We start from the raw sequence: 144,179 nt of genomic DNA, 5'->3' as shown, positions 1-144,179 counted from the left end.
GAATACATGCTCAAACCACAACGTAAATTCATGGATCAACAAAGAAATTAATGATGGCAAATGAAAACAAGGTATTATAATATGAGAGCTAAAATTGTCTCAAATGGGGCACCTGCCACAATCCGAAACGGTAGATATCTAGTAATGGTGAATGTATATACAATTGAACGAATGGTATCTGCAGGCACAACCTGGAAGAACCAGAGGTGATGGCACTGTGAACTTATTGCATCAGTCCCCCATCTCACCATTTTGAGCAGAACACACTTAGATCAAATACTCATCGTGTGTGTCAAGTAAATCATAAAGGATACGTAACACTGCCAATGTGAATACATGCAGCATACATGCTCAAACCACAGCATGAATTCCTGGGTCAACACGGAAATTGATAATATGAAGGCTAAAATAGCTAAACTCAGGATGTTAAGGGGGTGGGGGGGGGCGGTATTGAGAAGTTCACAACATGGCTATGTCCAGTTAACAGGTAAAATACCTCGCGGTGCCAGTTAAGGGATTAGGTAACAGCAGGCCGGACCTGCATAAGCCAGTCGTGTCCCGTTTCTGTGACTGTTGCCCTCCTAGCCGTGCTTTGTGCAAAAAAAAGAGAATGACAGGAGAAAAAGGATGAACATGGAAAGAAGTTCTCCCAGTTTTGCGAACCTGTTCATGGGTCACTGGGAGCAAGGCATCCTCGCGGATCCAACCATGGAGGAACATCTATGTCACGTCACCACATGGTGGCGTTACATAGATGACCTGTTTATTGTCTGGAGGGGATCCGAGAGGGATGCCAGAACGTTCATTGACTTACTCAACATCAATGACAGAAATATTGTACTCACGAGCAACATCAGTAAGGACACTGCAGAGTACCTTGATGTCAAAATAGACATCCAGGACGGACGCATTCTGACTTCCCTACATAGGAAGGCTACTGCCGGTAACAGTATTCTCTATGCCCTTAGCAGTCATCCCGAAACGCTCAAGTGGAGCATTCCATTTGGGGAGCTGCTGAGGGCACGGAGAAACTGTAATACGGATGAGGCCTACCAACGTGAAAGTACACTAATGCTTGGACAGTTCAAGAGCAGGGGGTATCCCACTTGGGTGTTAAATAAAGCGAAGGCCAGAGCAGACACCATTCCCAGAACCACCACATTGGAAAACAAACTCTCAGATGTTGATGACGATGAGGACAATACCACACGTCTGATTTTGACATATAATGCCGAATCACGCCAAATACACAAAATCCTGGGCAAGAATTGGGACATCCTTAAAAGTGACAATATCATAGGTGAAACCCTCCCCAATAGACCCAGCATCACGTACAGGAAAGGGAGGAACATTAGAGACCTCTGTGTACGCAGTGATATCACCATCTATCCCAACAACCAGGGTCTGGGTTTGAAGGGATTCTTCCCATGTGGGCACTGCAAAGCCTGTAAAAACAGTACACATGTCAAAAGATTGAAATACAATGGCGTGGAGGGAGAAATTACACAATTTCTTACATGCAGTACCATGTTTGTGATTTACGTCATAGTATGTCCCTGCAAGCTTTGGTATATTGGCAGTACGACGGCACAGGCCAAAAAACGCATATTAGAGCACTACCGTGCCATTGCACACAAAGATGAAAAATACCCTGTGGCACGACATTTCCGTGACAAACACTTCTCCAATCCAGCACTACTGAGTTACTTCATTTTGGAGCAGATTGAGAGGAACCCAAGGGGGGGTAACAGAGTGCTCAAACTCAGACAGGTTGAGTCCAGGTACATCATAAACTTTCAGTCCAAGGCGCCAGGAGAGTTGAACCAGTATGAGGAGCTGGCGGTCCACCTCAAAGATAAATAATTCATCAGGCTGTAGCTCCACCAATATACAGAGACCTTTTTCATGCAATCGTGTTCTCCGCTTCTAAGAACTTCTTTCCATGTTTAGTTATCCTATGCTGTCATCAGTTTGTTCATAGTCTGTATATACCAAGACATGGTTCACTGTTTACTTCTAATAATTTTTTATTTTTCATGTTTATTGACAGGATCACAGATGGGGCAATGGGTCACACCACTTCACTTGTCCAGCACGACCCACTACTATCCTCATCCTTTCTCTCCTGTCATTCTCTTTTTTTGCACAAAGCACGGCTAGGAGGGCAACAGTCACAGAAACGGGACACGACTGGCTTATGCAGGTCCGGCCTGCTATTACCTAATCCCTTAACTGGCACCGTAAGGTATTTTACCTGTTAACAGGACATAGCCATGTTGTGAAGTTCTCAATACTCCTCCCCCCCCTTAACATCCCGAGTTGAGCTATTTTAGCCTTCATATTATCAATTTCCGTGTTGACCCAGGAATTCATGATGTGGTTAGAGCATGTATGCTGCATGTATTCACATTGGCAGTGTTACGTATACTTTATAATTTACTTGACACACACGATGAGTATTTGATCTAAGTGTGTTCTGCTCAAAATGATGGGGTGAGATGGAGGACTGATGCAATAAGTTCACAGTGCCATCACCTCTGGTTCTTCCAGGTTGTGCCTGCAGATACCATTCGTTTATTTGTATATATATTCACCATTACTAGATATCTACCGTTTCGGATTGTGGCAGGTGCCCCATTTGAGACAATTTTAGCTCTCATATTATAATACCTTGTTTTCATTTGCCATCATTAATTTCTTTGTTGATCCATGAATTTACGTTGTGGTTTGAGCATGTATTCTGCATGCATGTGCAATGACAGTGTTATGTATTCATTTATTATTCACACGACAAACATGAAATGCATTTGATTTATGTTAGTTTGCTCAATGTGATGGGGTCAGATTGTGAACTGATGCAACAAGTTTCACAGCGCTTACATCTTTGATTTGTTCAGGTTGTGCCTGCAGAAAACATCTATTTATTTGTATATACATTTACCATTCTAAGATGTCTGCCGTTTCTGATTGTGGCGGTTGCCCTTCGTTTGTGTTCACTATATTTCAATGATTGTCTTTATTAATCAGTGCACATACACACTTCCACTGACGTGATCAAGGCTTGTCATAAGCCGAAACATGTTGTAGGTGTGAATAAACACCCTTGGAGACATTCTCTGGCGTTTTGTGGCGTTTTCCTGAGAGCGTGAACATTGCTGTGCTTGGGAATATTGAATTACCGGCGTGCTCGGCCGGAGTACACGCCACCTCCCATGGGGCCATCTGTAATCCTAACGGAGCAAACGTGGGAATAATATATATATATATATATATATATATTATTGGTATATATATATATATGTATATATATATATTTACATGTATTTTATTTCACAGTACCACGGTGTTATATAGGGAGACTGCAGAACTCTTTATTTTAAATATTTTTCTTATATATATATAGAAACATATAATTACATTTTCCCTACCTATTATGACTTGAATTAATTTGTAAAAGGTATGGAAAACCTATAAAGCTTAAGGCCTACCCATATTTAAGGCACTAACCCAGAACACTGGCAAAATGGCCTTAAAACTACCCGGCTGCCTTGAACTTTTTTAAAGGCAATCCAATCAGCTAAAGCCTTGTCGTTACTATGTAACGCTTTAGTTTCGCGAAATTTTGTGATATTACAGCAACAAATGATATCACTAAGTTAAAAATGCTAATAACTCTAAAAATATTTACTCTTGTTAGTTGCAGCCACAAAAAAATCATCTGCCCACCATAAACTTCAACCTTGCCACATTTCAACAAGATCAGACTCACTGTTTTTGAACTATATCCAATATAAAAAGTCTATGTAAAATGCTCCCCCTTGACCAAACACCACAAATCTCTCCATCCTCTGCCAGTGTTATGAAGGTGATTAGTCTGCAAAGTTTTGTGAAATTCGTCAAATGGGTACAAAGTTAGGAAAGGACAAAAATCTGAGGAATTCCTATCTCTGGTAACCATGACTATAACTACAGAGTGGATATTTATATATTTATATCTCAAGTAACTATAACTTGTGCCCTCCCCTTGCATAGCTAATTACCCTACACATTACATCACTCATGACATAATTTATGACATCATTGATAATATGACTTGAACATCTGAAATGGCATTATTGATGACAAGAATGTGCAAGGCGGGGGCACAAGTTATAGATACTTTACGGCACCAGTTATAGTTACTTGAGAACTGTTACCGGTGAATTTCAGTGGTTTTGTTAGATTAATACGGTATGCTTTAACTAACATTTTCACCTAACTTTAACTTCACTTTAATCTTTATTTTTGCAGTGAATGTATATATGCATATATACTACCCAGTAGTGGTCACCACTGGGTAGTTATAGTTAGATAAGTTGGTCCATAGGAAAAGCTTTTTTTGGGTTGCTAATAATTTTGGGTCCATTAGACGAATTTACACGAAATGTTCCAAAAAGGTGTTACTTTTTGACTAGATGGTGACCTTCTCCATTGCTGCTATATACAAAGCCATCTCCGGGGTTGACCATAGTCTTATCCGGAACAGCGAAGGCTTCAGGTTGGCCAAATCGCCAATCCTCTTAAGGCCAGTGTCATAAAATAATGGGATAGTTGGCATTGATAGTATTATCCACGAATAGTAATAATGGAATTTGTCAATCCACCCAGTTTAGGGTTATTGTGGGTACAAGATAAAAATGAAATTAAACACATTTATATAGAGAGAGAAGAGGGTTGGAGCAAGGAGGAATCCCTGTCGCACTGCATGAGCCACTGGTCTGCAGTCTTTGAGCTCCCCCAGCCCTCCATCTCACTTGGGCCTAATTTCTATTGTGGAGTCTGATAAGAACGTCCAGTAAGGAAGGGTCTACTCCCAACCATTCCAGGGTTGGACACAGTTTATTTTTTGGGACCAGCTCAAAAGCTGCCTTATATCAACAAATGCTGTATAGAGGTGATCCGAGGAGAGGCCAAAATATTTCCAAATTATCAGATATAGACAGAAGACCTCCTCCATTGTGCTTATTTTGGAGCTGAAACCAGCTTGTAGTGGGGAAAGAACCTTGTATTCTTCCAGCCAGTCTTGCAAATGATCAAGTACTTGTTGGCAGAATGCTTTCTATGAATTATCAATCAAGCTGATCAGTCTATACTTACTGGGAAGGTCCCCATCGCCTTTTTTGAAGATAGAAATAATTTCAGCACCCAACCAATAGGAGGGTATATTACCGCTAGCCATGATTAAGGTGGATAAGGCATTTATGTAAGGACCCCATACCTCAAGTTCTGAATGAAAGAGATCTCCAGGAACCTTCTCTGGACACAGGGCTTCATTGTGAATGGAACAAAGCAGAGTTTTGCTAAACGTCTTGCATGTTGTACAAGGTCCGGCTCTACTATAGAGAATGACACCTCACGGATAATTGCATACATGTTTGTTAAATGTTCTACCAATTTCTGTGGTTGGACTGCAAGTTCTACACTACTGTGGGTTTGCATATCCCCATGTGAAGAGTTCTGGCAGGAATATTTCTAGTCCTTTCTTTTAGATGCTTCAATAAACGCTAGTCAGTTGGATTCAAACCACTCCTGCTCAGGTTTCACTACAATAGTTTGCAGTTGTCTACATTTGGATAGAATCACCCTGTCTGACTGCCCTAATTAGATGTTTTTTACTTTTCAGCACTTGTTTGAATACCAAGGTGGAGTTTGGTGATTTTTTCTTGTCTTCCTTTTGGACATCTCTTTGGTACAAAGAACATGTCGGACCTTAAACAGTTTGCTGTTTAACTTTCCTAGTGGAATCTCATTTAGTATGGCCCCAAAGTGCTGTTAAATGCCTCATAGAGGTGTGTTTGTGTACTACAACTGAGGCTTAACCTGGCCCACTTGATAGCCCATCTATTGTTTTAGAGTGATAACGGTGTTCCTGAATGGGAATCCTCAGGGCATTTTGATCACTATCCGTGCAGGTTAACATTTCAAAATCTAAAACAGTATGCCAGAGAGCAAAATCTAGGATTATATAGTAAATTCTGCTCGTACTTTCTCCTCTTCTAAATGCTGGAGCACGTTGGTAATCGGACCTGAACCTGCCATTGCAGGCCTGTAAGCTAAAGGTTAAAGTAAGAGACAATAGCTGGAGAGTTGTGGCCAACCCAAATTTTGAGAAGTTTACCCTTCACCCTCAGTATGCCCCTTACCTCATTTTCTCCTTCAGTGATTGAGGTCATCCCTTCCAGGGCAGCATATGTAGCATTAAGGTCACCTGCTAGTATAATGTATGAAGTATCTGGGCACTCTGAGAGGTTATGAGCCAGTGTTTTATTGTTGGTGAATCAGTGTTCCTAGGTGTGGTGCAGTTGTACATATTATGTTATGTTAGTTATGTTAGGGGATGTTTTGTATAGCGCTCAGCACCCATTGTTCCCACTCATACTTAAACCCAGTACATCATGAAATCCAAGCTCAATGCTTTTTATTTCTACATCAGGCATATTTTTTAATCCAAGTGATGGTCGTCCTACCCTGGATGGTACTGACTGTAGGCTATTATTAGTGAACCCATGCCTAAAGAGTGTTTCTAAAGCCCATGACTCTTATAACATGAACACGTCAAATTTGCTGATAAAAGGCCCTTGTCCAAGTCTGCAATTTTTCCCAGCTACATAATGGCTTCACTGGTAACTATGGTGTTTGGTATTAAACACCTTGTATTAATAAACCAACACTGATTCCAGTGATAGATGTATTAATAAAAGTACCCAGAGGGTACCTTAGAGGTAACGCTTAACCCTACTAGTCCTCTAGTGTGCTGGCAGACCGATCCTGTCCATCTTGCCACAACAGACACCATTCTGGACCCTAGGAAGTGAGAGCCTCCCTCTCAGAGGTCAGAAACAAAGTCTGCTGTGGCAGGAGGTGTTTACACCTTCTCCAGCAGGATGGCTAGTAAATTTGCATGTCAAGGCAGAGAGCTTCAAAGAGCACGCTGACTTTGATTTGTGAGCCTGGCTTCCCCCAGACCTGGAGGATACCATCCCCTGCCCTGAGGCCCATCTGGCACCAGGACAGGTGGGAAATTAGATGCAAGGAGGCATGTTGAACCGCCAGGCTAATCACACCCCTAGTGTGGGCTACCTGAAGTGAACACCAACATTAGGATTTAATCATCTTGGTTGTGGTGAAATTAGGAACTCTGGGACAGGGTGATGCCCACTCCCCACAGTAAGTGGTCATCTGGGGGGTGTACTGACCCTAGGGGGTAAGTAGCTCATTGGCTACTACCCTTCACACTCCTTAACGTCCCTAATTTGACTATTTAGGTGGCCCACTGACCCCAGGAAATAGGATTTGACTACTGGAAACTAAGGAAGAATGAAGGACCGAAGAGAGCGAGAACTGAAAATCTGCACCAAAGACTGCCACGAAACCCTGCCAGGCTGGTTATACTTCCAACTTCGCTAAGAGCTGGACATCCTCCCTAAAACCCCTGGAGGACTGCCCAGCACCTCCCACCAGGAAAGATCTCACTTGGAGTAGAGGAACATCTCCCCCACACCTTCTTATACAGGCCCATTCTGATTGCCTTACAGATACTGAACACTCACACTTGATGTGGGTTACCTACCTGGCTTGATGCACTGGTTTTTCCGTACAGAGCACGCCACACGCTATTCCTGGTGTGTTGGTGCCCTATAAGGTTCCACAGCCCTGGTGAGTTTCCTCCACAATCCGCCCATGCCGACACACCTCCTAGCCCACCTCCGTCCCTCCCATCCCCTGTCCCTTCGTCCCCTGCTCTTACCTTGCCTTACCTCTTCTTCCTCCCCCATAAATACACCCCTGGGCCGTTTTTACATTTAGGACTTTCCCACGGCAATGCCTAGCACTTGCTCCATTTACATCTTCATCCTGACCCCACATCAGGTATCTTTCCATCATTTTGACATCTCTGCCCCTCGCCTCCCTCTGTCCTGGTCTTACCTCTCCCTTAGTTACTCCCTTTCCCTCCCCCTTTTTTGTACAGCACGGACAATCCGGTAACTTGGTCCTGAAGATGACCCCAACCAACGACGGGTCGAAACGCTGTTGACTCCCCAGCATAACTTTTGGCGCTCTAACTCTGGTTCACAAATTGTAAAACAACATTCTGTAACTTGTGTAAATATTTATTTGTGAACCAAAAGTACCTTGTCTATATTTTCACTTATCTCACCTTGTGCCGTCCAACGCTGTGTCACTTCTCACAAGCGCCATCCACCTTGTGTGTACCGAGTAATCTTGTGCACAAAGTTTTCTTCGGGTTACGCCCACATTGAATGAATATAGTGCTGATACCAATGCTTTCTCTGTTTTTCCCATTATGTTTTTTGAGAATATATATTGCCCTTGGCACATAATCTTACCTTGGAGTCTCCCTGTTCCTTTCTGTTTGCAACTATATGTGCATGTTTACTTATTAGCCTAATAAATACTACCTATGGAGACATTGATTCTGTAACACCCCTACACCTGCAGACACCGCAAAGCATCTGCTGGTCCACCATGTTGCTAGCTGTCGGGCTCACCAAAGGAGCAGCACAACAGGAGAAGATCTTCATACTCCAGCAGGTCAGATCCATTCCCTTGCCATGTTTGGAGACACCAGACCCCCAAGAGCTGCCCAGCACCAATACCCTGGGTTCACAAGCAGTTGCCTCAACCAAGGGCTGTTGGGGGTCCAGCCCGGACTTCAACAGCACCAAGCATGACTAACTGTTGGTGGATGTTAGGATCCACCAGCCAGCACCAAGAGTGGCCCTGCTACCCTGTTTCCCCTCTTCACCAGGTCACCAAGACACAGAATGAGCCTCTGACCGACCACGATCCGATGCCTCAAATCACCTCTGCACCAGCCCTCCACAGCCCAAGTCTGAGATGGTGCCAATGTGGTCCTGATACCCTCAGGAGCTGAGCCCACCATTGAGTTTGGCCAGATTAGTCCCTCAGTCTCCGCCTGCAGCCTCTTGCTACAGGGACCAAGAACCACAAGAGTCTTCCACAGCATGACCAGGACAAAGCCCCACTGCACATGAACCCCCCCAGCTCAAGTTTAAGTGGGCCGACTGTGGCCCTGTGTGCTCAAGACCCTTGAGACCTGAACCCCCTGTGGGTTCTACCGGACTAGTCCCCCAGTCCCTGCTTGCAGCCTCTTTTGGCTGGTACCATTTTCAATTGACTTAAATGGGGCACCCGATGCTGAAAAGCACCACTGCACCCGGAAGCCCCAAAGCTGACCGAGGTGACCTGCTGGTGGTGCCTTGGACCTTGGCCCATACTTACCTGAAGTACAGAAGAACAGTCTTGTAAGTCATTGACAAGTGACTGTATGCAGTATATGTTTCACTCCACAGGATAATATTAACACTTTAAAGATACCAATTCCCATGCATTTCCCATTTCTTGGAAAATCACTATCTCGAAAAGGTGTTGATTACAATGATCTTTATGTTCATATAAAAATCGGTGTTATTTTTATAAATTGGTGTTTTCTTTTTAGTGTGTGTCTCGCATACTTACTCTGTGTGTGCAATAGATGCTTAACACCATCCTGTGATAAGCCTAAATTTCTTGCCCACACTACCACAAAACAGTGTGTTTGGAATTCTTATTATAACCTACGTAAACCAGTAAGGGTTGCCGGACTCTCTGCACAGTGTACCTCATTTTGGTGCACAATATAAAAACCCAGATTCCTACAGTGGATATAGTTAAAAATGCATCACTCACTCCTGCCTATTACCAGCAACCATTAACATGTTTGTCAAAATCAGCTGGGTGGCATTATTCGCAATTCACCAGCAAAAAGCCAACACTCCTGACTGTAGTTTGTGGCCGCCTTTCAGGAGACAAAAGAAAACCTTACACATTGGAACATCACCGAATTAGTAGACTTGCAGAAGAGATGTGAATAATCAGCTACTGACAACAGACAAACTAACAAGGTTAAAAACCTTCAACAGACAGAATCAGAGCTCACTGTCTTTGTCATTGGCCTCCATGTTGCCTTACCCCATCGCTGCCCAAACTACCCTGAAGAGATGTGTACAAAGGTAGACTCCCATTTCATATTGCAATACCAACCTAGGAAGCTCACATGGAATTAACCACTATTTACATATCCGGTACTCCTACCGCAACCAGATGAACCCATTGAGGTCCACCAAAAATCTTAGATCTGGTGTGTATCGAGGACGAACTTCCGGGGCCTATGCTTTTTTACCCCCTTGATGCAGCAACAGTAGGGTTTTTGATTGTATATGCATTACAAAAAGCTTTGCTCATGGAGATCTTGCCTGTTTGATGGAGACACAAACACCAATTGTAACACTAATTGGATAATTTACTGTATCTGGCGCCCCTTTCTCCATATCAACCGTGGTTGTGTTACATTAAGGGCTAAACCACACATTTAGCATCACCGTCATTGGAGCCGATGTGACACACACATAATGCCCTTTAATGCAGATTTCCTAGAAGAATAATCTTGAGAATGTTGTCAGCTGTCCAGTGATTGAATCTATTTCTGCAGCAGCCCAAACAGCAATCACGAAACAATTGCAACATGAAGGAATACAGATGAATGGACTCACCCTCAATGCAGGGCCATCATATGGTAGAGTCCACCGTGCTCGCTTTACAAATGTGTATACATTATTCAAATAGACCCAGCCTGGAGTTACATTCCATCTCTGGAGATACAAAGTATTGCAACCTTATTACAATGTATTGCATCTTTATTACAATGCATTGCATCTTTCTTGCAATGTATTGCACCTTTCTTACAATGTATTACATCTTTCATACAATGTATTGCATTTCTCTTACAATGTATTGCATCTTTCATACAATGTATTACATCTTTCTTACAATGTATTGCATCTTGCTTACAATGTATTGCATCTTTCTTACAATGTATTGTATATTTCTTACAATGTATTACATCTTTCTTACAATGTATTGTATCTTTCTCACAATGTATTGCATCTTTATTACAATGCATTGCATCTTTCTTGCAATGTATTGCATCTTTCTTACAATGTATTACATCTTTCTTACAATGTATTGCATCTTTCTCACAATGTATTGCATCTTTCTTACAATATATTACATCTTTCTTACAATGTATTGCATCTTTCGTACATTGTATCCGCATCATTAAAGGATTTGAATTTTCAGACTGAGGCATGATTCCAATCCCTTCGCTGACTTTCATGACTTTAAACCTAATACATCACCTCTTTGCAGTAGTAGATAAGGCGCTAGACAACTCACGTGTGATGCTCTTCAATTTAACGTGCTGCTTGCAACAGTTGTTTAAAGTGCACGGTCCGCTCAGAAATCACCCCAGAACACAAGTTTTACCTAACAAGCTGTTTCCCACGCACTGGTACATTTCAGCCTCGCACGCAGCAGGCTCAGATGAACATAAATCAGATATTCAAAATCTATAAGCACCGCTGAGTGACAAAACCATAACCGAAATAATTTCCAGATCTTGGCATGCCATTTAATAGGGGTTTCTTGAAAAGGAAACCAAAATAAGTATTACTTGCGTGCCCTGCTCGCAGCGTGGAAAGGCTGGCTGATGAGGTGCCTTGATAACATTCTTAGAAGCTAGGCGGCTCTGCGGTTAGGTTGCATCTAGAAATAATTTTACATTTTCAATGACTGAAAAACAAAAACACAGTTCTACTAATATATATCAGGCTGCGGGCAGCAGGTAAATACTTACTGGCGTCAAACCTGTGGTTCAAAAATTTAATTGCTTTTATTTAATTCGTCTTGTCAGTTATTTTATTTTTTCACTGAATTATTTTTTACCCTACAAAGTTGGAAATACACAGCAGTGTGGCAGCTGGTGATAAATCACAGTATACAGCTTACAGAACAAACTTATTTTGCACTGTTAAAATATAAAAGTACTGTTTTAAAAGACTGCACAAGCTACCTATGTTTTTTAGGATCGAGCCTGCGAAACTCCCTTGTGATATATTTTTGTATACAGAAAAGGGCTTGGAGCCCACTTGTTTCTTACCATTTATTGGCTTTCCTGGCACTGTTCTTTAAAGCCTCGTAATTCGCCATGGTGAGCCTAACATCATTTATGTTCCTATCTGTGGAGCAGGGACCAAGCACTGATTGATTCAACTCAATTATGTTGCATAAGATACAATTTTGTTCTTTTTAACTTTTAGTGCCCTGAAACAGCAAGCGTGTGATAGGCAAAAATAGCACCCAGTAGGACAAACACAATTGCAAAGATTTATTTTCTATAGTTAACTTTCTTTTATTTTGGCAAGTCTTCGTTTCTCTGCACCCCTTTTTTCTTCTTGTTTTTGATTGTGGACTCTATTCACAAAAGATGAGGTTTTATGTTATTGCAAAACAACATTGTTTCTTTCTTATGTGTAATTTCTGAAATGATGCTATGGCACATGGCACATGATCGTGCAGTTCCTCCCAATCCAGCCCACTCCAATCCACCTCACTCCATTCATGCCAGTCCACACCAATAGGTCCAACCCAATCCACCCCACTCCAATCCAAACTACTCACCCCAATCCAATCCACTCCAATCCACCAGATTCCAATCCTCCCAACCCACCCCATGCCAATCTGCCCAAATCCAATCTAAAACAATCTGGCCCACTCAAAAGCAATCTGCCCTTTATCAATCCACCCCACTCCAATCCAATTTGACCCATTTTAATCTCCCCGCTCCAATCTAAAGCAATCTGTCCCACTCCAATCCTAAACACTGTTCCTACTCCAATCTACCGCACTCCTATCCAAAGCAACCTGCCCAACTCCAATCCAAACCATTATGCCGCATTCCAATCTGCTCCACTCCAATCCAAAAAAGTCTGGCCCACTCCACTCTAAACAATCTGCCCCACTCCAATCCTAAACAATCTGCCCCTCTCCAATCCCAGCCAATCTGCCACATTCAATCCAAAACAATGAGCCCCACTCCAATCTAAAACAATCTGCCCCACTCCAATCCAAAACAATCTGCCAACTCCAATCCACTTCACTCCAATATGTCCCACTCCAGTCCAAAACAATCTGTTCCAATCCAAAGCAATCTACTGCAATCTGCCATTTCAATCTTCCCCACTCCAGTCCAAAACTATCAGCCCCATTCCAATCTGCCCCCTCCAATTTACCCCACTCCAATTCACTCCACTCCAATCTGCCCCACTCCAATCCATCTCACTCCACCCAACACCAATCCACCCACTCCATCCCAATACACCTCACTCCAATCCACCTCAATCTTCCCCAATCCAATCCACTTCACCCCAATCCAATCCACCTCACACCCTCCCCAATCCACCCCACTCCAATCCAATACACCACAATACACCCACTCACCTAAATCAATCTGCCCCACTCCAATCTGCCCTACACCAATCTGTCCCACTCCAATCAAAACAATCTGCCCCACTCAAATCCAAAACAATCCGCATCCTTCCAACCCAATAACAATCTGTCCCATTCCAATCCGTCCCACTCCAATTTGCCCAACTCCAATCCACATCAATCCAATCCCCCCACTCCATCCCAATTCACCTCACTCCAATCCACCTTAATCTGCTCCAATCCAATCCCCGTCACTCCAATCCAATCCCCCATTCCCTCCCCAATCCATCCCATTTCCTCCCCAATCCATCTCACTCCCTTCTCAATCATCCCACTCCAATCAATTCCACCACAATCCAACCCAGTCCAATACAAAACAATCTGCCCACTCAAATCTGGCCTGCACCAATCTCCCCCACTCCAATCCAAAGCAATCTTCCCCACTACAATCTGCCCCACTACAATCTACCCCATTCCGGTCTGCCTCACTCCACTTGGCCTCACTCTAATCCACATGAGCCCAATCCATACACTCCATCCAAATTCGCCAAATTCTAATCCACCTCAATCTGCCCCACTTTAATCCAATCCCGTCACTCCAATCCAATCTACCCCACTCCCTCCCTAATCCATCCCACTCCAATCCATTCCACCACAATCCCACCCACTGCAATCCAAAACAATCTGCCCACTAAAATGCCCTGCACCAATTTGCCCCACTCAACCCAAAGCAATCTGCCCCACTACAATCCACCCCACCCCACTCCAATCCAATTCCACCTCACCTCAATCCAATCCACCCCACTCCAATCCAATCCACCCCAATCCAGCCAAATCCAATCTACCCGCTCCAATTTTCCCAACCATAATCCAATCCACCCTCTTCTAAATCCATTTCACCCCACCTCAATCTAATCATTCACACTGCAATCCAATCTACTCCACTCAAATTCTCTCCAATCCACTCCAATGCCCCCCTCCATTCCACCTCACTCTACTCTATGCCACACCCCTTTATGCCACTGCACTCTATAATGGTGCACTCTGACACACTCTGCCACTAAACCACACTCCCCTCTGTGCAACTCTTCAACACTCTACTTCCCATTTGACACTCTACTACAACAAATCCAGACTGTATTGCCCCCACTCCACTCTATGACACTCCAAGCCTCTAACTTTTAGCCATGCTGAACAGCAGCCACATTGGTGCACTTCATGGCTAAACCACACTGCCAATAGCTTTAGTATAATTGAGACCTATTGGCGTTGCCAATGCTTGTTTGTCTTGTGACCTACTTTACCATCTTGTCCTTCCTATTGCGTGTTGTAAATGCACACTGCTAAATTGTCTTTATGGCAAGACCCACTATATGTAAATATTCATAACAAAAATTGTTGACAATAGGGACGCCTATAAACGGAACAAGCAGTAGCCCCCCTCTTGTTACTTTCCTTGGAATCACTATAAGCAAGAATGCTCACACCGTGGGGATAGTCAATAATTAATGGCCTCTTCAATAATGCCCTCATTCACCCTTATTTGTAATGTCTTGGTCATTGGTTTAAGCACCCCAGCCTCGTCAGAAGCAAAGGAAACATTTCCATTCACAGTGGTCATTAATAATCTCCATCTTCAGTCTCAGCAATAATGCCACCGTTTGTGAACATAATGTACGCTTCTGCAGGAACCTGTCTGAAGGCATCAGGATGACAATACCCAGGGTTTATGGAGCTGCACAGCATGGCAAAGCTGTCTTGTTCCCCAGGTCTGTGCTCGATCGCTGTTAGTTTCTGGCCCAATCTAAGCCCAACACACCTCAATAGTTGTAAAGGCATGCGTGGTTAAGACTTACCTGTGGTTAAGATTGCATGGTTCAAGGAATGCATGGTTAAGACTGCGTGGTAAAGGTCGTTTCCCCTCAATAGTTGCCTAGAATTGACTTAACCCTGAAGCAACGAATAGGTGTTCACAGAGCATGATGCTAGCTATTAAGCAACAGAGCCCTGAAGAAGGGTGGCAGGATTGAGTGACGATTCAGGATTGTTTTCACTGAAGCAGGATGTTTCTTGAGTATTGAGGCCCAAAATAACTCGAGTTCAGTGTAAATCTATAAATCCATCCATGATGATCACCAAACAATACACTTCCATAACCTACATAAAGAGTCTAAAAGCAATGTAAATCGATTCCGCTACCTTTTCTGTGTCACCTCAGCATACTGTCAATTGGGGTACTATAATACCCTGATGCCTGTAATATCTCTCCACAGTACACTGTCAATGGGGGTACTATAATACCCCGTTGCCTGTTAGAATGCTCCACAATACACTTTCAATGGAGGTACTACAGTACCCCGATACCTGTTATATCTCACCTCAGTATACTGTTCATGGGGGGTACTACAATACCCATTATATCTGACCTTAGTACACTGTCAACGGGGGTACTTCAATAACTCAATTCCGGCTATGTCTCGCCTCAGTACACTGTTAACGGGGATATTACAATACTCGGATACCTGTTATATCTCCCATCAGTACACTGTTAACGGGGATATTACAATACTCCGATACCGGTTATATCTCAATACAGGACACTGTTAATGGGGCATTGCAATACCCTGATACCTGTTATATCTCTTCTCAGTACACTGTTAACGGGGATATTACAATACTCCGATACCTGTTATATCTCACATCAGTACCCTGTTAATGGGGCATTGCAATACCCCAATGCCTGTTACATCACGCCTCAGTACACTGTCAATGGGGATACTACAATACCCTGATACCTGTTATATCTCTTCTCAGTACGCTGTTAATGGGGATACTACAATACTCCAACACCTGTTAAACCTTGCCTTAGTACACTGTTAATGGGGATATTACAATACTCCAATACCTGTTATATCTCGCCTCAGTACACTGTTAATGGGGATATTACAATACTCCAATACCTATTACACTGTTAATGGGGGCATTACAATACCCTGATACCTGTTATATCTCGCCTCAGTACACTGTTAATGGGGATATTACAATACTCCAATACCGGTTATATCTCACCTCGCTGCGCTGTTAACGGGGATATTACAATACTCCAATACCTGTTATATCTCACCTCAGTGCACTGTTAATGGGGATATTACAATGCTCCAATACCTGTTAAATCTCGCCTCAATACATTGTTAATGGGAGCATTACAATACCCCAATACCTGTTATATCTCGCCTCAGTACACTGTTAATGGGGATATTACAATACTCCAATACCTATTACACTGTTAATGGGGGCATTACAATACCCTGATACCTGTTATATCTCGCCTCAGTACACTGTTAATGGGGATATTACAATACTCCAATACCTGTTATATCTCACCTCAGTGCACTGTTAATGGGGATATTACAATACTCCAATACCTATTACACTGTTAATGGGGGCATTACAATACCCTGATACCTGTTATATCTTGCCTCAGTACACTGTTAACGGGGATATTACAATACTCCAATACCTGGTATATCTCACCTCAGTGCACTGTTAATGGGGATATTACAATACTCCGATACCTGTTATATCTCGCATCAGTACACTGTCAATGCCGCAGCTTCCTTTGACAACAGGCTCACCTGGTCATGTTGTGAATCTATTTTAAGGGCTTTAAATTGTCCTCAACAAAAAACGAATGTGCTGCAAAAAAGAGTAATGTGATTTTTCAGTTCAGTTCCTAGGTTGTGGGGGCTTACTCTCTTTGGATCTCGCAGAAGCATTGAAAGTTTGATCTAAACTGCTTTAATACCACATAAAATGCACTGTACTTGCTATGTCCTGCTATACATTTCGTTTCTGGCAACAGGTACTTGTTTATGCTGCGGAAGAAACATGAGCACCACCCAGATCTAATGTGTGCATTCCTCCCTCTGCCTTTGATCAGCCTGCAGATAAAATAGCCTATTTTAAACACTTCAAAGGCAGCCTCCCTTATCTGCCTCTCCTTTGTCTGCCTAAACATAGCCCTGATACATAGTAAAACACAGCTGCGCCTCTTTGTTCCATTCATAAAACAGTTCGTGTTTTTTCACAATCATAACTGTGAAATCTGACACCGATTCCTCTAATAACATGTTGTGGTGGCATGGACAGGCCCCTCCCTCCTTTGCGTGAGATGCAGCTACAGGATGACAGTGCTAGGCTGCTTGGGTCTTGGTCTTACCCGCAGTGCAAGGCACTATTGCTGGACACTGTGGTGGAGGATGTTCTATAAGGCGGGTATGTTGAAAACACATCATGCAGCGCTATTTTGCTTAGCGCTATGTTGCCTGCATGAAAGGATGTAATGGCATGTAGAATCGAAAGACCTCACATCTGGATCCAGACAGTAAAACTGAGTCATAAACAGCTGGCTGGTAGGGTCTGCTTGTGCCCTCGTGTAAGTCAATTCCGTTCCTACACAACCTGATGAAGTCACCTATAAACACCCCCCTTAATCCTGGTCCCTTTAACTCTTTCGTTCTGATTCAACTGACCTACCTAACTTTTCTTAATTTTTAACATCTCTTCACCTGCTGCCCTTTTTCACTGTCTCTTCTCCCTTCTCTGTAGTCTGCTTGTTTTTCTCCACTGACAGACTGTCTCCCTTTTCTTCTGTCACTTGCCTCTTCTTTCCCCTGCTCCTCGTCTCCCCTCGCTCTTCCACTTGTAAACTCTTCCCTGGCAGTAAACTCCTCACCTTTTGTTTCACCCCTTAATTCTCGTCTATTGTAACCCCCTCACTCCTGATGCCCTTCCCATGTCCTATACACTCCCAGTGACAAACACAGTTCTTTTTCCTTGCCCATCCCTCTCTTCCTTGTGACCTCTGCCTCACCACTTTTTATTCTGCATTTTCCCTCTTCCAGGTCCTTCCCCTTTTCACATGCTTCCCATTGATTCCCCTAATCCTATTCTTCTAACATTTTCCCCTTCTCTTGATCATATCCCTGCCTCCCAGCTGCACGTCCCTCCACCCTTCACTATTTAATGGCGGCCGGTGCGCAGTTGTGCCGCTGTCACGCCGAAGGCGCGCCTCAGGCAACCCCATCGGCCCCGACCGTGGCCAGTGCGAGGAACCCTGGAGTTCTGACCTTCCATCGCTACGACGCTACCGCCCTCCTCGCTCTCAACCCCGGAAGACTCAGACACTGCCAACAGGCCTCGCCATACACGACCCACAGTCAGTTCTCATGCCTCCACTTCTGCCAGACCCTCACCGCCACCCCGGCCTCCAACACCACCGACTCCAGCACTGATGACACCCTAAGATGCATTCTCCTCAACGTGCGCTCCGTACACAAACACGCCATGGAAATCTGGAACCTACTAGACCCGCTCTCGCCTGGCATCGCCATCTTCACGGAGACCTGGACCAGCGCCTCTTCTGCACCCGACATCAACACCGCCATCCCTGACGGATATAATATCCAGAGGAAGGACTGCCCCAACCACCCAGGAGGGGGCCTCGCCATCACCAACAAGAGCACCCTCCGCCTCCCCACCTCCAGAGAATCCTTCCCCTCCACCGAACACCTGCACTTCCAGATCCAGACCAGCCCCAACGCCACATTCCAAAGAACGCTCAGCTACAGACCCCGGCCCCCAAACACTCTCAGCCACCGACCTCATAGCACACCACGCCATCGCTTCTATTAAATACATACTCACTGGAGACCTGAACTTCCACCTCAATGACCCCAGCTCCACCATCCTTCGCGACAACCTCGCCAACATCAGACTTAAACAACTCGTCAAATCCTAAAAGCGGATGTATCTGAGCCGATAGTTTTTGCTGTAAGCCGCTTTTTATTTGCCTTCTGGATTACCCAACAGAAGCTTTTATCACAGATTGCATCGTAATATAAACTGTCTCATGTCAAATATGCATGTTATGTATTGCGGACTGCAGGATTGTTCCCCCCCTTATCTCTTTGGAACTTGCATGCTGGATGGTTTATAGTAGGAAGCATGCCTTAGAGTTGTTACTCAATGTATCTAGATGCATGCTTGGCTGGTCATTTTTATAGCCCTCTTTTTAATAGCTATTGGAAATGGACTTTTTTATCCTTTTTTAACTGTAAATAGACAATGTTTTATCGTTTGTATACCGTCAACAAAGCTAAGGCACCCAAACCAGCCCTTTGCCCACCTTGAAGTAACTGGGGCAAGGTTACCAATGACCAACTTAACTCCACTCTCACCCGGAACAACCACACCCGGGCGTTCGACAAAAACATCGCAGCCAGAGGACTCCACACTTGGATCTCCAACTGCGGAGACGAGCTCACCCCACAACGCAACCCCGACAAACAACGCCCCAGGAAAGCAGCCTGGATCAACATCAACCTCCAAGAAGCCAGGCCACCTGCAGATGCCTGGAGAAGAACTGGAGAAACACTAGGACAACCAAAAACTGCTCCACCTATAAGGACACCATTACGGACTACCACAACTAAATCAGAACCACCAAGAGGAACTTCATACACAACAAAATCCTCGCCATCTCCACCAACTCCAAAGAACTCTTCAGTGTCATTCAGCAATTCACCAACCCACGCAGCGAAGCCACAGACATCACCCCATCTCAAGACTGCTGCGACAAGCTTGGAACCTACTTCCACCTGAAAATAAAATATCTCTACAACACGTTCGTTGACCATCCACCAGATGCCACTGCTGCCCCTCCGCCCCCCAGAGACACCAGCCAGCCCACCATCTCCAACTGGATGCTGATCATGACCGAAGACACCACCTTGACCATGAAAGGCATCCACTCGGGGCCCCCACTGACGCCTGCCCCCACCACATCTACCACAGAGCCGCAGCCATCATCGCACCCGAACTACAATGCACCATCAACACCACCTTCAAAACAGGCACATTCCAAGATGACTGGAAGCTTTGCTGAAGTCAGACCCCTGCTCAAAAAGCCCGCAGCTGACCCCACCGACCTCAAGAACTACCTGCCCATCTTGCTCCTTCCCTTTGCAGCCAAAGTGCAGAGAAAACAATCAACAAGGAACTGACTCGTTCATCGAAAAGAAAGCCATCCTCGACCCGTCCCAATCCGGTTTCTGAAGTAACCACAGCACCACGACCGACCTACTCGCCGCCACAGACGACATCCGCACCCTCCTAGACCAAGGCCACTCCGCAGCCCTCATCCTACTTGACCTATCAGCAGCCTTCGACACCGTCTCCCACCGAACATTAGTCACCAGACTACCCGACGCCGGCATACAAGGAACAGCCCTGGACTGGATCCGATCATTCCTCACTGGAAAAAGCCAAAGATCAGACTACCACCCTTCCTCTCCAATCCCACGAAAATCACCTGCGGAGTCCCACAGTGGTCATCACTGAGCCCAAACCTCTTCAACATCTACATGGCCCCCCTCGCAGCCATCGCTCGACAACACAGCCTCAACATCGTATCCTTTGCCGACGACACTCAGCTCATCCTCTCCCTCACCAGAGACCCCACCACCGCCAAACTCAACTTCCAGAAAGAATGTAAGACGTTGCAGTCTGGATGACCAACAACTGCCTGAAGCTCAACGCCGAGAAAACACAAGTCCTCGTCCTCTGAACCACCCCATCAGCATGGGACAGCACCTGGGCGGCGACTGCCCTCGGAAGCCCAGCTTACCCCACAGACCACACCAAAAACCTCGGCATCGTACTCGACTCATCACTCACCATGAACCAGCAGGTCAACGCCATCACCTCCAACTGCTTTAACACCCTCCGCATCCTCTACAAGACCTTCAAATGGGTCCCCCCTGAGTCAAGGAAGACAGTCACCCATGCACTCATCACCAGCAGACTGGACTATAGAAACGCATTCTACGCCGGCATCAACCAACAAGTCCCTTCTCTGCAAACTCCAGACAATACAGAACACTGCTCCCAGACTCGTCCTCGACATCCCCTAGCACAAATACATCAGCCAACACCTACGTAACCTCCAATGGCTCCCCGTGGAGAAAAGAGTCCCCTTCAAAATCCTCACTCATGCCTACAAATGCTTACACAACATCGGACCCAAATAACTCAATGACAGAATCTACTTCCACGTAACCAAAAGAAACCTCTGATCTTGCAACCTCGCACTGGCCGAAACCCTGCGCATCCACAGGGCCTGAGCAGGCGGAAGATCCTTCTCTCACATTGCAGCCAAGACCTGGAACGAGCTACCGGCAGACATCAGATGCACACCCTCCCTGAACACCTTCATGAAGACCATCAAGACCTGGCTCTTTGGCTAAACAGCTCTGCGCCCCCCGACACCCACCCCTTAGCGCCTTGAGACCCTCAGGGGTGAGTAGCGTGCTTACAATTACCCTGATTGATTGATTGATTTTCTTTCCATGGTCTACTTCATTCCTGTCATCAGCTTTCTTATCTACATTTAAACTACCACTCTCCACCTTTCTTCCATCGCCCCTCTTCACCTGCACATCTTTTCCCCACATCCCTCTAGTAAACACCCGTGCCATGTATTCTCTTTCAATTCTTTCTTTCAGTCTCTCCTACCTAAATGCTGGGACACAGCTATGAACCTACTAATACCTCTAATAATCTCTATCTTGCCTTTATCACTGACACTTGCTCTTCCCTTTTTCCCTGCCTCGCTTGCTCCTCTGTTAACATCCTCAATATCTTCCACTTCTTTCTTCTCTTTTACAGCTCTCCCCTGCCTTTACCCCCTCTCACTTTCCTTGTTATTTGCTTTTGTTCCCCCTTACCACTTTTCCTCCTTACCATTTTCCCCACTCTGCCTTTCGTCTATATTTCCTGCCCTTTCTCCTCTTCCCTCTGTTCTTTCTCCTCTTTCCCTGCCTTACATTTCCTCTTCCCTGCCTTACATTTCCTCTTCCCTGTACCTCTTACCTATGCAATTCTGCTCTTTTCTCATCTCACAGGGTTCTCTTTTACCCATCCACCACTCTTGTCTCTTGACCGCAAACCGTTCCCACGTCCCCTACCCTTGTCCCCAAGTCTCCTTCCCCTTCTGTGCTACCCCCTCTGTTCCCCTGCTCCTTCTCTACTATCTGTCTTCCACTATACTCAGCCTCTCTTCATTCCCTGCTTTCTTCCTCTCTTGCTGTCTCAATCTGCCATTGCTCTTCTGATTTTCCTCCCATGCTTTCACATGGCTTTTTCCGTTCATCCCTTCCACCAGTTAGCTGCCTCTTACCAGTACAGTCCCACTGCCTCTCACCCCTCTCTTTCTCTTGCAGCCATACTCCCTTCTTGCTTCGCTTCCTCTTCCTGTCTTCACCTTTTTCTTCAGCCTCACAGGTACCTCCTTTACCCCTCCTTTTGCACTCCTCTCTCCTCTCCCCCTGTAAATCTCTTCAACCAGACCCCTCAAGGATTTGTTGTTTAGTCGCCTCTCTCCATCTATCAAGCTGATTGTTGTCCTCTCACTTGCTTCATAACTGTTTGCATGCAGTTGGTTAATTCACAAGGCATTTCTCACCCACCCTCTGCCTTTTTTCTCCACTTAAACTCTCTCCTCGTCTACTCCTTCTGTCCTATTTGCAATGTTCCCTGTTAGTCTAGCAAACTCTGCTATCTCTTGATTCTTCTTTCATCCTTTACCTCTTCTAGGGCCTCTATGTGCACATGCATCAACCTATTTAGGAAGTGCAAACGGTGCGAATCGGTAAATTCGGCCGTTTGCACTTCCTAAATACGTTTTTGGGATGCATCAAACACTTTTTCAATATTCGCATTTTTTTGCATTTCTTAAAAATGCGAATGCATTTAAGGAATCGCATTTGTGCGATTCCTTAAATGCAATGCATCAATTTAAAAAAAAATTCGCATTTTAAAATTGGAAGTGCAAATTAACACGAGGTTGACCCTCGTGTTAATTTGCGAAAAACTTTCAAAATGCAAAAAAATTCATTTTTTACACTGTCATGTTACAGACACACATGTCCTTAGGACATGTGTGTTTAAAACATACACTTTCAAATACATTTCAGGGGTGCAGGGGGGGGGTCCTTTGGACCCCCCCCTGCACCCTTGGAATGCATCAACAAATTGCGAATTCGTAAATGCCTTCCCATTGACTCCTATGGGCCTTTCGGCCCATAGGAATCAATGGGATTTGCGAAAAAGCAGTTAAGAATTCGGTATTTATTTGCGATTCGGTAAAAATTGCGATTTTTACCGAATCACAAATAAATACCAAAAAAATGATGCATAGCATTTTGCAATTCTTAATTTGCGATTCGGTAATTTTCGCAAATTAAGAAATGCAAAATGTATGAATGATGCATGTGCCCGCTAGTCCCCCATCCTTGGTCTTTACCCTGTCTATCCCCTGATAGTTTGGACCTCTGTTCCTCTACATCCCTTCATCTCTCCAACCATTCTGTGCCATACATTGTTTGAGAGGTAGGCGGATAATGAATGAGTAGAGGGAGACTGGTCATGAGTAAGGATGCTTTTAAGAGATATGTCTGCCCCTCTGGATTTTAGACTTGGTTATTGTTGCTACCAGGATGTTTGCATGTGCTGGTGGCAGGGAGTATAGGATAGGTATATGTAGATGGTTTCTTTGAGGAAAGCCATGCCTGAGCTATACAAGTAATTATGTGAATAATCAGGGTTTCTTCAAGATCACTCTTGGTTAATTAAAGAACCTGTATATCTTTCTAAGGTGCAGAGAGACTGACATGTCACCAACTGGTCTTCAGGTAGACACCACACACTATTTGGAAATGTAATTTCTCAGTCTGTAGTACTAAATACCACCCTGCGGTCAGTATCTGTGGACTCCTGGATTTGGACCATGGGAACAACACCTCTTTATTTCAGAGTTATACTATATGAAGGTAGTTTCCAAGTCATTATCCAGTTTAGGAGTGTGATCGTATTTTTATTATGCAGGCACAGTCAGGTAAAATTCAGTTTTACTGATAGTTGTGGAGTTTCCTGATCTTCTCCAACTATGCCATGTGTTGTTAGCACAGATTCAAATGACCAGTTCCTCCTCTGTAGGCAGGTCTTAATGCAGATGAAAAAGGTGATCTTGAAGGCAGCAACCTTCAACAGAGAGAGAGAGATGCTGGGCAATGCAAAGGACAAGGCCAATGATGACACAGGCTGTGTGGATGGCTCGGTGCAGGCAGACTGGGCCAGGAATCTGTTCAGACAAGATGGGTCTGTCCAGCAGAGAATATCTGTAAGCAGGGCCAGACTGGAGGCCAACAGCACCTCTGCAAAAAGGCTCCGATCACTCTTGCTCCCTTCCCCTCTTCGCTGTATCTCTTTCCAACCAACCCTCCTCAGCGTCTCTTCTCTCCCACTTCCTTGAAACCTCTCCATGCCTGCTGCAATTAATCTTTTGGATCAGAGGAAAGCATCTGAGGTACCAACAGTGGCTGTGGGCTCTCAAAACTGGCCAAGGGCTCCAGTCCCCTGAGGAAATGCCCGGTAGAATAAAATGCCTGTCCGGCCCTGTCTATACAGAGCGTTCCCCCTACAACAGAAAGAACTGTTTCCAGGGGCTTCAAAGGATCTTTGATCCTCTATATATATATATATTTTTTTGTAACTGCGGGGTAAATATGCATAACTGCCTATAGTTTACAGAAAAGTATGCAGAGTTACATCTATCAGGTTCTGCAGCTTCTCATACACCTCATTGTGTTGCACCTTTGAGAACGCTTGGTCCCACAGGACCTCAATCATGAGGTGTAAGGGGGTTGAAATGAGTTTTTAGTGTATCAATAATAATGCACAAATTTGTGTATGAATAATCATGCCCCTTAACATTATTGTTGCCCAAGAATGAATATAATTGCTGTTACAAAATTACTTTACATTGTTTTAAGATTTGTTCGAGCTATGGCTCACGAACTAGATAAAGGAAATTCAACATAAAACTGACCAATGTTTTAGTGAAAGTGATTTATAGTATAATGAATTCCCACTATCAGACGAAGAGACTAAGCAAATGTAACCTATATTATTAATGCATCAATGGGTTGTTAGCTCCTTCAGCCCCCATAACACAGAGCTGTTCACATCGCTAGCGTGTGTGTGGAATTATTACACAATGTGACAATATAAAAAAAACATAAAATATTTTACAGGCCAATCCTTGAAAAATAGTTAATGGGTTGAAATAATAAATGACTTGGGCAGAGGAGATCCACACCTCAGTTCCTGAATGCTAAATGTAATATTGCACAATGGATATGTAATAATATGGGAAAACGACATTTGGTATACAGATGGCAATACCTGTATACATTATTGAAGTTTTCACCCTACGGAACTTTACTAGTTTTAACCTGTAGTCAAATTAATTGGGTCGTGTGCATTCTATCACATCGAAGAAAGACTTGTAAAATTCTCCTTTAATGGAGTGCAACATGGTGTGAAGGACAACGCACAAGGAAGCAAAGATAGTAAATCAATTATTTGCTGACATCTAAAATATTTCAGAGAAAACAGCATCTTCTCTTGTAGTCTGTCTGGGGACTTGTGGTAACCATTTCAGTAGTCCCTGGCCACCCAGGATTTACTGGGCCCACATAGTAACAATTAGAGCCTTTTATCGCTGCGGCGTACACTGCTGGTGGACCCAATACTGGGCACTAAGTACCGCCCCTCAGCACCTGACCCTCAGAGAGGTGAGGCTGAGCAGCCCATGCTTACCCAGGTAGGTGGTGTGGGGTAGAGATTCAGAACTCAGCTAAGCAAAGAACATTATTTAATAAATCATTGTTTAGCCAGTGATTTTACATGAAAAGAAAAAGTGATTCAAAACACAACTAAATACTACATATGAATTATAAACTTTAAACATGCCCTCTGACCCTGTAATATGGTACAAATAAAATGATGTCAGGAAGGCTTTGTAAGAGCCCTGCTATTCACATTGCTGTCTAGGAGGCTCACCCCAACCAGTATCTTAGGTACCATTCACACACACAAGTTACCAAACAAATTCCTAGGCTGCAATAGCCAAACACAGCACAAAGGCTCCATTCTTGTCAAGCTGCACGTGCCCAGTGTTCTTCACATATCCTATTGCACCCTGGTCACTCCACTGTACGATATGTTGAAAAAAATTGGTATGTAGAGGCTGGTGGAATCTGCGCTATCCATGTCATAATGGCCTCTCAGATGTCAACATTATGAGTTTATGCCTGCCCGCACATGAAAAGGGTGGGGAAGGGGAGGAAGACGTTTAGGGAAACTGTTCGTATAATGAGCTGACAACAGCACATAACGTAATCCGCTTTACCATGTATGTGCATTTCCTACACGCTGCATGACTGGGTAATATGTGCTTACGTCTTTATCAAAACTGCAAGAATTGTATGTGCTTTTTGAAAACCCAATAAAGATTGTTAAAAAAAAAAGCTACACATGCCCAGTGTTAACAAACATATGCCCCCTATGCTCCACATAACTGGAGCAAAGGACCTGATTGTGAGGCACCGCAAGACCATTTTAAAAATAAAGAGACCAGTAAGCAACTTACCCCGTGCATGCCACAGGTAAAAAGGCAAGCCCTGCAAGTATAGGCAGGCTTTACAACCACAGTCAGTGCTTAATACCCCTGTGAGTTAATGGAAGTCATGCTTGTTAAAGAAGGGATGCATATGGTGTGTCCCTCCGGTCTACAGACCCAACTCTTGATCTCAATCTATTTCCATGCAGGCTGTCAACATACACACATCATTGTCATGTGTACACACATACTTTTCATGCACTCTGAGGCAACAACTCACAAAACATACCTAGAGGGAACTATGGGGGTTCATGGTAAGGATGCATGCTCTACTGAGTCATGCATTGGACATTTACTTACCCAACCGAACTACAATATTTTTAGCTATATAAATGATTGATGGTTCAGTTTCCTTCAGTTTACACCTCAGGATAAGTTCAACATCTGACAAGGCACTACTTAACATCATGAATGCATTCCCACCTTGCCAGTCATTCCCAACTTTACAGATCCAAGCAAAGCTGAAGAAGCCCAACTTGAAACTCTATAACCTTGTTAATTACCATCTGACCATCTTCTGTGGTTCCTGGAAAAGACAATAGATAATGACATTGCCAACCAGTTATGGAAAAAAATCTCATGAGCAAGAATATCTTTCGGAACTAGCGGTCCAAGTTCAGGCGTCAGTGAAATATAGATATAATTGCCTTTCAATTGTTTGCAATGCATTTAATGCCACAGGCAATAATAACCCACCTCCTCTTTTTGCTGACCTCAGCCTTTGACACGATTTACCAACAAGCTTTGGTCAACACACTCAGATCCTGAATAATATTCAACAGAATGATCATGCTATGTTTTATGTCCTAATTGAGAACTGAGCTCAGTTTGCCGTTCAGATGAATACCTGAATATCCTAGGCCATCGCCATACCTTGTGCCATGTCAAAATAAAGTCCTCCCACTTGTGATCTTCAGGCTGGACATGGAGGCTCCTGGCTCCATGCTCGTGAATCCTTTCTCCTCTTGGCACACATCGAGTGTCTGAAGGGCTGTCTCGCCAGTATTCAATCATGAATGAGGAAGTTCTGTCTCAAGCTCACCCCTACATAGTCCAACTTCTGATTCATTGTCAGTGGCAGAAAGCAACTAGAGATGCATATTTCACTTCCAGCAATGTAGCTGGAAATTTTCCCTTATGATTGACCAACAATGATAATCCCTAAAACTCTTCTGAAGGCTCTCACTATGTGAAAAATGAAAACTGCCAACTGTGTCTGTGCTACAGAATTGGGAATAGCTATACAGACACTGCTTCTATTCCAGCTGCCCTTCTCATCGTCATCCCTGAGGCACACCTAACTCCCAAGAAGAGCGTTTTTCTTACTAAGGCCTGCCTGATCAAGATGCTCTGCAAAAAGAACAATTGATGGACAGAGAGCTGAACAATGTTAAACACTCACTCCAGTACAGAGATCTTGGCTTAAATATATCGTTCTATTTCTCCCCACGCCACCCAAGTTTGGAAACAGCTATATGCAAATCAGTCTTGACCCTGCTCCCCATGGGGACAGTCCAGCCTGAACTACCAGGCCAGGTCCTTCCTGGACCGGAAACAAGCATCCTAGGACCGGCTTCGTGGTATTACTCCTCAACAGCCAGGCTAGCTTGAATCCAGTGGCATGGAGAGCATGAGAAACATGTCTGGGCATCCCATCATCAGGAAATGTGTTATTTGTATTTATCTGAATTGTATACTTTGAGAAGATCAATTGAATTGCTTTAATTATATTTTAAAAAAGTAACTTTTTTACATAACTTATTTCATTCAAATTCACCAAAATACAGAAGGAACCAGGTTCCCTGAATCTCATCAGATTTTTATAAAATATATTTGATCATTAAAGATGTCTTGCTTTCCTTCTATCCATGTATCAAGAGCATGTTATGTTATCTTAATGTACAATATATTCTTGTTTATGTAAACTTTTATCATTTGATTATATGTATGTATATAGATATCTGTATTTCTTGGTACAAATATTGATAATTACTATGGTTTTCAAAATATATAGATATTCTTAAGGTCTGCTTCAGAAATGTATATATTACTTATGGTTAAATATATCCTTAATATTATTATATGTTTAACGTGGTTAAAGATCACTGCATAGTGACCGTATCCGGCCCTTGAAGTTCAAAGGAGGTCCGCTGACGTAGAGTAGCTGTTCCCTTTTGCAGGCTAACTTAGATCTTCATGCTACACTTAACTACGGATTCATACGCCTCTTTACTCGTTGTGAGTACGCCAGCCGCCCTGTTATATATCAGATTCTTCTCCTTGTTCGACTGTCTGAGCCACATTTCTGTACCCGTTTGAAGTTCCTTCCTTGAAGCATAGACGCTGATGTGTCCTGGAACCCATTGATTTTTGTCATATTCCAATCAGTTGAGTACTCGACTATTTACCTGATTTCTACTCGGGTCCCTGCGTCATTCCCTGGTTCCCTGGAGGGCCAAACCGTCTCACTAATATCTACCCCATGGCATTGCTGAGGGCACCTTTCATGCGGGCCACATAATAAGCTTCGCCAGCCATGATTCCTACCAGGACACTTACCTAAGATTGGGTGTTCGGATCTTGAGAGACCGTGCTAACTATTACTATCTGTATTTTGCGCCCTGATGAAGGAAGCTTGTATTGGCACTGTTCAGAAACGCGCGTCTGCGCTTTTTCTGGATGTTTTTGCTCGAGTGTGTATGTGTATAGTGGTATAAGAATGATTTGGGTTTGATTGGATGAGTGATTGAATTGTGTGCCAATTGTTTATTGCTCTATGTGTCCTTAGGCTGATGTTATATATTTTTTTGATGTGTGTTCTCCTAAGAAAATTTCATACAAAAGTGTAATAAGGAATTATATTGTGCACTGATTGTAATTATTTATATCTGTTATATTTTTCTATGTGAATAAAAACACATTTTTGATATTATTTAGCTGTTCTGTGGGCGCTTTTTGTATTGCTGGGAATTCTTTCCTTTTTATCATTTGGAACTCCCCTTTCATGCTGTTTGACAAATATGGATAATTACTATGGTTTTCAAAATATATAGATATTCTTAAGGTCTGCTTCAGAAATGTATATATTACTTATGGTTAAATATAACCTTAATATTATTATATGTTTAACGTGGTTAAAGATCACTGCATAGTTTTTAAATAAGTTATTTGATTAGATGCTTATGGGTCTATGTTTTGTTTCTCTATCACAATATTTAGAAATTATCATAATTATTTTATCTACAAGTGCTTCACTATTGAAATATTGAGGAAAATAAATCAGTTATAAAAAATACACAAATTGATTAGCTTTATGTACAGCAACACTTGAAAGTCTGAGTTTATACAATACAACTTTAAATCTGAATACATTATCTTTCTTATACATATATATTCTTTCTATGTAGTCATGTATATATATATTTATTTCTTTACTCCTACTGTAGAAGAAAGAAAAAAACTAAAAAAGCTTTCACTCTCTTTAATGCATTACTCTCTCTCACCCTATACCTCTATCAATGTATATTCTACCTCCACTCTCCGACTCATCCCAAACATCATTCTACTACAATGATCTGCAAAATAACCCTTTCTAAACATTTTCCCTCCTCTATCCCTCCTGGCTCATCCCAAATCTCCTTTTACTACTATGATCTCACAAACAACCCTTTCTAAATTCCTCCCTCAAGTATCCCTCATTTGACTCATCCCAAACCTCATTTTATTACTATGATCTCCCTAGTGCCTTTTTACTCACACTTCCCTACTCCATCACTCCGTTTTACTCATCCCAAACCTCATCTTACTAAGATGATCTCCCAAATAACACTTTCTAGACTCTTCCCTCTTCTATCCCTCCCCATTGTCCTCGTCAACTCAACTTAAAACTTACATGCCCACCATTCAAATTAACTCATATTTCCCTATACTAATCCACAACTAATCCTTTTGGGTTCTGGAGTATTACTTTTATGGCATAATGCCTTTTGCAGCACTATTCAAATAGGCTACTTACTGTAAAATAATTGACTTCTAGAGCAAAATCACAAGAAACACAAAGCAGGCCAGCATTCGAGAGCAGTTAAAAACAAGCAATGACCAAGTGTCACTGTTTCAGCTTCTGAGGTTTCAAGACATAGTGCCAGATTTAGATTAGGGGTGGGCATAACTTGCATAATTATGTGTAGTGTAATCATGTGGCATTACCTAAGATTTCTGCAAGATTACGCCTGAATTACATGAGATGAGTAATTCTGTGTTTAGCACTAGTTCTTAGTGCAAATATGCCTTTTTGCACCCGAAATGGATGCAAGGTTGCATTTTGCACTAAGAAATAGCACTAAATGCACCTGAACATGAATAGTGAGTGCAAGCTGCCGTTTGCACTTGCTAAATGTGCTCTTGGAGTAGGATTTTCCTCAATTTACCAGCATTTAGTGCTATTTGCTGTAGAACATGCATTGCAGGACGCTTGTGGTCGCTAAATGTGCTCTCGTGATAGGACTTTTTCCCCTACATTACTCTTAATTTCAGGAGGAGGAAGAGAAATCACTCTATTATTGGTAATTCTGTGTCAGAGTAATGAGATATTACCAAAATTACTCCGGCGTTGTCGAAATTCTGCCAATGCTTAATTTAGAGTTCAACGGATGGGTTACTCCATCACAAATGTGATGGATATCCCATCCATCATATTAAAAGAGCCATAGGATCTAATGCATTTATAATTCGGTGGACAGTGGTATCTGTGATGTTTGTGACAGAGTAACCAGTCCACCGAACTACAAATCAGGCCCTTGGTCAGGTACAGCTTGAGTTGATCCATCTCTCCAAGCCACTAGGATCTCTTATTTCCAGTCTTTGTTTCAATTTAAAAGTTTATTGCATTTGAGAAGTTATAGCGTGAATTCAATTTAATCAATGCAGTTGGATTAGCATACGTGAGAACAATTGATCAAAAGAAAGATCTTTGAAAGGAAAAGTTTTGTACTAGAGTAGTGGTAACCCTAGGTTTAGCCTATCATAACCTAGTATCATTCCTGAACATGTTCTCCTGTTATTACTGACCATATTTGTGCAGCACAATTTACACGTGAAATTCTCTGTTATATTATCATATTTTGTATTTTTAATTGAGAACTGTCAGATTGTGTGTAAACTTTTTTTAAACAGCTATACTTTTCCTGAAATAGAATTTGTAATCTTTTTTCTGGCAGAGTAGACTGTACAAGTTACATAGGGTACAATTATTTTTTTATTCATTGATCCACCAGAAAAAATTTGAAATGGGATAATAATGCAGAAGGGTTTACTTTAGAAGTTGTAGTTCCTCCCCCAAAGCAGGATTGCATATTTTTTTAGTGTTATATTGTTAACTTGTTATCACTGTCCTAAGGTAATACATGCAGAAGCAGAAAGACAAACCAGAGAATGTCAAAACATATAAGCAAAAGCACATAGAGAAGAAATGTGATGATGATGGACTGTCAAGCATGGGCTTTAATTCATCATTAGGATGAATTGCACCACCGCTTGTTTATACTCGTCCAGATCCATGTTTTGATATTACTGAGCTCCCTGATCTGGTGGAAGTTGTTCTTGTCATAACACCTAGCCCCTTCTTGTCTTTAGGAAAGAAAAGGTCTGAGATGACACGCTGTCAATGATGCACTCTTAGTCAAATATAAGTGTTGTGTTTTTAGGATAACATTCTTCATATCCGTGAGGTGAGGTGATCAGTTTAAGACTAAGAGTTGGGCCAGGCAAAATTCCTGAAAATACGTCATTGTGTAACTACACCGCAGTTTGGGGAAAAAGTATAGTGCGGGGGAAAAATGTGAACTAGAATGCAAGTAGCTGCTGTTATCAGCACTTGGGTTTTTTGCACCAATTTTTTAACAAGAAATATGGACTTGTTTCAATAATGGATCTGAGGAGGCATGTTTTGCTAAAATATAGTGGTAAATTACAGATTGGCATTTCACATACTAATGCATACTTTCATGTAATTTCCCCCAAAATTTGCATAATAACGAAAAAGCTAATTTTCACAGTTTGTATGAATGGAGAGGCCAGGCGTTGTTAGTTTAGATGGTGTATTGATCTTAAATTTTGCAAAAGAACCAGAGCGAGGGTTGTGCAAAATATCCAGTTCACTTGTGCAGTTTACTAAATTCATAAACCTTTAGCTTTTGTAGAAAATGTCCACAAAAAAGTTTCCGGAAAAAAATATTTTCTGCCACTAAATAGAGCAAGTTGTACTTTGCATTACCCCTTCGTCCATCTCCGTTGCTGAAATTCTTCACGTTTTGAGACAAGCCCAGACTTCTAAAGACAATCACCACTCAGTGTAAGGCTCCAACCCTTATTCGTCACATGTTTATCTGTCTCTACAGGTGCTCAATGGTGCCTGAGTGTGGGGCTTTGATTGGGCAAAAGGCTGCTTGTGTTTCTACATTTGTGTTTGTAAGTATCTGGCATTTTTAGACATCTTTGCAGTCGAATGGGGTCAGTATTTGACATAAAGGAGGGCAAGAGACGTTCAAGGAGGAGTTATATCTCATCAGGCTCCTCGTCTGAGGAGGAGCTGATACCAGCCACAAGAAGAAGGACTATGGCATCATAGGAAGTGGTGTGCCAAACTTACACTAAAATAATGGGAACTTATAGAGCACAATGCGAAACGCATCTTGTATTTTTTTTATTTTTTTTTATAGCGAACTCGATAGAACTATAGAACTAGACCCGAGACATCAGGTATAAGAGCGCTTTACATGAGCACCAGTTTCGTTACAGATAGACACATTCTTTTTTGTTAGGCACGGGGAGATTAAGTGATTTGCCCAGAATCACAGGATGGTGAGCTTCGTGCCGAGACTGGAACCTGGTTCCCCAGCTTTGAGGTCGACCGCTCTAGCCGTAATGCTACATCCTCTCTTGTACTTAAATAAAATGACCCGTACAGTCCGTTCAGGTAAAAAATTCAACTTGCTTGTGTTCAGATTTGTAATTTTTCACTCAAAAGTTACCTGAACGATTTGCTCAGAGAAAAATAATCTACTTGAAATGGTTGTTGGCCTTCATTAAAGGAATTGCAATTCTCATTGAAAACACTCCTGCTCGCATTTGGGATTGTAGTTTTGTGCTAAAAGATTCCCATAACAGTCCACTTAAGTCAAATGCCGCTGGTGTTAAAAAATTACATGAACAGTTTACTGTGTACATCTTGCATTAAAATTTCTGCTTGAAATTATGTGATATTGCAAATGTTATATCAAATAACAGAGATTACGCATCTCTGTAATTTGGAGTAAAATTTGCTGTGTGAAATTACCAAAATGTGCTACTAATTAAAATGTCACCTAGGCCTAGTTTGTAGAGGTATCACCAAGTGTCCCTGCATTAATGAAGGTGACAAAGGTGCAAAGAATTATTGAGTGAGCTCTCTCTAAGGCTTTTACTACACATGAAAAATGCAAGGCCAAGAAATCAAAGGGATTGAATCAGAGTGGTTCTGCTTCTCAGGATGACTCACCTCACTCTGAATTGTCCAATACTTAATTATCAGGAAAGTATATCCACAGAGAGGATGGGCCTGAGGGATTATAACAATTCAGAGACTATCTAGAATCCCCTCTGTTTCCTGTCCCAGAGGACGAGGGGGAATTGTTTCCTCAGTATGACAAACCTATATCCTTTGCAATGCCACTGCACAAGAAGATCAGAGAGTAGGTATGTGAGAAATGGAAGGACGTTTATTGTCCAAACAGACCGAGAGTTCTGCAAAAGCTTTACATTCTGTATGGAACAGAAGTTGTGCTCTGGCACAATCTAAAGGCGTACTCAATTTTGGCCATTTTGATTGGCTGTACCGCTATAAATCCAGAGCATTGCTCTCCTGCTTACTCTGTTGATAAAAAAAATTGTGGAGGATTTGTCATGGAATCCACATTCTTATGAATTTCATAAAAAATGATATAAGAGCTTCTTCAGCTGGGTGAAAGAAGGCCCAAACTTGGAATTCAGACTAAAAGAATAATTCATGCAACCAGATAGTGGAGTCCAGATGGAAGTCCTGACAATTGCCTGCTAGCTTCCTCAGAAGCGATAGTGGGAAGGATTATTAATTGTTTTATGTTTGGAAAAAGTATATTTCATTATATTTGGTATTACCCATTGTCTAGAGAGGTTATTGCATAGATTTCTAAAAGTATCCTCCAGATTCAGAACCTATAGCCTGACCCGAAAAATCCAGCCATGTGCAAAGCTCGCAGAAGTGTATGTGTCCTCTGTTGGAACAGAGTGCAATCATGCCAGTCACTCAGGACGAGATTTGGTAGGGAATATACACAACCTTGCTCCTGGTGAAATAACGTCTTTGAGGTCCTAGATCTAGTACTAGATTTAAAGACTCAGTTCTCGGCTAATGACATTGAACTTCATATTGGTGACACTACAGAGCATCATTGCACTAATTCTAGTCCAAGACCATGACTACCATAGATCTACAATATGCTTATCTCCATATTCTGATACAGATCACCAAAGTTTTTTATGATTTGAAGTACAGCATCTGCATTTTCAGTTCAGAGTCCTACCTTTTGGACTGAAATTGGCACTAATGCTTCACACAGGTGTTAGCACTTATGGTGGTACTACTACAATAGGAAGCAATTGTCTTCCTTCATACTTACCTTGATGACTGGGTATTCCATTCACATTTAAGAATGGAGTTGAAGCAGTAGACAGACAGGGTACTCTTTGTTCTAAGAAGGCACAGTGTCTAATAAATTGGGAAATGTCATAGCCGAGCCGGTTCAGAACAAACACTTTATTGGTACAAGGTTTTGCGTGGACAGGCTGCTCATGATCTTACCATTGGAAAGGGTTGTCCAGATTCAGTCATCTTTTGAATCTCCTTTCCCAGCTTGCACAGAGTGCTGCCTCATGGTTACAGGTTGAGAGGAATCTAGTAACAACAATGTTCCTGGTTTCCTGGGCCAGGTATTGGCTGTACAAAATTATGAGGTACATTTTGTACTGTTCGATTTTGATGTCACAGAATCTTACATTTCAAAAATAGATATCCGCCTGTTCTGCTCAGCATGACTTGAATTGGTGGCTGGACTCCTGGAATCTTTTGAAGGGGGTACTTCAGTCCCCTACTTCTCCGGTGATAAACACAACAGATGCCATACTAACAGGCTGAAGGTCCTGGTTAGATTCTCATCAGGTGCAAGGTCATTTGTCTAGCTCTGTTGGCCTTTTCTCTGTTTTTAGAGAGAAGGTTGGTTATGGTGAGTATGCACAAAGTCATATATAAACAGCCAGGTGAGACAAGGTCTACAGCCCTTTCCAGGATCCTGCAACAAATATTTTCCTGGGCTGAACATAATCCATTCTCAATTTCGACAGTTCACCTTCAGAGTGCATGTAACATGATTGTGGTTAGTCTGAGCAGGAGCATTCCTGTGTCTCCATTTTGTTAACATCATAGAGCATTTTCTCAAAGAAGGGAGTTTACTTCTCCCTTCAATGCTCAAGTAAAGAGTTTTTGTGAGAGAGAGAGAGAGCGAGAGAGAGCGAGAGAGAGAGGGAGAGGAGAGCATGGATTTTAGACGCCCTGTCGTGCTTGTGGCCTCAGGGGATGCTTTATGGATTTCCTCACTAAACTCTGATTCCCAAGGTTTTGTCTAGAGTGAGGAAAGAGAGAGCCCTGCTCTTGTTGGTTTCTTCTGATAGCTATGAGGGTGGCAAGGAGTTTCTCATTCCCATGATTTCATCTCCTCTGGCTTGTCCATTGTTCCATTAGGGTCCCTAGCGAGGCTCAGATTGGCAACGTGGAGACAAAGGCAGGAATTAGTTTCCAAGGGCTTATCAGAGTCTAAAGAAATTACTCTTCAAATATCCAATAGGCCATCTATTTTAAAGGTCTAAGGCAAACATTGGACATCTTTTAGTAGATGCTGTGATGATGTGTAGCAAAGCAATTTAACATTTGAGTAGTGGAATTGATCCATATCTTATCTTTTCTCCAGGATGGTTTCTACCACGGTCAGAAGGTTGCCACTTTAAAGATACAGTTGGCAGCCATCGAAGCACTTAGGGGAACATTTCAGATCATAAGGATTTAGGTCAGCGTATGTTAAGCTCATTTATTATTATCTGCAATGTTTTATCTCCTATTTTTGCTGCTTACGATCTTTCATTGGTTTTGTTAGGCTCTAAATTATCCTTCGAGCCTCTGGACTCAGTGGACTTTAACTTGTTAATGGTAAAAACTTTTCTCTTTAACAATTACCTCAGCTAGAAGATAGTGGGAGGTAGGCTCCCTCTCTTGTAGACATCCCTTTTGCAGGTCCTTATTTTGTGACAAGTAAATCCTTCATTGAATAGGGAGCAGGAGGTAAGACCAAATAAAAGGAAGAAATTATGCTCCATAGATTGGATGTAAAAAAGGCTCTTCTAATCTATTTTATCACAGTTTCCTCTTTCAGAGTAACCGATTCTTTGTTAGTCAATTTTGGACCAGCAAATAGGATACAAACCATTAGCATCCTCCCTTAGTAGATGGGTAAGGACCCTGGTGTAGTTGACTTATAAGCCACTGGGTCACTAGTCACATTTTATGGCTCAAGGTAGGCCCACAAAGGGGATATCAAGATCTCTTGTAGAAGTTCAGGAAGCATCAGTTGCGATGCTTTGTATTTTTGTTTAGTCACTACAGGGCGGTACAAGAATTAGAGTTAGAGGATAGTTTTGATTCCAAGGTACTTTTTTCTCTAGGAAGTAAAAATGAAGAATGTGGTTGACTGTAAATGAAATTAAGTCTTTCTGCATGCAACCTTGGGTTGCCCAGGATTTGAGTTGGTACATCTCATAACATAAGAAATTTAAGCAAGGGAGGGATAAAAGGCTAATGCCTCAGTTACTTACTGGTAATTACATCACTCCGAGTCCTACTTCCTCACTACAATAATTTGCTTATGTTCCATTCCAGTCCAACTTGTTAAGGTTCCATCTTTTGGTTTGTTATCATCAAGGTGGGCTGGGCCTTATATGGTGATTAGCGGCTGTAGAAGTAGATTTGCCTGATAACATAAGGAATTGAAGCAAGGGATTAGGACTCAGAATTAGTGCAATTACCAGCAGGTAACTGAGGCAACCCCTAATCTTATATATATATATATATATATATATATATATATATATATATATATATATATATATATATATATATATATATATATATATATTGTAATTTAAAAAGAAATAGAAAGTCTTTTTGATTTCACATACCTTAAAGTTTTCAAAAAACCTTCACAGTTTATTGAAGAAAACATAGGCAGCCCACTAAGGATAAGATGTGTCTTCTAAGTTTTATTTGTTTTTACAAAATAATACTGTAGATTAATTTTCCTCACCCAGCCACCCCCCTCCAAAACATAGACACAATTGTGCAAGGCTCTGTTTTCACCCTCACTGTATTCATTGTCAGCAATACATTGAATGCATGGATTGACATTGCTAGAGCACAGACTTACCTGGCAAGCAACAGAGTGCTGTGCATTGTGCACATGATGGGTAGGATTGTGATCATGGAAAGAGGAGGACAAAAACAGGAGGACTCTTTTCTGTCCTTTTTGATGGATGAAGAGATAGACATGGATCTATTTATTGAACTGAAGGAGAGTCGATGTGAGTCTCACTTGGGCGTGAGTGGAATGTTCCGTTCCGCCCGCGGATTTGGTGGAATTTTGACCACTTTGCATTACTCTTTAATGCAGTGTTAGACAAATTCCTCCAATCGCTGCTTGGTAGAATGTGTCTCCTGCAATGCTTTATAATATGCATTCTGGAGAGCACCCGTGAGATTTGGCATCCCCTACTGAGATTGTCTAATGCGAAAGGTCGCCAGTATTCACAAGTAATCATGGTCAGAGGGCTGCCGTTCAAGTAGATTTGCTGCTGCTCAGGGAGATTATTTACTCGTACTGCAGCAAAATCAGCTCTAATGGCTGTGCGCTCTTGTGCCATTGGTGCTGATTTTTAGAGCTGCTAGCAATACCACCACTAAAATGCAGCGCAAACAGCATATTATCCGCCCATTGGCATTGGCCCATTGTGGAGTGGTGTGGCTCACTGGTTAGAGGCGGCAAACCCGGGAGCAGAAGTCGGCCCGGGACCAGGGTTCAATTCCCGACACGGCAGGGTCGTGGACTTGGGTCAACGGACTCGATAATTCTCGCTTCGGTGCTTACTCTAATCAGGGGTTCCACTTGGCAACTCTGGGCATTAGCTTGCCTAATCTCCACAACGGCCCCATCAACTCCGGGGATACCTGGCTCCACCTTGGGGACTCCCAGCAGGGACCATCCCACAGGGAAAGCCAGGACGGGTTACCCAGAGTTATACAGCGCCAGGAAACCTACGGACGGGTAGCAGTGCGCTTTATAAGCTCAAATACATTTACATTCACATTTACATTGACAGATTTCAGTGGAATCTCGCAGAATTTAGCGGAGTGCAACTCCACGAGTCCCGCCCACCTCTAGTCTCAATACCATTAAAACATTAATATTACATCCCTTTCTGTAGAAGAAATATATTTCTGAAAATACAAATATATTACACTCAAATGTGCTTGTCCAAAGCTGTCCTAGACAAGTAGACATGTATTTTATCTTTTATTTTTGATGCTTTTTATGCAATAACATGACAATGATGCTAAATGCAGGAAACGTGGCTTCGAAGACATGTCAGGCGAATAGGAAATAATGGCTCTCTGAGTTAGAAGTGACCAATGCAGCAGCTGATACGTGCTCAACTGTTTGAGTTAGACAACATGATCATAAAAAAAATATTTCCAAGAACTGAAATGTGCAGAGGAACATTAAACTGTTAGTCCAATATCCTAATAAATCTTTAAACCCAGAGGAATATCATAGCGCATGAAAATACACAAATCGAGGATTAACAGATAAGAGTAAAGGTCACATGTCTGTGAAAGCCAGTAAACAAAGTTAGAAAGCTTGAGTCTGTCCTCTGCCCAGGCAATTAAATTGGACATAACTTAAAATGTTCTTATCTTGCATGATGGCGAGTCATAAGTAAACCAAGATGACGCCCTGTCACTGTAAAATGCTTCTCACCACCTAGTAAAACGTGGTAAAGTCTTCCTAGAAAGCTAAACCCTTCAGCTGTGACATCATTGGATCACAATTTCAGTGATAACATTGACTTATGATAAAACTCACAAGTATGCAGTGGCAATTTCGAAAACGATAGCCAAACGCACATTGTAGAAGAGGATCAGACATATAAGTTCTGAGAATTGGTTATTTGTAAAAATCATTTGCATGGACATTTTCCACAGGGTATTCTTTTGTTATCCAATATGGAGATGAATTCTGCAGAGGCAGAATGAATGCAACCTTTTGTGTCTTGCAACTCTATCTTCTAGAAAAAATTAACACTTAGAGCCCCCTAAGTAGAAAATTAGCACAGGAGGCTGTGTGAATTGCCTGATACTCAAGTGTCAGTAAATGCCAGAATAGGATAAGAGAACAAAGCATTACTTTGTGCAAATGCCCCCAAACAGTCCTTGTGAGTTAATATGATAAGTGCATTGGGACTTGTTGGACTGTCAAGCAACTTACATGAAAAGTCCTGATCCCACTGTACTGCTAAGACCGTGGGGGTGCAGCGGGTGGAGAAGGATATAACTCAGTAGGTAAGATTCTTGAATATGTCAACAGTGCTTAATTTGTAAAATATGAAGTGCAGGTGCTCACAGTTTTTTAAGAGGCCACGCCCACTTCCCCAGCTCCGCCCAATCCCTCCAGCGGCCCAACCCACTTTTCTTTATTGACTCCACCCGCATCCACAAGCCTCAACACATCTGAGCCACCTCCTCACTTCTTGAGTTCCCCAAGAAGATGAAGGCCTGGCTCTTCACAAAAGCACCTCAGGCACCTACACACCTGCCCAAGTCACAGGATACCCTCCTGCGTGATTAGTGCGCTATACAAATCAATATAACATAACATAATATAACATATAGGAAGCCTATGACAACAACTTAAAAGTGAACTCAAATAAGAATGTGTGTAAGTGTCAAAATGCAGCTTTAGAAACGGTCATTTGAGGACTGGAGGCAGCTTTGCAAACAAAAGAAAATGTGCTTGCACTGCGCTGTTCAAAAGAAAGAAAAGGATGAAGGAAGGAATGCATTAAAGAAGGCCGTAACAAATGCAGGCAGGAAGAGGAGCACTGGAGTAAGGAAATAAATAAGTAATGGATGAAAGAAGGAGGAAATAGGAAAAGAATGTGAAAGGAAGAAGTGAAGGGATAGAGGGAGAAACACACCATGTATGTTTGTAAAGCACATATTCACTAGAGGGGGGCTTGACAGCAAATTAAAAATGTTGTTATCCAGCTCAATTGTACTAATTGTATCTAAAGATGAAAGACTGAGTGGCCACACCAAGATTTCAATTTAGGACCCTGAGATGGAACATAGATTCCTGCAGTAAATATTAACATATGTGCAAGAAGGAAAACATTTAAAGGGAGAGTGAGGGAGGAGGAGAGGTCTAAAGGCAAAGATAGATGGATAATGTTAAGAGAATTATGGACAGAAGAGATTGGGTTTGCAAGATTAAAGTGGAACGTGATGAGAAGGAAAAGTCAAAAGAGGAGAAAGGCAAGGGAAGAAGAGCGGACAGGGGGGAGCGTGTGAGAGTAGAGTGGAAGGGAAAGATGGAAAGGTGAACAATGAAAATCATTTAATGAGGGGAGATGGCGTTTAAGAGAAAAGGCAGATGTAGAGAAGAAAGTGAGGGGAGATTGGAGAGAAGTGAAGAAGTGAGGTGTGAAGGGGAGGAATAAAAGCAGATACTGAGGGAGAGCAAGCAAAGAGAACACCTCTGATTTACTAAATATACAGTCATTAATTATGTAAAGTTGAGAGGTGACAGGAGTGTATCATTCTTGGCCTGTCTCATCAATGCACAGCAGTGTTGTCCAAGACACACAATAGCAATTCTTTAACTGTGTTAAGTTTTATGACATCAAAAGATGTTTTGTGGCATCACAATAGGTATTCCTGATAAAACATAATAAAGTGTCAGTTATACCTAGGCTGTCCGGATTTCGGTTAAAACCGAATGTACTCGACAATACCCCACAGGCTGAAAATCAGCTGACCTGGTTTAAACCGAGTGTCACTGATTTTCTTATTTGTGTCACCATTTGTTGCACCTTTTGGCCACTTGGTGGAGCCAAAGCAGTACAATGGCCCCCCGATTGACGTTCACATGGCAGCAGCAGTGGAGTTATGTGCTGGAGAGGAGGTAACGACGTGTGATAATGGTAGGGCGGAACTGTTGTCTGGGGCTGGCTTGATGGGGGTTATAAATGGGCAGAGAAGTGGGAAGGGCACAGCGGGGATTCAAGTGCCATTCATAGGCGTGGGATGGGTACTTAGGTCCTAACAAGTTGCAACACATAAGATACAAGGGGAGAGCAGAGGATACGGATAATTAAAAGTGGTGAAATGCCCGTGGATAGCTAGGGCGGGGGAGGGTAGGGACGTCCAGGCACTAATATGGATATGGGGGGGGGGTTAATGGTCGGTACTTAATACGGCAGGGGATCGAGAAAGGCTTTGGGTAGATGTAACACTCGTGAGGGAGAATATTTCTCGGGATGCTGGAGGCTCAGTGCAGATCAATGGGGCCCGCTGGACAACAGTAGGCAATAGCAGAGACAAAGGGGAAAAGCGATGCGGCCCTATGCGCAGAGCGGCTCAACATAGAGATCCTGGGCAGATAGGTTAATGCCCTCAGGCGATCACAAATGAGGTCTTTGGCCTGGGGGTCAAGCACTGAGTGGTGGGGGAGAGCTTCAGTGTGGAGTCGAGTTACAATTTCGGATTCGGATTGATGGGCTGACAGAGCGGGTGCGAATGAGAGCAGTGAGATGGGATGCAGGAGGCCCTTTTAGGAGTTGTGCACATCGTAATTGGGCGCAGGAGCACAAGGTTGTTACGCAAGGCAATAGTAGTAAATGAGGGAGGCGAGGGGGGCCGGGGCTCGGACCTGCTGACTCAGGAGCAGGGGAGTTAAGTTTGAATCTCGACGTAGCTCAACATCCTGTGAGCCTGGGGGGATGATATATGTCCCAGAATACTGCAAAGGAGGTATTGGTCATGGGGTGACGCAGCAGGGGCAGAAAAACACTTCAATTTCAGAGGCGGGTTGGAGGGAGACAAAGCGTGTAAGTGGGGGTGGCGAGAAGGGAGGGGCATAGGGGGCTCTCGTTTCACCAGGTTAAGACAGGACAGATAGGGGTCTAATTACTAAGTTAATGCGGGGAACCAGGCTGCCCAGGAGGAGGTTTTTGTAAGGTAAGAAGAATGGAGTCTTGCCGGTTCGGATCCATTACACGTACAATGAGCCAGGGCTATTGGCTTAGTCAAATGGTTGTCAGTAGCAAAAGATAAATAAGCAGCGACCACGGTTTTGTTTATGTAATATTGAAAATGCTTCCATGCTGAATTGATGAGACACTTAAGATCTAGAAAGAGTCTCGTTGACGTTACATTAAATGCTTTGAGCAGTGGCACTGCTGCAGAGATAATAAAAAAAATCGCCATGAGGGTGAGAGCCCAATAGAGACGCGTCGGAACACCTGCTTTAAGAATTGCCTGTGCCCTCTGGGTGTAGCCCTCTGGCAGTGTTATCTACTTGCCGGGCATGGGGAGGTCATGAAATCGCCATGTTGAAAGCACTGAAGTGCAAACTTCCCACACGGCTCTTCACTGTGCGTTAAAACTGATTTGTAGGGCAGATTGAGTGCGTGGGTGTTTTTTCTCAGATTTCCCAAAAATGCTATCACTGAGAAGAGAAGATAGGCTCCTGTTTTTAAATAAAAAGGGCATGTCGTGCTGACATGGCCATTCAGAATATATCTCGAAGGAGCAGCGCAAGCCTCTCACGCTGGCCACACCTGTGCTTGCATACCTGCTAAGGAAGGTAAAGGTGAGCATGGACCCATAGCCTTTTTCCTTGTTGGGGGGGGGGGGGATCGGCGTCTCATAGCAGGCACAATGATGGGCAGGTGGCACCATAGGGGAATGTTGTCTGTTCTCCGCCCTCGAATAGACTGCCGGGCTGGCTCCAACTCGAATGCAGGGTGGGTTCAAGGAGCCGCTGGTTTCCTTGGATAGCGGTTTCGGGCCCAGTCTTTATTCCCCAGCTTTCATCCTTCTTAGACTAATTATATAAGTTACAACTCGTTGCCAATAACCACAGTGCCTACGGTGGTGCTCAAGGGGACTTGTCTGGGGTGGGATGAAGGGGCACACTACAGGGAGAAATGCAAGGGAGGCTGGAGGTAGTTTGTGCAGGTGGTGCGGGAGCGGGTGGTCACTTTCATGAAAGGGGGGGTCCCATGGCACGAGGCAGTAAGGACACAGGACGATGATACTGGAGATGGAGGGAACAGTGGGTGGTACGCTGGTGGCCACACAGGTGGCGGAGCGTGCAATAATTTGAGTGTCTGGCATGGCAGCAGCGAAAAGATTACTGATGGCTAATTGTGCCCCCTCTGTTGACAGACAAGGAGCAAGGAAGATTGTCTGGGTGGTGCCAGTGCTACACCGGGAGGGTGGGGGTGTAATGTTGGGCTGCATAAGAGGCTAATTTGGCCTATTGGCGGCACCGTTCATTGGGGGTACATGTACGAGGAGACCGGCAGTTAGGTCTTGGTCCGCGATAACGTAGATAGTTCTCCTCCCGCAATAAATCCAAGGTTGCACAAACCCAAAAAAAAAAAAAATATGCAGCAAAAAGCAGCTGTTAAACCTTGCTTTGGTTATGCATTGGCTCTACTATAAAGTTGCCTTAATAAAGCGCCAAAGTGTTAGACATTCCAAATTATATTTGATATTTTATAAAATATTTTAACTCTAAACATTTCTGCTCTAGTGTCAACCCCAATCCCCATGCGTTTTCAAATGCAGCAGGCTGTTAATACATGTAGGACTACTGTGCTGGTTTTGTTCGACCTGCATTTGTTAGGTAAAATGTACCTCATCACTATTGTTGATGGGAAAACGAGCAGCTTCTGGACTCCTTGTTGTGGCAGAAATTGTATGCTCACATTTTTCAATTCAGTTTGCTCTTGTCTTTCGTTATTGTGAATCTTCTGTTTTCCAAAGATTCACTGAAGTATTGCATAGTGTACTACAATAAGTTCGACTTGTAAAAATATATTTGGACCTCATATACACTGTACGTACACTGTCTACTTACCATGCATCAGTGAAGAAAGCAAGCAATAATAAAAGGAAAGCGTTCCATAAACACTGGTAAAACACTGTTTCGGCTGTTTTTTATGGCGCGAAAATGGGTAACCACTGAATAGCAGTGTTTTTGTAAGGTATTGAAATCACTGGAAAACACTGAAAAAACACCACCAGAATTTGCCAAAAATAGAAACTGAAAACAGGAAAGTCTAGTTATACCATTGGGATTACGCCTTGATGGAGAACCACGTTCTCATGCTTCAAACAAATTGTTCTATTACATGATCAGGCTAAAAGTCGCGAAATCCCACTGCCACTTATTTTCAAACTAAGTCAGACATTCAACTCCATTCAGAGAGGCTTCCACACACACTTTTTAACTGATAAAGCACAAAATTCAACTGAGTCTGCCACCTGTGCTATATTAGGATTGTAATTTATGATCAGCGAGTAACAAAAGGACTTCTGTGACAAAAAACAGAAACTCACTGAGCTATCCACATAAATATAGTTCTGTCATCTGCATGGTACATGTTCTATATTAACCCTCTGTGATACAGTCAAAACTACAACTAGACAGAACTCCGATCTCTCTCCAACAAGGACATGAGGCTGTAAGTGTGTAGCAGGGCTTTACAGGACATGGGTCTTTGGAGGTGAAGAGACGGTGTGGGGCAATAGATCTCAGCAGATTTGTGAGGGTGGGGGAGAGGTACAGAGCACACAACACAGACTAGCCCCTCTGATAGTACGTTTTGAATCATTGCTACTTTTCTCCAGTTCAAAGCTGAGAAATTCCCTGTGTATTCTCTCTGGTTGGGGGGGAGTGGCCAAGACTGAGAAGCGCTTCACTGTCTCATGTACAAACTCAAAGTATAGATACTCAGGGCCCAGTGCATGCTTTAATACAAAGCAATGGTGGGGAGGGGTGCTGTGAGAGTGAGGGAAGGAGCCAAGGGGTACTATAACAGGAGTGCGCGAGTGCTGTGGCAGGAAGGGGCATTGTGATACAGAGGAGAAGGGGCTTGTAAGCAGAGGGGCACTGATATACAGGTGAGAAAGTGGGATAGTGGAAGAAGGCTACTGTGGAGAGAGGGGCACTGTCGGAGGTAGCGTGGGGCACAGTCACAGTGGCAGGGATTGGAGGTGTTCGTCAAGGCGATTGTGGCTGCAACGGTGCCCATTGCAGAAGGGAGAGGACGGGTGTGATAGAGACAAGACGGTACTGGGACAGGTAGGAGCGTTGTACTAATACATACCTGGCAGGAAGAAATGTTTTTATTTTCAGACCACCCTCAGCTGCTTCCCGTATTTTGTTATTAAGCTGCAAGACCATGTCTGGGCTCCTGAGGCAGGCAGTTACTGGGCAGTTTCCTGCAGGTGCCACTGTGCAGGAATTTATTGATGGTGTCCCACAGCCAAGCACTATTCTGTTACCTGTAGGATAACAGTTGTGTGTAAAATAACGCACACACAACTCACATAACCTTGCTGCTTTGGCTACACTGGAAAGCGCAGACCGCTGGCTGACGCAGCTGAAATTATGCTCCCAGTTAATCATGCGTGTGGTTTATACTGCACATGACACAACACACATGCCCTTCCCTCACCCTGAAGACCAGGCACTGGTGCACGCCAAAGCAAGCACACTAGCAGCATGCACCAAATCTGAACGTACAGATGCACAAACCTCGCTTCAAGGCTAGGGTGTTTTAATGGCCTGTGCATAGTGCTGGCTGTGCATGAGGGAAAAATTCAATAGACCCGGCCCTAAGAAATAGGTGCCAGTGCTCAGCACCAGAAAGCACCTTCACAAATTAAGCACTGTATGTCAACCGTCAAAGGTTAGGCGTCCCTGTACAGAGTCAGGTAAGCTGTGCAAAAGTACTTCTTCATTAGCAAAGTCGTACCTCATAGCATCTCAGTGCAAGCGTTGTTGAATCACAGCATCATCTGTCCAAACATTCTACACACATGACTGCACCTACATTCTACATGACCTACAATACTCCCATTACATTATTACTGCCCATTACTACAGTCCCCTATAAAATGGTAATTTGTGTATCATCGATAAACATCTCTGTGACATCACAAGCTACCTCGACAGTTTAAGAACTATTTTGTTTTCTGTAATTCCTCCTGGGCTGAGGTTTCTTCCAAGACTTCCTAGACTAAGCTTTGCTTCCACAGCCTGCTGACCTATCATAGAATCCCTGTAAGCAGAACAAACTGGCTGTGGTTAGGTGCAAATAAGGATATGAAGCATAATTCGTTTTTGGGAGATAATATCCGTGACAGCAGGCATGTCCCCAGGGTAGAAGGGAGAGTGGTTATGTGTTCCCCGATTGGGAACAACAGATGTTGGTAGGCCCCACTACTAGTATTGGGAATGACGATATGGACTTGTGTTTACTGGATTTGCTTACTTTATTAACTGGCTCGCAACATGCAGAGCAATGCTAGATAAACCCCTTCGTCCCTACGTCACGGTCTTGACTATCGGGACAGGAGTACAGAGGGGAAGTTGCCTCAACTTCCCTGGGAGAGAGAACACAGTGGCCAGACCCACGCTGGCCCACGTAACACTCCTCCCTAACCAGCAAAAATAAAACCAAAATGGAAGTAAAATGGGCATTTGACAGTAGTTAAACAAACACCACACCTAGATCAGCACACAGTTCGACTAAACAAAAATAAAATGATCAATACGTTACAACAAGATGATCGGGCTGGACAGGACCGCAGCAGGTACCTCCCTGTCCCTCCTCATCGGGCTCCTTCCTTGGGCCCCTGGGATTCATCAGGGCCAGATGACTGTCTCTCTCTACCACTTCATGTTGCGACCCTTCTGGCTGACTGTTATCGCCACTCACAGACAGTATATTCCGGGTGAGTGCCGCTCCGCCCCTCACCACAGTGATCCTGGTTCCCTGTACCTTTTTGAGTGTCTAGGGCACAAGTTCAAAAGGCAGATTGAACTTTCAGCGCGGGTATCAGTTTTGCACCATCACCGCATCTCCGACTTTCAAGTGGCTCTGTCTTGCTCCACGCCTCCTGGACACTTGTTCATTCAGCCTGTGGCACTGCTTTAGTTTCTCCGCCACCTGATTATGCTTGTCCGACACCACTTCCGGGTGCGGAATCAAATCTCCCATGGGCCGGTTCATGCACAACGACATGAAGCTCACTTGAGTGGTAGAGTGAGGGGTCATCCGATACTCCCTTAGGGAGCCATTGATGGTGCAATCCATTTCCTGTCTGTTTGCCACTGTGATCCGGATATCCTTGTTAAGAGTACACATAAAACGCTCGGCCTCTCCATTGGCTTGAAGCCATAGACGTGTGATTTTCCTGTGACGGACTCCCCTGAATCATAGGTACTCTGCGAACTCTTGGCTTGAGAAAGGATGGTCATTGTCCGTGCGTAGTTCTTTAAACAACCCATGAGTTGCCAGAATCTTTTCAAATCGCGGAATAATCTGGCTGGCCGTGGTGGACTCCAAAATCTTTACTTCTGGATACTTTGAAAAATCGTCAATGAACACCAGCATATGGGCCCATCCAAGAGGCTCCCAAAGTCAGCACTTGAATGATGCCAGGGAAACGGTGGAATGGCCTCTGTAACAATGGGTGCAGGAGAGTCAGGCCCTGTAGCTTGACAAAGTGAGCACCGACACACTGCTTGTTCCACGAGGGCGTCCAGATTGGGAAACCACACCTTGCACCTTCGTCTGGCCTTTGTTTTAACGACTCCTTGATGAGCTAGGTGTGCCAGATCCACTACCCTTTGTTGCAGACATCCGGGAACCCACCAACCTCGTTCCTCTCATCAAGCACCCTTCAGGGGATATGACCAACTCGCTTCTCACATTGTGTACCAACAAAAGCGTCGATCTCGCCTCCCCGTGCGATAACTCGTCTTGTCCAGCAGGGTATTCCATTTTCCTGACTGACGGCTGAAACACAGAGCTGGAGGCACTCATCTCTTTCTGTGGCTTCCTTGATTTCCTCCAGGGCGATGGGAAGGGGCCTGGACATTTTGACCACCATGCGGACATACTCTTCCACTTCCTCTGCATCCAGTGCTTCCCATTGGGTAGCTGGAAGGGCATGTCTCAACAGATAGTCCATAGGGTACTGAGTTCCTGGACCGAAAACCACCGTGAAGTGATAGTCCTGTAGCTGCAGGATCCATTTCTCGATCCGAGGTGGTGGCTTTGAGGCCGATCTCATGTACAAAGGAAGGAGAGGCTTGTGGACAGTGTGCACGGTGAAATTGTGACCCTACAGGTATGAATGAAAATGGCGGCAACCCCAGTGGATAGCAATGGCTTCCTTTTCAATTTGGGAATATCTCTGTTCCCTAGCCATTAGAGCTCGGCTGGCATGACCCACTGGGGCCGGTATGATCGCTTTGGTGTTTAGAGTGAACTTCTCCAAGTCTTGTAGGACTGGCATCCAGCGACAGCTCAGATTCTTTTGCTGGGTCGAAATACACAAGCGTTGTGTCGGCAGAAAGGGTTTGCTTCATGGCCTGAAAAGCAGCCTCCTGTTCAGGTCCCCAGTTCCAGGCCGTGTTGGACTTGATCAACTCACTCAGAGGCGCCGTAAGTTCTGTGAGGTTGCGGATAAACCGCCCACAATAATTTACCATTCCAATGAAGCTTCTCACTCCAGTGACATTGGTGGGGGCATGAGCTGCTTGTAGATCCTGGACCTTGAGGGGGAAAGGTGACACATCTATCTGCGAGAAACTGTAGCCGAAAAAGGATATTTTGTTTTTTAGGAAGTCGCACTTTTCTGTATGGAGCGTCAGTCCATTGTCCATCAATCTTTGAAACACGGCTTTCAGGTGGGTGAAATGTCCCTCCAGGGTGGGAGCGTCAACAAGAATATCGTCAATAACATTAAACATCCCTTCGAGACCGGACAGTACTACCCTGATGGTGTCCTGGAACGCTCCGCAGCACTTGAAATCCCAAAACTGAGGCAGGTATACCTCCTGAGGCCCACATGAGTAGAAAAGGTGGTGATCACCCGGGATGCTGGGTCCAACATTGACCGGTGGTACTCAGCATGCAAATCCATTTTCGAGAACCATTTTGATCCACTGACCTCAGCCACGATATCATCCACTGTTGGGGTAAGTTGTCGTTCACGCTTTATGGCAAGATTGGGTAGGCGCATGTCAACACAGATCCGAACCTCTCCTGGCTGCTTAGGCTTGTGTGCCACAACTATAGGAGACACCCTCCATCTTCTTAGTGATACCAGCCTCTTCTAGTTAGACCAGTTACTCCTCCACTTTTGGCCGAAGGTGGATCACCACCCTTCTGTGTCATAACTTCACTGGCTGGATTAACTTGTCAATATGGAGCTTGATCATTCTGACCTTCAAACAACCTATTCCTTAAAAGTGTGACCAACTGAAGACGTTCTGCTGTCAGGCAGCTCAGCAACATGCCCTGGCCTCCTTCTGTAACGTAGACCTTGGCCCTTGTTGACCTGGACCCATGTGCAATTTCGCCAGTGAACACCCCTGCCAGCGGGAGGGGATCAGTAGACCCATAGGTGTAGAGTCTTGTGGTAGTGTGGCTTAGGCCCGGTTGGATGGGTAACGTGAGTATCACAGAGCCATTATATTGATAGACGCCCCCGTGTCAATCAGGGCTTGCACCTGGTGGCCATCAACCAGTATGTCACACTTGGGAATGTGTTTCAGCGCCCCTGGCTGCAGGGCATAGATGATGTAAACCGCTCCTTCCACCTCGTCATGGTCCATGTCTCCTTCCTCTGCTGGAATATCACCGGTGTATACCTGACAGATGGGCTTCGGTCGAGGGTTCTTCTGCGTCATGGAAGAGCAACAGAATGATTTATTCTGTGACAATTCCAACACCTCTTCCCCTGTGCCTGACACAGACCCTTATGAGGATAAGGACCACCGCAGTTAGAGCAGGTTTTTGGGTCAGATGGTGTTTTGTTCCTCGGTTTTCTTCTGTCGAGGGCTGTCCATGTGTACCGGTTCCACCTTTACCCCTGTTGAAACGCCGCCTCCATATGAGTGGCCCGACGTTAGATAGTTCTCTTGATCTGCCCATGGTGAGCATTTCTGCCATCGTCATCCTCGGGACTTGAAGAATGCTCTCACGTAGCTTCGCAGATGAGCAGCCTTGAATAAACTGAGCACTGATCTCATTCGCTGCATTGAGCAACATACACGTCCTTGCCAGGTATCTTAGTCGTGCCTAAAACATGTCAACTGACTCCTCTGGTAGCTGCCAGGCTTGATGCAGCAGGAAACGTTCATAGTCGGGGTTCGCTAGAAGTTCAAAATGAGCTGTAAGTGCAGCTGTCAGCGTGGCATATGTATGCGTAGGCCCCACCTTGACCAACTTGTCAATCGCCGCCCCTCCCTAAGTGTAACCGCATAGGACATTGTCTCTCATCCTCCAGGTTGATGGCGGCGAAGTACGTTTCCAGGCGCTCCACCCAAACCTTCCACTTGGCTGCCTGGGCTGGGGGTGGACCATTGAGCAGGAAAGGCTCCACCGGGGAAATTGCAGACATGGCATAGGTGTCCAGATGCCACCCTCAGCAGGCGTGTTCTATTCCATGCCCTGGTGAAAACAGCAGCATGCAACTGGATATGCCCTCTTCCTCTCACACCTTGTGCTTCACCTGCCTCCTTGTACAGCAGTGCCTTCTATGGGAGTCTTGCACCTAATGGGGATCTGTGCCTTCTGTAGGAGTTCATAACCTGGAACCACAGGATGTCCTCTGTGGGGCTGCTGCAGCAATCTCTCCAGGTCTTCCCCTATTTTGTAGGCAATCACACAGCAGCCTGGGCTCTCACGAAGACCAGAACGCCCCAGGCAGCCACCACTTGCTGAGAGCGAGCTCCCTTGCGCTTGGCAGGTCAACGGGTGCAGGAGCGGACACACAGGCCTACTCCTACCCAATCGAGAGACTCAGCCACGCCCCCTTCACTCTAGGCTGGGCTGGCTGGCGAGCACGACGATTTAACTCTGGGCCGGGCGCCGCACACCACACCTCCGTCCACAGACCATGGACGCACCTCTCTACAAGGCTGGAACCTCAGGGATAGAGCACAGGAACGCTCTCATCCCCGCGCTGCATTACCACATACAGTGCCAGATGGCTCCCTGAAGCCCCGGTAGGGCATACAGTGCACCAGCAGCTATGGCCTTCCTCCGTACCAGGCACCGCACCAGGATAAGTTGCGGGGTTCAGCCACTAGTCGCCAGTTTGTTGTATTCCCCGATTGGGAACAATGGATGTCAGTGGGCCCCACTACTAGTATTGGGAATCATGACACGGACTCGTGTTTACTGGATTCACTTACTTTATTAACTGGCTCACAACATGTCAAGCCCCGCTGGATAAACCCTTACGTCCCTTTGTCACAGTTGTGGCAATCAGAATAGGAGTTCTGAGGGGAAAGTTCCCTCAACACCCCTGGTAGAGGGCGTACAGTGGCCAGACCCATGCTGACCCAGGTAACAGGTGCGTCATTCAAAAATGTTTTAATAAATTAAAAGCACTTACCTGCTAGCGCAGTGCATTGTCCTCCTTGATGGTCTTCTCTCCCAGAGGTAGGCAGGCAGGCTCCAAACTCCCAAACCAATCCTAGTGCTGCTTTCACCAGCATGAGAGCAGCGCTAGGATTGTTGGGAGTGACCTCACTCAGCATTCCACAGCGCTTGGAGACTTTGTCTTTCTGTAACCCAGTTGTCTTAAGACTGCTGGATTCTAGAAGTATAAAGTGCGCATGTATGGCTGGCCATCGCAAGACGGCCGGCAAAAGGACATGCGCACTTTAAATTGAAAGTGCCCTGCTCTCTCTGCTGCTGCCAGTCACTGGCAGCCCCTCCCCTGTCCTGTGCCCCCCCTTATTCAGGACGGGGAGAAGAAAAATAAAATGGTAACCAATTAACTTTATTACCATTTAATTTCTCTCTGGGAGCATTTCTGCTCAAACGAAGGAGCCACCCCTGGATATAGAGAGCTAGTTAACACCCAGAGTTCTAGTCTTGATGAACTGCCCTGCAACACAAGCAGAGCCATGAAAGCACCAAGCAAGTGACAGAAGATTAAATACTGTGCTAGAGTCTTGCCATTTCATGGCACAACCTATGAAAAGCATTAATGCCATTAATCCAACTTCAGCGTGGGAACCTATTAACCTGGTCTCACAACATCGTGGCTGCATCGGGCTTGCCTCTGGACAGTAACCACTCAAAGGATCATCGATGTGGAAAACAACCAATCACACAGAACACGGCCTGCGGCATCGATCCAGGGACTTTACTTCCTGCCAAGTCCTCCAGAATCAGCTGTTCCCACTCCAAGCTTTTTCTCCATCTCTAAAACTCGCTGCTGTAAACCCTCACAGAGATGTTATTAGGCCCCAGACTTCTACTCTGTGCAGCCCTCTTTCTGAATCTTTCTACAGAAAGATATCTGGCACAGAAGATATCAAGGGAATCAGTCCTGTTCCTTCGACCCGTTTGCCGCATATCTCATTATGACCTTTTAAGTAACCCTGAGGAATGAACTCCGCTCCGCTAGCGGAGTTTGCAGAGATTTGTTACTACGCATTCCATTAAAAACAGGGAATTCAGGCAAAAACTCAATTCCTCCACGTAGCGGAGCCAGCTACTAAACTGCACCCACGAATGCTTTGATAAAGCAACTTTACATGCTAAAAAGCATATAACCAATTCACAAAAGTGAACTTTGAAAGTGAAAAATAGCAGGCAATGAGAGAGGTGATGATTTCGGGGTTCTCCCTAACCTAGGGGAAGGACCAAGCAGATGCCTTGAACACAAAGAGCATATCATGCTGAACGATTCAGTGGTGGTCTCATCCTTTAGGACCACCCCAAGCACAGTTATGGGCAAAACACAATCCCAACCAAAGGCCCTTTAATGCATTATGGGTCGAGATTAGCAGTGGGTATTGAATAATATAGTATTCAATATCAAAATAATTCTACAAAGAGCTGCAGTTCAACTAGTCGTTACTAGGCGTCCCTCACGAGTCAATGCAAAAGCAGAAAAATTGTTACATCAAGCTGCAGTTCAACTAGTCGTTGCTAGGTGTCCCTCAAGTCAAATGGTTTTGCATTTGACTCTTGAGGGACACCTAGGAAACGACTAGTGGAACTGCAGCTTCATGAAAGGGTTTCAATGCTTTTGCATTTGACTCGTGAGGGACACCTAGTAACGACTAGTGGAACTGCAGCTTGATGTAATAATTTCAATGCTTTTGCATTTGACTCCTGACGACAGACACCTAGTAATGACTAGTTGAACTGCAGCTCTTAGAATTATTTTGATATTGGATATCATAACTGTGCTTGTGGTGGTCCCAAGAGGATGTGTCCACCACCGATTCGTTCAGCAGGATGTGCTCTTTGTTTTCAAGGCATCTGCTTGGTTCTCTCCCTAGGTTAGGGAGAATCCCAAAAGCATCACCTCTCTCACTGCATGCTAAATTTTCATTTTCATTTTTACTTTTGTGAAATAACTATATGCATGTTAGCATGTAAAGACAGAGATACTTGTTAATTTACCAAAAGTATATGAGGTTTCTGCTTAATTAATTGGGAGTCCCATGGAGCGAAGTTGCGGAATTCACTGAGTTTTTGTTCAACTTCGCGGAATTCCGCGTAGTAATACTCCACGACTACGCCCACCCTTACTTTTAAGACACTTTCTCAATGTCTAGGATTTCTTCCAAATTGAGTCAAATTGGCTATTGGCACCTGTTGAGCAACTCTGAGACTTTTTTGCCCCTCTTTGGACATTTCCTTTGTTCAGCTCCCATTTGGGTAAACTGAGCTAAAAAAATCCTCAAATTCAAAAAGGCGTTTTATGTATGCCTTTTCCACCACAACTAGTCTGACCGAAAACGTGTGGCCTGACATTCCATTGTTCTGGGTTCATGAAACATGTGAGAACATTTGAGTCAATTTCTAAAAAAATTCTGTCCACAATGCTTTTGTAAATCAATTTTTTCATTAATTATACGTGCATAAAAAGCTATTAGCCTTGTGGCTAAAGCTTTCAAATGGGCAACTTTTAAGGTGGATGGAATGCTTTGGATTTTTCTGTATTTAACTAGGTATTTTTCCCCTGAATTACTTTTGTTTGTCTCTCTCAGTTGATGAACTATAGTAATGCTGATAATGTCTATTGTAGTTACTTTTCATTTAACTAAATATTTTCTTCCATTCAATTCCAGTAGTTTTAGCATACTTTCATTTAAATGTATTTGGAAGATACATTATTTTATGAAGTATATAGCTGTTTGAGAGAAATAAAGATTTATGATGGTATGTAAGGACCCAATACACTAATCCCTTAAAACAGTCAGGTGTATTTATATGAAGATTTCTACTTCTGTAATGTGAAAGCCATTTTGTGGAGCCTAGTCCATTAAACTATACTCTTTACATCAACCTATATTTGAATCTTAATTCTTCCTGCAAGTTCTTCCTATTTCTTCTAGTTAATCTCTGCTCCTCCCAACATGTCTCGAGAGGTAATATTTTTAGATTGGCATAGTCATCAAGTTCTTAGAAATTGCACTAATCAGTTCATGCGCACTATTTGAATTTACCCACTGCTTCTTAATTTATTCTAGATTCAGGAGGGAAAAGGAGGGGGTTCTTGAGGTAATCATAGGGACACTGTCTACAGTATTTATTGTAAAAGCCAGATGCAACATAAATACATATAATTAGCATTCGTAAAGCCAATAGAATGTATAGATTAGGCCTGGGCATGAAATTACACTCGACTCTGTGCTCCGCGTAGTGCGCTGAGTTATGAAAAACTCCTCTCCACTGCGTTTGTTCCTCGCTTGCGCCTGCCAACGTTAAGTTGCCGAGCACGAGCGAGGAAAATCTTACTACAGACCACCTCCCAGCGAGATTTTTCAATGCAGGCAGTCACGGATAGCCCCGATCGCGCGTGTTGAGAAATCTTTTGTTCGCGTTGAGGAAGCTGCCGCTCGAGTAGAACATCCACTCGAGTGGCAGAGAGAAGCAGCTCTCTCTTGTGCTGAGCACAGTGCCCTTCGCACAGGTTTTCCAGCGCAGGACAAACACTGAGCGCTAAAAATCGGAGCAACAGAATGCACTTCACCGCTTGTGGAACTGTACGTAACACAGCTGAGATTTTTAGTAACTTTGCTGAGTTCCGCGTTGCAGAACTTTGCAGACTCCTCTCAGGCCTAGCAGAGATATGCACAAATGCTGTTTATCGCAGCCTGCATTTGCCAACAATGGCACAAATATGGCAAAAACAGAATTGTTTTCTGCATATAAAGCATATAAGTGATAAAGAAATGAACATGACTAACAATGTGAAGCTTGAGTGTACTTTTCAGATGTAAATAGTCCTTCATGCATGCCAATAGAAACATTTCCTTCAAGATGAAATGTTACATGAAACAGCTAATAGTATGAAGTGAATAAGGAATACTCCTCTGGTTGGTGATAAAGCCAATGCTATGTGTATTTTAAACAATTGCTATATGTGATATAGACAGCTGCACTAATAAACCAGATCTAAAAATGTTGAATGCCAACTACCTAAATTTAATGACTACATCCATCTGGGTCTTGTACACTGCAACTTTGGAAAAGTTCTTGAGTCTTATAAAATGGTATGATAGCCGCTACCCATTTAAAGTTATCTGTGTTGGCACAATCAAATGGTGTATTTGCTCATGTGTTCCTCGTAGTTCTCGCTTCTGGACAGGTCACAGCAATGCCTCTCTCCTTGCTTCTGTGCCTGCTAGTGCACGCCCTTTTGCGATTGCTAAAAAGGGTTGTTGAATGTACCAACCCTATTTTGCGAGCCACTATTAAAATTAAGAAGGGGAGTACCAAGGGTGTCCCTTCCAAATAGCGAGTCACCGGAGGATGTACGATTGTTTTGCGATCGGCACAAAAACATTCCTGCTTGCAACTGAGGCACCCTAGAACCATGGTGCAAGGATGAATACGTTGGCACTAGGCTTCCAAAATGGAGCCAGCAAAGGGACAAAGGACAGCAATGCACCGTAATATTGCATAAATACAGTGAATTCCTGCCCTTTTACTTTGGCATAGGGCAGCGCACGAAGGTGCCTTGCTGTGCTGCCTTATGGTAACATCCCATAATTGAGGGCCCCAGGGCAGTAGCACAAGGACAGTCATGATCAGGCAGAGCAATGTTTCAGGATGGAATTATTAGTCCGGGCATAGACCTCCTCCCATTTATTTTTTGATTAATAAAATACACAGCTAATAATATGCTTTTATTAATCTGAATACAAACATAACTACTGTAACCGTACCTGATTAAGCTAACACAATAGATCGTTCAGTGTTTGCTACTTGTGTTTCAACATATGGTGTCCTGATGCTTTTTGTCTAATGACTGTGTGGTCCTTTATATGTTCGAAAGGCCACACACTGAGTCTTGGAAACTAAGTTCAGAACATGAGAATGGTGCGATTTTTATTCATTTTAATGTATTAAGTACTTTTGACAAATATCTCAGCGCCAGAAAAATAACACCAAACACACCACATGAAAAATGAGCCTTCATACTCCTATATTAAAAATACTGTGAGGCTGCATAAGCCAGTTGGGGTGGGGGGGGGGGCACCTAATTGCTATGTTTGGCACAGTTAAAATGTGGATGCAATGTTCTAATATGAGTTTAATGAGAGTATAACTTCTTAAAGTCCCCTTGATAGCAGATGGTGTTGAAGTTCTGGTTGACTCAGAGGACCAGTGCAGGGAACGTACACACTTTGTTGGTGGTGGGAGGAGTGTAATCTCACTAAAAATGAGTCCAGCTGAAAGGTCAGCTCAACATAGTCTGTATGCAAAGTGCCCAAAGAGGGGCGAAGTAAGCTACAGGTGATGGCTTTGAGTGCCAGGACGTTCCTGGCAATTCAGCAGCTTCCAGGAAGATTTCACTGAAGTTAGATCATGGGCTGGTTTTCAGACAAGCTCAGCTGAGCACAAGAGGGAGGCAAGCTTTCACATATTCGAGTGCAGTATTAGTTAGCACAATTATCAGAAAACAATGTAATTAACACTGATGACACTGTGTGTAAAGATTGCACTTAATTACATTTAGTATCTCATAGTCTGTGTTTTCGAGTAATTCCGTGCGTAATGACAGGGAATTATCTAAGAATTCAATGAGATAATGTGAGAAGAGTAATTCTACAATTAGCTCTATTTTTTAGCACACAAATGTCTCTGTGGGTCCAAAATGGACGTGAGAATGCATTTTGCATTAAGAAATAGCCCTAAATGTAACAGAACAGGAATAGCGAGAGCGAGCAGCTGCTCATGTTCACTAAATGTGCTCTTGGGGTAGGATCGTCCCCCTAATTGCTCTTAATTACATGAGTAGTAGTAATCAGGCAATTATCGGTAATTCCGTGTCAAAGACTAAAGCAAAATTAATGAAATTAATCCAATTATTCGGGCGTCATTGAAAATCTGTCCAGGCCTAATTTAGAGTTCGGCTGACAGGTTACTCCATCACAAAGGTGACTGATATCCTGTTGGCTGTATTGGAAGTGCTATCAGCTATAATGCAGTTGTGATACGGCAGAGGGGATATCTGTTACATTTGTGAGGAAGTCAGGTGCAGCTTGAGTTAACAGATCCCTTTGTGCCACCAGGATCCCTTGTTTCCACCCTTCCACCAGCTTACTACATGCATTTAGCCCTAAATGTAGCAGAAAACAATTAGCGAGTGGACACTCTCTTTTGCCGAATTTTCTCCCTCTTAGGATTCGTTCACCCAAATTACTGTTAATCACACAAGCAGGATTAATCGCATAATTATCAGTAATTGTATGTAAAAAAGAACACAGAATTACTGAAATTACTCTGACATAATTAAAATTCCTCCCAGACCTAGTGTATCCTATGTTGTTGATTGCTGTCAGTTAATTCTGTATCCCTCAATGTAAAATTGTAGACATAACGCTATGTTTGTAGTATGCCCCAGTTTTTGTTTTTTGCAAGTAGATTTTTTTAAACAGTGCTATAGGATTTGTGTGTCAAGGACAAGCACACATGCATCTTCAGAAATAATTACTTCCATAACAGTTCGCAGTTAATTGATTCATAGTTGGTCTGCTGCTTCTTTACTTTTGATTTAAATACCCAACAGGTCTTTAGCTACCGAGCATTTTTCAATTGCTCCAATGTTTCTGCTTTCTTTTCCCTAAGTCTCCACATATCATTTGGGAATGCTGTTGACTTTTACCAAGATATGTTGTAGAGATCTCATGGGTCCTGAAAATAAAGCTTTTCCCCCCCGAACAGGTGTGACATAGTCCTGTAAATTCAAGAGAAAGCCACACCGAGTCCCAAAAGTAAGTGTCTGACTCAGACCCTTGTAATAAGTAGACTATTTCTTGGACTCTTCAGATGCCAGTTTCCCTTATCACTGGCTTTTTCCAACTGGGCATGAACTTTAGGCATATTAGTATAGCTGTCATAGGCTCTGTCATCGACTGGTGGAGGGTCTAAACAAAGTAAAGCGAATTCTGGTAAAAGAGCTGCACCATCCCAAGTGGACATGAGGATGCATTCTATGCTAAAAATGTAGTGGCAAATACTGGTTTTGCAATTAAAATTAATATGCCTTATTATTATTTTTTCAGAATTTTTGTGTTACGCAAAAGTAAATTATGCAAAAATGGTTGATGTGTGTTTCTAGGTAGAGACCACATAGTCATGTTTATATTTATGTTAATCCCAGTAGTGGTATGTATTCATTAGGTCATGCCTAAGACAGTGCATGTGCTGTCACTTGTAAGATCTTATGTGATCTTAGAGACTGCCCATTCCTTACCCTTGGTTGGCTTTTTTGTCACTCTTATTTGCTTGCTTGCTTCTTCTTGGGTAGCTGTCATAGACTTTCTTCATTTTGTGAGTTTTCTCTTCTACTGGAGCATGGATGCATTACATGTGTTCATCTACTGCTCATTTTTTTGGCAGTACTTTTTCTTTGCATTTAAGCACTCTACCCGAGTATGTCTTTTTCAGCTGTCTCCCTCGTGTACTTCTCACCCCCATTTGACCTGCTTCATCCTTGTTTTGGTTGCTCAGGCCCTCCCATCCTTGTCTGAGTTGCTTGCCACAACCTCGTTCCATCATACGGGTTGCCTTACTCATCTGTGTTGACCTTGCTCCCAGGTTTTTTCCCCATCCTTGTTGTTGCTTGCCCACACTTACCCTCCCCATCTGTGTTGTTGCTTGTTCCCACCCGCCCTCCCGGTTTGTGTTGGTGCTTGCTCCAACCCGCCCTCCCTGTTTGTGTTGTTGCTTGCTTCAACCCACCCTCCCTGTTTGTGTTGTTGCTTGCTTCCACCCGCCCTCCCCGTCTGTGTTGTTGCTTGCATCCACCAGCCCACCCAGTCTGTGTTGCTTGCACCCACTTCCCCTACCTGTCTGTGTTGTTTTTGCTTGTTCTCACCCGCCCTCCCCATCCATGCTGTTGCTTGCTCCCACACGCCATCCACGTCTGTATTGTTGCTTGCTTCCACCCGCCCTCCCAATCTGTGTTCCCACCCACCCTCCGTGTATGTGTTGTTGCTTGCTCATATCTGCACTCCCCATCCTTGTTGTTGCTTGCTCCCACCCGCTTTCCCATCCGTGTTGTTGCTTGCCCCACCTCACCTGCGTTATTGCTTACCCCAACTGCCCTTCCCATGTGTGTTGTTGCTTTTCCCACCTACCCTCCCTGTCTGTGTTGTTGCTTGTCCCCACCCACCCACCCTCCCTCTTCTGTGTTGTTGCCTGCCCCCACCCACCCTCCCTCTTCTGTGTTGTTGCCTGCCCGCACCCACCCTCCATCTTCTGTGTTGTTGCCTGCCCCCACCCACCCTCCCTCTTCTGTGTTGTTGCCTGTCCCCACCCACTCTCCCTCTTCTGTGTTGTTGCCTGTCCCCACCCACTCTCCCTCTTCTGTGTTGTTGCCTGCCCCACCCACCCTCCTTCCACGTTGTAGCTTTCGCCCATCCATGTGCACTCTTCCATTTTTTTGTTTGCCTTCACCCACCCTCCCTCTTCCATAATTTTGGTTGCCCCACCCTACTTCGTCTGTTTTGTTGCTTACCCCGCCTACCCTCCCACATCCATGTTGTTGATTGCCATCACCCACCCTCACTTTTTTGTGTTGCTGCTTGCAACATCCCTGTTTCTGCTTGCCCTACCAACCCTCCCTCTTCTGTGTTGCTGTTTGCCCCACCCACCCTCTTCCATGTTATTTGCCCCACCCACCCTCCCTGTGTTGTTGTTTGTCCCACACACTCTCCCCGTGTTGTTGTTTGTCCCACACACCCTCCCCGTGTTGTTGTTTGCCCTATCCACCCTCCTTTGTCTGTGTTGTTGGTTGCCCCACCCACCCTCCCTCTTCTTTTGCTTTCCCCACCCACCCTTCCTCTTCTGTGTTTTTGCTTCCCTTCACCCACCCTCCCTCTTCTGTGTTTTTGCTTCCCCACCCACCCTCCCTCTTCTGTGTTTTTGCTTGCCCCACCTTACATTGTCCGTGTTGTTCCTTACACTTCCCACCTTCCTTCGTCTGTGTTGTTGCTTGTTCCACCCACACTCCCTCATCCAGGTTGTTGCTTGCCAATCATCTGGGTTGCCAATCCACTGTATTTATCATCACACTTAAAAATGTTCCCTCCCCATCTGTGTTGTTGCTTGCCCCACCTACACCGCCCCCATTGTGTTGTGGTTGCCCCCACCCACCCTCCCTCATCCGGGCTGTTGCTTGCCCCCTCCCTCATCCGGGCTGTTGCTTGCCCCCTCCCAGCCTACCTCATCCGAGTTGTTGTTTGCCCCCACCCACCCTCACTCATCCAGGTTGTTGCTTGTCCCCACCCACCCACCCTTCCTCATCCAGGTTGTTGCTTGTCACCACCCACCCACCCTTCCTCATCCAGGTTGTTGCTTGCCCCCACCCAAACTCATTCATCTGGGTTGTTGCTTGCCCCTATCCACCCTCCATCATCTGGGTTGTTGCTTGCCCCACCCACCCACCCTCCCTCATCCGGGTGGTTGAAGACCACACACCCACCCTCCCTCATCCCTGTTGTTGCTTGCCAGACACCTCCTCCCTTTTCACTGTTGTCGCTTGTTCCCAATTATCTAAGTTGTCGCTTGCTCCCACTGACTGACCCCCCTTACATGTTGTTGCTTGCCCTCTCCCACCCTCTTTTGTATTGTTGTTTGAGCCGCCCACCTTTTATTCTGTGGCTTGCCCCACCTGCCCTCCTTCCCACCTTCTATGTTGTTATTTGACTCTATTGTCTCTCCCTCTCTCCTGTCCATCTATGGTGGTGCTGCTTGCCCCCACACACAGTCCCTCAATTTTTCTGACCCTGGTGTTTCTGCCTCCCCTTACCTATCCTCCTCCTGTCCATGGTGTTGCTTTTTGTCCCCTCCTTCCATGTTGTTGTTTGATCCGCTCACCCCTGTCTGTGTTGTTGCGCCCATCTGTCCGTGTTGTTGCTTTGCTAACCACCCGCCCTCCCCGTCTGAGTTGTTACTTGCCCCCGCCTGCCCTCCCTATCTGTGCTGTTGCTTGCCCCCACCCGCCCTCCCATTCAGGGATGTTGTTTGCCCCCACCCGCCCTCCCATTCAGGATTGTTACTTGCCCCAACCCGGCCTCCCATTCAGGGTTGTTGCTTGCCCCCAACCGCCCTACCATTCAGTGTTGTTGCTTGCCCCCACCCGCCCTCCCCATCCATGTTGTTGCTTGCCCCCACCCGCCCTCCCCGTCCGTGTTGTTGCTTGCCCCGTCCACCCACCCGTGTTGTCATTTGCTGGTGTTGTCCTGGCCCACCTGTGTTGTAGTTTGTTCCATGTGTTGTTGCTTGACCCCATCCGCCCTCCCGTGTTGTCACTTGCCTCTAGTGTTGTCTCTTTCAAATGTGTTGTCGCTTGCCCCCACCCAACCACCTGTGTTGTCGCTGGCCCCCACCCTCCCATGTTCTCCCTTGCCTCCACACACCCGTGTTGTCCCTTGCCCCCATGTTGAGTTGTAGCTTGCCCCATCCACCCATGTTGTCTCTTGCCCCCATGTTTTGTTGTTGCTTGCCCCCACTCATCCTCCCATGTTGTTGCTTGCCCCCTCACCTACCCTTCCATGTTGTTGCTTGCCCCCACCCACCCTCCCTCCTCTTTGTTGTCGCCTGCCCCCACCCACCCTCCCTCCTCTTTGTTGTCGCCTGCCCCCACCCACCCTTGCTCTTCTGTGTTGTTGCTTGCACCCTCCCACCCATGCTCCTCTGTGTTGTCGCTTGTCCTCTCCCACCCACCCATGAGGTTGCTTGACCCCAACTGTGTTGTCAATTAACCCCACCCACCCATGTAGTCAATTGACAACACCCACCCGTGTTGTTGCTTGCCCCCAACCACCCACCCACCCATGTTGTTGTTTGCTCCCATTTTTGTCACTTGCATACCCGTGTTGTCCCTTGCTAGTGTTGTCCCAACCCACCTGTGTTGTCATTTGTTCCATATGTTGTTGCTTGACCCCATCCGCCAAGCCGTGTTGTCACTTGCTCCGAGTGCTGTTGCTTGCAAATATGTTGTCGCTTGTCCCCACCCACCCACCTGTGTTATCACTGGCCCCCACCCACCCGAGTTGTTGCATGCCCCCACTCACCCGAGTTGTCACATGCCCCCATGTTGTGTTGTTGCTTGGCCCCACCCACCCTTCCATGTTGTAGCTTGCCCTTACCCACCCAACCTTCCATGTTAGTCTATTGCCCCAACCCACCCTCCCTCTTCCGTGTTGTTGATTGCCCCCACCCACCCTCCCTCTTCCATGTTGTTGATTGCCGCCACCCACCCTCCCACTTCCATGTTGTTGATTGACTCTTCTGTGTTGTTGATTGCCCCACCCACCCTCCCTCTTTCATGTTGTTGATTGCCCCACCCACCCTCCCTCTTTCATGTTGTTGATTGCCCCACCCACCCTCGCTCTTCCGTGTTGTTGATTGCACCACCACCCTCCCTCTTCCATGTTGTTGATTGCCCCTTCCACCCTCCCTCTTCCCTGTTGTTGATTGCGCCCAGCCTCCCTCCCTCTTCCGTGTTGTTGATTGCCCACAGCCATTCTCCCTCTTCTGTGTTCTTGATTGCCCGAATCCATCCATGCTCCGTCTTCTGTGTTGTTGATTGCCTGAATCCACCCACCCTCCTTCTTCCGTGTTGTTGATTGCCTGAATCCACCCACCTTCTCTCTTCCATGTTGTCGGTTGCCCCCACCCACCACCCTCCTGCTTCAGTGTTGTTGATTGTCACCACCCACCCACCCTCTTCCATGTTGTCACTTGCCCCCAAACACCCACCCTCCCTCTTCCGTGTTGTTGATTGACCCACCCACCCTCTCTCTACCGTGTTGTTGATTGCCCCCAGTAACCCTCCCTCTTCCATGTTGTGGATTGCCCCCAACCATCCTCCCTCTTCTGTGTTCTTGATTGCCCGAATCCATCCATGCTCCCTCTTCTGTGTTGTTGATTGCCTGAATCCACCCACCCTCCTTCTTCTGTGTTGTTGATTGCCTGAATCCACCCACCTTCTCTCTTCCTTGTTGTCGATTGCCCCCACCCACTACCCTCCTGCTTCAGTGTTGTTGATTGTCACCACCCACCCACCCTCCCTCTTCCATGTTGTCACCACCCACCCACCCTCTTCCATGTCGTTACCACCCACCCACCCTCCCTCTTCCATGTTGTCACTTGCCCCATTCTCTCACCCTCCCTCTTCCGTGTTGTCGCTTGACCCGACCCTTGCACCCTCTTCCCCTCTTCCATGTTGTCGCTTGCCCTCTCCCACCCTCCCTCTTCCATGTTGTTGCTGGCCAACACCCATCCTCCCTCTTCTGTGTTGTCGCTTGCCCCCGACCAACCACCCACCCTCCCACTTCCGTGTTGCTGCTTGCCCCACCCACCTATCCTCCCTCTTCCGTGTTGTCACTTGTCCCCACCCACCCTCCCTCTTCTGGTTTGTCGTTTGCATCCACCCACCCTCCCTCTTCTGGTTTGTCGCTTGCATCCACGCACCCTCCCTCTTCTGTGCTGTCACTTGCCCCCACCCTTCTCTCCCACCCTCGCTCTTCTGTGTTGTCACTTGCCGCCACCCACCCTCCCATGTGTCGCTTGCCATCATCCACCCTCCCATTTGTCACTTGCACCCACCCACCCTCCCATTTGTCGCTTGCACCCACCCACCCTCCCATTTGTCGCTTGCACCCACCCACCCTCCCATTTGTCGCTTGCACCCACCCACCCTCCCATTTGTCACTTGCCCCCACCCCCCTCCAATTTGTCACTTGCCCCCACCCACTCTCCCATGTTGTCGCTTACCCCCACCAACCATCGCTCTTCCGTGTTGACGCTTGCCCACACTTTCCCTCCCTCTTCTGTTGTCACTTACCCCCACCTACCCTCTTCTGTTTTGTGGCTTGCCCCCACCCTCCCTCCCTCTACCATTTTGCCGATTGCCCCACCTGCCCTCCTTCTTCCATGTTGTCGCTTGCCCCCACCCACCCTCCCTTTTCCGTGTTGCTGCTTGCCCCACCCACCCTTTTCCGTGTTGCAGCTTGCCCCACCCGCCCTCCCCTTCCATGTTGCTGCTTGCCCCACCCGCCCTCCCCTTCCATGTTGCTGCTTGCCCCACCCACCCTCCCCTTCCATGTTGCTGCTTGCCCCACCCACCCTCCCCTTCCATGTTGCTGCTTGCCCCACCCACCCTCCCTCTACCATGTTTTTGCTTGCCCCAATCATCCATGTTATTGCTTGCTCCCACTGACTCACCCCCCTCTTTCATGTTGTTGCTTCCCCTAACCCACCCGGCCACTTTCGTATTGTTGCTTGCTCACCTGTCCTCCTTGTCAATGTTGTTGCTTGCCCACAGCTGCACTCCTTCCCACCAATCCATATTGTTGTTTGTCTCCTTTGTCTCTCCCTCCTGTCCAGCTGTGGTGGTGCAGTTTGCCCCGCCCACTCTCCCTCGTCTGTGTTGTTGCTTGTCATCCCCCTCCCTCGTCTGGGCTGTTGCTTGAACCTCCCACCCTCCCTTGTCCGCGTTGCTGCTTGGCCACGCCCACCGTCCCTCATTGGTGTTATTGCTTGCCACATCCACCTTTACTTGTCCCTATTGTTGCTTGCCAAACAAACATCCTCCCTGTTTCTAGAATACATTTTGCATCCTCCACAATACCAACCTTAATATTGTTTTTCAAGGTCTCACTATTCCTTTTAGACATCCTCATCTCCACTTCTACACATGAAGCATGGATACGGCTCGTTCGCTTCTTTATTGCAATATGATAGCCTAAACAATCACTCCATCCACCTGCTCCATCCTTTATTCCCAGACTGTCAAACTGTTGCCGTAGGAAACATCAGACCTTACACTACTGGTAAACTCCCTCACCCCCAAAATCATGCACCTTATGGATGAAATGCAACTTTGGGACTTGCATGCTATTTTTGGGTCGCATCTCCAGTACAATATTTGTGCTCCCTCTGTGGATGCAACCCAATGATATTTGTGCTATGTGGCAGGTTTACTAGTCAACTAGAGCACACCATGTTAATTAGATAGCAATGAAAACAATTATGCCCCACAAAATACCTAAATTGTAGATTCTGCCCTTTATGGGGACATGTTATGCCAATCAACATAAAGAACTGGCATGATGCACATGGGTATTGGGCTGAGCATGCAGAGGTCCCCAGGAGCAGTGTGCGCTACCATTAACATTCACATCCCACATTCTCAAAGTGAGAGGTTTCCCAAATGGACAGTTTCATTTGGCAATCAATCAAAATCTTTATTTGGCTGACTATCATCCATAAAACAATGCATCAAAAGACATTTGGAACAAATTAAAACGGAAAAATACATACAGAACGATATTTTTCAAGACGGTAGCAATTTCAGTGTCTAAATTGCAGTCATAATTAATAGTTTCCACGAATAACACCATAAATTAAGAGTGGGTTCTAAATGAATTCATAAACAATCCCCTATCCCAAAAAGCAACAAAGGCCAAAATTGATCCTTGTTAAAACAGGTAATAAAATGATTTTCCAACGATGTATGTTAATCGAACAGCCGAAGAAATATATCTGTAAATCATTGAACAAGTACATTCATCTTTTAAAAGCTGGAGGTGATGTAGTGCTGCCCAGCACTTCCTAATATTTAAAAACTTTAAAAGGGGAATAATAAAATTGCACCTGGGTATGATATCAAGTTTACAAAAAAACATAAAATGTAATGTACACTGGACAGACTTAGAGTCACAGGGGCACAGATCCAGTTTGGCAGTGCAATAAACTTTACGAGGATAAGAGATCAAAAAATGCAAGATGCCAAACCTGAATCTTATAAGATAAAACAGTTTGGCGTGGCTGAAATAAAAGGAAAGATAGGGCTCAATGCCTGGTGTGGAAACTAGCAAAGAATGTTCTAAGACACTTTTTTGCCATCTCTAAATTTCCTCTGATTGAATAAAGACAAGTAAAAAAATCCCTTTTCAATTTCACTTTTGGTATCTTAGTAAAACTACCTGGATTATAAAAACAGTCCGCCAGCTCCTCTAACAGTTTTTTTTACATAACCAAATCAAAGTATTTTTGTCAAATGATCCAGTTTAAGACCATCTAAAATAATAGTACGATTTAGGGCTGGTTCATCCCTTGCCCAAATGGAATGCCACAGTAATATCGGTGCTTACTGTATGACTGTACTACCCTTCCAGGAGTCGGTATCCAATCAATGACATGCACTCCCAATTACTGTCGCAAACCCCTAATACATATTCTTCATATTCACGAGGAAGAGGGGCTTTTCTGCAATTATCCCTTCTCCTTGTTGTTTGAGGAATTCCCTTTCATTTCTAGTTTTCTTATGAGTTGCAAAGAGTCCCAATGTGCACACAGTGATCAGAAAATCCATGTGTTACTCCTAATATGCCTTGAAAGTAATATGAATATGGGTTTGCATGCTCAAAGGCTTCGATTTTGTGCACCATAGACTTTGTGAGTGCAAAGCTCTTTAGTACATAAAAACCATAATCTGTCTGAACTAGGTAGTCAGGAGTTTTTTTTGTTGCCTTTTGTCTTATTCGTTCTGGTGGTACCTGGTGGTGCTTTCTGGAAGGCATCCTTTCTGTACCAATGTTTCTAAGGGAATAGACAACGAAATTTACTGAAAGGTGTTCTCATATCTCTTTCAAAATAGAGGTGTAGAACAATCCCCCTCATCCAGACCTGGACATAAACATAATAAATATACAAACAAGCAATGTAAATTATCCTATTACTGCAACCTAGTTATCTCAGAAACACTGCTATCAAATAAGTAAATATATTCACAGCATGCCTGTTAGTGATTGTTGCTTTGCAGATGAAATGTCATTGTACTATCCCATTGCATCAGCCCACACAAACACACCCATAACCTGTTAAGGTCTCGCCTAGCCAGCGCATGCGCTGTCTCTTTGAGACATGCTGTATTTTGGATATGGGCTTCATAAAACGCCATCTTTTTCATTGGTTCCTCTTGTTGTCCTTTAGAAATGCTGGCTATTCATTGGTGAATACACTTAGTAGTCTGTCCTTTTGGAATTGTGTATGCCCCCATGAGGACTGGCCCTCTTACATATGTTGTTGCTGATCAGATTACCTTGATCTTACTTTCTAGAATAATGATCAGACTTTAGGGGTGTTCTGTGTACACAATTGATCAATAGTTCAGCCTCATTAGGATCTTCTTCACTCCACTTGTTGAAGTTCTGTAGCGTAGGTATCTTTCACACCACAGCATGTTTCAATCCACGGCTCATGCCCTTGACCTCCACAGTAACTAGATGATGATGGAATGTTCTACCCAACAAAATACCCAGGTCCCTTGCCTCATCCACCGCTGATGGAATGTCTTTGACACTCCCCTGATGAAACAGAGGCTCATTTGGGCGGGGTCTGATTTGCTGTCAACTTTACAGCTATCTTTTAATGGCCTGCTATATGTAAAGTAGACCAAAAGATTAAGTGCAACCACTTGCTCTATAAGAACCAGCTACAGCCTGCACAATCTATCTGGGACCATGTCCCATATGTTCAACATTTACAAATGTGACCGTTTCTTACAGCATTCCTGTATTCACAAACACACATTGCCTTGCTTAGTCTGTTAAGCAAAACTGTTTAGAACACTTGCAATCTAAATGTATAATTGCAAGGGACTATATGCAGGCTTTTGCCCCATCTCCCCTTGTTTTTTCTTCCATTTTACTGGCTCGAATATCTCAGTTTAGCAAACCTTCGATTAAGTACTCAAAAGTTACTCTTTTTTTTACTCTGGACAAATATCCAAATTACATTCTTATAGTTACAGCTGTTTCTATTAGTTAAAAAAAAGCTATTAATCCTGTAAATAAATCCAAATCAATGTGTGCATCGAGGCTCTAAGCATACAAGCATTTTTTGGTAATTTTCAAATGTATAACGCAAATCCTTTAAAAACGCCGTATGTTGTCCATTGACTCAGTTCATGAATTGGCACTCCCTGTCCAGATAGAACTGACATGCTTGCAGGCAGAATGCAATATAAGTGGAATTTTCTCGTCTTGATCTCTTGCCCTTCTACAAAGTTGGTGTTAAGAAAATTAAAGTAAGGCTTGAAGAGAGAGATTGTTGGGTCCAGTTTCAAGTTCATGGAGGTCTGGAGATCAGACAGCAGCTGGGCTGCTCCATGAATGGAGGTGCTGGTTGCGCGGGAAGGATATGACAAGATCGACACAAAGGCGCCATTGAGTGGAGTCCACTGAAACACAACTCGTCCAATAGAGTCTGATTGTAATCCTTGCCTGCTGGGCTGGAAATTCTTTACAGTGTAAGGAGCAGCGTCACTGAACTGGAGAACAATGGAGTCCAGTGCAGGGAACATTGTCAAATCTGTTCCCTCTGGCCGAGGTCACCGCCTTATTAAAGATGCAAATGGAAACCTCATCAGCTGAAGATTATACTTGTTCACCAACCCTTCAATGCACAGTCTGTTCAATCTATAGCCAGGGCATACTGCACCAAAGGTCACTTGACTTTTGGGGCGAGTGTGCCTAAAATAAAGTCCTGTAGGCTGCAAGAATGCTATCATTTTAAGGAGGAAATGACAGGCTATACCAAATATGTAAAGCATGTTCATTTTGTTTGATATTTATGGTGCAGATATAAAGTGCTGGGCTTTATCGAAGGGAGCAGCAATGCAGAAGTCATTTAAATTATCTTTTTTAACCACTACAGCAAATTGCTGCAAATTTAATTTCTCTACTAATTACATAATAAATCATATCATTTTGGAAATGGTCTTTTGCATCCTTAAGTTTGGTTTAACAATATTGCAGAAACATTATTTTAAAATCTTTTTGACACGTAACCAAAGCGGATCGTTGCTTGGTGTGTGTACTTGCAGGATTTGTGCTTGCCGGGAATGCATGAGGTACAGCGTTTGCAAGTTCGTTGTGTGTTTTCTTCTTTTACTGAAGCAGAGTGTTGGAGATGTCCTCATGGTGTCCATGATGTTTCGGTCTTTTTGAGTAAGTTCTTGTGTGCAAGTCGCAGAGAGCCTGGTTCCGTGTAGAACTCTGCACGATTTTCTATTATCTAAGCACATCTCGTCGCCCAAAATAACCAAATGTAGGTGACAAAAAAAACACCCCTTAGTTTATAACTGTTGTTTCATCATTAACTTAAGAAAATGTCAATGAATAGCACATTTAAAAGACTTAAAACTAACATAATAAAGTACATAAAAACAAAAGCACATTTGATATTTTTCACAATCCATTCATTCATTCATACATCTATCCGTCTGTCGTTGCCGCTTCAACTTTACCTGTATCTATCTCTGTGACTGCTTACCTGTCTGCGTGTGTGTGTTGTCTCTGTACATGGGTGTTAACGTGCCAAATTCCATCTGAATGTCATTGCCTTCCACATTGAGTTTAATTTGAGTGTAAGGCTTGCTTTATTTATATGATGAACTGAAAATGTTTGATGTCCTTCACCAACTGAATAGACTTAAAGGTTTAAACCCACAAACAACCTTCTTCTTTTTGTCCCCAATAATGAAAAGATCTTTAGCCAGGGCTTTAAGTGGGATGAGAAAACTGGGGGGTGGAGGGGTCTCTCAAAGGGAGGTGGCCAATGTAGTTAAGGGCGTGGCTTAACAGTATGTAAGCTAAAAATCTGTGGTTAGCATAGGGTGCCACCCAACTAGTATTTTGCTGTTTCTGTCATTGCATCTAGATATATGATACAGGTAACATACCTACAACAAGTCAGAACTATTGGCTTTGTCAATGATTGCTAGTTGAATAAGATAACTAAGCAGCAACTATGGCTTGCATATAATATTGAAAAAGCATCCACTTAAACCCTGGTGACACCACGACAATGTTGCTGCTCCTGAGTTAAAAAAAAAAAGGGGAAATTCAGAGAGAAAATGCCTCTCTTTAAACGATTTCCCTTCCCTACAGCACTCACCTGGCATGAAGTAACCTCCACTAATGGGAAGAGAGCATGCGCACAGGATGTGCCTGCTGTCTCGAAACGAGTCTCTATCGGGCTGTTTTGTGCCCTGGCACAGGTGGTCTGTTTTTTTCTGGACTGCGGTGACAGCAGTCTGATGTCACTGCAGTCCAGAAAAAAAGTGCCAGGGCACAAAACAGAGCCCGATAGAGACCTGTTTCGAGGCCCCCTTTAAAAAACTGCCAGAGCTCAGCACCGGTGAGACCCGGCCCACTTAAAGTCCTGTCTTTAGCTGTATCGCAGTGTATGCCTCCTTTCATGTTATTTCTACAACAAATAAGTACATATGAGACTTTATGATGTGAAAGGGTTGAGAGTGTCGAGGATGAGTAGAAGTTCTCTTCTGAGAGACTTTTGATAGTACCATCTTGTCCATGATTGCACACTTGCACCCCCGGGACCCTGATATGCAGGTGTCAAACGGATGTATGATAATACAACGCATAGCATCACAAAGCAGTATGTTACATCGCAGTCGTGACAACGCAAGTCGTTACATCGACTTGCGCTGGAGGGCGCTGGATTTAGGAATAGTGTGAATTACTATTCCAACTCCAGTCTACGTACAGTAGAGAAGGTATTGGAATAGTAATTCACACTATTGCTTAGTCTAGATCGCCCTCCAGTGCAAGTCGATGTAACGACTTGCGTTGTCAAAACTGCAATGCAACCATACCGCGTTGTAATGGTTTAGTGGTAATCTCAAGCAATGGATCACACACTGTGCTGACGAATTAGCACCCCTGAAAAAGCACAAAATCAAAACAACCAGCAAAAAGGCTTCCTGGTTCAATGATGACCTTAAAAAATCCAAGAAACTATGCCGCACCCAGGAGAAAATATGGAGAAAAAACCCAACAACCGACAACATGACCACCCTCAAGGCAGTCACCCGCATCCACCACCAACTAATCCGATCCTCCAAGAAATCAGCTTTCAAGGACCGTCTCGACAACAACAACCACAACAGCAAGGAACTCTTCAACATCGTCAAAGAATTCACCAACCCCACCGCTGCGTCTAACGACATCACTCCCTCCCAAGACCTTTGCGACGCGCTATCTTCCTTCTTCTACAACAAAATAGCCAACATCCACAACAGCTTCGAGAACACTCCTAACGATCAACCCTCCCCACACCCCTCAGACACCACCCCGCAAACTAACCACCTTAGCGCCTGGAACACAATAACCACTGAAGACACCATCCGCCTAATGAACTCAATCCACTCTGGCTCGCCCACCGACCCCTGCCCACACCACATCTTCAACAAAGCTGACTCCATCATCGCACCCCATCTTCGCGATGTCATCAACTGCTCGTTTAACTCTGCCACCTTCCCAGAAAGCTGGAAACACGCCGAACTCAGTGCCCTCTTGAAGAAACCCACAGCAGACCCATCTGAACTTAAGAACTACCGTCCCATCTCCCTCCTCCCTTTCCCCGCCAAAGTCATTGAAAAAGCCGTCAACAACCAGCTCGCCACCTTCCTTGAATGCAACAACTGCCTCGATCCATCTCAATCCGGATTTAGAGCCAAACACAGCACCGAGACCGCCCTCATTGCAGCGACAGACGACATCCGAACACTACTGGACAACGGAGAAACTGCGGCCCTCATTCTACTCGACCTCTCCGCCGCTTTTGACACAGTCTGCCACAGCACCCTTATAAAACGCCTCAGCAACATCGGCATACAAGGAAAAGCCCTGGACTGGATCATCTCGTTCCTCGCCGGAAGAACTCAAAGAGTCCACTTCCCCCATTCAACTCAGAAGCCACAGAAGTTATCTGTGGAGTACCACAAGGGTCATCACTCAGTCCCACCCTCTTCAACGTTTACATGAGCCCACTCGCATCCATCGCGCGCCAACACAACCTCAACATCATCTCTTACGCCGACGACACCCAATTAATCCTCTCCCTCACCAAAGACCCTAACACCGCCAAAAACAATCTTCACGAAGGCATGAAAGAAGTAGCCGAATGGATGAAACAGAGCCGCCTAAAACTCAATTCAGACAAAACAGAAGTGCTCATCCTAGGATCCACACCCTCTGCCTGGGACGATTCATGGTGGCCTTCCGCTCTAGGCACAGCACCCACACCCACCGACCACGCATGTAACCTTGGCTTCATCCTAGACTCTTCTCTCTCGATGTCCAGACAAGTTAACGCAGTATCTTCCTCCTGCTTCAACGTACTCCGCATCCTCAAAAAGATCTTCCGCTGGATCCCCCTCGAAACAAGAAAGACTGTGACCCACGCACTAGTCACAAGTCGTTTGGATTATGGTAACACTCTGTACGCCGGAATCACTGCAAAATTGCAGAAAAAACTCCAACGCATCCAAAACTCATCAGCGAGACTCATATTGGACATCCCTCGCCATGATCACATCACTGGACACCTTAAGGACCTCCACTGGCTCCCGGTCAACAAAAGAATTACGTTCCGTCTTCTCACCCACGCACACAAGGCCCTCTACAACCTTGGACCCGAATGCCTCAACACTCGATTATCCTTCTACAAACCCACGCGCCAACTAAGATCTTCCAATCAAGCCCTCGCCGCAGTCCCGCGCATCCGAAAATCCACCATGGGGGGCAGATCCTTCTCCTTCTTGGCTGCCAAGACCTGGAACTCACTTCCCTCTCACCTCCGCCTTACTCAAAACCACATCTCCTTCAGAAAAGAACTTAAAACCTGGCTATTCGACAAATAATAAACCTCCTCCCCAAGCGCCTTGAGACCCTCTGGGTGAGTAGTGCGCTATATAAATACCTGAACTTGAACTTGAACTTGAACTTGTAAAGGATGTCTCTTGAGTCACACCTCATCCGTGGTGGTGCTTACCATTATCCAGTTGTATCACCCCCCCTCACACCCCCCCCCACACACACACACACGCACACGCACACGCACACACACACACACACACACTATGGCGGCTGTTGCCTCTGGCTTGGTTATAAATCTGTTTGTTTTTTTACCCGACGCTTTACACCCGTATGCGAGCTACACATTTGGCTGTGAAGTTGCAGGATTTGAGGCACCACAACTTGGCCATGGAACCTACTCATCTGGCAGGCTTTAATCTGGATCAAATGTTTTCTGGCCCCTGAGGCATTTTATATTTGATCACAGAGCCTGATATTTAGTCAGTCTTTGATTTAATACTTTTCAAAATGGGATTGCCTAATGCTACCTGCAATCATTTTAAAACAATTAAGATAAAAGCAAATGCCCACCTTGGAGAGTGTCTCCCATGTATTATAGAAATTCATAGAGAAGTAGGTGATCCATACAGTTGTCCTGCACTAAATGCGTACTGGCAAAAGTGAAACTTGTGTGCAATAGAGACAAAAGGTAAGTTGATTGTAAAGTAATTATTATTATTATTATTTTTTTAACAGATTACTCCAAGTTCTGGTTTAAAATTTGTACTTTTGTTTACACCTTAAGCAAATCGATGTGTCAACGTTTCTAACCTGGGGCATTAATTATGCATGGGGGTCTTCATCAGGACGCGCCATACGGTAATACTACTGTGCAACTTAATTCAAGCGATAGCCCAAACCCGTCAATATCCAATGGTATAAACATTGATCGCTTTAAACTGCTCATTCGGCACTGGTTCCTATTTCCAGAATGCTATCTGCACCCAGCACTGCGTATGCTCCATAAGCACTGTGCATTCTTATAGAGCACTTACTTGTCTATGTAGCTCTATAATTGTTACAATAGAAATTAAAATACTGATCAGTATAAATTATTATCTAATATCCATTGTTGTTGTATGCACATTGTACCCAGGTTTCCAGAGATACCAGGTTGCCCTTTAGTAGTATAGCCTGTGCTGTTAGTAGGAAGCAAACGGTCAGAAGAACTCGATTGGATTTGCTTAAGAGGCAGCAAACCCTTAGACGACTGCTTGGCTGTGAGCTGTGTTGTGTGCAAAATGGGTACGTGCATTGTATCTAATGTGTCCTGTAAAGCCAAGTATTAGTATATCTTGATGTGGATGTACCACTTAAGTGGCAAATGCTAAGAGAACCATGTGGCTTGGAGCCATGATGTGCACATGATGTTATCAGGGATTGTGTCTGATGTTGGTTACATCTAAAGAGTCTAGTGGAAATTACATAGATGTTCTCACCACTACAATCTACTGGATCTACGGTGACCTTGGTATGGAGTAGTACAAGGATTGAGAGACCTGATGCAGAATCCCACAATTGGTCATTTGGTCTGGCTTTTTTAGTTTCCTCTTTTTGATCATGGTGCATTCAAATCAAATAATGTATGGGTTGGAGAATCTAGGCGCCTGCAGCTTCCTGTGTACACCAGAGAGGTGCACCTACAAAAGTAACTGCTTTGTAGCTACACTTCTCGCTCTGTGGAGTGTAGGGACCTAGACAGCAACCCCCCTCGCCCCCTTACCATCCTGTCAGAGCTGGATACACGCATTGAATGGCCATCCAGGGCGCAGGGCAGCATCTAGGCATTGTGGTGAGGTGGCTTTAGAGTGAGAACGTACAGAGAGGAGGAGGGAACAGGTTCAAATTAGTGCACTCAGCTTAAACACTGTAATTGTTTGTCCTTTTCTTTGCATCAGGAATTTGAATTGCATTCATTTAGGCAGCCCTGAAGGAATGCTATCTGATAGCCGAAGGGCAAGTCCCCAAAGGAAACTTAATATTTGGAGATCTTGGGAGGGGTGGGAAAGACTATCCAGGTCGGGTTCTACACCGGCGTTAAGTGCTTGGTTTCCATCAAGCTACCTTGATTTTCATTCAGGCATGAATGCTGCCAGGATCCCATCTCTGGGTTCTAATAAGAAATATGTGACTCCTATTTTGGGAAAGGGTGCCCGCCCTAGATTGATGGATGGCCCGACTGGGCCCTCATGATAGAATGAATGAATGATTATGTATATATCGCACAGCCCAAGTGTGTCCCGGCACTTAAACATCAGCATCTAAGATCTTCCAATAGCGCAGACCTAGCCAAAGCTCACCATTCATAACTACAAAAAATTTGGGCTTTCAGCACTTTACTAAAGGCATCCTCCTCAGTCGTTAATCCCAATGATCTCATTAATCTTAGTGGCGGCTGCTGCAAATCTGACGTGGGGGGCCATGCAGGGTAAACAATAATAACAAAAAATAAGGAACTTACCTTTCACAACCACCGGCCTGATGTGCTCCCGCGCCATGCTCCTCCGATGTTCCTCTGCTCCAGGCACTGCAATCCTCATGAGCACAGGCTCCCAGACTCCTCACGCAATCCCAGCGCTTCACTCATGCTATTATTTCCAGCAAGAGAGAAGTGCTGGTTTTGGGTGGTGCGGGCCGGTTTCACGCTCCAGCAGGGACTGAGAGCCTGTGCCCCTGAGCACTGCGGATATCTCCAAGGAACAGCCTGGAGTTATCCAAGTGCGCATGTCGGGTTGGCAGTCCTAAAACGGCTGTCAAAACCGACATGTGTACTTTCAGTGCCTACAGTACCAACTTCGCCTGGTGCTGACACTATGACCTGGCCTCGCCCTAGACTCGCAGAACGGAAGTGAAAAAGGAAATGACAATAAAATAGTTTTATTGTCATTATATTTTTCTTCTGTCTGCTGCATTTCAGCGGTGGGGCCATGCTCCTCTGCCATAGTGGAGGAGTCATTTCTGGACAGGATGTGTCAGTTGTGCTCAAGACCACAGTATAGACCAGAATAATAAAAACATGATACATGGAAGACTGCATTGACAGTATACAAAACTACCTCCAATTTCCTTATTGTAATCGAATTGTGATCTCTTTAATCACCTCTAATAAGAATAAGATCTAACTGCTTAACTATAATAACCTATTACAGTTGAGTGAGTTGTGACATTGTAATGGCTGCTTGCAGAAGCCAATAGGAAAGGGAGGTCATGGAGTATCACTGCACTTGCAGGGTCAATGAGAACTGGCTTTTCATTCTTATTCTTAAATGAGCTGTAAAAGACAGATTATTTGCTATGATTTTAGTTGTGCACATAGTTCATTACAGAAAGAACCTCTCTGTATGTTACTAGTGGTTCAGATTATTATTATTTTTTTTAAAGACCTTTATTGCACAAATTTATCATTACACCACGTAGAGCCTACAACCCCAAGGGCCGGCCACGTCTCAGATATCTGTCAAATAGCGTTCAATTTAACACAGCCTTTCAGCCGACAACCCTGGGGCCCGGCGGCACGGTTTGATAAAATGCATATCCTTCAATCAGTGTGTATCCCGGATAAATCCCAGGTCTAAAATTTTGCTTTAGTCTTAGAACTTTTCAACTGAATGCATCAACTATAGTAAATAAAATGCTTATATGGAGGGCACTTCTGTAGGCAGCCACATCAGCGTGAACAAAGCTACAACTCATTTATGTAGGTAGTGTAGATCCAGTGCTTTCAGGTATTTATGTAGGTACTTCTCCATCTATCTACGGTGACCGAAGGGATCCCCTATTCCTCCCCTAGACATCTCCATCAGATTCATCGTCTGATGCTACAATCTCGTCTTCCGGCAGAGGGTCACAGATCTCCCCCCTGTATACATTCCATGGGGTCCATATCTTATTCCACCTATGTGGACTGGCCCTAGCTGTGTATACTGCACGTTCAGTAAACATTACCATGTCCATATTTCTACACCATTGTGTTAGAGTGGGGGTTTCAGCTGCCCCCCATTTCTGTGCGATATCTCTCTTTGCGATTATCATACCAACCATGACCCATTTCAACCCATGTCTGGACAAGTCATTGGGGTCCCATATATTCAGTAAACATTTGCGCGGCTCGGGCACCAGAGATGTCTTCAATGTCTGTGAAATGGTACGCATGATTTGTTTCCAATAGTCAGCTATAAGTGGGCAGCCCCATATAGTGTGCAGAAATGTACCCTCCTCCCCACAGCGGCGGAGGCAGTAGGGGGACTGTGCTTGATGTATTTTATGAAGTGTGGTTCTGGTATAGTATACCCTGTGCAGTATTTTAAGTTGCACTAGGCGAAATCTGGCCGAGATACCCACTTCTTTTGGGGATGCCAATGCTTCGTTCCATTCTGAGTTGTCCATGTCTCCCAATTCTTCCACCCACGTTTCTCTTAGTTTTAGTACAGGGTCTGGTAAGTTGTTTATCAGCTTCCTATATGTTAGTGAGGTGGCGCTGCATTGCATGTAGTCTGTAAGCAGTCGGTCCTCTAGTGGAGAGGCCTCCGGGACTTCTGTGTCTGTCGGTATAGCCGTCAATAACGCATGGCGAATTTGTATGTATCTATAGGTCTCAGTCGGTCCTAGTTCATATTGTTGCTGGAGTTGTGTGAATGGAATCACTGTTCCCTTATCCCATAAATCGCCCACTGTTGAAATACCGATGTTGTCCCACTGTGTAAAGCCCTTGCAGCGTCTTAGATGTCCGAACACCCTGGTGTCCCATAATGGGGTTAGTTTAGTGATTTTGTCTTTCCATCCCAATTTCGTTTGAGCAGTGTGCTATAGTGTGGTCATGTGTTTTGTGGGTCCCACTAGTTTCACTGCCAGTCTTCTGTCGTAAAGCATCGCCAGCATATTGTCCAAGTTCATCTGTTCCCTATCTGCCTTGTATGCTGGGTCGTCTTGGGGTGTGTGTAGCCAATGATTAATGGTTTTAAGGTGTGTCGCCCAGTAATACGCCTGTAGATTTGGCAGCGCAATCCCCCCCTCGTACCAGCTTCTGTTTAATTTGGCGTGTGCTATTCGTGCCGGACGATTGTTCCATAGCAAGGTGGACACCAGTGCTGTTACCTGCCGGAAGTATCTCGGCGGCACCGGAAATGGGGTGTTTTCTAGGGCATAGAGAAATCTCGGCACGGCCATCATTTTATATAGGGCCGCCCTGCCTAGGAGAGTCAGGGGCAGTGCCGCCCAGTGTTTTACATCGTGTTGCAGATGTTCTAGTGGTGTCTTTAGGTTTTCATCAAAGAAGTCGGAGGGGTTTCTTGTAATGTGGATGCCAAGATATTTTAAGGAATCATCTGCGAGTCCGAGGGGGCAATCATCGTGAAGTAAGGGAGCAGGGCCTTGTACGACAAATATCACCGATTTCGCCCAGTTTATTGTGTATCCCGAAATCCTCCCATGCATGTCACACAGTGTCAGCAGCGTCGGTATACTGTGTTCCGGTTCTGTCAGGTACACTAGCATATCATCCGCGTACAACGAGAGACGGTCCTCCCATCCCTCCTGCCAACTGATGCCTTTCAGCAACGGTGTCGTTCTGATCAGTGTTGCCAAGGGTTCTAGTGCAATCGCGAACAACAAAAGCGATAATGGACAACCCTGTCGTGTTCCTCTTGCCAGTGGTATTGTGTGGGAGATGTGTCCGTTAGCTGTAATTTGGGCCATTGGGTTAGTGTACAGGAGTCGTATCCGTGCCATGAATTTTGGACCAAACTCCATTCGTGACAGTACTGCAAATAAGTATTGCCATTCCACCATGTCGAACGCCATCTTTGCGTCCATTGAAATTATCACCGCTGGCAACGACAGTAGCGTGGCCCGCGCCAACACTCCATGGACCCGCCTGAGATTAAGTGCAGTGTTTCTGTGAGGCATGAAGCCGGATTGATCAGGGTGGATCAGATTCGGGAGGTGGGATACCAGTCTATTTGCTATGAGTTTTGCTAAGACTTTTGCTTCTGCGTTTAGAAGGGATATTGGGCGGTAGGAGGTGCATTCCACCGGCGGCTTGCCGGGTTTCGGGATTGCTACTATCATTGCAGTTCGCTGATCTGGTGGGAGTTCGGCTGTTGAGAAACATTCGAGGTACATTGCTAATAGGGGCCCGCTAATTGTGTCAGACATAATTTTATACCATTCTATAGGGATCCCGTTGGGTCCCAGAGCCTTCCCAGATTGCACCGCGTGTATGGCCCGGTGTATTTCCTCGCAAGAGATGTCGGCCTCTAGTTCGTCAGCCGCTTCCGGTGTCAATGTAGGAATCTCAGTGTGTCTGAGGGAGTCTTGTGCCTCCTCCTCTGTTACAATTCTATCTGGGGTGTAAACCATTTGGAAGTGGTCCGCCAGTATGCGGACTATCTCCCCAGGACGTGTCTGAGCAACGCCGTCCTTATTGTATATTTGTTGTATTCCACGCGTACTTCCCCCTTTTTTGTCCAACCAGGCCAGCATTTTCCCTGCTTTGTCCCCCATGTCGTAAATTCTATGTTTGGTGGATTCAATGTGTTCCCTTGTCTGTTGTGTCAGATGATCTCGGTATCGCTGTTGATGTAGCTGCAGGGTGTGCGCGGTGTCGAGAGTGGGGTCTGCCGCGTGCGCTGTGTTCGCTGTGTGTAGTGCTAGTTCTAACTCTGACAATTCCTGCTGTCGTGTACGTTTGTAGCCAGTGACTGAGGTTTTCGCCTGACCTCTAAGCACTGTTTTGTATGCTTCCCACAGTATGGATGGGGAGGCGACTGATGTCGCGTTTTCGGCAAAATGGTGTTTAGTTGTGTTTTTGAGGTCTTTTGTAATCTTCGGGATTTTGAGATAATTTGCATAGATGGGAAATATTCTCTGTCGCGCTTTCTCTTGGGTGGATAGAGTTAAAGTCAGCGGAGAGTGATCAGAAATCCCCCTGGGTTGTATGTCTATTTTGTCAATGTGCTGAAGTCCGTTACCCAACAATAGGAAATAGCCTATGCGTGATAGGCTGTTGTGAATCGTGGAATAATATGTGTATTGCTGTGTAGTGGGATGCATGTGTCTCCAGACATCTACCAGCCCCAATGCTTCAAGGAAACGGGCGGGTGGGGTCGGGCCGGGAAACGATCAACTGCTGCGTCTACAATCGTATTAAAGTCTCCTCCTATAATAATGTCCCACTCAGGCAATTCCAGGAGGAATTCCCCCAACGATGACAGCGTGACCGGGGGTATATAGACAGAAACCACATTCAGCAATCTAGCTTCCCACTGTCCCCGAATCGCCGCAAAGCAGCCCTGCTTATCCACCTTCATGTGCTTGAGAATGAACGGGGAGGACTTTTTTACTAGAATGCCTGTTCCTCTAGAGCCTGACGTGAATTCGAAGTGCGCTGCCATTCGATATCCTCTTCTATCTAGCGCCAGGCACGCCTTTCCAGTAAGGGTTTCCTGCAATTAGACCAGAGCCGGTCTCTGTCTCTTTATCGCCTGTAGTACTAATCCTCTCTTGATTTTGTCTCCCAGACCCCTCACATTCCAGGACATCAATCCCATGGGGCCCACTGGTATTATCTGCGCTACTCTGTCATTGTCGGTAAGGTGTGAACTGTGTGTCATTGTAAGGGTGTCTAAGGTTGTAGAAGGGTAACTTCCCTTCTGGTATCTTGGGTCTACCTCGTAGTTGTGTATTTCTGGTGTGGTCGCCGTCGTGTGCCATTAAGACGTTTTTAACTTGAAGAACAAAAACTAACTCCTCCCTACCCCCCCCCTCCCTGCCCCCCTGCTTAACGGACATTGAACCGCCCGCCCCCCCAACTCAGCAGAGTGCTTACCCATTCCCAAAAACATTGTACTTGCTTGTTGGGGCGAAAGGTCCCGTGGAGGAGGCGGCCCCATTGACCATCTTCGGCCTCCCCCAGTTCAGTTCCGTCAGGCCGCATGATCCGTGGCGCCGAAATGCTGTTGTTCGTGCAGCACTTGGTGCTCATGAACCTGATTCGTGGCCATCCTCTCGTGTCTCAGGCCCTGATAAGTGTTCCAGAGTTCCCCCCCCGTGGCTTGGCTTCCGTCGTGGCCCTCCTCTTGTCTGTTTCGATGATTCTTGTTTGTGCGGCGGGTTAGTCCAACTTGTCGCCAGCCTTCCAACCAGTCTTGCGCAGCCTCTGGCGTATCAAAGAACCAGGTTTTGTTGTCAGCCACTACTCGCAGCCTGGCCGGGAATAGCATCGAGTACGGCATACCTTTCGATCTCAGTACTTTCTTGACTTCTAAGAACGTTCTCCTACGACGGGAAACTTCAGCCGTGTACTGTGGGAAGAAGGCGGTTGTGGAGTTCTGGATTTTGATCGGTGGTGAGACCATTGCCGCCTGTAGGATAGCGTCCCGGTCTCTAAAGTTGAACAGTCTGGCCAGAATTGGTCTGGGGGCAAGCCCAGTTTAGGTTTTCCGCTGGGAACCCTATGCGCCCTTTCCACCGAGAAGAAGTGCGACAATCCTTTGGGCTGTAGTCTTGTGTTAATTAGCTCCTCCATGTAGAGATCCATTGCTCTGATGCCCTCTGTCTCCGGAACCCCAAGAATTCAAACGTTATTTCTTCTGGAGCGCCCTTCCTGGTCGTCCAGTTTCTCTTTAAGGAGTTTGTTGTCAGCCTCCATGCGTTCCACTGCGGATTGTAGTTCAGACACATCTGCGACAAGAGATTTCGTGACAATCTCTACCTCTTTCACTCGGTCAGTCATTTTATGGAGGTCTGCACGTAGCAGGGCCATGTCCGTGGAGATTGATCCTACTGTGACCTGCACCTGGGACAATGCTTTCATGATATCTTCCAACGTGATCTTTTTAGTTCCATCTCCTTCTGGCGATTTTCTCGTGGGCGTGCGTAAATCTGTTTGAGGGGGGTTGCGTTTGTCATAGGCAAATTTGTCCAATCTCCCCTGTGTCGCGTTGTTCCTCGAGCCTCTGCCCGTCATTGTGTTGATTCGCTGTCTTTCCGCCGCTGGTCAGACTCGTGGCTCTCCACGTTTAGCCTCACGGGGAGCAGCGCAGCGGTGACCCGCACCAGGGAATCGTGGTGACTCCGTGTCAGGAGCTCCAACACCGGTCTGCCCTCAATGATGTTCGAATGAGAAATGCGGTAGCTTGAAGGTGGGTTGCGGTCGTCTCGCTGCCCCCTTCCTTCTTGGGGGTCTGTCCGGTATTTATGACTTCCACCCACAGCCCGTTCGGGCACCCCGACTCACTCCAGATAGTGAGGCTAGGGGTCGTCTCGTCTCATCCCCTCCTCAGTCCCACCAATCGCCCCCCTCCCTTGCGCTGATGTGGGCACCCGCTGCAAGGGGAACACGCAGCGTGCGAGGTTCCTCGGCTCCGTTCGATGCTCCGGTAGGGTTGGGCGGGTGCGAGCGTTTGCCAGGGTTCCGGACACTCACAGTTTGGTGACGTCACATTCCGGTAACAATATTCAATGCTGGGGTTATTCCACTCGGGTTGACCGCTGGTCGGGTGTTCCCTCGGTGGTATGTGTCCCAGGCGCCGCCTCTGCGTTGCCAGTAGTCCACAACAGTGCCGCCGCCGTCCAGGCTCCGCTGCAAGTTGCGCGGCCGACTTCCGGTCTCTCGCCGCCGGACCGCCCACACTTCCGCGCCGGGCCGTCACTCCAGGTCGGGGCTCAGTAGCGCTGTGTAGGCCTGAGCCGGAAAACACTTTCGTTCTGTGCTGCCCGGGCTCCGATTTTTACCGGGATTGCGCCGATCAGCGCCGCTCGGTCCCAAATCTTAGAGGTTGCCTTTTGAGGTATTAACCATGCGGATCATTGTACGGCTAGACGATTCAGAGCCGCCTCACTCTCGGAGCTCTCCTTCTATGCGGCCGCCATACTTGGCTGCTAGCCCGTGGTTCAGATTTTTAATCTGTTTTACATTACACTGATTGCAGCAAATTACTAATTGCTTTTTGGTGTGTTTAATTTCGCGCAACATATTTCACTTTCATTTCACATGTCTGCAACCTCTGTTTCATTTGCAGGTGCAAGACACTGAGCATAACATTTTTTTGTGAGATGGGGATGAAGAGCCCATGTATTATAAAAAATAACATACCCTCTGGTACATGTTGAAAGTGATTGCAAGTCACTTCGCAGTTGAATGAGTTCAGCCATTAAATGAATTACTTTAAATGATAACAGAACTCCTTGGTGACTTGTAAAATTATTATAGGGTATGGCAGATCGTAATTTACCGCGTATATAAGAGCACCTAGCTGACTTATCTCGCCAACAATTACTTTACCTGCAGGGTCAATATTGAAGTTACTCTCTTTAGACTTAAGAGACATTAATTACAAAGGCCAAACCAACATGATTATTTCATTAAAGTCTGGCAGCTTAAGAATTCCAATGTAGTAAAATACACTTGTCACTTTTAATACATGTGGCCTATTTATTTTGTTTATTAATTTTATAATGTGACTTATTGGTGGTTGCTAAGTAGCAGGCCGGCCTCTTAAAACCATAATCAGGGGAGCAGCCAGCTCTTTATCTAGTCCTAAAAAGCCTTGGTGCCACTGGACGTCAGTAGAGCTTTCGACAGGTCAATGTACTATGTGACAGCTATGGGATTAGCCATGTTGCTACACTTTCAAGATGCTTTCACTGTCATAACAGCTATTATGGCAAGCAGGGGTATAAAATATTGCAATATCTGAGCACTGAGTGTGCACTGGGGCTATTGCCATTAAGTTCCCAATATGCTCCGTAAAATAGGGGACATGGATCACTTAGCTGGGATGGTTACGGCAGAACTGGCAGGCAATTTTTTGAACTGGTCCAATATCTGATGTGTGCCTATTTGCAGTTGCTATTAAGGTAGGCCATATACCAGATTGCCAGCATAAGTGAAGCAGTACACATGGTCTATTAGATGTGCTGAATTGTGCACTTGTTTTTTTCAGACCCAGGGGCTGTATATTACATTAATAAAAGTTCACCAATTACTATTTGGTCTTGTTACAGGTCTCCATTATTAGCAGGACCAGACTAGAAATCAAAAGCTGCTCTTGGAAAAATGGTGAAACCAGTCCCAATCCCTTTTTCCTCTCCCGCCCCTCTGACCCTTTTATCTTTCCTCTATTCACTTTGTCTCTCCTAAAGCACCCGTGGTGCCAGCTGTAGATAACCTGGGGAGATGTAGAAAACAGGAAAGCTGCCGGCAGACGCCCTGTGCCTTCAGAAACTGTTGTGTGTTTCTTGCACGGCCCTTTGTCATCATCCCAATGTTTGCCTAACTGTGCTTATTGTAGGCAGCTTTTATTTTTCACACGTTACTACATATCGCGCCTGATGTTGTGCCATATTGCATTTTCACACAGAACCAACACATGTTTTGTGTTTTATTCTTTTCCTGGGATTTAGTTTGAGCACACTAGACAAGGTCAAACAACAGTGCCCCTTGTTATTCTCTCTGGTCAGACACTAGCACTCAGACATAACAAGAAAATGCAGCTGTTGTTGGAGAGCACACATGTCTTGCCATATAACTAAGGACAGGGGTTCTGAAAAAAACACACTGATCAACGGTCCTGAAGCAAGAGTGCTGCATCAGCTGTGATGTAGAGCATCCATGTATGTATGCTAAGATCCAGGATCTGCCACTGATCTCAGAAATATTTAATATATAATCATTTAGCTTCAGTAGAAGGCAGATTTAAGCTAGTCTTTCTTATAACATGACAGGGCTCTTTATTGTATATGGTTTGTTAGTCATGCTAATGATATTTTTGGTATGCATTTGTTGTCTAATTGTGGTGCAAATACTGCATCTTAGAGAATGATAGTTTAAATAAATATTATAAACTTTCGTTATGTCTCTTGTTTATCTTATTGTGGGCAATTACAAGGGTGTGTGCTGTTGCCGCGATCCCTTGAATGGTCCAGGGTTATGGGTTCTGGGGTGCAAACTCACTTGTTTCTCTGGAAAGGTTAGGAGAGCAATTAAGGCACAATAGCTAGTCGGACATGAGCTCATAGATACTGAGGTGGTATGGTGGCTCAGTCCCAACTTGCTGATGTTCTATGATTCTAAGCATAGTTCAGTTTCTAAGCAGAAAACCAGCCTTCAGTGACTCAAGCCAACCAGGGAAATGACAATGGAATAAACGAGCAGTCCGGCTCAGAGTATTAACTAAGCTAAGTTCAGTCCTTGGGAAGAGGACCCATATAGTATCTTTGAAAGTAGCAAAGGGAATGTTTAATATGCTTCACATTCGCAAACTCGTTATTGATATCATTTAATGGTTTCTGATAAAAGAAATGAATGAAAAAACTTTGGAATAGTTATTCATAAATGTCACGTTTTTGCAATCAAATGTACCCTGAGGAGGCCCAAGAATCCATCTGTGGCCAGCTAGAAAGCTACTTTAAACCATGACTGAAAGCTCAGGTAGATGAGTATGGACTTCGATTCTTTGCCCCAGTTAGATACAAATATCTCGGCACTCACCTCCTTGCCCTTTGATGGCCCCTCCAAAGTCCTCAGTATAGAAGTTCTGCTCATTCATCCTTTGCTCTGGATTTTACAGCATCCCATTGCGTTAGTGTCTTCAGCTGACAATGTATGCTTCTTTCCATCACTTTCTTTCATTAATCTTCCATTCCTATGTTGTATTTTCAGAGAGTGGTGATGGTACACTGAGTTACGCGACAGCTGCTTTGGGGAACACCTGGAGCCACAGCGTCAACACACGGCTGATCCTGCAGTACCTGGATGCACAGAGGAGACAGGTAAGGGTACTTGCTGCAAGCATTGACTTACTTGTGAAATGAAACTGTCTCTTTGTGAAGCATAGCAATCGTAGGATGGAACTCGTAACATATTACTGACCAGTTGGGCACAAGGCTGCCTCTATTTTGTTTCATGATCAAGGCTAAAAACTGGGTGATTTTGAGGGAAGAGAGTACTCAGTTTAAGATCCCACACATCATCCTCTGGTGTTCATTACCTTCTGCTTAATCCAAGAAGTGTAAATATGCAAAATTGGGGTGAGAAATTGTTATAGGTGTAGTACAACTTGGCTTCCATGGCTTGACTCAAATATGGCTGTCTGAAAGGAGTATTGCAAAGTCCTTTGGAAATATACTTAGAATTTGCAATTTTCTTCTTCCAATTATAGTCCCAAATAGCACCACCAGTATTAACCAAATAGTACAATCAGCATCACCTGGAGAAATATTTGCCTTGTACTGGCGTAAATTCGGTAGAATTGGTTTGCCAATAAGTTGAGAGTTCTTTGCATGGTACAACTAGCACACTACAGTAATGCTACACAGAGACCAGTCAGACTCAAGCAAGTGCCTCCTTTATGTTCAACAGGCCTCCATGTAAAAGCATGTTGTGCTGCAATCTTGTTATCCCAGACTTTCTGAAGTAGAGGTAAAGTGAATGTAATACCTACTTTGCCTACAGGTGGCAGCACAAAATCAGTTACATGGGTGTAGTTATGTTGTATGTTAGCAGCAAGGAGGAGGCGGGTCTTACCCCTAAATAATTATGTTGCTACAAAGTATAGCATTTTTAGTATTTTGGTCTAATTTATTTGTACTACTTAGACTCGTCAGGGAAGGAGGAGCTCTTGGTTCAGAATTTACTGTGCAGGAGTTGTGGTTACACACCTTTCTTGATCTACTAGTTATAATGCATATGCCACAGTATTTTCATTTTTGCAGTTGTGTTTCTCTAGTAAGGTGAAGTCTCCCTTGCTGTAAGAGATATACTGGAGGTTGATCTTGTCAGTCAGATAGGTGGGTTTTCTGGCAATCAAACCATTGTCTGTGGCTTTGCAAGTGTGTCCAGAAACACACATAATTTGTTGAAGTCAGTAGAAGCTAAAGCTTGTATTGATATTGCCCTGATAATGTTAGCTATGGTTACTAGAATATCCCCATCTCCCTGTAAAACCTGCCAAAGGGACCGTTCCACAACAAAACTTAGTGTAAAGCTGCCTGAGAAAAGTGCCTTGTATGGGATCTAGTGAAGGTTCATAACAAGGAGTGATCTTGTGGTCTAGAAAAAGGTTGGGTAGTCGCTGCACCGATCTTTAAATAGCTGCATCGATATATGTGAAGTTTCATCAGGAGTAGTCCACATGACCACGGAAGGCGCGTGCAGTGCCTAAACACAGCCGCGGGTTACCATTGACTTGCTATGGGAACCGAACAAGTTACAAATTTACAATTTAAGGACACTTCTAAATGAACTACGATGGAACCCTTTTAGCCTTAGACACTTTGAGGGCCAATACCCTCGAGATTACCAGAGTACTCGTGTTACTTCACCCACGGAAGCCGGGTGCATAGGTGTCGGGTTTCGTCGTCGATTCCAATGGAGAGCTGCGTAGAAATGCTGCAGGCGACCAGAGGAATAGTGTCCGGGTGGATCCAAGGGTGGATCTAAGATCTGAAGAACCTGAAAGAAGAGGAGACAGAGTCTGGGCCACTTGCCAGTGACCATGGCGGCGATAGAAAGATGCCACCAGATGTCGGGTGATTTCAGGTGAAAAGGTGAAGTTTGTCTCTTTGGCCACGAGGACCAGGAGGTGTTGATGACAACCAGGAGCTGGATTCGAGCTGTCCCACACAGGATCTAGTTGACTGCAGTGTTGGTATCCAGATTGGACCCACCAAACCTTGGCAAACGCAACCCACACAGGCTGTCAAGATTGGCTTTGGTGCGGACCAACAAGGTCTGGGGAACTTCTCCTTTGCAGAAAAGTTGGAGCAAGCCTGGAGCAACCAGGAAAGCAAGTTGAAATAAAGGATTGTCTTCTTGGGGGCTCACTAGCCAATGGACTAGGAACCGCAAAGACGCGCTGAGCTGAAATGCACAAAGCAAGCCCAAGGGCCACTCGTGGAGTGTGCAGCTCTGAGCTTCCGTTCAAATGGTGCTCAGGTCTAAGGCTTTAAGCACCCCAATGCACAACTTCGGGATACCTCGGGAAGTTGGTGCAGGTAGCAAAATGCAGGATGTCCAGGAAGTCCCACTTCTCTCGTGCTCGTCTTGGGTCTCAGCTTTGCTGTTAGCAAAGGTGAGGGTCAGAGATGTCAGGAAGTCTTTGTCCTGTGTCGCAGATTCTTCGGGATCCCGCATGAGCCTCAAAAATGCAGACCAGCAAAGTTGCTGTTGGTGCCTGTTTGAACGGGGTGGTCACTCCTTGACCACAAGGGAGATGTCTTCCGTCTTCCAGTCGAAATGGAATGTCGTAGGTCCAGGATTTATGTTTCAGAGTTTCATCCAGGGTAATTTAAAGTCCTAGGGACTGGGTTCCTATACTTATACTAAGTTTAGGGGCTGGACTACCTTTAAGGTCCCTCCCACGGGTAGACCTGGGAAGGGGGTGGTTACACCCCTTTCCCTTTGTCCAGTTTCACGCCAGAGCTGGGGCTGAGTGCCCCAGCAACCGGTTTGAACTGGGAAATGCATAGAGCACCTAGTGTGCCCCAGGCAGTGTCTGGAAAGCATTCACTGAATTCAGCCCTCCCTGCCCGAATACACAAAGAGCCTGTCTGGGGAGGTGCCAGCACCTCCCTGGGCAGGAAACCTATTATCCAGGCCTCCCCTTCCGTAGTTTCATCCAGCAGCAGGAGGTCAGGCTCGTGCCTGTAGCAGCAGCATCCATTTTGTGATGCTGAGGCTCTGTTTAACTTTAACCAGGAAAACCAGTAACTACATGTCTTCTCCCTATAGAAGGGTGGAATGGTACCCCTAGCACCAGGACTGGTGGGGGGGGGGGGTAATATTCCAAAGTGTTTGACACCTTACACAACATGTTTTCATAAAGCCAAACCAAAGTTCGCATTAACCGCGAGGATTATAATGCACTTAAGAGTATATGGTCTGGATATATCATAGAACAGCTATGAGGAGATGCTTCCAAAAGCTGCAGAGGGGCTCAGCTCATGCTAGGGCACCCTCTCACATAAAACCAAGCACTCTACCTCCAGGTTTGTCGAGGTCTGCCTTAGGAGTGGTGTATAGGTGTGAATGTGTCTATATAGGTATATAGATATAGGTATATTATATCTAAGTAAGGGTTGATTAAGGGGTGATTACACCACCTTACCCAGGCTGTGTGAACAGGCCTGTGGTGTCAGTTTGGAAGGCAAACAGGGGGTGGCACAATACATGCTGCAGCCCCTGGTAGGCCTAGGGTGCACCTATGACCTGGGTATCTAGGGTACACTATACAGGGGCTCACAAGGGTGACCCAGTAATCAATCTGGTATGTACCTAAAGTACATGGTATCAATTTAGAGAGAGAACAGCTCGGCTGTGGGCCTGATTATCAGGGCCACAGCCAGATTAAAGTCGAAAAAACAGAGAATCACAGCAAAAAGTGGGGGTAACCATAGAAAGCTGACCCTACTCTCCTACAATAACTTCCAGGGCAAGAGCTTTCAACATTCTTCTTAAATATAAAAGCCAAGGGGTTCTGATTTGGCCATGTGAGTTTGAGTTCTCTAAAGGGAGATCTGTAGGACTCCAGTTCCAGTGTTGTCCAAATCCAATACCAGAACAATAAGGGTCTTAGCTGCATTGTAAAAGATATTGGGTTCAAGCCCATGTCCTGGGGTGCAGGGAGTGTTGGTGTGCTTTGGGGTAGAGTAAGGAGTTATCTAAGGAAACGGTTCTCTGTTACCGATAGCTCAATAATGCAAGAGTGGGCCCACAGTTCTACACCATATAGGGCAGCACTTTTTGCTTTAACTTTATAAAGTTCGAGCACAGGGGTTACACTCCTAGAGTTCATCTTTTCGTCCATCATAAGAATTGCCCCCCGACTCTTGTTGGAGTTTGAGTGCAACTGGAAACATGGGACAGTGTCACCCCCAAGTAAACATAATCATGTCCCTGCTCAGAGGGAATTCTTAACCTCAGTTCTTGAGTGTACGGGGCCTCCTAGAATTCAATATAGGTATTTTGTTTTCCTATGTTTAACCCAAGGCTTTGATCAGAGCAAACAGAAGAAAGCAGTTTAGAATTGCTTGCAGTCCACTGAAGGTTTTGGAAATGAGCTACATATCGTCTGTGAATAGCAAGGTTGGATTTGTTTTGGATAGCCAATTTTAGGGGCATTGTTGTTTGCAAAGTTTAGTGCTGCAGCCAAATCGTTGAAGTATACTGCAAAGAGTGTCTGCGCTAACACGTACCCCTGGCACAAACCCCTCTCTATCCTAAGGCACCCGACAGCTCCCCGTCCCTCCAATACCTGCCTCTTGCAGGGTTCTTGTCATGTATCCCTGTAAGTATGTCTGGGATATTATCTGGAACTACCATTTTATCCAGAACATCCCATATATAGTTTCCAATTTACTGAAAATATGCTATATTTTCCGTATAAATCTTACCTTATTTCACTACAGGATAATAGTGGCGTTTTGTACCTGGATTGTCATTCGCCATGGCGCCATGGCACCATGACCCTAAACACTTTTATCGAATGGCAATTAAAACAGCTGTTAGCCACTTTACATGTTACTATGTAAAATCTCATATCCTGTACCTAAGCTCAGCATCTTTAACTCCGATGTACTGACTCAGCATCCAATCATAAGCTCCCATTTCTAGCTAATTTAGTTCTCAGCGTACTTATGCATCCACTCTAGTATTCTGTGGTTAAGCTCATAGTCAAAGGCTCAAGTCTAACCCTGGGCGTAGCTGGCGTAGCGGTACTACACGGAGATCCTCGGAGTTGGGACCCAACTCCGTGGAACTCTGCTCCGCCACCCGCCTCCACCCGCCCTATTAAAAATTAATTAGACATTACTTAAAACAAAAACACTTACCTGAACTGCACTCCTCCTCTACCTCGCCACCATTTCTCCCTCGAAACTTGGGTGATCATTGTGAGAAATGCGCATGTGCAGAGGAGGAGGGCAGCCCGGGGACGTCGCAGTTCAGGTAAGTGTTTTTTGTGTTTTGAGTAATGTCAAATACATTTTTAATAGGGGGGAGTTGGAGGCAGGGGCTGGCCAACTCCGCTCCGCTGAGGAGTGTGTGGAGATTTGCCTACTCCACTTTCCGTGGAGTAGGTAAATCTCTGCACACTGCCCTGGCGGAGCGGAGTTCTCCGCCCGCACTTACTCAAATCCCGGCAGGTCAACTCAGCATTTCATCCATCGAAGGATGATAAAATGAGTGCCTTGGAGTTGAGTAACAATAAACACCTGTTATTTTATTGCTAAGAGACTCAAGGTTTACAAAAACGTATGTTTCATATTTTATATTTGATACATCTGTGGAGTACCACTAGGTTCACTACTATCCTCTGGTGATTTGCTTGTCAGGCCTCCTAAGCTCTGTAGTGCCTCTTTCACCTTATTCTCGGCCTGCAGAGACTCAACCAACTCTCGATCCATACCACATCACCTAGGGACATTGTTAAAACTTAACCCATGAACTTTGAGTTTGGAAGAAATGCTTTGCTAACACTTTTTTTCTTGAAGGAGTCAATCAGATAAGTTTGAAAGGACTAATTTCCTTTAATTTTATGTTGATCTCTGTGTAATGGATTTAAATCTTACACCTGCTCTCACGTTGTTTCATGTTGTTGTTCGGTGTGGGTCAGTCTAACTTTAGAAGAAACGTTAATATCTGGTGCACACAAATAGGCAGTACTGAGAAGACATCCCTTTTAGACACCATTTTAGCAACTTAGGGGATATGGCAAAATTCATCTTGACAATCCAATTTCAAGTAGAAAATTATATTGTTTAATACAAAGAACTATGTGAAATATTGTAATGCAACAAATATGTCAATAAATACAATTGCAGAAAAAAACATAAAATGTCAGTGTTTCCCTTGATAGATGAATTCGTAATTGAGGAAGCATGTTTATTAGCAAATTCTATTTTAACTGCTGGAAAGTTTTATATAGAAACAAAGTGATAGCCCCAGCTTTGCATTGCTTCACGTTGGGATTGTGGGTGTTAGGTAAATATATGAACCCATGTATTCATCTGCAGGACCTGCTCGACAAAGAAAGTCATAACATTAAGGGCGGCGATCTCCCTCTGCTCTTGACCTAATTTTTCGACTTCCTACTGCAATTTACGCATCAGTGGCGTAGCTAGACCTTTTGCCAGCCTCTGCGTTCGACGCACCACGGCGGTTGCATGTAGGTGCAGGTGCTGGTGATTCCTGCGTTTGCCACCCCCTGACCGCCGCATGTAGGAGCGGTGGCCGCTGCCCCCAAGGGGCTGACCGTCCCCCCCTTGCTACGCCACTGTCACAAAGGTTTGCAGAAGTTCTCTTGGAAAGCTGCACATGGAACAGGATTCCAGACCTACTTCCATGAAAATCATGTCCCACTCCCATCGGTATCTTACTCCCTCTGTGCAGGTTCTCCTTTGTGAAGAACTCAGCACAGTGGGAATGGATTCCCTGTGCAACAGCACATTTTGTTTTCTCCGCGCTGGGAAAGCCCTTGCCCAAATCTGGTCTATTCCCCTTTCCACCCTGGAATTTTATTGTGTTCACAAACTACAAAGGCTAACAATGCCTTAGAGTACCTATTTACCCACCCAACGCAAGATTATATTCCAACGTGCGCAGAACTCCCCACTCGTGGCAGACATTTCAGCACCCATACATGGCTTTACACCTGCTGGGAATACTTTTGTGAAAGTCCCACGATGCTTGTTCTGGTCCAGGGAAGACCTGGCTTGGCCGTTCGGGCTGGACTGTTCTATTAGGAACAGGGTCAGACTGATTTGCATATGGCTGGGTCTGAACTGGGGTGGCGAAGTGAGTTAAAGAACGATGATGGATTCAACCTAGATCTGTGACCGGGGGTGAGTGTCTGAAAAGTTTCAGCGCTCCATCCATCGTCTTCTTGTGGTTGCTTTGAATCCTTTAGTGAATACCTGGCAGGCATAAATCAAGTAATTTCGATCATTATTGTATATGCGCAGAGACCACATTGCTGAAAGACACATTCAAACGAATGTTAAATGCAGATATGAAATTGAGAATAATGAACCTCGATGATATTTGACATAAAATGATAGCCTTCACATCATGTTTATTTTTTTCTAGAATTTAGAGAAAAGTGGTTAGGGCGTATTCCGGGAAATTCGCCAACCAGGCCACTAATGCTATGTCTGGTAAATAGCCATGTAATAAGTATACTTTACGAGGAGTCATTAAGGGTACTGAGCTCAATCTCCATCACTTTACAGTACTCAGTGCTGGGCAAAGTTCCCTGTGGTTTATCAGAGGAAGTCCAGAGTACACACCTTAATGAAAAGTGCCTTTAGGCTGCACCACAAAATTGCATAATGCTTGTGAAACTCTCTCTTGTTTCTTTACATTGTGCTCTGTACTAACAATGGTTTCAGATTATTCTATATTGTGTGTGAGCTGAATCATATTCAACAAACTCAAGGGCACAGTTCATGCAAGAAGTCCCTTCTGATGGAAGGAAGCCAATGTTCCATTCGCCAGTTCTGCTGCTTGGCAACTTGATTACTACCTTCATTTCAGATTTTCTTCATTCACCTTATACGTTTATTTAACTTTCCCTTATTCAGCAAATGTTATATCAGTCAGGAGAAATAAAAGCAGGTTTGATGGTGATTGGCATGTACGTTTTAACAAGTAGTACATTCAAGGCGCTGTGCATGAAAGACCCAAATGTCTATAATGTATACAGCACAGCTGAAAGAGGAACGTACATGGGAAACTTTTGATATTCTTACTGATTGGGTTAATTCGTAAACCATGACTTCTCAGTAGTAATTCAAGTTATTCGTGTAATATTGCTATTTTTTACATTTGTCACAGATTTTGTGAAAATATTTTTGGGCTAATATAATTTAATTCTGCTTTTCCTCCAGTTCAGTAGACCGTTGTCACCTGCCATTGATTAAGACTTTTTGGCCCGCTCAACTATCCATGAACTTTTTATAGTAATATTTGATACACGTTGAAATGATTATAGAGAGGAGTTTTAGGCTAACATGAGCTGTGTGTCAAAGCTGAAATGTGATGGTATAATAGACTACTTGTCAAAATGGACTGATTTTCACCCATATCCAGACCACATGCTGCAGGCTGCTTCATATATATAGCCTTACATCCCGCCGTAGAGGGCTATACCGGCTATTATAGGCCCTCTCCAGCGTTAAAGGCCCCGAGCCGAAGGCGAGGGCCTTTAACAAGGGAGAGGGACTTTAATAGCGGTATAGCCCATCTACGAAGGGTTATAAGGCTATTAGAACATTCTGTCACTAGAGGACAGAATGTTCTAACAAAAAAAACAAAGCCTTTTGGGAGCATGAGGGGATTGGAATCCCCTCAGGCTCCCTGAAGCCTTTGTTCACAGCCAGAGCTGTGAACAAAGAAACATTGGAATGTTGGTGCTCCAGGCTTATACCAGGCATTATAAGCCCGGAGCACTCCATTGTTTTCAATGGAGCTCCCAAAATTCCAATGTTCTAATATATAATAAATCTTCCACCAAGTGGTAGATGGTCACTGTTTATTGATGAACATTATGATCTTTGTATTATGGAGGCAGTGTTATTATGGAGGGAGTGATAATATTAATCAGAAGTGGCCCGTCCTTAAGGGCAGAGGAGCCCCACTCCGCCACTACCTTTTTCCCCAACATAAAGAGGCTGAGGAGAGGTCAGCCTAACAGACACTCTTTATGTTCAGGTCAGACAGCCATGTGCTATACAAACGCTAATTGGTCATGCTCCTGGCTGTCTGAGCTGAACTTGGTCGGGCTGAAGATGTCACAGCTCCTGTGGGTGTGATGTCCTAATCCTGGCAAAGCACCTCAAAACCCTTCCCCTTGTGACTAGGAGAAGCGTTGTTGATAACCTCGGGCCTGGGCACTTCATTTTGAGCCCTGAAGTGCCAAGGGTCAAGTGTCTATCACTGACACCTCGTTACAGAGTGGAGTGTAATTGGCAACTCTCACTGACCCCCATCTCACTCTGTGACAAAGTAAGAACTTCTGCCTCCTCTTATTGACTGACTTAAGGTCAGCCAATGAGAGGAGGCAGCAGTGCCAACCCTCCGGGAACCTCCGAGGCTCCTCTCCAGAGTTTGCTGCAGAAGGTAAGTGTTATGTTTTTAGTTAATGTTGGGTGCATGTATGAATGAATGTGTGTATGTGAGTGTGTGATGAGAATGGGTACATGTGTGTGTGTGCATGCAAATGAATGGGTGTGAGTGAGTGTGCATATGTGGCCTCCCGCACACTCTCGCTAGACTATAATTACTGGCTGCCACTGAATAATGGTAATAATCATCCTTGAAATGACCACTCTGGACTCTCTGGAAAGAATTCCAGATGTAGCCCCAGCGTTCAGTTTGCAAAGTTGTTGAACTTGCTATTTTCTATATTTCTCACAGCCACGAGTATTGAGGGCCATATGTTCCACGATTTGTGCTCAAGAGGGACAGGTATGGGAATATCTTACATAACATTAATTTATAGAGAGCACTTTCACGTATTGGTTTCTGAGCACTGAATAGCTGATACTTAATGTTACCTAAGTCAGTGGTACTTAGTGTGGTGCCTTGGAAGAATTAAAAGTTAAGTGAACTGAATGGGATTCAACCTTTGACCAAGTGGTCAAACAAAAGTCACTGAAGTGGATGCATTGATCGGCTGAGGCGTCGCCCCGGTTTGGGATTGGCGGCCATAATAGGATTTTACCCTGTCTTTCAAAAACCTGCCGACACCAGTAGTTAACTTATCATTCAAAGGCAATGGAAGCATTTGATGAGTCAGATTCGCTGTATAATAACAAAGCCCCAAATTTAAACCAGTCATGCCTGTATTTGGGTAGTTATCACACAGATTTCTTTATCTGGCAATATTGTCCAATGACAACCTATGGCTTTACCAGGAACATTGATTGCAGCTCATGCTGGACCTAAACCCTAAATGTGTGGTATGGTTTAGAGGCAAATATTTGCAAGGTCACCATTTCTGCTTTTATTGTTGTTATAAGAGAAAAAGTAACACCAACACAGGCGCGAATGAAGCACCCTTGATATACAGTAAGATTTGTCATCTTTTTTGGAAAAGGGGGTGGTGATGGACAGAGTTTCTGAATGATGCAGAATACTCTTACCAAGTCAAGAGATCATGGTTTTAATCCATCACCTGTTTTTTAGCTCACTGCACCATCCCAGCTCAGAACCTGGCTATATGCAAATTAGTCTGTTCCTGTCCCAGTGCATGATGGGAACAGGGCAAACCAAACTACCAAGCCAATTCTTATACTGGGAAGGAAACAAGCTTCCGGGGACCGGTTTCTGGCATCACAGCCTTCGTCGGCCCGGCTTGCTTGAATCCTGATGGTGCAGTGAGCAAGGGACTCACGTCTGAGTATACCCTCCCACACATAGTGTGGATAAAATCGATTTTGGAAAAGGGGGTGGTGATGGACAGAGTTTCTGAATGATGCAGAATACTCTTACCAAGTCAAGAGATCATGGTTTTAATCCATCACCTGTTTTTTAGCTCACTGCACCATCCCAGCTCAGAACCTGGCTATATGCAAATGAGTCTGTTCCTGTCCCAGTGCATGATGGGAACAGGGCAAACCAAACTACCAAGCCAATTCTTATACTGGGAAGGAAACAAGCTTCCGGGGACCGGTTTCTGGCATCACAGCCATCATCGTCTGTTGACAGGGTAGGAGTGTTCTGATTAACTCAGATACTCTGTCCATCACCACCCCCTTTTTGAAATTAGATTTGTCATCTTTTACATCTCTACACACGAATAGCTTTCTACACATTCTTTATGCATCCTAGTGGTCGTCCATTAGCCTTACGCGGCTTCTACTCATGTCGCCAGGAGCAGCTCTCCCCCTCAGTTCCACAGTCCTCTACTATCTGCTCAACCGGGTCATCTACATCTAACTCTTGTTGCCCTTCCAGGTGTTTGTTGGCATGTTAAGTGGTATACTCTGAAAATGTTATCATTTCCACCCACTCTTCCAGATCACCTTCAGCGGTATCATCCCCCCACATCACTCTCATGTCCATCTTCAGCCACCCTCTATTCTGAAATATCACCAATACTGCACCCTAGGAGCTCTGGATGCCAACCAGTGAATGACTGTCCAGCAATTCCAGTGTTGCCAATCTGTTTCTGACTTTAGGCTGCGCTACCTTAGGGGTGACCTAAAATGGATACTACTGCTACCCCATCTCTTGGGCAGGTGGCCATTCAGTTGGGTATATTGAGTTAAGTCGTAGTGAAGTATAATGACTTAAGAACAGGTAATATAATGTGTCAATGTAAACCTGGCATTGCTAGGTCCTCACGCACCAATGCACAGGCGCTGTCCCACTCAGTTTGTCAGGGGTCACAACAGATCAGCATCCCATTGGCGCAGGGCCTTCAGTGGTACTTTCTTACTATCTCTTTTCAAGACGGCACATCCAGCAATAAATTGAGGGCCTGGGAAGTATAATTTCTTCTTCCTGGGCTAGAGACCTCTTCCTTGTCATGCGCAAATCCAAGGGCATATAATCCCTACCTGCAAACACTTTGCAATGTCAGAAGTGCTTGGAAAGCACCCTTGAAGCAAGAGTCACTTAATTTTGCAGTTGTTTTGTGAGTTTGCACACACATTGTTGAGGGTCTGTAGACGTGTACTCTTTTTACTTTGTTTCATCTCTTGTACCATATACTCAAAGCCCGATAGCTGCCAGAGACACCGATTGTTTGAAAGCTCTTTTATAGCACTCAGTACCCACAGGGTCTTTTACGGCAATCCAGAAGGGCAAGTTATGCTGGGTTCCACTCTTAGAACACTAGGCATAGACCTATGAAAATACTGTGCTTTCTCTTTTCATCCTATAGCACCTTAAAGAGCATGTTATATCTGGAGCTACTTTGAGACCATAGACAACTCATAGACGTGTTAGCTAAAGGGTGCGGATTGGCTGAGAGTGGGACACATGACATGAGCCACCTGTGGGACACATGACATGAGCCACCTGTGGGACACATGACATGAGCCACCTGTCAGCTCCTGGTGCATTCAAGGTCAACACTGGACTCCCTGTGGTCTATGTAAACATGGTAGTATATTCAAAATCCTTTATGATTCATCCAATGCTTAAGCGCAGCTTCAAATTCTCCACCACACAAATGAAACACTCCGACAAACCTCACACACTACACCCAACCTTTCAACTCTGGACACATTATAAATTTAGATTGAACCAACTATTCACACCACACGGAATATTCTCTAACTTCACCACAGAAAGGTTTTCGTCAGGGGTAAGAGTCACTACACAAAGGATACAATAACCCACAATACAATCTGCCTGTATTGCTGCACCTTATGATGTCAGTTAGTACATGTTATGTAAACAAGCGTTCAGCTCTTTTATGGTAGCCATGTTTCTAAACCCCAAAGCCTTGTTTGTCATTGAAAGATTTACTTTACTATTGTCGCGGGAGTTCAGGTATCAAAATAAAATTGGGATGAGATATAAGCAGTGTAGACTGTTCTTATGTCTTCTCCACATTGTTTACATAGATTCAATTCAACAAGTGCTGGTGGGGTTTATAGTTGTGGTTTCCCAAGAGGGGAAACCCTCCTTGGAGGACATTGCCATGTTACATGGAGTCCATGGGGTACGCTCCTTGCAAATGAGGTCTGTTTCCTGCCTCCTCATACACTGACCATTTTCAGATCAAAGATTCTGTGCATAAAATGTAAACATTGTCCAGGTGCTACTTACCGGTCACCTGAGTTAAAGGGGCAGGAGGGCTAAGAAGTGTGTATGTGTATGGTATTGGTATATCGTGAACTTAGATGAAAGGTCGCCGAGCACTATCGAGGGTCCAATTCTGTAAAAAGTGGTCTGTCACTGAGTTGCAAATTGGGGGTTGGTTCTGGGACACTTTTACTCATCACCCAGAAATCCCTCTGCCGCGTTCTCTGAATCTCTGTGAGACTTTAAAACAGTGCTTAATTTTAGCCTGTGTTTGCCGGTGCTGAGCACCGGCACCTATTTATAAACACCGGCACTTAATTATGACTGTCTACCACATGGTGGCGCTCTCTCTCTTTAAGACAGCAAACTTTTTCACACCTCCATATACTTGTAATGAACTAGTGCTCCTAGTCTATCCTTAGCACTTAAGGATGCCTAGAATAGTTCAAATTGTCACAGTTGTAGGCCCAGGCACCTAACCTTTTTACAAATTAACCACGGCTTTAAAACCCCTTTGTTGGGCGTCGGCCACTTTTCCCACAGGGGGGAGAGAGGTACTATGCCCATAATCCCTCCTATGTAGGCAACTTTTCCATTCGCGAGGAAGGTTGGAAATATTTACATAATGTGGATCTTGGTGGGTGCGTGAACTTTTACGAGCTAGATTCGTGAAATTGTTTTCCAGTCACCCTTTATATCTTAAAGGGCACGGTAATAGTGTAGGTCATTACAAAATCTCAAATAAGCATTCGCTTCCCCTTACACCTAGTTAGTGAACTACGTGTGCCTATAAGACAGGACTGACTCATGTACAGGTCACCCGTGTCACAATAACACCAGTCATCCAATCAAGGCTGCAGCGCTGCTTCCTGGTCTGTTGTTCTTTAATAATAAGATGGCTGGCACACAATGGCGGGACCTGTTATTTTGTCTCTAAATTGTTCATTACTTCTTTGTAGTCATGTGTTTGGCGTCGCTTACACCTTTAATTGTTCTGACGTGACACCGATTACTTAACTGTTTGTCAGGCTGAGCTCCATTAAAACCTGGGTGTTGTGGTTTTGGCCCTGGGAACGGTTCCCGCATCTGCTTGTCAGGTGTATTGTGTTTGCAAAAGCTGACAGCACTTCCTGATTGTGGTTACAGCACAGTGTTTTGCAACTTAGGTGCTCGGTTCCCAGCCGAGCTTCTTTTGTTACAGCTCGACCTTGGGGATGGTGCACATTACTGGCATTGCGTTTATTCTGGCGCGTCCAGCTTCAAGGAAAATATCAAGAAAATTAATAGGAAATAGAAACGTTATTTTATATTTTTATACAACTTCCCTTCCATGGGCGGTGGGACGTTTGCCAAGCCCTGGCGAAAATCTAGACAATTAAGAATTGCATCTGTCAATCCTACCAGATTTAGGGGTGCTGGGAGGGATTGCGGGAGAGTTGTTAATTTGTCATTTGATTGTGTCGTGTGTTTCTGCACTCTACATTCTTGTTTTGGGCCAATTACTCACCTCCGAGGATGAAAAATAAAGTAGTCTGGGTGGTCTGACAGCCATTACCTTATTTTTCTTTTTTGGCAGAGGGCGCGGGTTATCTGATGCCGGTTACAAAGATATGGACAATAAGGGGTCAGTAGCAACACAAGGATTGTCTCTTAATGAACTTACAGGTTTGTCTCAACCTTTCTCCCTCACTTTCTTATTTAGCACAAGATCAAAAGAGGCTATTCCTCCACATTGAGTAGCGGTGGCACCCTGCGTATTAGTGGACTGATGTGATGCCTCAATTCTTGCCTGTCCTTGTCCAGAACACCCATTGCCCCTGATTGAAAACTTGCTAAAGTGTTGGGTTGGATACCTTCATTTCCAGCGCTCAGTGCAGTGAAATTATCTTTTCTCCATCAATCTGCTTCAGACAGACCTGCTGTGAAAGAGCCAGGAGGCCTGGCGCAGCCTAGCCACTTCCGGGTTCAGACAGACGCAGAAGGGTGCATACTGGCTCGCCTCCTCCACCACTCCAGCCACCATCAACAAAGGAATTCTGGGCATTGTAGTCCATTCTGTCCCCCAGCAACAACAATGGAGTCTTGCCCTGTGGAAGCAGTGGCACTCTATATAGCACCAATGAGGCCCCCATCCTCCACGTCATCAGCCACCATCAACAAAGGAATTTTGAGCACTGTAGTCTGCTGTGGCTCCCAGCAGCAACAATGGAGTCCACCTCTGTGGTGTTCCAAGGACCTCCATATAGCACTAGTGAGCCCCACTTCCTCCACCTTACCAGCCACCACCAGCAAAGGAATTCTGGGAGCTGAAGTCCATTTTATTCCCCAGCAGCAACAATGGAGCACATTACACTCCATGGCTCTGCATGTATGCTTTATGTCATGCTCCTTTCATCAAGTGCAGTTCTAAACAGAGTTGTTATAACCAAAACCGAAGCACAAGGCGTTAAGTCTGTGCAGCAAGATAAAATTACATTGACTAGCCCTTGTAAGATGTCTTTGTTCTGTAAAGAGATTATAGTATAGAGTCTCCATGGTATTGAGTAGTGCTTCCTGAACTTACTCTTTACTGTGGCACATATGAACTGCAGTACTAAATGTGTGAATCTGTGTTTAAGAATACATTTTTTCACCAGATTCTGGAGTCCTTTTTCCGATCAATTAAGTCAGAGCAGCGTATATTGCTTTGGGGGGAGGTAGTCCCAGGATTGCACTAAAGAAACTCATGAAAGGTGTGTACGATGGGGGCTTCGCTGTTCCTGATATCAGGAAATACTACTGGACGTCTCAGCTCGTCAACGTTAATGGGTGGGGTTTTTCCCCATTAGAGGAACCGGGATATAGGGTGGATCATTTGGCCTTCGGCAATAGTAGCTACCTCACCGAACTATACCGGAAGGGGAGAGGTAGCCCTCTCCTCCCGGTACATACCCGAATGGTTATTGATGCTTGGCACAAAGCAACCAAAATGACCGGGTGGGCAGACAAACTTACAGCACAAACTCCTCTCCGGGAGGGTGGCCAATTGGGAGAGGTGACGAGGCTCTTTGGCTTCTGGAAATGGAGCCTTATAGGTATTGATCACTTCGGGGATGTCTGGATGAATGGGAAAATGCTTGACTTCACCACATTGCAGGGACATTTCCAAATGGGTGTGGGGGGAATTTCTGCGCTATCGACAGATGTGTCATGTGCTTCACTGCCATCTGCAAGAGGGATTCCCTATACCAGAGTACTCGCCACTCGAGGATCGCCTGCTTTTGGATCCTCTGATTGATAAGGCCATTTTTTTCAACGTACAGATTATATCCCTCTGTTAATGAATTATGAGATTTTTTATCTGTGGTTGACCGCATCACCAGCACTCGATTTTATGTCTTTTTATCATGTACAATACTGTATACCATGTAAGATTATATCTCTTTTTATGTATTTTTTATCAATTTTGTGTGTAATATTATTGTGTGATCGCTTTTATGATTTTTATTAATCGAAATAAAGTGCTATTGACTTGATAAGGCCATCTCTCTGACCTATCGGAAATTGATTAATAATACCCCGGACTGTTTGGGCTCACTGAGGGATGCTTGGGAGTCGGATGAGGGCCTCCTAGAGGACGTTGACTGGGCTGAAGCACTGCAGACACCCCGAGAAATAGCCAATAAAGCACGGTTCCGACTGATTCAGCTCCCTTTCCTCCATAGATCCTATGCATCCTGAATAGTGTACATTCAAATGGGCACCTGTGAGACTGATGAATGCGTATGGGGATGTGGTGAGGTAGGGTCCTTCTTCCACATACCTTGGTCATGCCCACGGGTACAATCGTACTGGACTGGTAGAACACGTGTGATGGTACAGGTGATGGGTGAGAGTGTCCCACTCGACCCAAGGTGGCTCATCCTGGAGGTGACTGGAGAAACGACGTGGCCCCAGTGGGCCAAGACCTGGCTGGCCCTTGAGAGTGGGGTGGCCAAAAGAAATATCGCCCGAGCATGGGGAGAAGAGACAGCCCCTCCCTTCACAGCCTGGAAAAGAGATCTGGACTGGTGTTGCAGGTCATCTACCAGAGCCGGGGCTGACCTCGTAAAGGGGAAAAGATCAGGAGTGCATGGCCCGAATATAGAGAACTTTGATGGTAGCCCTGTGAACTGATATGTGTTAACGTGGGAGACATGATGCTATGGTTGCGGTGGTGTAGTGTGGGTGTCTCATGTTACGGATCGCCGACTGGATATATTTTCAGAACTGTGAACTTGTCTCGAGTATCTCTCCTTAAATGCCATCTGTATATGGGTGTTGAACTGAAGCCTGCTTATTCTTAACAAAAAGACTTTAAAAAAAATACATTTTTTCTAAATAACCGAGGTTGAGCTACATTTAAGTTCATTGGCACACTATCTTTCTAGCAGTCTATATATAAAATAAGGATAAAAGAACTAGAAAGTACATTTTGATATATTATGCTTTGCATGCACATTGTAGCAATAGAAAATCCATATTTCTCAAGGAACCTTGAAATAGGAAAACTATTTTATTGTTGCTTGTGAAATACGGATTTCGTAATCATTATAAGAACCCAAAACCACTCTGCAGAGGTTTAAGTTCAGAGCTACTAGGGTTTCACAACATGGCTATCTAAATTGTGCAGCGCAAGGTGTAAATTATGTGGCCATTCTCTGACCGTATTACTTTCATCCAATTGAAATAAAAACAACATGTTTGGTGAAACAGGAAACGTTGCAAATTATGTGGCAAATATGGTAAATCTATAACTAAGTGTTGCTGCCAAAAATTCACCTAAATCCACTATCAAACCACCTTACATCTACCAATCAACTGAAAGATCATTGAGTAGGCAGTCACCACCCAACTGCAAAACTAAATCAACAACCACCAGCTCCAGTAAAGTTTACACTTCAGTTTCAGATCATGTTATAGCGCCCAGGTGCAATCTATGCTGTGTGTGGGGCCCTTCTCCTAACTTCTACAGTTTGTCAGCAGTATTTGATACAGTTGATCATGAACCCCAGATCAACGTCCCATCCACATGTGCAAGATTCCTAGATATCATATTTCAGCAGCTTTCTTCCCGTCTCGCTGACCGACACTATTTCGCCCAGATCTCTCTGGCTACCAGTACCTGTGAAATGTCTCAAGATTGAATCTTCTCTCAAGTCATCTTCAGCATTTATGGCGAGCCTCAAAGAGTCCCCATTGCCAACCTTTGATTCAAGATCTATCAAAACCTTTACATTCCAAAAATGCATATCAAAGTCTACACACAAAGGCATCCTTTGACTCAATGGTTGGCTCATGTAAGCTTGGATGTTAGGTATATAGCTCAAGCGCAACCTGCATGAAACCAAATTGACTCATCACAAATATCACCAGAGAAGCTCAGATTCAGGAATGATTCGCTGACATGAAACACTCCAAGATGACCAGGCAACTTAGTACTCCCTCTTTCTTATAAGCAGAATAAAATCTTGCCTTCCTGATTCACGCTTCTGAACGTCTTTCTAAGCTTTACTCTTCTTCCAACAGGAGCCTGTCTTGCATTTAACCCATTTTAGTGTTCTAGCATGGTGTCCCCACTCTTACCAACGAGCAGGGAAATGCAGTAATGTGACACCTATTTTGATGGACCAGAGTTGGCTGCCCACCACGGCTATCTTCAAGATCGGCATCATCATCTGCAAGTCAGTAATGGAAAGTACACCCACCCGCCTGTCAGAAAGGCTCATCACAATAGGTGGCCAACACAACTCCAGGAGATATCTCATCAGACTGAAAAGGAAGAAAGTGTGAAATATGAAAAAAAAGGTTTTTTTAATCTAAGTGCCCATAATATTGAATAATGTATTTCCGCATAGCCGGTTTGCCATGTCACTGCTGCAGTTCAGAAAGGAACATCTCATTAGTGATTGGTAAGAACCATCCTTGTTACTCTAACTTTGAAGTTCAGTTGTGAAGAAACTCTTCCTCACTTCTTACTCATTCTAAAGGATTCTGAAGCACTCACTGTCCTCACACTGGTAAAAAGCTAGAATTCTTCCTGATTAACTACTGAGAACAGTGCTATATTGCTCTTGAGTTAGGTTTGCGCTTGCTAGCTTCCAACACATGCATGTGTGATGTATTAATGGAATCCATTATATGACCTCAATAGAAAGAACAGACCACCTATTTTTCTGAGAAGGGCAGTTGTAGTTTCGTGGTTAAGCATTTATTTGATGAAGGGAAACATACAGGTATCCAGAATATATTTAAACAACTGAAAACCTTAACACTGAAAAGCTGTCTGGTAATCTATATATATAAAAACGAATGTATGTCTGTCTGTCTGTTTCTCCTTTATGCATTACTACATCATCCGATCGCCATGAAACTTTGGGAAGTTGTTGAGTACACTCCCGCAAAGGTTTCTGGCATAACATTTTTTTAAATATCGGCCCCCCAGGGCCCTCATAATCTTTCGAATACTGAGGTACGCACAAGACGGAAAAACAAAAAATTGTGTATCCACAAGCACTCAAATAAATAGAATTAAAACAGCATTCATTCTGATCGCCAGGAAACTTTGGGAAGCTGTTGAGTGCACTCCCGCGAAAGTTTCTGGCATAATTTTATTTTAAATATCGGCCCCCGAGGGCCCTCATAATCTTTCGAATACTGATGTACGCACCAGACGGAAAAACAAAAAATCGTGTATCCACAAGCACAGGAATAAATAAATAGAATTAAAACGAGACTTTGAAATGTTTTCAATATTAAAATGAATAAGTTTCCATAAAAATGACACAATGTAAATTGAATGCTATCATAACGAGTTTCCTTGAATTTCCTTTCTTCGGAGATCGCAGCAACGCGGCGGGTAAGCTAGTATTCTCAATAAAATATCTTCAGCACAAACCAGGCCCTGCTCTTAGAACAGGGCAGGGTTTACTTCAATGTGCCAATGTTTACACTTGATCAGTGGTTTTGCTGCCAATTAACATACACAGAAATGTGTTTGGGTGAAATTTGGATTAAACAGAGGGTTAGTGAATAAAACAATACCAAAAGGTCCAGTATTCTGACAGCATTCCTCTGCCACCTTCATCTAGGTTGGCTAAGGCGACAACTATCACCTGTATATTTCCAAAATCATCTCTTTGTTCGTAGCCACACGGTACAGAATGATACTGGTTTAAGTCACAAACCTCTCCAAACAGATTGATGTCAATTCTCCCTAAATCGTACTATCTGCCAAGGTGAATAGGCTATGTCAGTGGGCCCTAAATTGTGTAGCCAGGGCCATCTTTAATTTAGAGAGACAACACTGCATCAAACTTTAACTTGGAGCGCTGAAAACCAGTGACCACGAGAGTTTGTTTAGGATCATAGCATGTATACTTGTGGCTTGTGGCCAAAGCCCCGGGATACCGTTCTAAATAAAATCCTACACATGCCAGCGCAAGCATTTCCATATTCTACAAGTCAAACTTCAGAAACTCCGAAAGGTTAAGTGTAGAGGCCGGCCATTGTCAACAGGGGGACCAAGCCTCCAGAAAGTGCTTCTACCAGAGATTAAAGATAATCTTGCAAAATGCCAGGAGCTGGTTCTGGATGAACTGCTCTGGGGTGCACATGGACAGAGTATGAGGGTTTCATTTGTTTTTAGGTCTCGCCTACGCAGCTGCTTAGGAGGTACCTCTTGGAATCGCGCAGGACTTTTTGGGAAACTCATGCAAGTACTGCACTGTTCCCAATGAGCCCTCATGCATGTGTGGCGTTTACCTTGCGGGAGCAAGCAGTGGCGCCATCTGTTTGCAATTATCGGGCTCACTCCAGCAAGGTAAACACCATACATGGACTGAGCCTTGAAGCCTGGAACGAAGGAACGCGCACACGCACACACGTAGTGTTCTCTGGCGGCCGGCCTCTGGTAGTTCTTTCTGCAGTGTGCGTCGTGCTCTGGCAGGCTGGGATGGGTTTAGCAGCGGCTGGGGACAGGATTCATAAAGCACTATGTGTAGAGTTTATTAAAACAGCTCCATATCTACTGCCGTCGTTTGGTGTTGTGACTAGAAATAAATAAAAATGAAAGCGCAAAGGGGTCGTCAACAAACCTCGCCCCCGCCTGTGGGAGGAAAGCAAAAGTGTGCAGAATTCTGAAATTGAGTTTCCCTTACACCTAGGGATGTCGTGAAAATGGATCCATTTGTCTCCCGCCAACATGTGTGAAAATGCAGCCATTCGTCTCTCACCGACATGAAATATCTTACTTTACAATCGCCCTGGACTTCTGGAACTGTACATGCAATTTGTGGCAGCTCGTTTACTTTACAGCAGCGTATGTATTTTTATAGGAACCTGCATCAATTTTTAAAAGTAATCAGGCTCCACCTCAAAGTGCAGCGGGTGCAGTGAGGCGAGAACACAGACAACGCATTGGCATGCTACAGAATTCAGCCTTTGTGCAGGTACTGATCTCACACTAGCACCTAGATGTCTGCATTGAGAGAAGCCTTGGTGAAGGCTTTGTTTATTTATCTATTTAACGCTCTTACTGCCCTCTGCTTTATCGTACCTGCATTGACGCATTTTTTACAGTCATTTACACGACTAATCAGTGTAAATGTAACATTTTTGACACCTGACTACTGCAATTGATTGGTGCAAATTCCCAGCTCACCAGGTGGCCTCAGAATAATTAGGGCAGTTCAGTCGGTTACAAAATATGCTTGAACTTAAAAAAATAAAATTATGAGAAAAAAGTATTCATCCTAGCTTCACCCTCACCTCTGCTTGTCCTAAATAGCACCAGAGACAGGTCAGCGTGAAAGGCGCCTGCCAGCTGCCTGTGGTGGGATCATGTCTTGGGCTCCGAGACAGCGCTCTGTGAACCCTGCAGCCTGAACTCAGATCAGCGACTCCTGAGCCTCGGCCCGGTGCAGTGACCCAGCGTGCACCATTCTATGCATCGGTGCTGGGGGTCCTGGCTTAGAGGGCGATTTAATGGTCATTTCTCAAACAGACTTTATTCTTGGACAGACACTGATCTCACACTAATGTGTGCACTGAGATTAAAGCACTATGGAGCAGCAGGACCTCTACCCTGGAAGTTGGTGAGGACTCGACTCTCACACTAGTGCCTAGACATATCTGGGATCATATAATTAGCACTACATTAATTACAATGCTTCTTTGCATAAGGCATGCGTGTTAAACCACATTTACCATGTACTCCTGTGTTACACCAAGAAGTGCAGGTTCCCTTGCCTGTGAGAGCCCAAGCCCCAGTCTCACCTTGGCACTTGTAAGCAAGAGAGTTAAGATTCCTGTGTCAGCTCGCCAGAGACATGTCTGCCATGAATTTCTTCTGCAATGTCTTTCCACCGTTTCACGGTGGCACAAGGGGCGCCTGCTCCAGTGCCTGTCATCAGTAGTTTCACTCTCTCTCTCACGCACCTCCTTCTACTGTCTATGTTACGAAATGTGTAAAAGTCATGTAGTTTATTAGCATCATCTGCTCTATAACGTTGTGAGCGAAGCTACATTGGTTAGTTTCACGAGTACTGACTTCTTCACTTATTAGCATGACCCAGACTTCAAGTAGGCTGAGAGAGGGATATTTATTTCACATCCACATTGGGAGTAGGCGCTATAGAGCAACTTGGAATCTGTCCTCCTGAAAGTTGACAAGGGTTGCAATCTAGTAGTACTACCCAGATCTCTGCATTGGGAGTAGGCGCTATAGAGTAGCTAGGCCTCCTAAGCCTCAATTCTCCTGTGAACAAATGCCATCGATCTCACACTAGTGCCTGGATATCTGCTTTGGGAATAGGTGCTATGAAGCAGCTCTGCTCTGTCCTCCTAGCGGTAGATGAGGACTCCTCTCAGCTCACACTAGTGCCTAGATATCTGCTTTGGGAATAGGTGCTATAAAGCAGCTTATCCGCTATCCTCCTAGCGGTAGATGAGGACTCCTCTCATCTCACACTAGTGCCTAGATATCTGCTTTGGAAGTAGGTGCTATAAAGCAGTTTATCCATTATCCTCCTAGTGATAGATGTGGGCTCCCTCCACTCATTTCACACTAGTGCCTAGATATCTGCTTTGGGAATAGGCGCTATAAAGCAGCTCTGCCTCTGTCCTCCTAGCGCTAGATGTGGGCTCCACCCATCTTACACCAGTGCCTAGACATCTGCAGTAGAGTAGAATGTCCGGCTCTAGTTGGTGGGCCAGGACCCCTCAGGTCCACCAAACGATAACATAAACAAGCTTGTCCACTTGCCTAATTTTTATTCAGTTTCACGTTTGCCTGCAGTTCATGTTTTTTTCCTCCTCTGCGCTTTTGCAGGACACAAAGCAATGAATCTGGGCACTTCCTGTCGGTGTGATGAGGCAGTAACAGTGTAGTGAAACCGAGTCTATTATCCCAAGGCCCGGGGTTTCGAGGTGCTCTGCCTGCAGGGAGCTAGCTGTATTACAAAGAAAAACAAGCATTGCCATAGCCAATAGGTCTAGCCTTTGGGACCTTATAAGTGTTTCGTTATCCAGCACAATATCCTTGGTGCAACAACATCAAATGTTGCATGGCTAAACACTTTTAAGGTCCCAAAGGCGAGACCTATTGGTTATGCCAATGCTTGTTCAGGGTTGCTGCTTTCCACTCTCTCTTTGTCTATAAGAGAGCCTATCTTCCTTATAGTGACCTTAAGGATGTTGTAGGCCGATGTTTGTAAAACCTGCCATACAATATCTTACTACAACATTTATTTTGTTTACCTTCCGATTGTCTCCCCTTTTCTATTATGATTCAGTCCACAGGGTGACCCGGAAGTGTTGTGCATGACAGATAGGAGCTTTCCCCATTGCTTTCCATTTGTCAGCTCTGCTTCCCATTGTCTCACGCCGGAGGCCCATTGTTCTCACGGTGGGCGTCTGTTTATTTGACACAGGGATGATGCAAGCCTCAGGTCAGCGAGGTCTGAGCAGGCTTGCTCTCAAGAGGCGGCGCTAGGACACGCTGTGATGTTTAGGTTGGGATTAAGGCGTCTATTTGTCATTCTTAGGAAACGGCTGAGTAACGCGCCTTTGGCGGTGCTACAGCTGAGTCATACATTGCATCAGAGATAAGTGCTCTGTGCTGTTCTAAGATCAGCTGTTTTCCCGTCTTATCCTTCAAATGAATTGTCATTTGGAAAACTCGATGAAAGAGTCCTCCTGCGTGTGCTCATGTAACCATCTAACTTTCAGCCAAATGTGCAAAGCACATGAGATGCATAAGAGTCATTGATAAAGGCAACATCGTACACAAACTGAGAAGTAGAGTTTTTTTGTGTGTCAAACATCGCCTCAGTATAATGCATATTAACGTTCTATTAGAATTGACATGTGAAAAAATCACCATAAAAATAGTGATTGAGAATATTCACTAACATTTTTATTTTGTGCACTTAACCTGATGCAACTAAATCACCTCCCCCGCCCCCCATTTGTTTCTTCTAATAAATATTGAAGAAGGGAGGGACTTTCTCGGGAAATACAAAACTAAGAAAGCAGTGGCGAAAGTTTATAAATGTATCAAATGGTGGAAAATAACATTGAAAAAATTATTTTAAAAAAAGAATAATGAAGTTAATTTATGTAGCGCGAAAATTCAAGAAAGGCATGTAGAGCAAAGCAATCCCAAAAGACAACATTTTGGGAAATCAAGCACCGGTATTTATGTAAAGTACTTTTGTTGCCTTTACATTGAAACCTGCAGCCCTACTTTATTAGTGACCAAATGGATTAAAACTAATGGTAAGCTTCTGCTGGTGTATAATTAACAGAATATGTGCATAAAAATAAAAAAATGGCAACCATACACTGTATACCTGTTGCTATTAAAGTTAGACCAGAACAAAATCCCTGATATTTCTGCACATTATAACAACTGCTGATATGTTCTACTTCAAGAATGTATCACTTGCAAGAGTTGATACCGAAACTAAATATATCGTTTTCCTATTCCCAAAGGGGAAGTGAACTCAACACGCCTTGTGATGTGATGACACGTTGATGGCACGTACACAGACGCTGAGCCAATCAGCACACCGGTGCTGACAGCAAGCCTTTGTGTGTAGTTGGCATTTAATGATTCATGTCGAAGACTTCCCTGAGTGAAGGTCTAGTTGGGGAAGGTGTTCCTGAGATACTAATGATGTGGTTTAGGCCGTGAGACAGTTTGTCCTTGAAAGCCCTTGAGGCAGATGGCTAATCAGACAAATGCTTCGAGATAGCTTTACTCAAAATGAGGTTATGTTTGGTGGTGTGACAGAGATTAAGCTTGACAAAACAAGATAGTAGAGGTTAGTTAGTGTGCAAGGTAAATCCAGGTTAGTTTTAGAAGCCAACACAAATCCTTGTATCGCTTAAATTTGGTGAAGTACTGCACAAGCACTTTTTTCATCTGAAGTACTCTTACAATGTAAAGTTTAGATTAATATCTGATATATATGCATCAATTTTGTTTTGATTGTGTATATATGCACACACAAACATATATATTTTTATTTTCCACTGAAAAACCAAAGGTTAATGTAGCAATATAGTTAGGTGAAATGCCTAGTAACTGTGTAATGTTTTAAAACCTAAAAACCACAGAAGTTTACCAGTTTCCGCCATAGTTATCTCAAGTAACTGTAACTTAGGCCCTAAAGTAACTTTAACTCGTGCCCCTGCTATGCACAGTTTTCTCATCAATAATTTCATTTCAAATGTTGAAGTGATGTTATCAATGATATCATAGAAGATGTCATGAGCGACGTAATATGTGGGGTAATTAGCAGTGCATGGCGCGGGCGTGAGTACGCAGTGCATGGAGGGGGTAGCCAAGGTGGCTTTAAGGAAGACTGTAAGGTTGAAACGCATTGCCGCTTGAATAAAAAACTTTGGAATGACACACCTGGAGTGTTCTTTTATGCATTTCTTATAAGAGGAAAGCATATGTAGTTTAAATATTTCACAGATCACTGCACCCGAGGGAAGCACTGACACTAATGGTGGAGGTAACTGACTCAGTGCAGCAACTTTGTATCTTCCATTTTAGAAATGCTTTTATGTTTTTGGGACATCTATCGATGTAAATGTAATGTAAATTGATACTTGTATAGCGCACTACTCACCCGCAAGGGTCTCAAGGCGCTTGTACGAATACCGCTGTAGAACCCATCCTGGCTTTCCCTGTGAGGTGTCCACTCCTGGGCACCCCTAAGGTGGAGGCCAGGCATCCTTAGCATTGTGGGGGCCGTTGTGGAGATTAAGCAAGCTATTGCCCAGAGTTGCAGAGTGGGACTCCATGATTGGAATAGGCACCGAGGCGAGAATTATCAGGTCCGTGGAATTTTTGAGCTCAAGACCCGCCGAGGCGGGGAACTGAACCCTGGTCCCGGGCTAGACCTCTGCATCAGGGTCTGCCGCTCTAACCATTGAGCCACACTTCTCCACATGAGAGAGATGAGAGAGATTTCTCTTTGCTAAGAAGACATCTCACAGATGCAGATCACTGACAGTCATGTGTAGAAAAAAGTAAAGAAAGCAGATTAGAGAGGACACAATATTTTATCTACAACCTCATATACAATCATGGGTGCCATGTTTCCCAGTCTAGCGTCATAAGTAAAACAATGTGTGTTTGATACGCATATGTGTAACATACACACAGTGCATGTTACAGTGCAATTTATATCATGCAACCCATTCACAAACTGTGCAGTGCGTCTCACAGTAGCACCATTGTACAATGTGGGATACATTCAGGTACCGAATGTACAACACTGTTCCTATTTATCAAACACATACACATACTCTCTTTTATCATGTTTGTGTAATAGTGCAGCTTGGGTGTTTTGATGGGGGATGATTTGTAGCTTAAACAGAGTGGTTGTATGTAGAACATTAAATGGGGTTTGTGACTTTAGATATTTGAGCTGAATGATACACAAAAATACACCGTTGTCGCTACTTATAATGATGTAAAACACAATGAATATTTTATAATATATTTATTTGGCCCAGTGCATGTAGGGTGTTTCTATCAAAGAGAAAAAAGAATACATTCAGTAGTAACTCGTTCATTATGTATTCATCTGCCAGTGTCAGAATGCACTAGCCTGAATTCCGAACAGGAGTGTTGTATTTTTCCCACACTTCTCTATATACACAGCCACCCATCCACAATAGTATGGCTATTAGTAGCCCTTGGGAAAGGGTAATGGGCTATGAGAGAGAGAAACAGTGAAACTGAATATCACCACTCTACTGGGCAGGCACTCACATCCACTTGTAGTGGATTTCTAAATCCTGGTTTAATATCTTTAATATATTACCACTGAACCAAGTCCTGTATCCTAGCTGTAGGAGTGATATGCCTCCAGAATATTTGTATGCCCCCGACTTGCTGGGATATTGCTGGAACTCTGAAGAGGAAAGCAAATAGAATGTAAGTAAATTATATACTTTCATTTAATCATGATCATACTCTTTTTCAAATACAAAAATACCCTCTATTGAGTGAGTACAATCTCCCTCGTGCCACTATATATGCAAGGTTCTTTTTTAAACAACGATATGAAAAAACAATGGTCCTAACCATTCACTATAAACATAGTATGAATCAATACACAGTTATTAGATCAAAAATATTTTGAGCTTACCATAATTCTACAGCTCTACAGAATAAATCCTGCATATAATACAAAGAAGAACGAACACAGGCAACAGACTTATTGGTTCCCATCAATTTAATTCATTGCTCATTAAATGGATATTTTAATTTGGTAAAAAACAGTTTCCAAGTGTCTCATTCAATATTTACTTATAACAACTTGGCCCAAGGTGATTGTGCCCCAAGAGGAGGGACGTGCAAAAGATAGGCGTGATAAAGAAAAGTATAAGTGTTATTAGGAAAAGAAGAAAAAGGGAATTTTTGTGACAATAAATACACAGTAATTTTTTCACATTGCAAGATGGACGGTGTTCAAAGGTACCGTCACAATAAACACCCAGCCGCAATACTTTTTCATTATAATACGATCAATGCAAAACTGGACATGAATTCCAAAATAAACACGTCAGAATTATAAGGGGAAGGGAAGGGATCAAGGTCCGGGTGAAATCAAGAAAGGGATGTCGACGTTTCGACTCGTCTATTGGCCCGACGGGTAGATTAAGCCTCGGCCGTGCGAGTCTTCATCAGGACAATGGGGGAGGGCAATATCACCAAGACTTGGTAATACCCGCACCAGTCTAGAAGCGGGATCAATCGACCGTATGTGGACACTCTCACATCGGGATGGAGGTATATTTGCACCTTGCACTCTTTAGTAGTGCTTGTGGGGTCTCAATATTAATATGCGGGTCTCCAAACAGTGTTGGGATAAGATCAGCAACAAAATCATCAGTCTCTCTCCTATTTAAATTCAGTTCCTCAAGATGTAACTTAAGCCATCACAACGATTTTGCTCGAGGGAAATAACCTTCCGTTGGTCAGTACTCCACTAGAAAAACGTAGTCCTTTGCGTGGAGGGAAATTTTCTATACATGCGCCACAGCCGCATTGGAACCTGTCTCCCCAATGACGTTATCCGTATTAAACTTCTAATTCGCTTAGAGTGACTAAGTTTTTCTAGTGGAGTACTGACCAACGGAAGGTTATTTCACTCGAACAAAATCGGTGTGATGGCTTAAGTTACATCTTGAGGAACTGAATTTAAATAGGAGAGAGACTGATGATTTTGTTGCTGATCTTATCCCAACACTGTTTAGAGACCCGCATATTAATATTGAGACCCCACAAGCACTACTAAAGAGTGCAAGGTGCAAATATACCTCCATCCCGATGTGAGAGTGTCCACATACGGTCGAATGACTCCCGCTTCTAGACTGGTATTACCAAGTCTTGGTGATATTGCCCTCCCCCATTGTCCTGATGAAGACTCGCACGGCCGAGGCTTAATCTACCCGTCGGGCCAATAGACGAGTCGAAACGTCGACATCCCTTTCTTGATTTCACCCGGACCTTGATCCCTTCCCTTCCCCTTATAATTCTGCCGTGTTTATTTTGGAATTCATGTCCAGTTTTGCATTGATCGTATTATAATGAAAAAGTATTGAGGCTGGGTGTTTATTGTGACGGTACCTTTGAACACCGTCCATCTTGCAATGTGAAAAATTACTGTGTATTTATTGTCACAAAAATTCCCTTTTTCTTCTTTTCCTAATAACACTTATACTTTTCTTTAACACGCCTATCTTTTGCAGGTCCCTCCTCTTGGGGCATAATCACCTTGGGCCAAGTTGTTATAAGTAAATATTGAATGAGACACTTGGAAACTGTTTTTTACCAAATTAAAATATCCATTTAATGAGCAATGAATTAAATTGCCTGGGAACCAATAAGTCTGTTGCCTGTGTTCGTTCTTCTTTGTATTATATGCAGGATTTATTCCGTAGAGCTGTAGAATTATGGTAAGCTCAAAATATTTTTGATCTAATAACTGTGTATTGATTCATACTATGTTTATAGTGAATGGCTAGGACCATTGTTCTTTCATATCGATATTCACCCAGGTCCTGTACCTATTGGGTTGCCCCATTGTTGATAATGGTTACCTTTTTTAAACAACAGCATAAATATTCATCCTGAGTGTATTATTCACACTGTTATCTATGAATTGTTTTCTGTCTAAGCATACATCACTGACCTAAATATAATATGTAGATTCTGACGATATCAGCAGTCTTTTAAAGGTCACAATGGTCCTTCCTGTTCCCCACATAGCTCAACATTTAAAGTACACAATATTTATATTTTATACTCCTTCAATGTTTGTCTCTTAAATCGTACCTTAAACTATTCAAGTTTCTTTCCAAAGTACAAATAAATTCCTAACAATACTTCTCCTTAATCAGCTTCAACTTCAAAATATGTTTTAAAAGAACATAGTCTCCTAGAGTTTTATAACGTCTTGCAACAAGGTCCTCTTGGCTGCAGCAACACAGTATATCCATTGCTAGGCAAAAATGCAGTGCACAACTAGGAAACCTATACTCCAACCCTCCAAATGGCCTCCGCTATTTGCAAAAATTGTGATAGTTCAGAAGATTGAGAGAAATTGTAGTATATATCGAGGAGTCTATTTGTAGTGAGTGCTCTAGAGATCCTTTCTTCATGCAACACCAATGCTCTCAAAGCACTTCCAGCCCTTCCTTTGCAGAATAGATGTAGGATTAGTGAGTTTAGAGCATGCACTCGCCTAGTCACAGATCATGGCTTCTTGACATAAAATTCAGGTAAAAAATTCAGCAAGAAGATTTGAAGTTGGTTCTCTTGATCTTTCCTCAGGGTTGAACCCTTTCCAAACTACGAAATGTTGCTCTTATTTCTAACAATTCTTTCATCTAGAAGCGTATGTACCTAATAACTTACCTGAAATGGCACAGGAGTTGGAGCAAGAACAGATTTTACACATAGATACATGGAACACAGTATGAATTTTCAGGAACTGGGCCAAATGCATCCATACAGTAACAGGATTGACATTCTGCTCAATTGGAAATGTATAATCGCAGTTTGGTTGGAGCTTTAAAATTAAAAAATGTTTTTTTTAATTCTTAGTAAGAAGCCATACTTTCTCACCTGCAATACATTTTGAAACATATCATTCATATTTAGCTGTTTCTAAAGCTTTCTGAGCTGATATTTAAACTTTCTTCACTTAAGTTAAATGTTCTTATATTAATGGAAGTGATGTAAATAAAGAAAAGTTAAATGAAAATATTCTGGTATAATGTCCACGATACAAATGAAAGAGGCTGTTCGAGTACCTAAATGTGCAGTATTGTTTCATTCTTCTGCTAAGCATGATGTCTTTCTCCAATCTTTTTCTTGTTGCAAGACTGGACATCCTAAATATTGATCGGTACAGTTGTTTAATCTTTCAGTTTGTCTGTCTGAGGATGATAATTATTAGACAAAACTGTTTATACGTGGTAGACCAAAATCATGAGGTGAATTTGGACCTGTAAGTTACTAACACTTGTAGAAAACCATGTGATCAAACAGGATTACAAATATCTCTTCTAATTCACTTGAACTTGGCAATCTTAGTAATAACATCAAATGAATAATTTTATTTAAATTGTCTATGATCACCAAAATTACAGCCATCTTTTTACTTTTTGGTAACTCTGCTGTACATCTTTATGCCACGTGGTCTCAAAAGGCCCAGAGTTTTACTATTGGAACTCTTTATCTGAACACAATTGGAACATGTCTCACCACATTGATTAACATCAACAAAAATTGGATTGATCTTCCAAAAATATCTCCTAACTGCTGTTAACATTTGAGCAAACTCCGTTTTAGAACCATGAAGCCAACTCGTAGCCTGTTGTCTTAACAAAATTGATGGAAAGTCTTTCCTTGATAAAGAAAACTGTCCTTGTCATTTCTATCTCTCTGTTCCTTAGTCCATGTTCCTTTAACTATAGCCTGTATATCAGTACTTTGTTTTGTCAAAAATAATTACACATTAATAAAGGTGTGGAATGGCTGTTTAAATTTTTTGATGACAGAATTAACAGAGGACTATTCATTAGATTATCATCATTGGGTTGATTCAGCTGAGACAAAGTGCCTGCTTTGCCATTATTATTATTAACACCTGGTCTGTAATTAATTGCAGAACCATAATTGGAAATTATCAAAGTCCATGTAAACTTTCTATGAGTCAGTCCTCTGGAACATTTAATGAATAACAAATTTCTGCACATTGCTTTTGGCTCCAAAACGTAACGTCTCTCAACTCGCCAAAGGACTACTTAATAGCTAAAATATCTTTGTCAGTGATGGTGTAATTTTATCCTGCTAGAGAAAACGTTAGGGAAAAAAAAGCTACTGGATGTACTTACTGAAGCTCTGGATTTCTCTGAGGAAAAACGCCTCCTATAGCATGGTCAGAGTTAACCTCTTCGACAATAAATGGCTACTCTGAATTGGTATGTGCCAAAATATCCCTTCAAAAAGCAAAATACTTGGTCAGTGATACAGTCCATACATAAACTGCTCCCTCATATAGTAACCTGACGATGGGTCTTACTATTTCAGAAAATTGATAATTGTTGGTAAAGTAAAAAAAAACTTTGGATAGCCTTGACTGTAGCTAATGTGCCACACTAACTTTCCATATAAGGCAGACTATGTGTTGGAGCAAACATCTTGCTGTTCTATAACAAAGTCTCTCTATAGGGCATTCCCATATAAATGTAAGCTATTCTTCTACCTTATAGTAGTTGATGTAATGTGAAGATGGTTGGTCTGACATTGTAATTTCATGACTTTGTAGTTGTGTTGCACACCTTCATTCATTCATTAAAGTAGTTTACTGTATATGTAGATGTTTGGAATTATTGTGTTAGTGTTTTACCTAAAGAACTCTTATCTGCATAGCCTGTTGAGTTAAGGTGCATTGTTGTTAACGGGTATTAGATCTGTGACATATAATTTCCTGCCTTTTTTCCTGTAGTATTTCTGTTTTTATTATTATTTCTGTCCAATTCAGATGATATTTGCATTGTTTTTTGGCAAGATAGTTAACATAGGTTGGTTACTTTCGTTACAGCATTTGATTCTTGGTCGTAAAGTTTATGACTATTTATTGGGTGCAGTATGGTGTCTATCTAACATTAATTTAATTTTCACCTTGCAGAGGCCGAATGTTGTTCATTTCTCTCAGATCACTCTTGAAGATGTATAGCTCCTTCCTATTTTTGAGGATTGTAAGAGATTTTAAGTTTTATAGAAATATGTTTTAGTTCTCATCCTCTTCGACTGCCTCATTTTGTTTGCATTAGTCATGTGGCCACTACTTCCACAAAGGAAATGAGAGGAGATTAAGTGAAACCACTGAAATCATGGCAAGTCAGGGCCCAGAGATGGAGGCAGAAAGAAACAAGCATTAGAAATGCAATCGGGCTCGGATTTATTTGAGTTTGAGATAATGGCATTGTAAATGCCAATGTATTGTTGCTATGTGTTATGGAGTGTGTTCATGTGGTGTGTACTGTACTGCTAGTGATCTCCTTGTGAATGTGCGAATATTGCACCACTTGCCTGTGATGTCCTTCTTATGCACCGCCACTCTGCACCGCCACTCTGCACCGCCACTCTGCACCGCCACTCTGCACTGCCACTCTGCACCGCCACTCTGCACTGCCACTCTGCACTGCCACTCTGCACTGCCACTCTGCACTGCCACTCTGCACCGCCACTCTGCACCGCCATTCTGCACCACCGCACCGCCACTCTGCACCGCCACTCTGCACCGCCACTCTGCACTCTGCGCTGCCGCTCTGCACCGCCACTCTGCACTCTGCACCGCCGCTCTGCACCGCCACTCTGCACTCTGCACCGCCGCTCTGCACCGCCACTCTGCACTCTGAACCGCCGCTCTGCACCGCCACTCTGCACTCTGAACCGCCACTCTGCACCGCCACTCTGCACTCTGAACTGCCACTCTGCACCGCCACTCTGCACTCTGAACTGCCACTCTGCACCGCCACTCTGCACTGCCACTCTGCACCGCCACTCTGCACCGCCACTCTGCACTCTGCACCGCCACTCTGCACCGCCACTCTGCACCGCCACTCTGCACCGCCACTCTGCACCGCCACTCTGCACCGCCACTCTGCTACTCTGCACCGCCACTCTGCCACTCTGCACCGCCACTCTGCCACTCTGCCCCGCCACTCTGCACCGCCACTCTGCACCGCCACTCTGCACTCTGCGCCGCCACTCTGCACCGCCACTCTGCACTCTGCGCCGCCACTCTGCACTCTGCGCCGCCACTCTGCACCGCCACTCTGCACTCTGCGCCGCCACTCTGCACCGCCACTCTGCACTCTGCGCCGCCACTCTGCGCCGCCACTCTGCACTCTGCGCCGCCACTCTGCGCCGCCACTCTGCGCCGCCACTCTGCGCCACCACTCTGCGCCGCCACTCTGCGCCGCCACTCTGCACCTCTGCGCCGCAACTCTGCACCTCTGCGCCGCCACTCTGCACCTCTGCGCCGCCACTCTGCACCTCTGCGCCGCCACTCTGCACCTCTGCGCCGCCACTCTGCGCCGCCACTCTGCGCCGCCACTCTGCACCGCCACTCTGCACCGCCACTCTGCACCTGCACTCTGCACCGCCACTCTGCACCTGCACTCTGCACCGCCACTCTGCACCGCCACTCTGCACCGCCACTCTGCACCGCCACTCTGCACCGCCACTCTGCACCGCCACTCTGCACCGCCACTCACACTGCACTCACACTGCACTCACACTGCACTCACACTCACTCGGCACTCACACTCTGCACTCACACTCTGCACTCACACTCTGCAGTGTGTGGGTGTCTCCCTGAAAAAGATGGGGAGCCACAGGGAAGAGATAGTGTGTGCTTGTGAGAGCGGAGGGTCCGACGGGTCTGTACAGAGGGCACTGCCAGAACTAAGTATGTCCCAGTACTGTAATACCTGACGCTGCGGCGGGTCAGGATTGGTGTGCATCGGAAGAGCAGAGTGTGCGTCAGTCGTGTAACAGCAGAGGCTGCCAAGGTCTGGGTCGAGGTACTTTGGCACAGTGTGGTGGTGCTGTAACAGATGCTGTGCTAGTCCCGACTGAGATACGTTGGCTGAAGTGAGTGCGCCCTGTATTGCACAGCAGGGGGGGCGGCAGCTCTGCATTAAGACACATTGGCAGAGCTGCGGCGTTCCGGGACTGCTGGAGCCCATTGCCTATAGAATATGGGTTTACAGAGACCATTGCTAAGGCAGTGGAGTGTCTGTCATATTTAACAATGTGTCACTGCATAGGACACTTCACGTTTGAAACTTGGCCAGGACAATCTATACTGGGTAATATCGTGTTTAAAGAAGCGTCTATGTCAGAGAAAATTATACTTACTGGCTGTCACATATCTACGTGGCTACTGTTTAATGTGATGCTTGATGACCAGAGTTGTGAACTCAGTGTTTGTTGCTGCACCTAGGAGAGAAGCTGCAAAAGAGGTGTGATGGTAGGGATATGTATTTGAACAGGACTATTGATGGGGACAGTTAGTGAGAAAGAGAGCCTATGCGCGCAGGCTGTGGCTTGTGTGGTGTTTTTGCCACATGTGTGCATGGCAAAGAAAGCTCAACCTGTGTGGCCACTAGCGTGGAGCTGCGCATACACAATGTTTGAGAAACGTGTGACAATAGGCACAGTCACGCAACCCTAGTCAGGACGTATGATACTCACACAATTAACCCTCTGCCAGTACAGACATTTCAGATGTCACGTTTAGACGGCTAGTAGCGTTCAAAGCAATGGGTGTTTAACAGAGTTTTTATATAGCGCAAACTTGACCTAGTATAGGGTTTCAGAGCTCTTTACATAGCACCAGTTGCGTTACAGAAGGACACATTCATTTTTGTTATGCACAGGGAAATTAAGTGATTTGCCCAGAATCACAGGATGTTCAGCGTCATTGCCGAGACTCGAACCCGGTTACCCAGATTCTACAACGTTAATGATAGTGCCAGCAAACAGGGCAATGACAAAGTGCATGGTGACTGGATCTCTGTTTCATTTGAGAGCATTTGAGAGCATTTGAGGAGGTTTTATTAAGGGTCCACACACAATCTAGGAACTCTTTCCGCCCAGCAACCACCAAAGCAGTGCAAATGTGAAAGGCATGCAAATGTCGCAACTGGAGCTGTTGCCAATCCACAGCGCCGAGATATGGGTAGCTCACTGTAGTTGTGTATGCCACGTTCCAAGTCATGTGGCATTAAACAAAATGATGGGGACCCCCTGCCGAATGTGACAAGGGACGCCTGAGTCACCCATATCTGATAGATATGCATTTGTCTTAGCTCAATTGGTGCGCCAAAATATGATTCCGAATGTGGGTGCAGAAATAGAAGGGCCATAAGATAATGGATAAAATAAATATGTATATCAGAAGAAATTTTTATTTCTCATCAGTAGCAACAGTGAACGACTTCCACCGTACTGAGTCTAAGAGGCCCTGTCCTCAAGGAAAGTGGGCCGAGTGTGCCTCCAATCCCATCAACAGGCAAAGCTGAACACAGGAACTGTTTGTTCAACCGGGGCAGAGGCAGTGCGCCCTATAAGGCCTCGGAAATAGAAATCCAATGTAAAGTCACAATGGAGGCCTGGTGACACACCCCGCCTTGCGGGTACACTGTGCTCGTGGCCCGGGGCAGCAAGAAAGAGTGAGTTAAAACTCTCCTATACCACGTAACACGTGCGGTGACAGTGACATGTTTAACACACACTGCTTTACATGGCACACCTTCTATCCTGCCCGTGCCTGCAACAAACCCACACAATACCTAATTAGGGATTACTATGTTAGCATCCATATTTTTACAAGAGTGTTAATGAAAATATTTCAAAAGAGTGACATCGCCTCTTCACCCCCCAGCCTTCAGCATACTGTATTGAACCCTCTAGGTGAACTGCATTAGCACAGTTATTGTCTTCCAAAGTGAGTGTTACATTTAATACGGTCTTGAAGGCACAGGAAACTGTGTCAAACGGAACACCCCTCTTAGGTCCGAGATCATTTATTATTCTTATCATACAAAAGGGCGCCGGTTTCTGCCTTTAACAGCCCTGTAGTGAAAGAAGACACCAGGGAACACATCTAACCGTCCTGCCAGGGAAGGAGACGCTTGTGTCCACATTTATTAACGTCAGGATAGAAGACAAAAATATTTCTCCCTTTCCCGACTTGTCAGGTCACAGGATAACAGGCTAAAGTATTATAAAGTGCTGTAAGGAGGTGAAATCAAGAGTGTTCCGGGCAAGCGGGTCGCAGACCTCACTTTTATTGGCACTTTACAGTCACCATGACTGTCACTGCTCCCTTTCATTCTCCCTCGTCCCTCCTTACCTGCCAACTGCCTCTGCAGCAGCAGCGCTGATTGAGGCTCGATCCTGCTTCACTTGGGAGAGGGGAAGCGAGCGGGCCTCGGGTGCATAAACTCTGGGCAGCCGCACTGCCCCCAGACAACGCCTAAGAGTAATAATGAAAGAAGACGCTCAGAGGCCCGGGGCCCGCACATGCGCAGTTGTGCCCGCCCCACTCAAATAATGAAGAGCGGGCTGTTCTGAAGCACTGGGCGGGCCAGCCGGGCGACGGGGCCTGCACACCATTTCATTAAAGGCGAGCCTCTGAGGCCCGGCCGGGGTCCAGGCGTGCGACGTGCGTGCACCTTTTAATTTATTAAGAGGCCGGGCGCACCATTCAAATTCATGATAAAGGCAAGTGAGGGGGCCCCTGGAGCGCGGGGCCCCTGGAGCGCAAGGGGCCCCCCCGCAATGCGTGGGCTGCGGGGGCCTGTGTTACGCCCCTGCCGAACAAACAAGCTTCACAACGCCGGACCACAGATCGCGAAAGCGATCCAATTGTAAAAAAAACAAGAACAAGGAAGCTGCGCGCTGAGAGCTGCAGAATTGTGAACGCGCCCGGCCATCTGGATTCACTAACGGAGGCACCCTGACAGCTCCTAATTATAATTTATGTACTTCTTTGCGCGAGCACGAACGAAATATGCCCAAAATGGCGGAACAAAACTACATTTACCCTATCACTTCAAGCCTATTAAAACGAAAACACAAGGAAGACGAATCACTGGCCAGATGACAGAAAACGCTAAGGAATGTGTGGAATTCCTCTCGCCAAGGCCCTAAGGATACTTCTTCTTTTTTTTCTACTAACATTAGGATCTCGGAACTCCTCCCCCACTTACAGTGGGGAGGAGTCCGAGCCCTAAAAACATACATTTGGTGCAAAGAGTTTGAGGTACTTGTGGGGAATGGTTAGCTGATAGTGATCAAATATTTTAAAGCCGCTCTAACTGGGCCTGAGGTAAATATGAAGAAACTATTGCTCTGTACACAAGTGAAGAACAATTTTTGGGGAAAACTGATTATAGGTCTGATGATATATTTAAATGGGGGAACTATCTCAGGTCAAGTATGTAAAACAAACTTACAACCCAAAGGAGTGAAGCAGCTAGAGCAAAAGAAGACCCTTCCATGCAATCACCATCTGTCCTAATGGAGGGCATGATTGAGTCAACATTCCATACTGAGGCAGTGACTGGAGTGAGCACTATCGACACTTCAGTACCACCTAACTCCACCGGCATCAGATGCACATATCCTACACCTAGGCCAACCAACCAGACAAAATATGCGTGTGTAGAGTACACATTTGTTAATCAGTTCTTACGCATATGAACCAGAAACGTCAGATGAATGCTACTGCTGGTACTTGAAAAACGCATTCTGGGACTTGTGATCACATCAATGAAATGAGAAGTAGGAGCTATCATGGAAGTGAATAATAATGCCTCTAACTGTGCGGCTATCCATAGTGATCATGTAAGACAAGCCTATGGGAAAATCAACATTAATCGACTTTTATATCCCAAATGTTGTGTCTCCGAATAATGACCCTAAGCAATTCCTTTTTGTCGAGAAATACCCTCCCACCAGAAGACAAAAGCTGGAGGCAGGGAGCAGGAACAACATTACGTGGAACTGGAGGAGCTCAGCAAACCTGAACCCAGGAGCACACCAGCACCAAGGTCCACAGCCACCGGGTCAAGAGCTGTGTTGAGCCAACACTCAGTAAAGCGAGCTGCTGAAAAGCCGATGCCACCATACCAAACGAATGTATGACTAAATAACTACTTCCTAAACCACGACTTTCTTAACAACGAAAGCTGAACAACGAGCTATTCTAAAGCACTACTGGTTTTTTCAACGACTTCCTAAACCACGAACAAAAAACATTTTGTGACTGGCCATTAGATGGCACTATTCTAATAACAATACTTCTTAGTAATGTGTTCACATTAAACTCCCAAAAAGTGGTCAAACCAGCAGTTGGCAACTTTAAAGGCACCAGAAAACAATATTATTAGCTTGGTGAATATTGTTCAAGTGCTCGTATGTGTTAATACAAAAAGGGACTCAGCTATAAGTGCGCCTGGCTTAGCATCGGAGCAGAGTGATGTCGTATTGCGTGCACCCTGGTCGAAGGAGAACAATTCAGATAACAGCTGCAGACTTGACTTTTCTGTAGAGTGAGAAAAATAATCTACAGAAAATATTTGGAACATGTATTGCAAGGCTGTTCCTACTTTAAAGTCGCTAAAAAAGTATGGATGGGGAGGAGGACAGACTTGTGGTGTTTGCATGCTGGCATTATTTAGGCTGGCGGCTTCCCTACTTTCCTCTGAGCCTGTCAGCCTGATACTTCCATTTAAGTGTCATGTTGGGGGTGGGGGAGATGCATTACCTAATTCAAGAAGAATAACGCGCTATCTCTTCAAAATCTGAGGCATTTTAATTCACGCACCATAGTGAGACCACAGCTGGGCACACAGCACGTACCCAGGAACAAAACAAGAGAAGAAACATGCATTTGAGCTGGCAGAATCCGGGCATTTCTCTCATGCGCCTGGCATTTTGGCTCTTCAGTCGTGATTGGCAGTCATCCAGTTTGCCTCTCTTCCGTTTCCAGGTTTAAGGGGTGGGGCGGAGATGAGTGACGTGATAGCATAGTTTAACATTGCAGTCCGGTAAAAGTCGTGGTTTAGGTCTTCGTGGTTTAGAACGTCGTTGTTCAGGATTTCTCGTGGTTGGGACTTCGTTGTTCAGGTAAGTTGTACTTTATACTTCGTTGTTAAGGATGTTTCCCATACGAAACATAGCAGTAAGAGCAAGGCTATTAAGGTGCAGGGTACAAAGTAGATTGCATGCTCCAATCAAGCCAATAAACACAACTGAAGGATGAGACAGAGGTGGTCCCAACACTCAGAGACTTCTGTGTGATGGAAACCTCAATGCTGACAGAGAATCAGCAGCAGTTGAAGGCCATGTGGATCATTAGATAGAGTGTTGGGTGATTTGGCAGACACATTAACAAAGGATTGCAGGCAGACTGCAAAACCATAAATGAGTGCTACCGATTTTTCTGCCAAAACATGGAGGCTATGCATGTAATGCACTTTCCTGTGTAGTGCACCTACTTGCTGAGTCATACAAAGAAAGACCTTCTCTAGCTTACCTTTTTTAGAATTGAGACGTTTGGCAGATGTTAATTTTTTAATTTATTTTAAAGGTTTTCTATAGCTCTGGCTAGACCCAGGGGTATTGAGCGCTTTACAGGAATGTGAGGAGGTACAGTATTCAAACACATATGAACAAAACAAGACCCAATATAACAAAGAAGGCAGATAAATATTATAGCTATTTACAAAACATATTAAGCTAACGTGGGTAGTGAGATCTTAGGTTAGGGTGGGTGGGTGAGTGTGAGAGAGAAGAGATAAGGAGGCGGAAGAAGAGAGTAGGAGTTAGGGGAGTAGCAGGAGTAGTAAATCAGAGGGAGGTTGTGTGTAGGGCTAGGAGTCATATGTAGATATAGAGAGCAGGGAGGGAGGATAGGGGGGAAGAGTAGCGTGATGGAGGGGCGCTTGGTGGGAGAACGTGAAGGGCATAGAATTGGATGGACGGGGTTGTAGCGCTTGAGAACAGTGTCAGAGGTAGGACTTACGGTCCCCAGTATTTGCTGAGGAGGAACAATTTGAGTTCTTTTTTGAAGTTGAAGTAGGAGGGGTTACATACAGTGTAGGTCTTTAGGCAGGGAGTTCCAAATGGAGAGAGCATTTCCGGAGAAGGAACAAGCTTGGGTGCCTTTCTTCTTTAACAGGGGGGATAAGAATCAGGGCGTTAGTGTTCCTCGTTGGTCGTGTGCAGCATGCTTTGTGGAGCTTATCTGAGAGGTAACTGGGGGTGTTTCGGTGAAGGGATTTGTGCGTGATACATGCTATCTTATAGGTGGATCTGCCTTCGATGGGTAGCCATTTGAGGGATTTCAGGGCGGGGGAGATGTGGTCAAAACATTTGTAGTCTGAGATAAGTCTAGCAGCTAGGTTGAGCACAGATTTGAGAGGAGCAAGGTGGACTTTAGGTGTTCCTGCGAGGATGGCATTGCCATTGTCGATTCTTGACAGAATCAGCGATTGGACAACAGTTTTAAAGTCATCAGCCGGGATGAAGGGCTTAATTTTCTTGAGATGACGGAGAGTGAAGAGTGCTCCTTTGGATGAAGTTTTTATGAGGGAGGTGAGGGCAAGGCTATTATCAATGGTGATGCCTAGAGACTTAACAGAATTAGAAGTGGTGAGAGAGCAGTTGAGAGCATTATGGTCCGAGAGCCAGTCTTGTATGGAAAGTAGGTTGTTTTTAGGCACAAAGATAATGATTCCAGTTTTTTTAGGGTTGAGTTTGAGATGACTAAGGTGGAACCAAGATTGGATCTTGGTCTGGGTGTCATTAAGATGAAGGATATCAGCGTGGGATTTAATCTTATAGTAAAGTTGTGTCATCGTCTGCATAAAGGTGGCAATTTATTCCTGCTTGTTTGAGTATGAGGGTGAGTGGTTCCATGAAGAGGTTGTGGAGAGTAGGAGAGAGAATGAATCCATGGGGGAACACCGAGAGATATCAGAGTGGGGTTGGAGAGGCAGTTCTCAATTTTGATTTGTTGGGTTCTGTGTTGGAGAAAGGAGGTGAACTAGTTGGGGACATGGCCATTGAGGCCAAAGCGGACTTTAAAAGTGTTAAGTAAGGCAGTGTGGTTAACAGTATCAAAGGCAGCAGATAGGTCGAGGAGAATGAGAAGGCATGATTCACCTTTGTCGAGTGAATGATGTATGTCATCCACTATATTGAGCATGGCAGATTCTGTGCTGCATCCTTTTCTAAAGCCAGATTGTAGTGAGTCAAATAGGTCACTGGTATTGATGTGATTATCTAGTTGGAGCAGGGCACGTTTTTCAAGGGCTTTGGAGAGAAGAGGGAGGTATAGATGGGTCTGAGTTTATTTGGGTCGTTGGGATCTGCGTTAGGATTGGACGAGAGATGGGCAGGGACAGGGGGAGGATTTGAAGGGGAAGGAGATTCAGGAGAAATGTCATTAGAAAGTATTGTGTTAGGAGAAAGCAGATTTAAGATGAAGGATTGCTCTATTTTGGTGATTTTATCAGAGAAGAACTTAGCAATTTCTTCGCATTTCTCAATAAAGAATGTCAATTTTTGGAGGACAGATGAAGTTTGATTTTTGACGATGTTGAATAATTCTCTAGGTCTATTTTTGGCCCTATCCGGCTGAGTGTGGAAGAAGGCAGACTTTTCATTGGGGATGTGTTTTTTGTAGTTGGACATGGCAGATCGGAGGAGGGCTAGATGGGAGGGGGACGGGTGTTGCCTCCACGTTCTTTCAGATTGTCTAAGGGAGCGTCTTTCGTTGTTGAGATCAGAGTTGAACCAGGATCTGTAAGGTATGTTTCTCTGGGTTTTAAGTTTGGGTGGGGGGGGGCACTTGGTCTAGGACCTCAGTAACTGATTTATTACAGTGTTCGGTGAGGGTGTTGGCATTTTGGGAGAAGGGAGCTAGCAGGAGTTGGGCTTTGATTTTCTTTTCTAGTTCGCCAAGTGGGATAAGATGGAGGTTTCTGGTCAGTTTCTTGTGTTTGATGTTTTTGGCGTGGATGGAGGTGGGCAGTAGTATTGATTTTGAAGCGGATGAGGTGATGGTCAGACCAGTCGATGGGGATGATGCTAGAAAGGGAGGCCAAATCATCATTTGTAATGATGGCATCAAGAGTGGCCACTTTGGAGTGAATTGGAGAGTGATATTGTTTAAGGTCATACATGTTTTAGTGATGGGGAGGTAGAGGAGGAAGATGCTTTTCCATTTAGAGGGACGTTTGGAGTAAAAAATGTAGTTGTTTTTTTATTATCGAGGAGAGGCTAAGGTAGTTATCCACAAAAAGAGTTTAATGGTGACCAATTAGTAGTTTGTGTTTAAAGTTTTTCTTGGCATTTATTGGTGAGATTAGGGGGATAGAGGATGGACCAAGAGTTCGGGCCATGTCTGGTGATTGGTGAGTCCTGTGGATTGAGTCTGACGCCAGTTGTATTGCAGGGGGTTGTGAGAGGGGACATGGTGATTTAGATTAAGGAAGATAGGTGAGGGGGAGGGAGGAAGGAGGGGAAGACTTAATATAGCTCCAAGAAAATCTGGCAGGGTCAGGGTTGGAGCAGGGGGCAGGTGAGAGATAAGATAGATAAGAGCAGGAGCCAGTGGATGGGGGAGGGCCACATTAGGGAGCAAGAGAAAAGGTATAAACAAAGAGGGTCAGAAAGAGTAACCATCAGAGTAACGCTGGAGAGAGAAATACCAAGAGGTAGAGCGAGCTGAGGTTTACAAATTTCAATTAGCAGGGAGCAGGCTGGGGTCAGAGAAACATATTAAGGGGGTAACGCTGGATAGAGAAATACAAAGAGGTAGCGCGAGCTGAAGTTTACACATTTCTATTAGCAGAGAGCAGGCTGGGGTCAGGGGAACATAATAAGGGAGGGACATTGGGGATATAGTGAAAAGCTAAGGGTGGTACAGGCAATAAATAGTGAGCAAAATGTAAACAGATAATAATTACAGTCACAGCTAATAGAAGTAAACCACAACGGAAGACAACAGTAGTTCCGCTATGGAGGCATAGATAGTCAGTAGGCAAAATAAGACATAATCAAGATATGTTTACAGTTGAGGGTGTAACAAACAGAAATACGACCGTTGTTAGAGACTGATGAGGTGAAGGCGTAACAAAGAGAGAGGAGCCTTGGGGAGGTGAGTAGTATAAATTAAATCACTCCACTGGATCACAATGTAGGGTAATTCGCCATCTTGTGAGGCAGGATCGTAAGGATAGTCGCCACATTGAGGGGAAAATACAGATGGGACCTCAGATGGGGCAGCCTAGGCAAAATAAACAGAGATAGCTCACCGTGTTGAAACTGACTTGCCAGTGCCATATGTGTCCTGTCTGGAGGTACATTGAACCTGCATGTGGAAATGGGTTATTACAGTGGAGAAGTTGCCCTGGTGCTTGGTACCAGGAACTAAAGCATTAGAAGATTCCTATAACATTTTTGAAAAATGTAACTTACATACTTGGTGGGATGCCACGTGCAGGGGCAGCTCCTCTGATAAGACAGAGGAGTGTCGCCCCACTGCTTTCAAGCAGTGCAGAAGTTAAAACATAAAATGATAATAACTTTCAGTTATTATCATTTTATATTTGGCTGCTGGGAGGGTGGGCGGTGCTGCTCTGCAAGCAGGGCAGTGGAGGTGTGGTTTGCCCACTCCTAAAAGTGCACAGTGATTGTTTGGTCAGCCCACTCGGACCGCCCAAAACAGTCATGCGTACTTTCTCACTTCTCCATGTAGGCTACATTACAGCCTGCATGGAGAAAAGGGCCACCCTCACAGCACCTGGCTGAGCGCTGTGTCACTGCACTCAGACCAATCACAACGCTGCAATTGCAGCATTGTGATTGGCTTAGGTAAGGGAGCCTGGCTGCCTATTTCCTGTTCCTGAAATCGTAAGCAGGAGCAGCGACGCAGGACTGGGCAGCGGCAAGGTAAGTGGTTGGTTAAAAAAAAAATTCCTCCCTCCTGCAATCACCAACCCCTGCGTGACACCGCTCCCCTTGTGCCTCTCCCACCCACCCCCTACCCACGAGTCATGCCGCCCACTGCTGTCCACGTGACTTGTTCACATGGTGTAAATGTGACTTACAGAATAGCTAACCATCTCCAAACCCTTTGCTTGCAAGGTGGTTGCAAAGGCCACAGTGTCTGAACATGTAGGAGTCTTGGCTACTCCCTGGATACCATACCACGATATCTCTAGTAAGACACCAGCATTGCTGATCACGTTTAAATTTAGGTAGTGTCGATTCTTGCTTCTTCCATAAAGAAATTTGCTTGCAAAGGATGTACCACAAATTCTATTGCTTGAGGTATATGTGCTGTTCTATAGTGCTGAACTTTGGGCTCCTTCCCATTCTTGATGGGTGTGGGAAAGACTATGAGGGTGTTCAGTATTGTCAACAGGCCATCCAGAAAGCTATGTAATATTTCGAGAAAGCACAGTGTGACACACCCGTTACTACAGCTGCAATGCTGTAACAAATACCAGAGGCAAGGATGTGCAATGAGCACAGGACCTGAATGTGAGAAATTGGGATGTTGTTTGAGGGGGATTGAAACACTATTCAAGCAACAGCCACAGTCCTTGCCAGAATGAACCACAAAATGTCACTAAAGAAACCTGTGCTTAACGGTTTGGTAGCTTGGCACAAAAGCAAACAGGTTTAACTTAGGGCAATGTGAAAGTATTCATGCAGCACAGAAACAGCAATAAAATAAAAAAAACAACACAAGAAAAATCATGCGACAACTTAGAAAAATAGAGTAAATTGTAGTACATTTTTTCTACAGGCCTGTAGAACGCATTGTGCTTCCTTAGGGCAAAATAAAGCTTTTGCCAGGCATAAACCTTTTTAACACATAAGTCACCCCTAAGGTAGGCGTTCATCAGCCCAGGTGGTAGGGTGTATTGTATTTAAAAAGTTGCACATGTACGTAAAGGTTTTACATGTCCTGGTAGTGAAAAACTCACACATTTATTTTTCACTACTGTGATACCTACCTCTCCCATGGGATAACATTGGGTTACCATATTACATTTAATAAGTGATCACTTTTGTTTGAGAGCAGGTGGACATCTCACGTTTGGTGTCTAAGGAATTGTAATTTAAATTCCTCTTTAATGGTAAAGTCAGGTTTAAAGTGTCACAATTCTTAAAGTGCCACTTTTGAAAAGTTAAAGACACACAATTGAAGGACAAAATGTAGAATAAATCAAAACATTCAACCCCAGTCAAGTGATCTGGGTTAAATCCATCATTCTTTTGCTCATTATGCCACCCCAGTTTAGACCTGGCCATATACAAATCAGTCTTGACCCTGTGCCTCTTGGGAACAGTCCAGCCTGACATGCCAAGCCAGGTCCTCCCTGGACCGGAAACATGCATCCTAGGACCGGTTTCAGGGTTTCACCCCTCATCAGCAAGGATAGCTTGAATCCAGTGGCACAGTGAGCCGGGGACCCACGTCTGGGCATACCTGGTGCACTTAGGGTGAGAAAGTAAAAGTCACACACTTGATGGAGGGAATGCAGAACAAATCAAAACATTAACACCCAGTCAAGAGAGCTGGGTTAAATCCATCATTCATTTGCTCACCATGACTCCCCAATTTATACCTGGCCACATGCAAATCAGTCTTGACCGTGTGCTTCAAGGGAACAGTCCAGCCCAAACTGCCAATCCAGGTCCTCCGTGTACGGGAAACAAGCATCCTAGGATCAGTTTCGGGGTTTTAGTGCTCCTTCCATCATCTCCTTGTGTTTACTTTTGGAAAGTTGGGATTGTCTTGTCCTAATCATTTGGTGACTGCATCCTGTTTCCTGTGTCATACAACGAGATAAGTTGGCAGTTGGCCTTTGGGTATCACAGTCATACAGCCAAACAAAAAAGGGACTGTTTGTTTTCAGGGTGAAGGTCGGAACTATGCAGAGTCCTACTTGCACTTGAAAGACACTGCCTCAGCTTACACACAAAGAACTTCACACTAGCCTATTGCGACTGAAGACAGACTGGGACCTTGGCAAGGAGGCAAGAAATTACTGACACATCTGTAGGGAGAAAAACTCTAGAAGTTTCTTCTACTTGAAAGGGGACACCAGCTTTAAAAATAGGGCCCTCAAACCCTCTTTTCAGTTCACATCTGGACCCGCGGAAGGACTCTGAGGACTGCCCTGCTGCATGTGCCCTTCCAGGTACTTCAGATGGCTGCCCTGCTGCACCAAGAGGACTGCTCTGCTTCCTGAAGCCTGCGCTGTGCACCTCAAAGGACTACCCTGCTGCCTGATACCTGCTTTCCTGCTTGAATCTACCCAGGACTTTTAGAATGTCTCCAAGGGCTAGTTTTCTGACCTCCTGATCAGAGCCTCCTGGAAAGAAAATGCTCCAACCACCTTGAACCCACCTTGAACCCACACCTGGACCCAGCCCCTGAATGAGTGATGACACTCCAAGTGGGCCCCTTTCCGTCTTGAACCTAAAGGTGCCAGATAGCCTAAATCAAAATTTTGGGACTTTTCTGCCAAAACATGCTTTGAGAACTGAGAGGAGACCGGGACATACCTGCTCACCGATCCGAAGAAGGTGCATCGCAGGTCGCCCTGACTTTGCAGCAGCTTCTGCTACATTCTTCTCTGCATGACCAAACCCTGTTCAGTAGCTCCTTTCAGACGCAGTATCTGACCACTTGGAGCTCTTGTCTGCTACAGCCTCAAGTTTCTCCCGCTGAAGATTTTAAACTTTCATAAAATTTATTTAGTCCAAATGTATAAATCTACACTGCAACTTTGTCCAGTGGCTCCCCAATAATGACGATGCCTCCTCAAACACGGCGGGCTGCCTGGCTCACTGAACTTTACCTTCTCAGCTATATTTCTTTAACATTTAAAAAGGCCAAAGGTAAGTGCAGACTGGGCCCAATTCAGTATGTGTATCCAGCTCGCACTCCATTGCGATCAGCCATAACTTTGTCCTGGCCTCACACGAATAGATGTTCCCGATATGGACTTTGATCTTTAGGTGCTATTTTGCACTATGAAAAATCATAACTCCCGTTCTACCAATTAGATTTGTATTGTTTTGATTTCAAATAATTTATTGCAATTTTTATGAACTGGTGTGGGATTTTTCATGTGTTGTGCTTTCACTTTATTACTGTTTGTGTGCTGCATAAACATTTTACACACTGCCTCTAAGTTAAGCCTGACTGCTTTTGTGCCAAGCTACCAGAGGGTTAAGCTCAGGGTAATTTAGTGACTTTTTGTGGTTCACCCTGACCAGGATTGGGGTTGCTGCTTGAGGAGGGTTTCACCCCCCTCATCTGACAACCCAGTTTCTCCCAAAAATGTATTTCCTGCTGAAGAACAATAATCTGTCTGAATATATAGATCACCCTAATGAACTATTCTTTACTGATTTTAGGCCTATATGTGTTTGAGAAATATTAACTATATTTTTTTCAATAGTGCTAAATAGCGCATTTCTACAATTTTTAAGAGGGGAAATATCTAAAGCATGGAAGGCTGAGTCTGGCTCAATGTGATTCGTACTGAAGAGGTCATGTTTTCAAATATTTTTTTGAAGATAGGAAACTCTCTCCCCTTGGAATGGCTTAGCTTGTCAACATTATTTCTCACTTCCTGTCCAAGAGGGTGTTTGCAACACCTTTGATATTCTGCTGAAATTATGCCAGTGACGACAGCACAGTATTCCTAGCTCTTCTTATGCATTCGAAGGGAATTAATAAATAGGCTGTGTTGTTTTTCTTCTGTGAGTGGGATGCCTTAATTGTGTTTAGTCAATTGGAGTATTCTTGGACACCGACCTCACCCTCATAGAGCACAGCACCAAGAAAACCAAGACACCCTGGTATCAGCTCTCTTTATTAAAGAAAATGAACCTTTCCTCCCAGAAAGCAACTTCAGAACTGCCCTTCCCTTCTGCTGTCAGATTTGGGTGGTGGAGTATTCCTGCTCCACAGTGTTCCAGACTCCACATGTGTCCCTGTTAAGGGCCTCCTCCACATCATTGGACACATCATTAAGTGTTTGGAAAAATATAAAAATGTACTTCCCACCCTCAGGAAAATCCACTGGCTCCCTGTCAAAATGTAGTAATCTGAAGTCGGAATTCAGCAGGAGCGATAAACTGTTCCTCACTTCTCCATATCAACAACCAGCCATGCACAATATGAACATAATGGCCAGCAACAGACCAGAGAAGAGTGAAATTTGCTGATAGAAAACAAAGATACTGGATATGACCACTCTAATTCATCGCGTCTGCTGTGTCTACTTGAGTCACAATGGATATCAAAAATAAAGATTGATATCTTTCATTTCTTATTTCTGTGAAAACTAATTTGAACACTTGCTGTAACAAATTATATACCTCCAGAATATCAGACCATGTGTAATATTGGTGGGAGTTTGACATTTTTGGAACTGAGACAAAAATAATATCTATGTAATTGGTGTTAAATTGGTTTTTCATGAACCTCATTCTCTTATCTGGTAAAGACAACATCATTATTATTTCTATTTTTTAGTGCACGCTCTGTGGTCCTGATATATATTCATGATAGTTCCTTAATCTCAAAATGAAATGTGTATAAACATTCATCAAAATCATAAAGTTCCCACCAGGCACATATCACCAACTTAAACACAAAACCTATACATCATTTAATATCAACAGTGTCACATAGTTTAGGATTAAATGAGTGCAGCCCTTGTTTGTTGAAAGTATAATGGTTGGCGCGTGCACAGGAATGGTAAGTAGGTGCATCTTTGCCACAGATCATGCTAATCCCCTATGCCAACCCACACCAGATGGAAAACCAGCGGCATCGTCTACAAAGCCATCATGACCATCACCCTGACTATCTGACTGACTAGCGCGTCAAAACTGGAGTCTGTCTACACAACCACAGCCATGAAACCATCAGGTTGGAGACAGAAAATTAGAAAAAAGGGTACCAGGCATTCTCCATCAATGCACTCAGGATGTCGTACAATATGCTGATATTCTGCAAGACCACCACAACGCTGCTCCAATTTAGAAAGGTGTTGAAGATGCACCTCTTTCAAGAGCACTACATCACAATGAAGTAAAAGTCCATTTGCATGCCTAGAACCCAGTTGTCCTTCACCCAAATCACACATTTTGTTGATCTCACCTTTGATCTTTCTCATTGCTCCGGTGCCTTTAAGCTAGGTTTGCACTATACAAATACTGCAAAAATAAAAACTTGTAGATACATGGGTAGGAGTTCACATAAACGCCCAAGCGAGAATTAGCTGCATACTTTTCTACTCATTTTGTTGATGTCCAAAATGACAACCATTGAGAACACCATAATGAGCTTCTGTAATAGGCACAAGTGTGATAAATGTTGGGTCACAGGATCTGTGACGTACTGTGGTGTTTCAGATATGCACAGTGAGTCCTACATCTGTAATGTGAATATCACTCAAGGCATGAATAGCATATTCATAGGTATGTAACTACTTCTTTAATCCTGGATATGAGTCTATGTAAACAAGAAGTGCTCTTATTAATCAGACTGTCAGATGGCATGCAGTGCAGCATCATGTGCTAATTCTTTTTACATCAATAGTGTAAGAACTGCTTCAGGTAGGACGTAGGGCATCACTTAGTGGTGGTATGAAATCACTTTTGAAATTGCGAGAAAATGCAATTTTAGGGGTTCTGGTGTATGGGGGAGCTCCAGTGCACACATGTTTTTTTCCTGTTGCCCACAGAATAGCTTTGCATGATTCCTGCCTTAATCCAATCAAGATGAACTGGCAGATCTATTTTATTAAAAAATAATAGAGTAGATTTCTAAAACATATTGTTGAGAAAGCGTGTACTTTTCTAACTGCGCTTGCTCCATATTAATTTCCGTTTGTCTGCTATCGCTATATTCATCAGTATATAAGTCATACAGGAAGTGGTTGTTTTTAGAGCATGTGGGTAGTAAGTATCTGTGTGCTAGATCAGTACATTGTGATAGGCTATTTTGCACAATGAACCTTAACAGAGTGTTCACATAAATGTTATGCATACAATTGGAAACCTATGATGAAAGATCTTGGTCAAGAGAGAGGAATAACTTTTTGTTTGTTCAATATAACATTGTAAGTCAGTATAACTGACCAAATCTATTTCATTTATTTATTTATTTGATAGTTTTATATAGCTCGAGTTGACTCTTGCGGGTATTAGAGCGCTCTACAAAGGTATTAGCATATTCGATAGAGTAGAACCCAGAAAAGGAAGAGTATGTGTTACAATGTAAAGTGAGCAGAGGAGATAAACCAATAAAAAAAAAATATATATATATATATATATATATATCATATATCATAGTCTAGAAAACTGCAGGCTCAGGCAGTATCGAGAAAAGGGAGGGTAAAGTCCGGATTGAAAAGTCAAAAACACTAAGGTAGTCGGAGAGAAGTAGACGTGATTTTGGTTGTGGAAACCGTTTCTTAGGATCTAGAGAAGAAATATGTTCATAAGGAGTACTTTGACTTTGTTTGTGAAGGATACAGTTGAGAGATTCATTCTGACTCTAGGAGAAATGTGTTCCAAATTCTCGGCCAATCCCAGAGAAAGACTTTTAAGTATGGAGGAATATACATTTTTTAGAAAAGAACATCCCACTATGCCGATTATGTATTTTATTCCTAAGGTCCACAAGAACATGCAAAAACCATCGGGTAGGCCCATCATAGCGGTATGTGATGGACCTTTAAAAAATATGTCTAGGTATATTGACTTTTTCTACAAGTCCATGTCAAGAGCCTGCAATCTTATGTGCAAGATACAAGTGACATTTTGCGTAGAATCCAGAATATACAATTGAAATCAGGATATTTACTTATTGCACTCGACGTCACATCGCTCTATAGAAGTGCCAGGCATCAGGACTGTATTAGAACTGAGGAGTACTTTCTTAACAATCGTCCTCTAAAATATGCATAGCATAGCCAGATGTTCGTTAACATGCTTCTGTTCTGTCTCAAAAACAACTTATTTATGTTTAAAAATTAAATATACCAACAGCTCCGAGGAGTGGCAATGGGGGCCAGCTTCTCTCCCACCTATGCTTGTTTGCATATGGGGTGGTGGCAGGAGCTGGTCCTCAAACAGCAATATGGTCACATACTCAAAGATAAAATAATAACATGGTTAAGGTTTATTGATGACCTGTTTATAGCATGGAATGGGACGGAACAATGTGCAATGGATTTTATTTCTCAGATCAATGTAAATAATATGAATTTGAATTTTACTGCCACCATCAGCCCGGAGAAGGTAACCTTTTTAGATGTACAGGTTTTCATAGTGAACAATCAAATCAAAACATCTTTATATTGCAAAGAGACCGCTGGGAACAGGGTTTTACATGCTACAAGCTCGCATCCAGCACATCCTTTCCAAAGTATCCCCTATGCGGAGATGCTAAGGATTAGAAGGATATGCAGTGATGATGATGATCTTGAAAGAAACAACAAGAAAGTAAGGAGAGATTTCTTGCTAGGGGCTATAAAACAAAGATCAAAGATGCGACTATGAAGAAATCTAGGCTCCAGTCCAGATTTGATTTACTCACAGGTAGCATTAAGAAAAGAGGTAATGTTGAGATGACACAGAGTACTCTAATGAAACAGCCTACAAAACGTATTCTAACGTATACAAAGCAAGAAAACAACTTAGTGGCATAACTAAACGGAATTGGCCTATTGTACTAGATGATCCAGTAATAGGCCACTTGCTACCTAAAACACCTTCCATCTCATAAAAAAAAACAGCTTCCTTGGGGGGGATGCCCTGGTTAAGAGCAGCCCAGAAGATATATGAATGGGTTATTGGCTGACCACATGAAAGGGCTTTTTTAAGTGTGCAACCTGCAAAGCCTGCAAGTTTGGTTTTAACAAAACCACATATCAGACGGCTTTTAGCAGCAAAGTACAGGAGATAGGTAAACCCCTCCCATGCAAGATGGATCATGTTATCTACATGCTAGAGTGCAGTTGTGGGCTCCAGTACGTAGGCAGCACGAAATTGCAGGCACACAAAAGGATCTTGCAGCATACGAGGGCTATAGTCAACAAGGACCCCAGTTACCTGGTGGGAAGGCATTTTAGAGAAGTTCATGATAGAGATCTTAAGGATTTTAAATATTTCTTAATTGATACTGTCAGTCCTCAAAAGAGAGGAGGAAACCGGGAGGAGAAACTGAGAAGGCTGGAGACAAGGTATTTCTTAGAGTTAGATACTAAAATACTAGGAGGCTTTAATACAAGTGAGGATTTATATACATGTTTGTAAACTGACAAGTCAGGAGGGGTCAAGGGAGTGATGATGATCAAGAGGATACTGCTCGTATTGGAATAAAGAAAAAAGATTTTGAAAACGTGTGGATTTAAATTATTTAACAGGTTTTAGGGGCATATTGATGGATTGTTTATATTATGATTTTTGTAACAATTTTTATAACAACCAAATGGAAGAGTTGATCTTAAGTTTTACCTTCCATTAAAGTTCACTCATGAAATTTCTGAAATTTTAGAGGCTTAGTAATAGGTTGTTTTTATCAATATTTATTTATTTATTAGTTGCTTTTATAAGATCCATATGGAAGGTTTCTTCAGATTGGCTTTATCTTCCATAAATGCTCACTATGCCTGTTGAAAAATCACAAAATCAAAAAATCTGAATATGAAGTCATCTTATGCACTTTATCTGCTCAATCTAAGGAATCGATGATGAATTGTATTTTATACATTAGCATTACTGTATATATTTATATATATTTATTAGGCAACTATGGCACACACAATATTTGTATGCAATTTGTATCACTTAAGCACTTTAGGTAGGTTGCACTTTGTTAATATCTTGGCTGGGAAGGATTTTATATATATTTATCTTTTAGGAAGGCACAGATACAGTAGGAGATAAAAATTGGTTTGCACATGATGAGTTTCGGTCTATGGCATTAAATACATTTTATTTGCATAGATATATCAAATTGTACATCTGTAGTCGATTATCGATGCATGATGCCTCGTATTACAAGATAGGGAGCTATATACAGAGATCTTTTTTGCAAAGCGAGAAAACTGTTAAGTATTTAGACATACATTGAAATCTATTAATCTTAGTAGTAGTCCATGCCTAATAACTTTTTCGCACTAGTCACTTTAAAAAGTACAAAAGAAAAACTAAAAAATAATATAAATTTATAAAGAATTAAAAAAATAAATTAGAACAAATCTAGAATAAATTTGGTTTGGAAGAACAATGAGAAGGAGTAAAAATAAAAAATAAAAAATAATAAATAATGATGTGCTTATCCAGCCTGCATATTGGGCTAATGACGTAAATATTTGTGGCATTATTAGAACAACAATGGGCATTGGAGTATATGAAATTGTGAATGTCAAATAATTTAAGATAACATCTATTTTAGAAGAGAAAGCTAGATATATGTCATTTACTTAATTTGCAAGCGCGTCACAAAGTGATTGGGAAGGTGGAGGAATTAAATCAGGAACATTTCCAGCAATCTGCCTTGAGATCTCATAAAGTTGCTTACTAGAGTTTTTCGCCTTCTCAATTCGTTCAGCAAAGAACTTCTTCTTTGCCTCTACGATCATAGATTTATAGGTTGCGAGAATTTCCTTATAACTAGCTTTGCTCTCTGAGTTGTAAGATTTTTGCCAATGCCTTTCCCTATTCCTACATAGTTGTTTCTATTTCCTTAAATCGTCAGTGAACCATGGGGCAGAGGGGGTGACCCTGTTTCTTGACAATGTTTTAGTAGGTACTAGTGAGTGTGTAGCATACCCTAGCCAGTCCTGATATTGAAGAGTGGCAGTGTTAGGATCGGTGTCTAAAGGGGGGCGAGTACTGTCCAGTAACTCTTTTAAGTCTGTCTTATTTATATCTTTCCAGACCTTTAACGATTCTGGTCTGGAGGTGATGGCTCTGTGAATGGGGCTCTCCGTAATTGTAATTCTGCTTAAGATGGCATAGTGGTCGGACCATGGCATGGGGAGTATATCTGTTATACACAATCCCTCCAGATTGGAGAAAATGCCGTCCAAGATATGGCCGGCCTCATGGGTGGGGGATGTAACCAATTGATGGAGCCCCCACGTTTCCATGTCTGTGAGTAGGGAGAGGGTGTCTTTATCATCGAGTTGCTCTAAATGGAAATTCCAATCACCCATGACTGTATAGGATTCTTCAGTCACTAATGACTCCAATAACGAGCCTAGATTGGAGAGGAAGCCTGTACGTGCTCCTGGAGGTCGATATAATAACACTCCTTTAAAATTGTAAGACGAGGTTAACTTGATGGCAAAGTGTAAAGCCTCACAACATAAAGAAGAGATGGGCGAGGTCCTTATTATGTAACTTTCCCTGGCAATTATGGCCAGCCCACCCCCTCTTCTGCCCTTTCTATCTTGACGGTAGGCCTTATATCCTAGCGGAACCGCAATCACTAGTTCCGGATCAGACGCATCATCCATCCACGTTTCCGTGAGTAAAAGGATATCTAATTTCCTATCTGTGATTAGGTCCGCTATTTCCTGTCTATGCTTTCCCAAGGACCGAGCATTAATAAGTCCTATACAAATCTTGGCTGTTTTTGAATTGGTCTTTCCAATAGGATATGCCTTACTAGTGTGGATGGGAATGACGGTGTTGCATTGAGGACAGCTCAGTGACGTGGAATTTATGACACACTCAGGATCATGCCTCGTACAATGAATTATGGGGGATGAGCCTACCTCTAATAGGTGTGATCTGGAATATATTAGTCGATCGTCCGAAGCCTTTGGGCCAGGGGGAGTGGCCCTTGGTCCGGTACTGGCGCAGACGGGCTTGCCTTTGTCGCGCCGCCGGCACGCCCGCTGCGCCTGCCCGCTGCGCGGACGTGATGACATTCCCCTTTTATCCAGTGTTGAGGAGGGTAGGAGGCGGCCAGCTACTGGAGCGCCACCCTTTCCTTCCCCCAATATGGCGTTTGCTCACCCTCTGTTACACAGCGTCAGCAAGCAATCTGCTGCGCTGTAAACAGCGTGAGTATACGGCCGTTTCGGGAATTAAGGCTCTCAATATTAAAATATGGACAAAGTTTGAAAATAAATGTCATAAATAAAATCAAATGCACACTTTTAAAAAATAGCGAGACCGAGCCCCCGGCTACCGCCTCATGGGTAAGACTGTAGTTTAAGTCAGCGCGCTCGCGCTGTCAAGCTGATTAAATAGCCTGAGAGGGCGGGAGGCGGCCAGCTACTGGAGCGCCACCCTTTCCTTCCCCCAATATGGCGTCTGCTCACCCTCTGTTCCACAGCGTCAGCAAGCAATCTGCTGCGCTGTAAACAGCGTGAGTATACGGCCGTTTCGGGAATTAAGGCTCTCAATATTAAAATATGGACAAAGTTTGAAAATAAATGTCATAAATAAAATCAAATGCACACTTTTAAAAAATAGCGAGACAGAGCCACCGGCTTCCGCCTCAGGGGTAAGACTGTAGCTTAAGTCAGCGCGCTCGCGCTGTCAAGCTGATTAAATAGCCTGAGAGGGCGGGAGGCGGCCAGCTACTGGAGCGCCACCCTTTCCTTCCCCCAATATGGCGTCTGCTCACCCTCTGTTCCACAGCGTCAGCAAGCAATCTGCTGCGCTGTAAACAGCGTGAGTATACGGCCGTTTCGGGAATTAAGGCTCTCAATATTAAAATATGGACAAAGTTTGAAAATAAATGTCATAAATAAAATCAAATGCACACTTTTAAAAAATAGCGAGACAGAGCCACCGGCTTCCGCCTCAGGGGTAAGACTGTAGCTTAAGTCAGCGCGCTCGCGCTGTCAAGCTGATTAAATAGCCTGAGAGGGCGGGAGGCGGCCAGCCACTGGAGCGCCACCCTTTCCTTCCCCCAATATGGCGTCTGCTCACCCTCTGTTCCACAGCGTCAGCAAGTAATCTGCTGCGCTGTAAACAGCGTGAGTATACAGCCGTTTCGGGAATTAAGGCTCTCAATATTAAAATATGTACAAAGTTTGA

This window comes from Lissotriton helveticus, chromosome 9, assembly GCF_964261635.1.
Source record: "Lissotriton helveticus chromosome 9, aLisHel1.1, whole genome shotgun sequence".
Taxonomy (NCBI): domain Eukaryota; kingdom Metazoa; phylum Chordata; class Amphibia; order Caudata; family Salamandridae; genus Lissotriton; species Lissotriton helveticus.
The sequence above is the reverse complement of the archived record's forward strand: the minus strand, read 5'-3'. Positions refer to the sequence as shown.